This window comes from Armigeres subalbatus, chromosome 2 (genome assembly GCF_024139115.2).
Source record: "Armigeres subalbatus isolate Guangzhou_Male chromosome 2, GZ_Asu_2, whole genome shotgun sequence".
NCBI lineage: Eukaryota > Metazoa > Arthropoda > Insecta > Diptera > Culicidae > Armigeres > Armigeres subalbatus.
The window spans coordinates 167779261-167923439 of record NC_085140.1 but is presented as its reverse complement, the minus strand read 5'-3'; the positions used below and the strand labels follow the sequence as shown (position 1 = coordinate 167923439).

General features: G+C 40.7%; 3 protein-coding genes across 3 annotated transcripts in view; 1 reads left to right on the top strand and 2 right to left on the bottom strand.

Annotated features, from left to right (window-relative positions):
- Positions 1–464, top strand: part of LOC134209365 (uncharacterized) — a 2986-nt gene extending 2522 nt beyond the window's left edge. Inside the window, exon 2 of the mRNA XM_062685352.1 lies at positions 1–464. This exon is cut by the window's left edge and continues 1305 nt beyond it. Coding sequence (XP_062541336.1) covers positions 1–464 — 464 coding nt within the window.
- A 3419-nt stretch (positions 465–3883) lies between these two features.
- Positions 3884–5857, bottom strand: LOC134215452 (basic helix-loop-helix neural transcription factor TAP). Its single transcript, XM_062694641.1, has one exon. It carries the CDS (start codon positions 5713–5715, stop codon positions 4588–4590), a length of 1128 nt encoding a protein of 375 aa, XP_062550625.1. The 5' UTR covers positions 5716–5857; the 3' UTR covers positions 3884–4587.
- A 34233-nt stretch (positions 5858–40090) lies between these two features.
- Positions 40091–111822, bottom strand: LOC134211142 (protocadherin Fat 4). The gene is made up of 7 exons (XM_062687782.1): positions 110776–111822; positions 51145–51288; positions 48911–50903; positions 47375–48741; positions 42701–42942; positions 41077–42503; positions 40091–40942 (listed from the first exon to the last, which is right to left on the bottom strand). Exons 1-7 carry the CDS (start codon positions 110987–110989, stop codon positions 40831–40833), a joined length of 5499 nt encoding a protein of 1832 aa, XP_062543766.1. The 5' UTR covers positions 110990–111822; the 3' UTR covers positions 40091–40830.
- Positions 111823–144179: the final 32357 nt, after the last annotated feature.

Sequence of the window (144179 nt, the reverse complement as noted above, 5' to 3'; positions counted from 1 at the left end):
AGTTGCGCGAAGAAATTCGAAAGCTGAATCAAGAGTTGGCTTCAACCTTCACAAACGCAGCCACACAGTGGAAGATGAATCCGCCTTATGCTCCTCATATGGGAGGTATATGGGAGCGGTTAGTACGCTCAGTGAAACTGGCATTGGCAGCCATGGAGACATCGAGAAACCCTGATGATGAAACCTTTCAAACCGCATTGACAGAAGCTGAATCCATCGTAAACACACGGCCGCTTACATATCTACCCTTGGATTCCGCAGAGAGTGAAGCGCTGACACCTAATCATTTCCTGCTTCTTAGCTCGAATGGAGTATGCCAGCCAGTCGCTAATCCGGTCGACGTGAAGTCCACGCTTCGTGCCAACTGGAACCATGTGCGCGTAATGCTGGACCGTTTTGGACAAGATGGGTTACCGAGTATCTACCGGTCATTGCAAGGCAGTCGAAGTGGTTCGGGAAACTAAGCCCGTACGAGTGGGAGATTTGGTGATAGTGGTGGATGAGGCAAGAAGGAACAGCTGGGAACGAGGAGAAGTTGTGAAGGTGAACCTTGGAAAAGAGGGGCGCATACGGAGCGCGGATGTGAAATCGAAGGCAGGCGTATTTCTTCGTCCTGTAACTAAGCTGGCGGTCTTGGACGTGCTAGATGGAGATTGTATGGCTGAAGACAGAACTTCAAGCAATACGGGTCCGGGTATGTGCGCAACGATTCAAGACCCCTCGCCATCGGCTAAAACCGTTTAGCTCATCCCTGAAATCAACCAAGCGAATGATAAACTGACAACGTCAAGAGTAAACGTCACGGGAAATGATTGGCAGAAATAGCTATCCAATACGAAGAATAATAGTCAAGAGAGAAGATTCGATTCGCTAAACCTAAAACAATTATTCTAAAGTTAAAGTTATCCTAAAATCTTATATTCTAAAGTGGTAAACTAGAATTTGTTCCTAATATTACAAGTAAGTACTTTGATGCTTAAAATTATGAATTTGATCTTAATTGTAATACTTAACATTCACAACCACGAATTACCTTTGTTACAAGTAGACGGACAGTTAACGTAGAAGACAACAAATGTAAGTTAGCTTAAAATTAATCATGCAAAAAGAAATTACAATAAATAACAATTTCAGCTTAAAGCCTACTCAAAGCAATAACGAGTTTGCTGGTTAAGAGTCCGAAACGTGACCGTCTTCGTAACAATACCCTTGTGGCCCGAGGTAAACAACCCTTCAGGGAAGTTCGAGGTGTTTTGGGAGATCGTGATGTTGTCTATATGCAGGCCATTTATAGTTTTCTTTTTGCTTCTGACATCAAAATCTAATATTTTGTTTTTTTTTTCTTTCTTTAAAGTTTTTTTTTTGTTCTGTCTCTGCCTTTTTGTTTCGTAGAGCTCCATAGCTCTTGCCATCCGGAAGATGATCCCAGTCGAATCATTCCTCGAGCACGACGACATGCCACATCGTCACTGACGCCAAATGCCCGGATGAAAAGCTGAAATTTCCTGATCCCAAATCCTAAGCCCCGTTCATCCTTGAACATTGTAAACTAACCTCGAGTCACCACGAGTACGCTGGCTTCTAACCCCCCCCCCCCTTTTACTAACCGTATAATAAAATGATATTGATTGTATATATCACAAAGAACAATGGCTCCGTAAAGTGTTATACACACCTGAGCCTACCAAATAAACGAAATTGGAAAAAAAAAGTTGAGTAAACCGTGAAAAAAACTAAAATTAATATTTTTCTGGAAATCTCGCATGGGTAGTTCCTTAGTACTTGAACATCAATTAAAAGAGAATCAGAAAACTATCTGATTATGAGTTAAAAATAGAGACTGTTTACTTGATTTTATACATTTTAAACTTATTTCTTTTGTTTTTTTTTGTGTGCTTATTCGTTTGCCAACAAAATAATGTGTTGTAATTAAGAATCGAATTTGAACCAATTGGACCGGTCGAAACATCAAAAACTGAAAAGCGATAAAATAAGTTTTTTTGCTTTGGAAAATTATTAATAAATGACGGCAATGTCACAGTGGTGAATGAAGAAGAAAAGCGTATAGGCGTGACCGCGTGTACGATGTTCTTGCAGGATCACCACAGCTTGTCGAAATTTTTCTTCCTAAAGAGGGCCAACGTATAACGAAGGCACGGGTTTAGGCAAAGATCATAACGGGATAAATTGGTACATTTTGATTCTCGTCGTTGTTGTTCTTATTCTATTCTCCAAAATTTGCTGGAATTGGGCGCATACAATATATACAAGCATTGACGATCAAATGTGGATTATGATATTGACAACATGGGCGTCGATTGAGTAACGTCTCGAAAACAATTGCTTATTATTTTGTTCAAGTACCTATTTAGAAAAAATACATAAATTGAAAAGATTTATTTTAGCGGGTGTTCTGATTTTCCACCTAATAGACATGACGCCGGAGTAGCGAATCCCTATCCTAAGCACACCACCATCAACGGGTGCTTCTCGGTCTATTGGGAAACACAATACCGGGTCGGCTAGTCGCAGTCCAACTGGCTTTTCTGAATTCGCCTTTGTTCTGCGCTTTGCTTGATGTATTCTATACTATTTCATTTGTTCTTTCCTCCCGACGGAACCCCTGAGGTGTCAACCGACGGATTATTCGCATAATCAGACCGACTGATGCGGATCTAGGGGAAAATGATATAAAACGTCGTAGCGGCCGCCGCGATGCAGGTGGTCCAATATCCAATGAAATCATTTTTTGTTAAGAAAGTTGATTAACTGATCAAGGAAAGACAAGTCAGTGAGTCGTATATTGCAATCCTGGAAGTCCAGCGCCATAACCGTATACTTTCTGATAATTCTAGAGAACAGATTTTCTTCGTTTCCTTACTGGGGAATAACAAGAAACTGGAAATCTTGTAATACCGGGCGTGAAAACAGGAAAGGTATATCCGTCTGAATTCTATTTCCCATCATATGCTGGAAGCCCACTGACGGCAGCATATTGGACCATTGTCCCTATAGCGAAGACCTGTGTCGATTGAATAGTAGGGGCTCGGAAAAGGACTCACTGCAGTCGAACGGACGAGCGAGGGTCGTAGTGATTTTCCTCCCATCATCCGTTTTCGTCCTCGCAAGCGCGTGCGTTGCCAGTTCAACATGGGTTTTGTACCGACAGAAACTGCATTACTGACTGCCTCCAGGGTTCTGTTTGTTTGCTCCTATAATTGTGATGAATTGGAATAGTGCACTGGACAGGATTGCGCGGATCCGTTTGAATGGTACATTGTTGTTGTGACGGATGGCTAAGGTTCGACTTACGCACGGCATGCCCGGAATGGGGTAGCAGCGAGAGTAGTTTAAAGGGACAAAGGTACAGCAATCGGTACATGAGTGGCAGTGTTTCCAGAATAGCAGTACAGAAAATCTGGGGGAAATCCGTTTATTGAAGTACATTTTTCAATTTAATTTGAAACGATATACGCAGTTTTGAATTCTGGCATTACTGTATCGTCCCCTCTGTGTAACTGGCTTCAACAGCAACATTCGTTTTTTCACTAACAATGTTGCTCTTCAATGTAGTGTGTAAACAGATAAAATCCAATGAATTTTTGATTTGCTGATTACGCTTGTTCTGGGATCCGTCAATGGTGATGCTTCGGTGGATTTTAAAAGTTCATAGATTACATTTTCAATTGTTTACTTTTCTAAATATTTGACTACTGGTTTATTCCCAGGTTAGACGGATGCACTTCATTCGATGGAAATGTTTTGTTGATTGGACAGAACTAATCGTACTGGAACGAATTGCGATTTCATGGATATTTCGGATGGTCGGCCAACTTATTTGCGCCTAAGGGTGGTTTCGGGTGAACATAATCACAATTATTAATGGCTTTTAATTGGTGTTGTATTTATTTATGAAAAAGTGTACAAAATATAATCTTTCGATAGAAAAATAGCTCATATACATTCACGCAGTTATCCTGTGAAAAATTTGAAGGCATCGAAGATTGTCTCATCATAATATCATCAAACTGAATATTTTTTTCCAAGAAAACTATCAATTTGAAAATACCATGAAACTGTTTATTAAGAATTTGTCTAGTGTGACTAGTAGTTTCCATCAGACCTTTATCGTTAGATTTGTATTCCTATTAATTATTATGGCACTTGATTATTTTTTCGAGCAGATCTGGTTAACATCAGAGGTGCTTGAAAAAATTGCATAGCATTTGGTGATAATAATAATATAAATATACTTTTAACGCATTTAAGAGTATGTGTTTGCGTCATAGTGCATATACGCCTAATTTGGACAGAAACACATGCTATTGTTTGCGTTTTTTGCGATTGATCTTATTTACATAACAGTGAATACCAAATCGCGACACTTTACATTTTCCATTGAAAATAATAGAAAATATAAAGCATGTTGAAAATGATTTACTTATCATACACTTCTTATGACCTTAAGCTCTAAATTCACTAGTTCACCTACTTGATTATTTATCACCAGAGTTTACATTATGCACTTATAACTTGTTAACTGTGTGTCTAAACGTACAAACGAATACAAAAGCTCAACAGTTCATACTACAAGCCAACAGGATAGTTTTCGGCAGGATGTTTCTTACATGCGTCTGCTTGAAATCCCGTTGGTTCATTGTAAACGGATGTTTCGGTCCACGGCGGGGTTTGGCTGTAGAAACTGCTGCCGTAGTGCATTCCTTGCTGTTGGGGCATTTGCTGCGTCGATTGCGCTGCCATTTGATATGGGGAACTACAAACCTCCGACGGGTTGACTGAAGGTTGCTGGTAGTATCCTGAATTAAGCGCGGATTGTTGTTGGTGATAACCCGCCGTTGCTGGAGGATATGTTTGACTGAGGTAAGGTTGCTTATGACTATTGTAGGCTGCATCGAAGGCACCTCGGAACATTTGATAGTTTTGCTTTGAAAAACTTGCATGATCGTAGTGCTGAGGATTGCTCATTGTTATACCGTACTGGTGCATGCTGTTGTAAAAATCACTGCAGCCAAATCCAGATTCCATGAAATGTGGTGGTGGATTGATGAACATGGCGTCGAAAAGTTCCTTGTTAATCCTTTCGCCACTTAAAGTTAGGCTCTGGAGTTTTTCTAAATCCAGATGAACGTCGTCATCCAGTTCAAGTACATGAACTAGCGAAAAAATGTAATTATATGCGAATCGCAGTGTTTCTATTTTGGTCAGCTTGGTATCTTCCGGAAAGGTCGGAAGAGTGAGCCTAAGCCTTTCGAGAGCTTCGTTGAGGGTGTGCATCCGGTTTCGCTCCCGATCATTTGCTTTCAACCGACGGAAACGCTTGATCTTGACAACTTGCGTGGGACTACGGTTTCTGGTGATTCGGCTTTTTCCCATGGCATATTTCCGTTTAGGCTTTTGTTCTCCATTGGCGGCGTTTGATGGTTTGGTTGGTGTAGAGGTTTGAACACCTAAACTGGGACTAAACTCTGCTGACATCTGCTCCAAGCTTTTCTCTTTTAATGATTTTCGTCCACGTTTTCGCGGAATTTGCGGAAGAACACATGGAGGCGTGGCCTCGAAATCCAGTTTTCGCGAGGCATAACTGAACGACACGTCACCATTCGACTCCAAACTTTTCTCGAAACCACTATCTTCAGATGTATAGTCCGCAAAATCGTCGAAAGATGTTTCATCGAATCCACAGTAAGAAGACATTTTGAACGTTCTGATCTCACTACATTCAATTACTTATGTTGCAGTCACTGGTAAGTATCCATAATCTGTAGTTGTTAATCCACTGCGAGTCGCACTTATTCGAACATTTTACTCATCTGTTTCGATCTAATCTCTGCCGCTATCAAACACCAACTAACTCCTGTTCTATGCTCGCTCTGCATAATATACAAAGGATCTACACAGTCAGGACTCCCTGGAGGATTCCTGTTCGCTGATTTACACTCTCTCTTATGGTTCATCCCTTCTCTTACTCTCTAGTTGTGCTTCCCATTCACCTTGTTTATCCCTTTTCCGCTCATTCACCCGAACGAATCGAGCACATTGGAAACTAGCAAGGGTCGTACTCCCTCTTCATTTCCAGTCTGCAACAAATCGCACCGGTGAATAGTGGCCGAAAAAGCCAGTATTTATTTTGTAGTCAATTTTCTATCTATACACGATGCACTTCGTGATATTTTATCGACTTCAGTGCGAAAATTTTACAACTGGAAGATACTTTGTATTGCCGAAGATCCAGATAAAAGTTCTTGTACAATCGTACAAGTAAGTCATTAATTTTCGTCGTATTTTATCCGAGGCCACCTCACTGTGCACTGCGCCCCGACCCGGCAAGCCGCAGCGTAAAGTGCACAAGCCAAAAGAAATGCGTTTGTTTTTACTTCGGAAGCGCAATCTAATTTCGACCAATTGGGTGGTGAGCAGAATTTCGTTTTGATGCTCCGCTTGCTTGGTCGGTCGGTAGGCTCTTGATATTGAATGAATGCTAATCAGGACGGTCGTTGAGCGCGCGGGGACTTCAGCAGCAACAGCAGCAGTTGGGTTCGTCTAGGCGGGGGCATTCAAGTCATTCATCAAAAGAATCTTCCACGATTATGGTCTCGTCGGTAATTCTCAATACGGTCAAAGTTGTAAAGCTGGAGGGATGTAGAGAAGGCTCAGCTGAAAGTCTCGTTGGGATTTCTGTGAGTGAATTCGCAGTCGATGTGGGTGGGGGAGTTTGGCGTTGTCGAGGGTGTTATTGAATTGATATTGGGGTAGGGTGCAAAATGATGGTGTTTATTGGAGTGTGATCCATAAGTACATATAGATGCAGTTTATTTGGTAGGATTCCCTTCTTGTTGATTAATGGATTGATATGCCTATCAATGATTCTTTTTCACTTTATCATTAAATCTTACCGGATATTACCACCACAAAGTGCACAGATAAAATAATGTACCTAAATAAAGTTTAAAGAACTTAACTTTAAACATAAGAATAATTGATACAAACATTCTTGTGGCATTTTCTTACAATTTTGTGTAAGAGGTTCAACATGTATGAAATTTGTTTGTTTCTTCACCCAAAAAACAAATCTGACAATTATTGTATAAAATTTGGGCATATACAATTCTGTAAGCTTTTTATACACATATATTGTATTAAAATAATACAAACCTGTATCATTTCAATACAACAATTCAATACCAAATTTTCAAAACGACTTATCTGCTTTTGTAAACAAAGTTTCAAACTTCGATTTGACAAATCTGATAGCACTCCCACGCAAGCCAAGTTCACCAACAGATAGCAGAGTGTTGATGGAGTTAGTTTGCGCGGGAGTGCTATCAGATTCGTCAAATCGAAGTTTGAATCTTTGTTTACAAAAGCAGATAAGTTGTTTTGAAAATTTTGTATTGAATGAATCGCCCATTTTGAGCGTGCTTACAGCGGCACACTAGGAGTTAACTTTCTGAAATCAGTATGGCGAAAGGCATCTAAGGTTCGTGTCGTCAACCGTCGTTGCATGACGCGGCACGCCATTTCCACCAGCCGATTCCAACTGGCCGGATACACCGGCTGAAGCCACTCAGATGAAGCTTCCCATGACGTCCATCTTCGTCTACTTCTCTGACCAAACTCATGGACGTTATGGGAAGCTTCGTCCGAGTGGCTTCAGCCGGTGTATCCGGCCAGTTGGAATCGGCTGGTGAAAATGGCGTGCCAACGCGTCATGCAACGACGGTTGACGACAGTTCGATTTATCAAAATCAAGCACCTTCATCAAAACAAATATTTGGTAGGCGTAGTAGCGGACACCTTCCTACATAGCCGGTACCAAATAGTTTTTCGTGAAAAGTTCCTACGGTTGAGAAAACCCGCGTTAGATGTCTTTCGCCATACAAACTTCAGGTGGTTAACTCATGCTGGCTATTTTGCGCATATACTAGAGCGCCTGGATGTGACAGCGGCGGGTAGAAAATCAGCCACTGCCAATAATTCATTGTAATAAAATCTTCTGAAATTGTATACATATGCTCAATTATTATACAGTTTCTGTAAGATTCTTATGCAGAACTGTATTAAAATCTGCCATCCGCTGGTTGGGTGTTTACACACATATTGCATGAATAGTACACCAAAACCAGTGGATGGCGGGTTTTAATACATTTTTGCATAAGACCCTTACAGAAACTGTATGAAAGAGCGGGGCTAGTTGGCCGAGTTTTGCTTTCGGAATGTCTGCACTCATTCTGGTTACACTTTTCGAAAAACGGTTTCCACTGCCATCCAGAGTGTACTTATGTTTGAAATAATTTACTTCACCATTTTATCTTCCTTCAATGCTGCTTTTATTGGGTAATCGGTCTTAATTTGTAACGACTGGTATTTACTAAATTTTCAACTCTGCCAAACAGCCCAAACAAAATTCGGATGTTTTCGAGAACAATCACATTTTACCGGGTCCGGCAATTAAACTTTTCTTCGAAACTGAGTGTGTTGTGTGTTTTTGCTTCAGAGTTTTCTTTTTATCTAAAATTGTTTATTTTGTCAGAAGAGGGAAGATGTGTAGATGAACAAGCCTATAACACTCTGTTCCTCAGTCGCATTACAGATCATAGCAGCCATCGCACAAGACATACAATCGCAGTCAGTCAATTAGAGATTGTTCACGAGTTGTGTCGCGAGAGCAAGCAATCAAACATGTTGGGTAATTTGCAATTTGAATTGCACATTATTGTCTGCTGCTGAGTTCGCAAACAGTCACCGAGGGAGATAGAAGTGTGTGCCGCGCCGGTCCGAAAATCGTCACGGCGTCACGCCGAAAACCATTTTTGCCGGTGGCGGTTTCTTAACTATTTTTATTGGAATTTTTCGGGATAACTCTTCGAAATTCTTCTTTGAAATCTTCACTAGCAATTCTTCGAAGCTTCCGTGGAAAATTTTTCCAAAATTTTCAAAAAAAAAAAATCTATGCAATTTCCAAGCGAAATTGTTTAAAATCCATAGATTAAAAAGTTTGGAATATCTTTGAAAAATCAATTGAAAAATCACGGAAAATTCTTCGGAATTTTCATGGGAGATTCTTCAGAATTCTCTTGGGAAATTGTTCAACATTTACATGGGAAATTTTTCGGAATTTACTCATAAAAACCCTTCGCAATATCCGCGGGAAACTCTCAGGAGTTTTCAAGGGAGACTCTAAAATTTTCAGTAGAAATTCTTTGTTTATTTCCAAGAAAAAATCTATGCAAATTCTCCTTAGCCTAGCGGTAAGATGCGCGGCTATAAAGCAAGACCATGCTGCGGGTGGTTGGGTTCGATTCCCGGTGCCGGTCTAGGCAATCTTCGGTTTGGAAATTGTCTCGACTTCCCTGGGCATAAAAGTATCATCGTGTTAGCCTCGTAATATACGAATGCACAAATGGTAACTTGGCTTAGAAACCTTGCGGTTAATAACTGTGGAAGTGCTGAATGAACACTAAGCAGCGAGGCGGCAATGTCCCAGTGTGGGGATGTAATGCCAATAAGAAGAAGACGAAGAAATTCTTAAGGCAATTCTTCGGATATAACGCGGCTACTTGTTCAAAATGCGGATTTGAAGATAAAAATCAATGGATTTCAACGGAAAAGCGTTCAAAGTTTCCAAGGAATTGTTTTTCGGAAGTTCCCCAGGCAATCCTACGGAATACGAAATTCTTTTGTACGAGATTTTTTTAGTCTATGTGTAATTTTTCGGAATTTCCACGAGGATTTTTTCAGAATTCCACTTAGTTAGTTAGTTAGTTTTTTCTCGGGAGCAATTTCTTAAGATTTCTACGAGAAATTCTTTGTATTGACCCTAAAACAATCTTCGGAAGTTTCACGGAAAATGGTTCAAAACGGGGAAAAGTCATTTGGCCGAAATTCTTCTAGCCGAAATCCATTTGGCCGCAACAGTTATTAGGTCGATGATCGATGGTTTGGTCGAAATGGTTTGGCCGAAACTGGCATTTGATTGAAACTGATATACGTCCGAAAGGGACATACGATCATCTTAGTAATTTGGCAGAAATGGTCGTTTGGCTTCATAGGTCATTTGGCCGACAATGCCGTTTGGCCGAACTGGTAATAATAGACAATACGGTCGAAAATGTCGATTCGTTCGTCCTACCATTTCGACTAAACGGCATTTTCGGCCAAATGACATATTCAGCTAGACAACTTTTTCAGTGGAATAACATTCGGCCAAATGGTTCGTTTGGGCAAATGACATATTCAGCTATACAGCTTTCGGTCTTGTGGCTTTCGACCAAATGATTTTCGGACAAACGGCCCTTCTCCATTCAAATATTTAATTTCAACGAGTTTTTTTTTTATTTCCTTGTGAATATCCACGGAAAATTCTTCGGAAACTATACAGTGTACACAAATAAGTGTTTGGAGTTTCCATAAAAAGTTGTATGGAAGTTTCAAGGAAATCATAATTATTTTCACACAAAGAAATCTTTGGAGTTTCAACGGGATATTTTGTAAATATTAACCGGGAAATTCTACTGGTTTTTTTTAAATATCCACAGAAAAATCGGTAGACATTTAGAGATTTGATTCGACGTGAAATATAATAGATTGGCGGCGTGCCAGATTTTAAACAACGGTGGGCCGTTTGTCTGCGGCGGCGTGGCACGGTGGCGCACATCTCAATATCGAGGCCATCAGTGTCAAATTTCTCACTACTGTTGGAATCACTCGCCGACAGACAGTGAGATACTAACTGCTAGAACACATGTAGAATAAAATGTATCAGGCAACTGAGCCGAATGGAGAAGACCCCGACCCTTTCGGCCAAATGACCCTTTCGGCAAATGACCCTTCGTGCCAAATGACCCTTTCGGCTAAACGACCCTTTCGGCCAAATGACCTTCTTCTTCTTCTTATTGGCATTACATCCCCAATTCCCCACACTGGCACAGGAGCCGCATTGCAGCTTAGTGTTCACAGGCCAAATGGCTTTCAGCCCTTCAGACCCTTCCCCTTATCTTCTTTCTGCCTTTTTCCTTCTTCCTGCATTTTTTAATTCTTCTTCATCGTTTCTTCTTCCTTCCTTCTTATTTTTTTCTTACTCCAGTCTTCCTTTAACCTTCTTCCTCTTTGAGTTTTCCCTTTTCTATTCCTTCTTCTTGATATCTTCCTCTTTCTTTCTTCCTTTTCTTCCTTCTTTCTTCCTTTTTCTTCCTTCTTTCTTCCTTTTTTTTCCTTATTTCTTGTTTTTTTCTTTTTTCTACTTTTTTTCTTTTTTGCCTTTCTCGTATACTAAGTATACGGTAAAGGCTATATGATCGCTCCAAAAACAAACTTTTTATAGAAGGCCCGGAGACCCATAGTGTTATATACCAATCGACTCAGTTCGACGAATTGAGGTGATGTCTGTGTGTGTGTGTGTGTGTGTGTGTGTGTGTGTGTGTGTGTGTGTGTGTGTGTGTGTGTATGTGTGTGTGTGTGTGCGCAAAACTACTAAAAAAAATGTCACTCATTTTTCGGGCACTTATCCTCAACCGATTTGCTCGCAACAAGTTGCATTCGACGCAGAATCCTGTCCCATTATTTCCTATTTGAAATTGGCCAGGTCGGACTATGGGATCAAAAGTTATGGCCAAAATACAAATTCATACGAAAAAATCGCGTAAAAAATGTCACTCATTTTTCGGGCACTTATCCTCAACCGATTTGCTCGCAACAAGTTGCATTCGACGCAGAATCCTGCCCCATTATTTCCTATTTGAAATTGGCCAGGTCGGACTATGGGATCAAAAATTATGGCCAAAATACAAATTCATACAAAAAAATCGCGTAAAAAATGTCACTCATTTTTTGGGCACTTATCCTTAACCGATTTGCTCGCAACAAGTTGCATTCGACGCAGAATACTGTCCCATTGTTTCCTATTTGAAATTGGCCAGGTCGGACTATGGGATCAAAAATTATGGCCAAAATACAAATTCATACAAAAAAATCGCGTAAAAAATGTCACTCATTTTTCGGGCACTTATCCTCAACCGATTTGCTCGCAACAAGTTGCATTCAACGCAAAATCCTGTCCCATTATTTCCTATTTGAAATTGGCCAGATCGGACTATGGGATCGAGAGTTATGGCCAAAATACAAATTCATACGAAAAAATCGCGTAAAAAATGTCACTCATTTTCGGGCACTTATCCTCAACCGATTTGCTCGCAACAAGTTGCATTCGACCCAGAATCCTGTCCCATTGTTTCCTATTTGAAATTGGCCAGGTCGGACTATGGGATCAAAAATTATGGCCAAAATACAAATTCATACAAAAAAATCGCGTAAAAAATGTCACTCATTTTTCGGGCACTTATCCTCAACCGATTTTCTCGCAACAAGTTGCTTTCGATGCAAAATTCTGTCTCATTGTTTCCTATTTGAAATTGGCCAGATCGAACTATGGGATCAGAAGTTATGGCCAAAATACAAATTCATACAAAAAAATCGCGTAAAAAATGTCACTTATTTTTCGGGCACTCATCCTCAACCGATTTGCTCGCAACAAGTTGCATTCGACGCAGAATCTTGTCCCATTGTTTCCTATTTGAAATTGGTCAGATCGGACTATGGGATCAGAAGTTATGGCCAAAATACAAATTCATACGAAAAAATCGCGCAAAAAATGTCACTCATTTTTCAGGCACTTTACAGTGTACACAACAGATTGCATTCGACGCAGAATCTTGTCCCATTGTTTCCTATAGAAACTTGGCCGGATCGTACAATTGGGTCAAAAGTTATGGCGAAAATACTCATTTGAAAAGTACCAAATAAAATGCCATTTTTTGCTCTAATGCTCATCCGATTTGTTTGCAACAAATTGCGTTTGGCGAGAATTTTTTTTATGCATATAAACAAATATGAAAAATAAGACCAATCCACATATTGGTGTTATTTGAGATTTTTCCAAACCTTTTGAACGAACGAGAAAGGCACCATCACCGCTAGGTGGATTAATCTGAGTTTTTATATATAAGACAAGCACTGCTGTAATCCTTATGTCTTGAATGCCGGAATCCAATCCGTTTTTCGAGTTCAAACTATTAAATTGCAAAGATATAGTTAATCTCTATGAACTTTGCTAATTACATTATTATCCGAAAAGTTTCACCAAAAAATAAAAGTAAATTGACCAGGGAGAGGCTGCTGTTAATAATAATTTAGTGGGATTAACCATTGCGGAGCGGTCATGTTTGTTAGCTAATGATTGAATTTAGTATTTGCGGCTCCGATATTCTTCTCCGCATCTGAACATTTGATTCATAAAGAATAGGTTAACGATGTTTATAACATTTCAAAGGACATCATTATCGCTACCTGTGCCATAGGCATGCCAAGATCATGCTGGAGGTGGCTGAGTTGTATCCCCAGTTCGGTTTAGGCCATTTTTAGGTTGCATATTTTATTGGCAATCCTATGTGGGAGGTTTAATAAAGATATTTTGGGTTTTGTAAGTAAGGAGCACATTTCTTCTATGAAGTTTTGACATATGTTAGCGTGGCCTAATCTTTAGTGAAGCCTTTTGAACTTACGATTCTGATCATTGTTCTAGATTATTTCCCCTAGAATGTATGAAAGTGAGTGAGGCTCATCGATTACTTCACATTCTAGTGGTTCATGAAAATAAGTGTCTTTCAGGATAAAATGCATTTGATGCATAGAACAGATGTATAATTTTCGTTTACTGGTTGACTGTTCTGAACTGGACGATTTTGTTTTCATTAAATTCACGATGTTTCTGACTAAAAATCCAGACTCAGACTCTGATTCTGATCGTCCAGATTTTCTGTTTGCGTTTTATGTTGGTGACCAAATCATTGAACGTTTTTGAAACTGATTGCCAATGGCAATATGCGACGATTACATCTAGATCCCCCGATAGAACAATTTGGTTTACCCACTGTATGAAAGAGGAGAGCATCTACTTTCACGTGGTGGGTGTTTCAGAGATACTGATTTTTGAAAAATCATGTTTCCCCATAGACACACACTGTGAGAAGCCATCGCAAAGGACATACAATCGCAGCCAGTCAATCAGGGATTCTTCACGAGGTGTGTCGCGAAAGCAAGCAATTAAACATGCTTGGTGATTTGCACATGCGATGCTGATTTGTACATTATTGTCTACTGCCGAGTTCGCAAACAGTCATCGAGGTAGAAGTGTGCCTCGGTCCAAAAGTCGTCACCGGCGTCGAGCCGAAATCTAATTTTTTTGCCGGGGGCGTGAATCGGCGTGGCAATTTTTTGTTTTTGCGTTCGTTTCTTAACGAATTTTATTTAAATTTTTCGGGATAACTCTTCGAAATTCTCCGAAATTTCAGCGGAAAATTTTCCAAAATTTTTACAAAAAACATTATATGTAATTTCCAAGGAAAATTGTTTATAATCCATAGTATAAAAAGTTTGGGATATCTATGAAAAATCAATTGAAATTTCCACGGAAAATTCTTCGGAATTTCCATGGGAGATTTTTCAGATTTTTTCAGGGAAATTGGGCAACATTTCTATGGGAAATTTCTCGGAATTTTATCATAATTTCCAAGAAAAAATCTATGCAAATTCTCCTTAGCCTAGCGGTAAGATGCGCGGCTATAAAGACCATGCTGAGGGTGGCTGGGTTCGATTCCCGGTGCCGGTCGAGGTAATCTTCGGTTTGGAAATAGTCTCGACTTCCCTGGGCATAAAAGTATCATCGTGTTAGCCTCATGATATACGAATGCAAAAATGGTAACTTGGCTTAGAAACCTCGCAGTTAATAACTGTGGAAGTGCTGAATGAACACTAAGCAGCGAGGCGGCAATGTCACAGTCGGGGATGTAATGCCAATAAGAAGAAGAAGAAGAAATTCTTAAGGCAATTCTTCGGATATAATGTGAAAACTTGTTCAAAATGTGGATTTGAACAAAAAAATTGATGGATTCCAAGAAATTGGTTTTCGGAAGTACTCTAGACAATCCTTCGGAATACGAAATTCTTTTGAATTTGTACGAGATTTTTTTAGGCTATGGATAATTCTCCGGAATTTTCACGAGGAATTTTTCAGAATTTCACTAAGATTTTTTAGTATTCCTATGTGAAATTTCTAAATTTTATTTTAATTATGTTTCCTCGGAGAACTGTTTGGGATTTCAGAAAGCATTTATTTGGAATATTGTAGCAATTTCTTAGGATTTCTACGGGAAATTTTTTGTATTGACCACAAAAAAATCTTCGGAAGGTTCACGAGGAATTGTTCAACACGGGAAAGGGTCATTTGGCCGAAATTCTACTAGCCGAATTCAATTTGGCCGGTTTTTAGGTCGATGATCGATGATTTGGTCGAAAATGGTTTGGTGGAAAGTGGCATTTGATTGAAACCGATATACGTCCGAAAGGGACATACGACCAACTAAGTAGTTTGGCAGAACTGGTCGTTTGGCTGAACAGGTCATTTTTGCGGAAAGAGCGTTTGGCTTCATAGGTCATTTGGCTGAAAATGCCATTTGGCCGAACTGGTAATAACTTATAATAGACAATATGGTCGAAAATGTCGATCCGTTCGTCCTACCACTTCGACTAAACGGCATTTTCGGCCAAATGATTCAGCTAGACAACTTTTTCGGCGAATAAGCATTCGGCCAAATGGTTCGTTTGGCACAAATGACATATTCAGTCATACAGCTTTCAGTCTTGTGGCTTTCGGCCAAATGATTTTCGGACAAACGGTCCTCTTGTGAATTTCCACGGAAAATTCTTCGGAAACTGTACACTGGAATTCTATAGTGTTTTCACAATAAAGTGTTTGGAATTTCCATAACAAGTTGTATGGAAGTTTCAAGGAAATCATAATTATTTTCACACAAAGAAATCTTTGGAGTTTCAACGGGATATTTTGTAAATATTAACCGGGAAATTCTACTGGTATTTATTAGTATTATTTAATACTCATCACATTGCTTCTTATCATGCATATATTTCATTTTGAATTATAATTCATATGTTATATATTATATCAAGACAAAATATATAAGTATCTGTAATATTTTTTTCAGTGTATTAACGATTGCTGATGTCGTCAGGAATAATATTTCCTACACCTGCCCGAGGTCCAGTAGTAGCGGTATTATTTAAAAGAAACGACACCGTATTACGTTGTGCTTACAGGAAGTAGTTATTAATAACCTAAATTTACGATAATATTTTGGTTCAGAGTAAAGAATTGGTGCACAGTAGCTTTCCTGGATTATCTGCTGGATAACTAGTTCATATATTTTCTACAAATACCTGAATATTCCTTATTATATTACTGATTTCTGGACCGCTTTGCGATTTGGGCGTGACTTGTTTTGTAAACAAACATTGTTTTGTGGATTCCGTAGAATGCAAGCGTGTTTCTCCAAAACTAATTCCCTCACATGCTAGAAGAAAGTCTTTTATATCGGATACATACCGTGGTTTTCTAAGGAAATGCTTGCTGTAGCCGGAATTCGTCTTCCAATGTTTGTTTACAAAATGTGTTACGCCCAAATCGCAAATCAGTCCCGATTTGACTGTAAATATATGATATGGGGTTGGGAGAGTGCATAAGGGCATCAATGAATTTACAACTGGACAATGAAGTGGTAGCCAATCGGAGTCAAGGAAGGAAAGTATTAGTCGTTAGCGTCTATTACTTTTATCTCCAACAGTTGTCAACCAGTTGACGCGCCCTTCTTCAAACAAACCATCCCGTGGAAAGCTTGATAAGTATCGCAAATTTCATTATTCTTTTTGTTGGATCATTCTGCTGGAAGGAGATTCTCATTTTCCCGTGGGTTTCGTGTAAGTGTCTCTGCTTACAGGTCCACCACCCCCATTTTTGGCCCTTCATACAGCAATATGTTGAATTCAAAATGATATTGAAATTTGACCTTACTGTTAAGTGGAACCGCATGCAGAGCAAGACTCCAGCCAGGATGGTGGCTAATTACATACATACATACATCAACCGGGAAATTCTACTGGTTCTTCTAAATATCCACAGAAAAATCGGTAGACATTTAGAGATTTGATTCGACGTGAAATATAATAGATTGGCGGCGTGCCAGATTTTAAACAGCGGTGTGCCGTTTGTCGGCGGTGGCGTGGCACGGTGGCGCACATCTCAATATCGAGCCCATCAGTGTCAAATTTCTCACTCCTGTTGGAATCACCCGTCGACAGACAGTGAGATACTAACTGCTAGAAAATGACACATGTAGAATAAAAGGTATCAGGCAACTGGCCCGAATGGAGAAGACCCCGACCCTTTCGGCCAAATGACCCTTTCGGCCGAACGACCCTTTCGGCCAAATGACCCTTTCGGCCGAACGACCTTTTCGGCCGAACGACCTTTTCGGCCAAACGACCCTTTCGGCCAAATGACCCTTCCGGCCAAATGACCCTTCCGGCCAAATGTCCCTTTCAGCCAAATGACCCATTCGGCTTAATGGTTTGTTCGACCAAATGGTATATTCGGCCAAACAACTATCGGCCTAGTGGCATTCGGCCAAATGGCTTTCAGCTGAATGGGTTTCGGCCAAATGACCCTTTCCCCTTTTCTTCTTTCTGCCTTTTTCCTTCTTCCTGCATTTTTAATTCTTCTTCATCGTTTCTTCTTTCTTCTTCCTTCCTTCTTATTTTTTTCTTACTCCAGTCTTCCTTTTACCTTCTTCCTACTTGAGTTTTCCCTTTTCTATTCCTACTTCTTTATATCTTCCTCTTTCTTTCTTCCTTTTTCTTCTTTTTTCTTTCTTCCTCTTCTTTCTTGCTTTTTAAGTTTTTTGTATTCTTTTATTTTGTTTCCTTCTTTTTCTACCTCCTTCTTTCTTATTTCTTCCTTCTTTTTTCTTCGCTTCTCTTTTTTCTTTCTTTCTTCTTCCTTCTTTATTTTCCTTTCTTCCTTCTACTATTTTCCTTTATTTTTCTTACTTCTTCATTTTTCTTACTTCCTTCTTCCTGCTTCCTATCTTCGTCTTCTTCTTTATTCCTTCTTTCTTATTTTTTTCTCCTTCTTTCTTCCTTCTTCTTTCTTCCTTCTTCCTTCTTTTTTCTTCCTCCTTTCTTCCTTCCTCCATTTTCCTTATTTCTTCTTCTTCCTTCTGCTTTCATTATACCTACTAACGAGCCTTTTTCTCCACCGGTGTGTTATGTGTCCTGTCCGTTGTGTTAAGTATTAAGATACATTGGCAGCTGGCGAAATCTAGCCAAACGTAAATGGGCCATCATGGAACTGAATGAAGGATAAAATCCGGCTTTTGACGCATATGGATTTTCCAGGACTGTGAATAATTATTTTTCGTTTCTCTTCCTGCATGGTGATTATTTTGAAACCACATTAATTTCAAACTTTGGAAAAAACAGACCGAAATCAATGGTTTACAAATTATGCAACGCTGTGAAAAACTTGTATTTCTGACCACTAGGAACGCCATTATCTCTAAAAGGAAGTGCCCCATCTCTAAATGATCTAGGCTTTACTTGAAACGACATTCCGACCTGATAGTCATAACAAAATTTAACCACTATTAACCCTCTAATGCCCAAGACCGCCTTCAAACGTGGTATTCTGATTATTTTGTTTGTAATTTTCAATTGATCAGATTTCGAAAAGTTGTTGATGCTAATCAACAATATAAACTTCAATGCATGTTGGAATGTGGTTTAAAGTCAATTTTCAAAGTTCTACAAATTTATTAAAAAAATATTGAAAATTGACTAACATTTTGTTCCTCCGTGTTTTTACTCGTATACCTTTGAAGAGTGAAAAATTGGTAGTTTTTTTTCTACAACTAACCTTATTCAATAGAAGTTAAAAGTGATGAATGTCACACTATACAATATTAATCTAACTCGTTACATGGAAAATATAAAAAACTCGAAATTTTAAAAATTGCGATTAGGAATAGGAATAGGGATAGGAATAGGATTTTTTAAACTCTAAACATGGTGAAAAAATCAAAAAAGATTAATAGATTCAAAAATATTTGATTGGATAAAAAACTTGAAAAACAAAATTCTAAAAAATCAAAGCGTGAAATTGATAAAATCGCGAATTAATTTTTTTTAATGCCCAAACCGTGTTTAAATCGATTTTAGAAAGCAAAATAGTGATTTTGAGCGAAAACTAAAATTTGGGTTGTAGAGGGTTAAGTCAATATGTGTTACAATAACAATATCTGCAATATTTTTTTATAATTTCTCTAACTTGGATGGAGGAATGAATATTCCATGATCGTCATAACATGATTGTAACACAATGTGTTATAATCATTACGAATGGCATATTTCTACATGGCTAACGAATGGAAAGTGTATTCTTTAAACTTGTAACACAACGAGTGATAAGAATAACAGAATAACAAATTCTGATTTAAATCAGTTACTATCTACTGGTCGGGACACCATCAAAGAGCGATCTTATTGCATTTGCTTTTCATTTGGGCTAATTTCGGACAAGCAATAAAGACTCATGAGTACTCGATGTTTGCATATAAGAATACTTGCATTCTCTTAGCTTCTGTCTAACAAACAAAATATTGAACCCAACTGATCATTTTCCAATTTATCATTCAGAGGAGATTGACCCCAACTCCAACCGAGTTCTTCTATCTCCAAGAAATGAAGGAAAACAGAGTTTATAACAAGTACGTCTTCAACCCCCATTTCACTGAAAACTCAAACTTAAACATTGGACTGCTTTTAAAAATTTGGTTTCAACAACAAATTTGGTGTACAATCGGCGTTACAGACTTGAAAAAAATCGAATAGTTTTTTTTTTAAATTTCTTCGAAATTGTAACGCCGAAAGTCACTTTACTACTTTACTACTACAATTAACGTAGCGTTGACTTATTATCGCTATTTACTTATTGGTTTCAGCAGCGTGAGGAAAAGCTACTTGACTGCGATCAGCCCTTGCGTTGGTTGGTGATTAATTTTGTTCATTTTTATGGGAGACTTAGTGCTTTTAGCCTTTAGATCTCGCACGATTTGTTCAAAAATATCGGGTACTACTGGGGAAATGAATATTGCGATAGAGATTACCACGAGAAAACATATTTTATTAACAACCTGCATGTCAACCAACTATTTTGAGATTTCCAAAACAATATCGGTTTGAAGAATTTATCAAAGATAAACAGAGCTTGCGATAATTTATTGAAACGGATAACTTTAGGAAGGATTGTCAGTTATAATCCCTTGCTGCGCAGTGATGTTTTTGTTTCGGCAAAGAGTTTTCTTACGGATAACAAGCCACTTAACAGTGTTTATCTTTTGGACACTTATGATGAACATCATTTTACGAGGACTGACAAGTCTTGAGTACTGTGTTCGATTGTTCACGGAAAATGGATTAACGCCCATTTCTCAGTAGGAATTATCGCTCTCGGCATCGGCCGAACCTTTCTGCCTCTGAGGCAGATGTCTTATACCCGGAAGTGCCAGTTGATCCTCTTTCGTTTCGAAGTAAAGGTGTAAGTTTGCTTTTGCAGGCGAAGTAGGAAAATAATCTTCCCTTGGTGTCACAGGTAGACAATCGGACGTGATTAAACAAGGACACGTGCGAGGTGGTGATTTTTATTGACGATCACCTCACCGAGTGCAGCCGAGCGTGAACTTCCGAAATGCGAGGGGTGGCAACCATTTCTATTGAAGCCGGCAACAATGATAATCATATAGTTTACCGGTTGCACACGCACACGTGTCGGTTGGCCGTTACAGGAATGGAGTGCTTAGAACTGCTGCTGTTTCTTGCCTTTTTGTAGAAGGTGACAAACCAAAGCGAAAAGTTGCTGACTAACGGATTCGAAGAGGGTAAGTGAGGGGTGAAAAGAAAAAGGAAGTAATTATTGTTGTACAGCGCATCTATGTAAGTGCTGCAGTTGCTGATCAGTGTATTATTATGCTAATTGAAAGGTTTGTAACAAAGCCCAAAAAATTACAAGTATGACAAGATCCTTTATTATATGCTAAACACTCCCGGAAGCACAGAAACTTATTATCTACTTATGAGAATGCATCTTCAGTGGAAGCTACTGAAGGAAATCTCTCTCGAAAACAAAAAAAATAAACATCTGTTCATCAGTACTAGAAGGAGTTAACGACAATTTATCATTGCAAATCTACCAAAGGCATCTACTGCCGTAACATTCATAAAATCAAATAAAATTCGTCATAGCAGCGGCATGTTTGATTTTTTTGTTCGATAAAATATTGCTAAAAAGCGTCATGAAATTGGCGCATCGCTGTTCGTTGCAAACACGCTACTGGAACGAATCGGTGCACCGCCTTCGGAACTCTTTCAACTCTTTTGCTTTGTACGGTTCATCTAGTTTGCGCCCAAATAGAATGGGATCAAACGTTATTGATGCGGCATGAAAAAAGGTTAGGAAAATGTGATTTGATATGAGCTGAAACAGCGAAACAGAAAAATTTACGGAATCAATCGCCAGCATGATAAGCATTATTCTTTCTTTACCAAAATACGATATATTATCGCCATTGGTGCAACTACAATTAAGCTAGTAGATTTGAAAAAATCTACAAATTTTGAAGAAAAATCTGGTGATATGCAAAAAGTTATACTTATTTGAAGCATAAAAATAAACGCAACATTCCTTTTAAAATTTAATTAAATTTAATTGAATATGAAACGTAAATTTGTTTGTTGAGAATAATTGCATATTATATAAGTAATTATCGTTGAGTTTCTGGTACTTTTTGCTGCCAAAGCTTTTTACGTTGGAGAGTATATACATCAGTTATACACAGTGTTATCATTTACTATCTATATGATACTATCTTGTAAATTTTTAGATGTTGCAAATAAATGCTTTACACTTTCCTCACTATACTTTACAAACTTTTATATCTCTAACTGCAACTATATTCCTGTGTATGATAACGATCCATTCCCCTAGTTCCTTGACTTCGTGAGTTATTATTCAGTGTCACACTATTCTCGAGCAAACAGCCACCATATGGTGAGAATTATTTTATGGTTTTAACCACTCCAGTTCATTCACTAAATAGTTGATTATGTTTACTTTGCTCTCGATAGTTACCAAGTTAATGCTACCTAATGCAAACAAGCATACTGGAATCATGTTACATTCACGCAAACATGACAAATAAACACATGACGGCTTATTGCTGATAATAATCATTGGTGCTACTGTACTTGAATCTGATGGTATTTTATCAAGCAAAGAAATGTCGAAGCTCTCAATTGCAGACCAAAAGGCATGAAGTTTGAAATGAATCACCTTTTCACAATCGTGTCAAACTACGAGGATAACTGCTTCGATACAATATATAGTCGAATAGATATTCCTTGTTTATGATGTTTCATCACCGCGAGAAACTTATTGATTGATTTTCATTGGTTGATTTTCATTGATTTTCATTGGCTTGTCGCTCGCTTGCGATAACTTTCAATTCTGTGCTTCATCGTGCTTTGTAAACATGCTCCCTTCCACTTTGAGCTTAGGTAGTTCGATCTCACCGATAAAAGCCAATGAAAATCAATCAATATGAATAGATATTCCGCCAACATACATCCACCCATGCTAGTAGATTTTATCCTAACATTTACAAGAAAGAACAAATGAGCAATCATTTCAGTTTTATATTCACTACACTATGTAATTGACTAACATGTAAAATAGGACTGTTACCAAAATTTGCTCTCGAGTAGATGCACAATGTTTCTCCACCCCAAACGCACTATTATATTTAGAATAAAATTGCTGCCAATTCTGATATTATTAAATATTGATATTATCGGATATAAATAATACTTTTCTGGCAATTCTGACTTTATTATGATGATGAATTACAATGTGAGCTGGCGTGTTATGTAAAGTCAACGTTTATGACTACTTTTATGAAGTATTGATTTTTGACTAAAATTAAAATTGTACCCGGTTATGGGCCACCTTTGAGGCAGTGATCATTGCAATGAGTGGAGTTTGCAGCGGCCTATGTTTAGGAACATTTAGTGGTCCCTTTCGGGAATGGTAGACATTTTTCTTTTGTTCATCAAATTTACACGACACAAACATTTCACTGGAATTTGATATCACATCACAAAGTACATTTAATATACTCAATGATAAAGTATAACACTCACCTCTTTTCAATGTTTTGCTTTTATCACTTTTTAAAATTGACAAAATTTTGAAACACAAACACATTTTCACGTTTTTTGTTTGTTTGCTCGCGCTAAGAAGCCATATGCATGTGCATGCTCTGATATTGGCTCTGATTATGTATGCTATTAAACTTTAAGTTTGAAATTGCTCAGATTTGTCGTATCTATCAAGCTTCAAAAAAATTTCAGGGTGGTCCATAACCGGAGACATTCTCCTAAAAATAATAATAATATTGAATATTATTGATTAATAACATATGCAGTCCAAGTAGTAACTATTATTGCTCAAATTTCACAATACGATTTGAATTTTTGCTATCCTTTTTTGCTCTCTTAAAATATTCTACTGCACAGTTAGTTTTTCAGTTAAACTGTTCAACTTTTCTGTTAAAAATCAGTACAAGTTATAGCACCCATCTGATGCTTAAGTATGCTAGTGGGGGCCCTCCTTAGCCGTGCGGTAAGACGCGCGGCTACAAAGCAAGACCATGCTGAGGGTGGCTGGGTTCGATTCCCGGTGCCGGTCTAGGCAATTTTCGGCTTGGAAATTGTCTCGACTTCCTTGGGCATAAAAGTATCATCGTGTTAGCCTCATGATATACGAATGCAAAAATGGTAACTTGGCTTAGAAACCTCGCAGTTAATAACTGTGGAAGTGCTTAATGAACACTAATCTGCGAGGCGGCTCTATCCCAGTGTTGGGATGTAATGCCAATAAGAAGAAGAAGAAGAAGATGATGCTTAAGTGCTCATGTATGTTATAACATACAAAACCAGCTAACTCTGGTATCATGTTTATTGAGCTCACGTGTATTACATCGACAAGGGAATGCCTCCGATCCTGTCCTATAAATTATCCATGTTTTGTCATTTCTGAAACAAACATGAAAAATTTAATTTATGCAAACGATTCCAATTGGGAATGGTTCTTCATTTATTCAGACGAAGGTAACCCCTCTGGAAGAGGTGTTCCAACAACCAGACCGAATTTCACCACCATGTTGCAATGCAAAAGACAAAAAGGGTCCTTCGTTCGTCATTGTTGTCCTGCAGTCTCGATGAAGGGCGGCAGAGCGGGAAAATTTGAATAACAATCGCGGTGGTAATGAGCCTTTTGACTTTTACCGATGGATGCAAGGATCTCGCTGAATGGACGAAGGCGTTCAGGATAAACAAATCGTTGCACTCGGTGCCTAGTGAGCTGTAGTGCGCAGCTAACGGATTCCACTTGGTGGGCTGAAAATTGATGGGGGTTGGAAATTTAATTAAAACTTTTATGACACTTCTCGTCAACGGTTGGTTGAACGCTGCATTACAGTCGTTAGAACATGGATAAACGAGTGTTTAGGGAATCGGATTGATTACCAAGATCATGACTTTGGATGATTATTGGATTAATCAGCTATTCCTTTGCGGCTTAAAATTTTCAAATCAAAAAGTTTGCCTATGAAGTGCATGTTAAATATTGGTATATTGCAGTGCAGTGCAGTAGTGCAGACAGGTTAATAATTCTAAAGGCAGAAGCTGGATCAGTCTTTAGCAGTATGGTGGAAGCAAAAGATTGTTTTATATCGATTTGCATTCATCGCAACTTCCAAAACAGAAACCTTAATAATGATATTGAAATTTTGCCAGTTATCCATTTGGTGTTTAAGGTCACTCCTGACGGAATCCAATTTTTAAAGTACTCGCGTTTTCAAGGGCACACCATTCAATACGGAAGCAACGCACAACTGTCATCAAAAATGACAGTTGTGCGTTGCTTCCGTATCGAATGGTGTGCCTTTGAAAACGCGAGTACTTTGAAAATTGGATTCCGCCAGGAGTGACCTTAACGTGTCTAAAGTAGCTTCCGATTTGTTAAACGACGCCTGAGACAAACAATCATTACGTAACATATCAACACTCAACAGCACCGCCTATTCCTGTCCCCGGCCTACAATACACAATCGCATTCTCTCCAAATGGCTTAACATAAATTATCTCATATAAATTTCTTTTAAAAAGTTCCAAACGTGGGGAGCACTGGTTCTGATGAGACATTTCAACTTTTTTGTTAAATATCTTGGCTGTGCATATGTACAGCACATGTTTCGAAATGGACAAATTGATATGAAATTTGCGAAAAAGAATCCACGTGTCTTGGAGGGACTCGAACCCTCAACCATTTCGAAACATGTGCTGTGCATATGCACAGCCAAGATATTTAACAAAAAAATGGTTTTCGTACGGCCGAGTTGCCGAATAACTTGTTCTACACAGCTGTGCGGTCCGCAACACAAAATAATAAGAACAAAGCGAGAATCATCACTTCTCGGTGTGGGCTGCCTATCCGATTCTCTTGTCATAACCGATCACACATCCGATTCTATTTTTTCGCACTTGCATACAAGTATGGGACCATCCACAAAGTACGCCACGCCTCTAGGGGGAGGGGGGTTCAGAGCAGCGAGACGATCCATACAAAATTTTAGAGATTTTTTACAAAAAGCGTGACGTAGTGGGAGGAGGGGTTGAAAATCGCCGTTTTTTGCGTGACATACTTTATGGATCTTCCCTATGATAAATTTGTTTTAAGGTCACTCCTGATGGAATCCAAGTTTTAAAGTGCTCGCGTTTTCGGGGGCACACCACTCGATACGGAGGCGGCGCACAACTGTCATTTTTGTTGATTTTGCTTTGCTGCGTCGCGGCATGCGTGAAATAATAAAAATGATAGTTGTGCGTTGCTTCCGTATCGAGTGGTGTGCCCCCAAAAACGCGAGCACTTTAAAACTTGGATTCCGTCAGGAGTGACCTAATAAGCCATTAATTATTATGATTCGGAACAGTTTTTGCCTTTCTTTTATCGTTGTTCGTTATCTATTGAGAGTGATATCTGCAAACCCTGCCAGGGGAAGAATAGTTAAGCTTTTACATAATATATTATGCTATGTTGTCCTTGGGGCCGTCACTAATTACGTAAGCATTTTTTCAGGATTTTTTAGCCCCCCTCCCCCCATGTAAGATTTTTCCCGTTTATTATTTTTTATTTATGTGGAGCGTGTGAAAATAGCAGACCCCCTCCCCCATAAGTGCTTACTTAATTACGACCGCTTGCCTTGATTCATAGTTGGGTACATTCTTCTTTGCTGGTATTACATCCCCTACAAGGACATTGCGCCGCGCTGCTTCATTTGGCACTCCGTTATCGTTGTGCATTAGTATATCATGAGGCTAACACAATGATACTCGTATGCCCAGAGAAATCGATTTCCATTACCGGAAAAAATATTTTTGATGTAGTGTTATATTCGGGAAATGTGGTTTGCGGGGAAAAGTAGTTTTACGAGGAATTGTTATTTTCGGGCATATTTTATTTGTGGAGAAATTATATTATCGAGAAAATTATATTTTCTGGGAATATTTTTCGGTGAGATATTATTTTTGGGAAAATATTGTTTTTGGAACATTTTTTTTATATAAAATCGAACGAATCGGTCCGAATTCGCCAAAGCGTAAATCATTCCATAATCTTTTTTCGGATCCGTTCATGGTTCCGTACGCGTTGCAGAAGTTAATGTAAGCGATGCGCCATATACTCCAGTCGGAGGCTATCGCAGTTGCTAAAGTGGCCAAATAGAATAAGCCGTTGCATGCAAGACAAGTGACACAATCCACACAATCCGAAAAGCGCTAGAAGTATAGTATACTCCCGCTGATTCGACAAATGTATGGCCGGACTATCGGGGTTTCTCTCGTTAATCCGACTGTTAAACTCGTTAATCCGACTGTTGTTGTCCAACACCCCCCATATAACACGACGACGGATGGTTCTCTTCAGAGGTGGCGCGTAGGGGGCAGCAGGGACTTTGTCCAAGGGCTTGACGACCCCTCCCCATGGCCACTGCGAGTTAGACCGGGACCATCGTCCCTAACCCCTAATCCCAAGGCGTCAAGCGACCCGTGCCGAGGGGATGCATGGCCAGGGGGGTGAAATAATAAGCTAGGTCTTTAACGGAGCCTGTGGGGTACCTGGGCACCCTCCACAGTAATTGTCCCTTACCGCGTCATGCTGGGCTCTGGCGTGGTGGACCTCTTTTCCCGAGCAACTCGTGGGACCAAAATGGAAAACCAAGGCAATTCTTCAACTAGTGGTAGTAGTGTAGGCGACAACCCCTTCGCAAGAGGTGGGTTGTTCAGGTCTCCGCCTAGGAGGCCAGAGGCAATAGTCGGCAGCTCAGTGCGCAGCGCCAGCGTGGGTCACTTAACCTTCCTCTCGGCTGAAAAAACGCCGGTAGCCGCCACCTGGCGGTTCGCTACAGTATAGACTATACGACCAGCATTCAGCGGACGGAAGAAGGGGCGAGGCCTAGTCCTCGTATGTGGAAGACATCATACTTCGACGACGAGGTGCTTAAGGAAGCGCTCCGCCGCGAGCACAATACTTTCGGTCTGAGCGGCGAGCAGCTGGTAACTGTACTCTCGCGTGCATGCGATGCCACCATGCCTAGGAAAGTCCACCCTAGGAATGGGAGACCACCGGCTTACTGGTGGACTTAAGCAATTGCGAACCTGCGCTGCGCCTGCCTACGGGCAAGGAGGCGGATGCAGCGAGCACGCACAGAAGAGGAGCGTGTTGAACGACGGGTGGCGTTCGTGGCTGCTAGAGCCACTCTGAAGACTGAGATTAGAACAAGCAAAAAAGCCTGCTTCGAGTGCCTGTGTCAAAGTGCTAACGCGAATCCATGGGGTGACGCCTACAGGGTCGTAATGGCCAAGACACGTGGAGCGATGGCCCCTACAGAGCGGTCTCCAGAGATGCTGGAGAGGATCATCGCGGGGCTCTTCCCACGTCACGACCCAAGTCCCTGGCCTCCCTTTGAGGAGCTGCCACGGGCCAGGGTGGCCGACGAGGGAAGAGTAACGGTGGCGGAACTTGCGGAGATTGCACAGTCCCTTAGTATAGGTAAGGCGCCAGGACCGGATGGTATTCCGAACCTGGCCATCAAAGCGGCCATTGCCGAGGCTCCCGAGATGTTCAGATCTGTCATGCAGAGATGCCTGGACGAGGGAGTCTTCCCTGAAGCATGGAAAAGGCAGAGCTTGGTACTATTGCCAAAAGCGGGAAAACCACCGGGGGATCCGTCGGCATATAGACCAATATGCCTGCTTGATACGGCGGGGAAGGTGCTCGAGAAGATCATCCTCAACAGGTTGTTGATACGCACGGAGGGTGCGGATGGTCTATCGAGTAACCAGTTTGGCTTCCGAAAGGGTAAGTCGACCGTAGACGCTATCTTGTCGGTTACCAAATCCGCGGAGATAGCTATCCAGCGTAAGAGGAGGGGAGTTCGCTATTGTGCAGTAGTGCCTCTCGACGTGAGGAATGCTTTCAATAGTGCCAGTTGGGCAGCTATTGCAGATGCGCTCCTGCGTCTTGGAATTCCCGGGAACCTGTACAAGATTCTCGGAAGCTACTTCCAGAATCGAGTACTGGTATACGACACGGAGCCCAAGTAGCACACGCAACATCTTCCAAAAAGCACCTTGTTTCTATTCAGTTTTATTAAAGGCATTGGAAAAACATCAAAGCACGAAAAAGTTGCATCAAGATGCCAAAAACGTTCGAGTTGTGATCAATGTTTCATTAATATTGCAATGTAGTACGTGTTTGACATTTGGAAACAAACAATCATAGAATACTATCATCATCAAGTTGCATATTTTTTACCATGTAACTTCAATGCGCTTTTCAAAATTTATTTGTTTGTTTAAATTAAGTTGCAGATAAGTTGAGTGTGTCTTCATGTTTAATTCAGCATCGTTCAACGTTTTGACAATTCACAATTTTTTCCGGTGATGGTACAATAAAGTAACAGAAAACCCGAGTACAAAACTTCTTAATCGTATGGTTTTTATGGTGAGTCAAGATGCAGTACCTTCGAAGTGTTGAATGGTGCTGTGGTAGAGTGAAGGACTATCAATCACAAGATCCATAAATCGAATCCAGTTTTATATTTTTATTTTATTTTTTTCCGCTGTAGTATTTTGCAACATTACTGCAATCGAAGAATGTTTCCGTAGGCTCCACCTCTTGCGCTTTTTAGATTGCAAGAGAGTTATATTTGATGGCACATACGCAAAGTTTGTTTCTTTCCGAATAGTTGCAACACAGTGAAATGTTCAGTAGTGAAACAAGTTGTGCTGCTTGGGAGGCGAGTCGGAAGTGCGTTGACATAACCTCAGGGGTTCCGCAAGGTTCCATACTGGGTCCGGTGTTATGGAACGTCATGTGCGACGGTGTCTTGAGGTTGAAGTTTCCGGTGGGCGTGGCAATCGTCGGCTTCGCTGACGATATTACGCTGGAGGTCTACGGCGAATCGATCGAAGAGGTGGAGTTGACTGCAGCGGTTCCAGGAAGTTAGAACTGGCTCACCACAAAACTGAGGTGGTTGTTGTTAACAACCGAAAGTCGGAGCAACAAGCGGTGATAAGGGCAGGCAACTGCACGGTCACCTCTGAACGCTCCATTAAACTCTTGGGGGTAATGATCGACGATAAGCTCACCTTTGGTAGCCACGTCAATTACGCCTGCAAGCGTGCCTCCACAGCTATAGCGGCATTGTCCCGAATGATGTCCAATAGCTCTGCGGTTTATGCCAGCAAGCGCAAGCTTCTGGCTAGCGTTGCTCTGTCCATACTGAGGTATGGGGGGCCAGCTTGGGGCACGGCCCTGCGTATTAACTGCTACAGAACGAAGTTAGAAAGTACGTATAGGCTCATGTGCCTAAGAGTTGCGAGACATTGACATCGTTATCGGTGAAGACATAGAGTGCTTCGAAATGCGCATCCGTACCCAAGTAACATTTTAAATTTTATTCCGCTCTAGGAAAGGTTTTCAAGATCAATTTATAAGATCTAACAATAAAACCGAATAATACACGGCAACCTTCGGATGACCCCTATAAGAGTAAGATATTGCCAAGTGGCCCTCTCCAGATAACCACTATAAACCTATCATAAGAGCATTTAGAAACCTTTTTTAAACCACCCGCAAAAAAGGGAATTTGGCTGCGGCAGCTGTCAAAATGTTGCTTTGAAAAAAGAGAAACAAAACTTTGCAGAAAAATAATAACAAAATGGATTTTTGATGGAAGTTATGATGATGACAACAAAATAATATTTGCTTTCAGGTTTGTTTTTTGATTTACTGCCATTGAAAATGAGGTACGCGTCTAATTTCATGGTCAAAGCTGGTGAAAAAATAAGGTTGAACACCACGCGCCGGCAATATAACGTACCTCAGGGAAATATATTGAAAATATTTATTACCACATTATCTAAGATGTCTGCTAAATTGATTAGTACTTTTACCGAAATTATTATTAAGTAAAATTTGTTGTCAGAAAAGGCATGATACGCGGTCAAAATTACGTTTAATCGTTCACTGACTTCGAAATGCATTTTCATTTTCAATATGGCGATCATGGAATTTGATCAGAAAATTTTCGCTTTTTTTAAACACCGTCATAAACTCTTCGCAATGCAAACATTCTTATGGGGGTAATTCATTTGACCATATTATGACCAAAAATTGAAGCTTTATCCGAGCGTTGAGAATTAGATTTGTTACGCTCTTTATCACAACCATAGACCTGTTCATATGGTCAACAAGCATTTGACGTTTGAAGCTTTTTTCAGCAGATTTATGAGAGGTTTATTGATAGCGATAAGAGCGCCAATAAAACTGAGCAATTAGCTTGGTGATTGCTGTCATAAGTCTGCAATAAGAATTAGATAAATCCAAGAAGCATGGAAATTGTTACTTGGGATGGAAATTGTTACTTGGGTAGGACTGTCAGGTTGGCCTCAATGGTCAAATGGCAGCGTGCATGGGACAGTTCCACTAAGGGTAGATGGACACATAGGTTGATACCGGAGATAGGTACGTTAGTCAAGAGGCGCCATGGGGAAATCACTTTCCATCTGACCCAGGTCCTTACAGGCCATGGTTGCTTCAGACAGTACCTACACCGGTTCGGACACTCGGCTTCGCCCGAGTGTCCGGTGTGCGTAGGTTTAGAGGAAACGGCAGAACACGTGTTGTTCGTGTGCCCGCGTTTTCGCACAATGCGTGACCACATGCTTGCCACATGTGGTCTGGACACTACCCCGGACAACCTAGTCCGGAGGATGTGTAAAGATGAAGTTGGCTGGAACGCCGTTTTATCGGCTATCGTCCAAATCGTCTCGTAGCTACACAGAAGGTGGCGCGTGGACTCGAGGAATGGCTAGTTCAGGCGCAAATAAGAGGTGTCGAGTCACGATGTTCGATGCTGCAAGGACACGCAGCTAACCTCGAGGGTGCGTTATGCACTGGCCCCCCTTTGAAGCATTACTTTCTTGCTATACCGAAGGGACGATGGGCTTGGCGGCAATGGAAACGGTTTAGCGGGTCGGGGATGCAGTCCTGCCTCGTTGGAGGTGGCCCCTAACCCCGCACTTCCTGGTCAACTCAGGATGTCTGTTGAGCAGATTCCCCCTCCATTGCTTAGGAAGAAAAAAAAAGATGTGGCGCGTAAGCCACGCGTTAAACAAATCCTCTAAGAACTGCCGCGGCATGGCGACCACTATAAAGTGATATGTGAAGAGCGGGATGTGAGCATTGAAAAATAGCGAAGAAATGAGAAATGAGAAATGATAAAAGAGAAGTGAGAAATGGTAAGTGAATAGTGAATAGTGAGAAATGAGAATTGAGAAGAGAGAAGTAAGAGGGAAGAAGCGGTGAGAACTGAGAGCTGAAAACTGGGAACTAACAACTGAGAACAGAAAACTGAGAACTCAGGAATGAATATTGAGAACTGAAAATTGAGAACTGAAAATTGAGAACTGAGAACTTAGAACTGTGCACTGAGAAGTGAGAACTGAAAACTGAAAACTGAGAGCTGAAAACTGAGAACTGAAAACTGAGAATATTATTTTTCATTATTCCAGTTTCCTTCTTCCTTCTATTTTTTCTCCTTCTTTCTTTCTACATCCTTCTTTCTTCTTCCTTCTTCTTTTTTCGTTCTTCGTTCTTTCTTACTTTCCTTCTTCCTTTCTTCTTCCTAACTCTATCTTCTTTCTTATTTCTGCTTTCTTTATTCGTTCTTTTCTTTTTGTTCTTTCTTCCTCCTTTCTCCTTTTTCCTTTGTCCTTCTGCAGTTTTCCTTTTTCCTTCATCCTTCATCCTGCATCTTTCTTCCTTATTCCTTTATCTTACCTCCTGTTTTCATCTTTTTGTTTCCATTTTTCCTTCTTCCTTCTTCTTACTCTTTTTTCCTTCTTCTTTCTTTTTTTTCTCCTTATTTTTATTCTTCCTTTCATTTTCTTTCTTCCTACTTCTTTATTCATTCTACCTTCTTCCTTTTCCCTTGTTTCTTTTTCTTTTATCCTTCTGCATTTTTCTTCTTTTTTTCTTCATCCTTGTTCCTTCTTACTGCATTGTTCTTCCTTCTTTCTTTTACCTCCTTGTTTCTTTCTTTTTCTCTCATTCTCTCCGTTCTTCCTTGTTTATTCTTCATCTTCTTACTATTTCACTTCTCACCTATCACATGTTTCTTATCACTTTTTACTTCCCACTACATACTTCTCACTTCTCACAGATTTCGGTTTCGCCTCTATGTAAGGTGTGGGGAATCCGGCCTCACTTTCGCTCCCGAATTTCAGTTGCTATCGGGCTCTGGTGACTACGACGATGCAGCGATGCAGCCGTTGAGTGTACTTCACATATACACGTCATGTTTCTTTCTAGCATATAGCAGCACAGATTTTTCATTAGAATTGTAAATTCAAACTTTGGTGCGTTCACTTATCTGTCTGCTTTTCCATATATTTCTTTTACTCGGAAAGTTTACCCTTGCTTTTCTGTTCCGTGCACCTAACAGGTGGCCACTAAAAAAAGGGAATTTTAATACTACAATTATTTTCTTTGAAAACATTAATGCTTTGAGATAATATTCAAAAAATTGTCGCCCACAAACTTGTTCTCCAACATGTTCAGTTATAAAATATGCCATCAAAACAGTAAGATCGTGGGAAAAATTCACGGTGGACAATATTAAGCATGAAAATATTTCTAAAACTGGTAAAGTGTTTTTGGTTTACTGAGCTCAATTGAATACAAAGGTGATTGGAAGACCAAAGACACGAAGCTACTCATCAATCGGATAAGAAGCAGCATCCGGAAATGGCATCCGGTCAGCGGTTATGTGATAGTACCTGCTAGTCTAGTGATATCTGCAATATTAAACTACGCCGCACAGCAGACCACGGAACATATACTATTATTCATTAATCTATGTTTAAATACTAAGGTTACTCTTTGTATAACGTTAATCAGATTGAGCTGTACTGCCTATGATTGCATATCAGTCCCATATGAAAAAACATCAAATGGATAAAATGAGGAACAAACATCAAGCCTGCTTGTCCCATCTTAAAAATGGTCGCATATGAGTCATATTATCAAAGAAAAAGGGACTCATATGCGGTAATTTTCCATCTGGGACGAACTATTTTTGGATATTTTTTTCGACTTTTCCTGAACAAACATTCATATTTAACAGTCCCATTGGATAATACTATGATGAAAATGACCATTACAGGTTTCAGCCGAGCCATTCTTTCCATTCCCGCTATTTAGTGGCCACCCGTTATGTCGATCTTGGAATTGCCGTCTCACGCTACTTGGCTACCAAGATATTGGAAGCTATCAACATTCTCTACTGATTGCCCAGCATGAAGCGGCCGACGTGTTGCCGTTGATGAACGCTCGGCAAGGTCGTTGAGTTTAATGTGCATATTTGAGCGCCGTTGAACTTGGAGTGTAACGTCAACCGCCAATTCAAAGTCAATTTGGTGCTCCATAGTTATATACTGGCATAGCAGCCCGCGGTTTAGATCACGGTTAATCGCACCTACCAGAATCTCGTCGATTACGATGAGGAATACATTCTTGCCTCATTCCAGCCAACATAAACCAGCTAATTTTAGAATTTTACGCTAAACGGCTTAGGTGTCCGGCACTGGGGAATCTTCCACTATTCTTTTTTAAAATACAATCACTGAGCTTCAATATCACAAGAAAATATTCAAGTTATGTACGATGATTTTTTCACTCACCGATCAATTTTACATATTTTACAGATCTTTTGATATCTGTTTATGTGTGTCTCTTGTGATACTCATGCTTCTTCTATCTATACTCAGTAGAGGAAAACAATTATCTATTTTGAAAAGACGTGGAAAATAGCTTTCAAAAAGTGCCTGGGCAATACGCCCCACCGTAACCTAAGACCTTTCATAGCCCTTCATTAGTATTTTATCTTTCTCATAATAAAAAGGTTACAAATCCTTATGTGCCTGGCATTAAAAACCCAGCATAAGTCTAATTAAGCAGCTGTGAATTACATTTAAAATCTTTTCCATATCATTTGGAAGCAACTGCTGCAGGCTCGCTGCACGCTATGTTTAAAGGCAACTATTATGCAAAGTGAATGCACCTTAGATGTTAAGCCGTTAGGTCATAGTTTTTGACCTCTAGTTTAAGGATCTGTGTCGATTGAAATATTTCATCGGTGAAAATTTGACTTTTTTACCATTTAAGGGGATATTTTCAACCTAAAAATCTATTGTGATTTTTAAATTTTTTTGAAGCAAGTTATATAAAATCCAGTTACTACCTTTTTTTCCTGATGCTTCAAGGAAAATTTTCATATAAGAACAATTTTCATATGATGAAAGTAGCAGAAGTTATACTAGAAATACTGTTGATACCGAACATACATTGCATTTTTCGATAGCGAATTCTTGTGTAACTGCATGTCTCATACGTGCCTATTAAAACACCAGCAACCATGCACCACTTGTTACCATAGAAATAGAATTTAACGCTGGACAGGTCAAGGAAGACGCTCGATTATATTTCAATTGTGTTCATAATCATCTACTGGAAGGAGAAGACTATGACACAATTTTAGACAAAACCCTTCCTCCAGCGCTACATTAGCTGGTGTGATTGGTCTACCAAATTTTCGGCCCTGTAGCAAAAAAAAAAAACATCCAGACAAATCTGAAGTCTGGACAGAGGTCAACGCAACTCATCACGCTCAACATGGTTTCACTAGGTGTTACTGCCGAAGTCTTTTAGTAAAACGAGGTGTTTTGAAAGGAAAATAATGCAATGGTTATTACAAGGTATTGGAGAGTCGTCTACCACAGGTAGTTGATTGCTGTTTAAGTGTAACAATGTTGGACTTCTATTCAGATGCCGTACGAGCTTTTTGTGACAGTTGGATAGCAGCCGGGCTACCAATCACCGAAAAATTTCTTATTTTGATATTCCATGTTCTTGAAGCGCATCACAGGGAGGCCTTACAAAGCATACGGAGCAAACATCGGAAGACATCCAAAAAAAATTCTATACTATCTAGCAAAACTACAAAATGCCAGATAACCACGAACAGTATGCAAGTAAACTGTTATCCACGGTGGTAGCATATAACAGTGGTCACATAATGCAGACGTCCATTGAGGTTCAATCAAATTTGAAATACAAAACATAAATACTACTTTGAACTAGTGCGTAGTTTTAACTTTTTGTTGATTTGAAATGTTAAAGAGTGATATTATATTCTTAAATTTAATAATACTTCTTCCTATTGGCATTACCTCAACCACCCTGACATATGCCGCCTCGGAGCTTAGTGTTCATTTAGCACTTCCATAGTTATTAACTGCGAGGTTTCTAGTCCAAGTTACCATTTTCGCATTCGTATATCATGAGGATACGATGATACTTTATGCCCAGGGAAGGCGAGAATATTTCCTAGACAAGACCGGGAATCGAACTCACCCACTTTTAGCATGGTCTTGCAGTGTAGCAGTGTAATTTACCGCACGGCTAAGGAAGGCTCCAGATCTATTCATAATAAACCGTAAGAACATTTAAGACTGGCAGTAATTTCAATATAACTTCTACTATTTTCATCATATGAAAAATGTTTTTATATGAAAATGTTTCTTAAAACATCAGGAAAAAAAGTAGTGGTCGGATTTTATATAACTTGTTTCAAAAAATTAAAAAAAAAATCAGAAAAGGTTTTTAGGTTGAAAATATTACCTTAAATAGTAAAAAAGTGAAAATTTCACCGATGAAATATTTTAATCGACACAGATCCTCAAACTAGAGGTCAAAAACTATGATCTAACGGCTTAACATCCGAGGTGCATTCACTTTGCATAATAGTTGCCTTTAAACATAGCGTGCGCTGTGCTTATGTCTAGTTGGTAAGAACATATCGTCCTACCTACACTGCACTGGGGCGTTTTGACCAGTGAAACATATTTTCGAAAATCGTTACATATTTGCAGATGGAAGCAATTTTATATCATATTATCCACTGAGAAAATTATGTTGTTGCCAACTAAGTGTTCCAGTGCAAGTTTTGCGGACAGTATGCTCGAGTCGCTCCAGACTGTTGAGCAAACAAACATTAAAAGTTACATCAAAACTGTAACTTTTTGTATTTTTCTTTTATTTTTATTATGTAATACAAAAATACTTCCACATTCACATAGTATGATAGTTTTACAAATATTTAAAAGTACCAACTGATGTTTACCCTTAGTTAGTTATAATTTTCTAGAAATCAAAGGGGGGCGTTTTGGCCAGGTGGGCGCATTATACCGTCTTACCCTATTAACTTGAGCAACACTATACGAATAAAATAGCTGCTTAAAGGTAGAGCACAAAACAGGTCAACAGAACCAGAAATGAATTATGATAGTGAGGAGGTGCACGCATTGGAAGAAATCCATAACGAATTTCTTACAGATCGTCACCGAATTAGTAAGTAGTATTGTATTTTATTCATGTAATAAATGTTTATTTTGAAGCTTTGTAGTTTTAATCATGACAAAAATGTGTCTTCTTGTCTCCTTAAAGAATCAGGGCCCATCGGCACCTTCCCCGATCGCAACAGAATCCCTCCACCCAAGTTCAGCGAAATAGCGAAATGAAAATGGTAGTTTATGAGCTGAAAACATGAATGCCATAGGATTTTCGCTTCATATAAACTATTCAGCTATCCTTGATTACCCGCACAAGGGGTTGGCTTTGCATCGTCCTGGGGACTTGACCATAAGCGGGTCATAAAATTTTGTCCTTAGGCTAAAATCACAACACTGCACACACATCCGTCAGGACAAGAAAATCCGTTAACCCGCTACCATCGAAATCACCGCTCGCTTGCACCGATTATGATTATGATAAAATTTATGACATTTTACCCCTCTTCTCTAACTGATATGCAGTGGCACCCCTTTCGCTGCCACTCGTTTCCTCGATCACCCGTTAGACATACAGAACGGAATAGATGAATAATGGTTATCGCCACCCCCCTTCGTCCGCTCCCGACGGGCTCAGGTTGGCGAAAAACTAACATAATTTTTTCAACATTAGGACTGCAATACCGAGATCTTGCCTTTCCGCACGGCGACGTGCACTTCAATTCCCGCTTTTTATAACATTATTTTTCCTCGCATCTCGGTCTAGTGAGTAGAAGGGGTGTTGCCAGTTGGTGGTGTACTTTTTTAAATAGGCAAAAAAGGGGTTAGCAATTTTATGCTGCATTTGTTTAACTTTTACTGACGGTTCTTTTGTGGAAGTACAAACAGGAAAGGACATACATAATTATATTTTATCGAGCAAATGTGATACTGAGCAAGTCATGTATGAGCGCTGTGGCACACGTGTACTTTTATACCATAGGAAAACGCAATTGAAATCCGAGCCAACAGGAGCAAATTGTAAGCGCCGTCTGTACGCGATAGGGGAAGTGGATACAAAATGCCACATCAGTGGCATCAGATTCCCAGTAGTATCAGAAAATCAGTTCAACTTAAGAATACATGGATAACATTGATTAAGCATTCAGAATTACTATACAGTGTACTATGAATTTGGAACAGTACAGTTCAGTGCGTCCCATAGCTTTGGATATCTGGGTTTCATGATTACAGACAAACGTGGTTAAACTCTCTTCTTTTCTCTAGAGCGAACCTAGAAATATAAGTGAACATCGTGCTACTTGATGAATTTCTTTTTTCATATCATCACTTTTATGCCAAAATTTTCGATAAACAATTACAAAAATGTTATGACCGCAATGGGATTTGAACCTAGAACATCAACAAAAATGGCGATGGGACGCTATAGCCATACTACCACATCTACTGCACATTGGGATTAGGTTGTTTGTTCCATATAAATCGTTAACTCATTAAATGGTACTTTTTATATGCCATCTCTTTCCCTCTGATGAACTGGTACTGGTTCCAACCTAGGTTGGAACTTTTTAAAAACGAATTCGACATAATGTTCGACTTGTGCGCCAATTTAAATTGTGTTGCCATTGGCGTGATCGATCTTTTTCAGCCAGTGGCGGCGGCGGGCGTGGTAGCATCACGCCTATGGCGATCGACGGCGTGACTTGGAGTGAACTAATTTTACGTTTCGGACATTTCCCGAAGTTTCTTCGAAAGCTAAACAAAATCCTTCAGAAACTTCTCCATAAGTTCCAGGAATTGCTCCGGCAGTTCCCTCCAAAATTCCTCCGGAAGTTCCTCCAGGAATTCCTCCGGAAGTTCCTCCAGGAATTCCTCCGGAAGTTCCTCCAGAAATTCCTCCGGAAGTACCTCCAGGAATTCCTCCGGAAGTTCGTCCAGGAACTCCTCCGAAAGTTCGTCCAGGAATTCCTCCGAAAGTTCGTCCAGGAATTCCTCCGGAAGTTCGGCCACGTCGATGATCAAAAAATATTCGACGACGTGGCCATTTGGGCGGCGCCCACGTCTACAGCTAGTAAAAAATTAAAAGTAATCATGATAAAATGATAAAGTAACTACTGAAAGAGCCTCCCGAGCATTTTGCCCCATTCTCTCCTGCTCTTTAAAATTTTCAGTGCACACGCCGCGTTTGTGTGCCTGGCGCATCAGGGTATTCTATCGACACCCATCCAGCAACAACGGACGAAAAAGGGGTGGTAATTCACTGGTTCGCTGGTATTGTTCTTCAAATAACTGTAACATTTATTTTGATACTTCCCGGTTTGCCTCACAACTGTGGAAGTCGCCCCGTTGCCCAAACGAAGGGGGTTATATCAGAATTTAAACTTCTTGCCGCGTTTGTGTCGTGTTGTGCCCACCATGAGAACGGCAGGATTAGCTGGTGAAATGTATTTATTATTGGTTTGAACGGAGCGATTTTTAACATCGATGTCGCTTCAAAGCGGATTTACGCTTGTAATTTGAATTTTATTTGTGGTGTTTTTTTTCGTCGACTCCTTTGGGTGACAACCGGGCATCGGTGGTGCGTATCTGATAAAATAGCTTGATACGGAGGACATCAAAGTTGTGAGGGATGGGTGATATGAGAGATCAGCGTGCCCTTGTATTGACGGTTCAGATGATGAGGTATAATCCTTTTTGTGTTGTTAAATAATGTTATTTTAAAGCATTTCCTCTGTAATTAACGATTTAAGTACGGAAAGCATGCTATTTTGTGCAATTTAGAGAAGCTAATCCTTATTTATTGTTCAAAGTTATGTACCTACTTCAGGAATATGTCAGAACGAGTTATTTTGTACTTGATGCAGTAATAATGTTTGTGTGAATAGTTAGCTTCAGCGCTATCCTTTGTGACAAAAGCTCATATGAAAATCAGTGTTGGTACAATCTTTACATTTGATAGTTGCTGCTGCGTGATTGACCAGAGCAATCGTAATTGCTCAGGAAACCAATGGGTGGTGCATGGGATATGCTGTTTCCTATTTTGGGGATTTCGGAGATGTGCATTATATTCATATATGTAAAGTCCGTTTCAATAACTATTTAGTTTTATTTACAAACAACATTTCTCTTTCATTCAGTCGTGTATTTGATGTGTTCATAGTTCAGAACATTTTTTAATTGAATACATTGGTTATGGTATTAGTCGAACAGACAAATAGTCATAACAGCCATAACATTTTGCTTAGAAATCTGTCGCTCAGTTAGAGTTCATCCACAAATTACTAATATATAGCTAATTTACGTTAATAACTTGACGTAAATTGCAAATGAATCCTCACTTTGCAATCATGCTGCATGCAATAAAGATTTTCGGTAGATTTATTGTGTTTGATTGAAATTTCTATATGAGTAAGTTAGTCTATTTGTTGGTGGTGTTCGGTTCGCACTCATTCACAGTCACGATCATGAACGTCCCTCTTTAAAACAATGATAATAAATATGATTTTTTTCTACTATCCTACCTACGAATTGTATTCTGCATTACCTCTTGCTATAGTCAAAACTTAATATGCTAACGCCAGCCGAACAGTAGCTTCCAGCTATGTTTATCAGCGCGCGTGAGTGCCGAATTGTAACCGTAACCATTTCATCGTGCTACCCATTTTTTCATCAGTTCCGTTGAATGGCCTTGCAAAACACGTGTTGTGCACGTACTAAACAAACGCAAATGCTTGCCTTTTTGTTGTTTCGCATAATCATGACTTGTGTTTGACTTATTTTGTACAGACTATAATTTGTTGCGTTTTGCTTGTGCATCCACTACTAAAGCGCACCGTAGATGGGTTCAGTGTACAGGACTGGGGTAGCACTTCCGTAGATATCGGATCCAGCAATGCGCTGCGTCGATGTCGTCGATCTGATCTGACTTTTGTATCTGCAAATGAAATAGAAATTTAAGATGTTTGAGTGATACAATTCTAACATGTGACTAATCGATCATTGATATCATACCGCGTAACGAAATTTTGAATCTTGATTGAAAGATAGATCACATTTCTGATGACTCACCTCTTAGCTAAGCAGCACGCAGTCATGGTGGAAGCAAAGGCAGCGAACCCGATCAACCCGGCCAGTATTACCAGCCAGGTGCCAGATGATGCTATCAGTGCTGCCGCGGGAGGCTTTCTCGATACGGAACAGGAATCAATCTTGTGGACGGAATACCTCAGGTAGGTTTCGATCAGAGCATCCTTCATCTCTTGACTGTCCATAATTTTCATCATATCGAGCGGTGAAAGTGCCGAACCGTGTCGCGAAAGCTGGAAGCAGGAACTGGTGGAGCTGAAATCTAGACTGTGATCTGGTTTGGCTAGCACTTGGGCGTCGAAGATCGAAAGCTCGAGATTGTACTCTGTAAGACGTGACTGAAGTTCGGAGGCAAAATTGCCCAGGATGGAGTTTATATCTGATGGTGGTTTAGAGAAAACGAACCGCAGTAAAGACTTGTCACGTATCACAAAAATTCTCATCTGATTGTCCGTGATGCGATCCGCTATGTTAGAGTTGTTGGCTCTAATAGTCATTTGGAAGAACCCATCCACATAATCAGACATTGATCGTGTTGTTCGAATTTCACCTGTGGCATTGTTGAGATTGAAAATTGTAATGTAGTTTTCAGTATGGTTATCTCTTCGATAGAACTGGGGAACAAATGCAATTTCTTCAAGGCTGTAGAAGATAGGAGATGCACTTGAGTCTTCGTCACGAGCTCTACATTGTGCTATTGGAGTGTCGATTGGAACATTATGTCGGATTCCAACAGTTTGATTTTCTTTTTCAAACTTAGGAACATGATCATCAATATCTACTACGTGAATGATAATTTTTTGTTCCGATTTATCGTACTTATTATAACTCGTTATTGTAGGAACAGGATCAATTTTATACTTGAAGCATTTTATGGTTAAGCTAATTTGATCTATTTTTTCGCGATCTAGCGGGGCAGTTGTGGTGATTATAGCGGCATTTGTCTCCGTCCGCGAGATTTTGAACAATCCCAACTCATTACCATCTATGAATTCGTAGTCTATGGCACCATTATCCCCAATATCTTCGTCTACCGCTGAAAGATTACCGACAATTGATCCAGCAGGTTGTTCTTCAAGAACCATCATTTCGGTCGGTTGAGCATCGACATCTCGCAGGAATCTTGGCTTATGATCGTCAATATCGAGAACGTTGATCCGAAGAACAATGGTCGACGCTTGTGGTGGTTCGCCCATGTCACTCACTTCAATGATAATGTTGTACATGGACTTGGTCTCGCGATCTAATGACTTTGTAGTAGAAATTAAACCCGTTTTCGAGTCAATTCGGAACGATTTAGCATCCTCAATATCCGATTGAATACGGTAGCGCAGTGTTCCACTTGGCGTGGCAGGACTATCCGGATCGCTAGCAACCACTTGAAATACTGGTGCCCCAATCGTTGCATTCTGAAAGAGAACAAAACTCATCAATTATATGTCAAAACAGTTCTTTTAAGCACACCCTCTTGTTTCATCATTCTGCCGCTCTCGCAAGCCGCCAGAGCAATCAATCAAAAACGTCCCTCCTGTTCACACTAGACATATTCAAGCGCCATATGAGCATGCACTTTATCATCGTTAGAAGTCAGCTTGTCTATGCTTACCTCGGTCACATTAGCTATTTGTCCCACTTTCGGTGCGATGAAGAAGGGAATTCCATCGTTAGCACTGATATCTCCTATGTAGAGAGTGAACGTGACGTCACTGTACAGGGAACGCTGCTTCGGCAGCTGGCTTCCACTGTCCTGGGCTCGGACAACCATTTCGTACGGATCCGAACGACCCTTGCCGGTGAGGAGCACCTTGGTTTTGATTTCTCCCGTTTTCGGGTTGATATGAAGAAGACCTGAAAAATTGTTTAAATAATAATTGATTTATTTAATAGGGCTGATACACAAATAATTTCAACAATTATTTTGTGATATCAATGCTCCCGTTTTAGGAGAATCATGGATTGCACTGAACATAACTCGAACAATTTGAAAGTTGTAATATCCGGGAACTAGGAGAAAAGAAAATTAAATTTTATAAACCATACGAGATTTCCAAGCCAGTGCTTCGCTGCATGAATTGAACATCTTTAGCCATTCTATCCATAACAAGTTGAACCAAAAATAGAGGGTGCAGGGGGGTTTGTATTACAACGGTCCTATCAAAAAAGCCCGGATGCCATTAACCTGATTCCATTCGCCTGAATGACAAACGCCCGAGTTTCATTAGCCCGAATAGCCACAATCCGGGACCTCCGGAATGGTTATTTTCTAAATTGAGCCAAAATAGGTCGTGCGACACCTCAAACTTCATGATTTCACAAAACAATGATCGGAATGATATTTCCAGGCTTCCTCTTTTAATATTTTTTTCGCAAAAAAATTGATTTTGTTATTACTGCAATAATTTTTTACCCTATGAATCAATATGGTCAAAACTCAGGTGTGGTAAAATTCAAGTTATATCTGAGCTCTGGTAAAATTTTCAGCAAAATTGGTTCACACGCAATCGAGATCTAGATTTCCAAAGTTGACCATTTTGTATAAAAAACGGGAAGTGGGCTTTTTATTATGCAGGTCACTGTAGTAGGTATTTTTAAGAAAATTCTTGGAAAATTTCTAAAGAGGTCTGAAGAAAAAGCGGGAAAATTTTCGGAGGGAAATGAAGGGAATTTCCCGGAAAAACTCTGTAAGGTTTTCTGGGCGAATTTTTGGAGAAATTCTGGAGAAGTTTTCCTGGGATTTTCGTGAGAGATTCTTGAAGGAATTTGTGAAGGAGTTCTTGTAAAACTTTTCGGAAGAATTACAACAATAAAATTCCCGGAGAATTATTTTTCAGAATAATTTATTTGTGAACGACCCTCCGGGAGAAACCCAGAAGGAATTTTGGGGTAGGAATTTCTGGAAGAATTCCCAGAGGAATGCGCGTAAGATTTTCTAGATCTAGATTTCGCAATTTAATTTCCATAAGAAGTTCTTCCAGAATTCCTGGATAATCTTCCGGAAGAATTCCCGGGAGGTGGATTTAGGGCAATTCCATGTAAATTACAGAAAAAAAATCAGAAGAAGTATCTGAAGAGCCCTCGTGGTAATTTCTTTAGAGTTTGCAAAGTAATTTATGAAGTGTTCTTGGAGGAGTTTCTGGAGGAACTGCTGAGAGATTTTCAAGAGAAATTCTATGAGTATCTATTATGCATCTCGAGAAAAACTAGAATACTGCGGCTCCTTCTGGTTCCTCCTCATGATATTGCTATAGTCACTAAGCACGATAGAGTAAATGAAAATCTTACCCACCGTATGTACTTGTCAAAAAACACACTCCATGTGACTCAGTGACTCCGGTTGTCTGTCACTAATACAATTGAACCCTGCTGTCGTTTCGGGACCGATTTGCGATTTGGGCGTAACTTATTTTGTAAACAAACATTGGCAGGTGAATTCCTGTCACAACAAGCATTTTATAAGGAAACCACGTACGGATCTGACAGATTAAGCTTTGCTCTACCAGATAAGGGAATTAGTTTGGGATGAAAACGCTTGCATTCTCCGGAATCCATAAAGCAATGTTTGTTTACAAAATAGGTTACTTCCGATTTGACAAAAACCACGTAGTTTTGTTTTGAGCGGGAAAGTTCTACCTATCTTTCAATCCGGCGGCTATCTTGACGCTTACCTTCGCAGTCGAGCTTGCGAGAGTAAGACCCCCGCTGTAATCTTAAAAAAGATAAGCGCGACAATATTTAAGAAGTAACAAGACATCTCGAGGATTTCTTCAGCAAACATCCTGAAACTTTCATATAAATACTTATGGAGGATTTTCTATTTTTTTTTTGAAGGAATTATCGTAAAATTTCTTGGAGGCGCTTCCGGAGAAATTCCTGGAGGAACTTCCGGAGGAATTCCTGGAGGAACTTCTATAGGAATTCCTGAAGGAACTACCGGAAAAAATCTTAGAGGAACTTCCGGAGGAACTCCTGGAGGAACTTCCGGAGGAATTCCTGGAGGAACTTCCGGAGGAATTCCTGGAGGAACTTTCGGAGGAATCCTGCAGAAACTTCCGGAGGAATTCCTGGAGGAACTTCCGGAGGAATTCCTGGAGGAACTTCCGGAGGAATTCCTGGAGGAACTTCCGGAGGAATTCCTGGAGGAACTTTCGGAGGAATTCCTGGAGGAACGTCCGGAGGAATTCCTGGAGGAACTTCCGGAGGAATTCCTGGAGGAACTTCCAAAGGAATTCCTAGAGGAACTTCTGGAGAAATTCCTGGAGGAACTTCCGGAGGAATTCCTGGAGGTAATTCTGGAGAAATTCCTGGAGGTACTTCCGGAGGAATTCCTGGAGGAGCTTCCAGAGGAATTCCTGGAGGAACTTCCGGAGGAATTCCTGGAGGAACTTCCGGAGGAATTCCTGGAGGAACTTCCGGAGGAATTCCTGGAGGAACTTCCGGAGGAATTCCTGGAGGAACTTCCGGAGGAATTCCTGGAGGAACTTCCGGAGGAATTCCTGGAGGAACTTCCGGAGGAATTCCTGGAGGAACTTCCGGAGGAATTCCTGGAGGAACTTCCGGAGGAATTCCTGGAAGAACTTCCGGAGGAATTCCTTGAGGAACTTCCGGAGGAATTCCTGGAGAAACTTCCGGAGGAATTCCTGGAGGAACTTCCGGAAGAATTCCTGGAGGAACTTCCGGAGGAATTCCTGGAGGAACTTCCGGAGGAATTCCTGGAGGAACTTCCGGAGGAATTCCTGGAGGAACTTCCGGAGGAATTCCTGGAGGAACTTCCGGAGGAATTCCTGGAGGAACTTCCGGAGGAATTCCTGGAGGAACTTCCGGAGGAATTCCTGGAGGAACTTCCGGAGGAACTTCCGGAGGAATTCCTGGAGGAACCTCCGGAGGAATTCCTGGAGGAACCTCCGGAGGAATTCCTGGAGGAACTTCCGGAGGAATTCCTGGAGGAACTTCCGGAGGAATTCCTGGAGGAACTTCCGGAGGAATTCCTGGAGGAACTTCCGGAGGAATTCCTGGAGGAACCTCCGGAGGATATCCTGGAGGAACTTCCGGAGGAATTCCTGGAGGAACTTCCGGAGGAATTCCTGGAGGAACTTCCAGAGGAATTCCTGGAGGAACTTCCAGAGGAATTCCTGGAGGAACTTCCAGAGGAATTCCTAGAGGAACTTCCAGAGGAATTCCTAGAGGAACTTCCAGAGGAATTCCTAGAGGAACTTCCGGAGGAATTCCTGGAGGAACTTCCGGAGGAATTCCTGGAGGAAATTCTGGAGAAATTCCTGGAGGAGCTTCCGGAGGAATTCCTGGAGGAGCTTCTGGAAGAATTCCTGGAGGAACTTCCGGAGGACTTCCTGGAGGAACTTCCGGAGGAATTCCTGGAGGAATTCCTGCAGCAGCTTTCAGAGCACTTCCTGGTGGAAATAACGGAGGAATTTGTGGAAGAATTTCGGAAAATTTCTATTGCTTGAAAGAAGCTCACGCCGTCTCGCAGCCGCTGCCGATTATCAACGGCGTGACGCCGCTACGCCGCCACCGCTGGCTAATAATGATCTATCACGCTGTCGCCGACAAATTTTCAATCGGCGCACAGGTGTATTCCTGGCTTCCAAAATTTGTATTACAGCGGTTGTATCGCAAATGCCCGAATACCATTAACCTGAATTTCATTCGCCTGAATGACAAATGCCCGAGTTCCATTCGCCCGAATAGCCACAATCCGTGGTCGTGTCAAACTTCATGATTTCACAAAACAATGTTCGGAATGATATTTCAATGCTTCCTGGACCACTCGAGTCCAATCCGGCTACAATCCGGAAGACCAAAATAGGACGTGTGATGCTTTAAACGGCATGATTTTACAAAACATTGATATGAATGATATTTTTAGGGTCCTCTGGAATGGCCATTTCCTAAATTTAGACCAAATAGCTCGTGCGACATCTCAAACTTCATGATTTCATAAAACAATGATCAGAATAATATTTTAAGGTGTTACTGGGCCACTTTGGTTCAATCTGGTCACGTAGGCCACAATTCGGAGGACAGAATGGGCATTTTCTAAATTGAGTCAAAGCACGTCATGTAGCACCTTGCAATGCAATGATGATAGAGATATTTGTAGGGTTCCTGGGCTACTTGGGATCATCCCGCTACAAAGTAACGGATAAAAGTAATGCTACTCTCATACAATAGTCCAGACTTAAATCACCTACTATTTTGTGCAAATTGCTCAAGGCTAATGCTAAAGAAATATATAATTTAAGTGAGTAAAAATCATAGTACTAACCGTTTGCTTCTCCTTCATTAAGGAAATCGTACCGCACCTCTCCTCCGGGACCTTCGTCCGGATCATTGGCCGTAATGGCAATTACGAACGTATCTGCCAACACGTTCTCCGGTATGACGGCCGTGTACGCCTTCTGGCCAAAAACGGGTGCATTATCGTTCACGTCCAGAACATCGATGATCACTTCTGTGTATCCTCGTTTGGCGTCGCTCGTTTTCCCAGGCGAATCCTCTGCCGTGATCATTAGCTTCAGCACCGATTGCTTCTCCCGATCCAATGTTTGTCCCTTTGCTATGGCGATCGCACCTGTTCGATTATCAATCATAAACAGATTTGCATGGGAACCGGATAAGCTGTACCACACGGAGTTGTACCCCAGAAGCTCATCCTTTTCAGTCAGGACAGCATCGTCATCTGTGGCCTTCACAACCAGCACTTGATGAGGATATCGATCCGATTCCATTACTGTCACTCTATAGACGTCTTTTTCAAACGCCGGAGCATTGTCGTTGACATTTTCTATTGTAACGTTCACGTAGGCCAGTGACTGCCTTTTGCGGTTACTGGTCATTGCACGTACCACAAAATTAATATGGGTTTTGTTGATCGTTTCATAATCCAATCGTTTGTTCAGAATAATGTCACCCGTTTTTTCGTTCAAACTGAAGTATCCATTAACATCGGCCATAACCATTTCAAAGTCCACAATTGGAATGTCGGCCACCGGGTCTTCAGCTTCAAGTTTCATCACAGAACTACCTATCGGAGATTCTTCCTTCACTTTGACCTCAATTTTTGGTCTAACCGTGTTCCACCCTTTGTTTTTGAAAACTGGATTGATATCTTTGAATGACTGTATGTAGAGGGTGACTTCAGCTCGATCTTGTTGCATGTCTACGTTGTACTCCGCATTCACGTCAACTGCTCTAACCGTGAGCGATATAACTGCTGCGTAGTTGTAGTCCAGAGTACTGTTCACGTAGATAACACCTTCGTCTTCGCTGATTCGGAATGCGGTCTTGTAGTCATATGTTGAAGTAGTATGCAGTGGAATGCCTGCCTTAGATTTGGCCGTGATAGGATCGACGATTGAATATAATATTCTAGCATTGACGTCCGTATCCGTTGCAGTAACTTGGAGCACTTCGGTATCCGCACTGCTTCGTTCGGAAACATATGCCGTATAGGACTGTTGAGTGAATTTCGGTGGTTTGTCATTAACGTCTTGAATTTTCACATACACGGTGGTAGTAGCTGTTTCAGGGATTGGAAAACCGGCATCGATTGCGTTGACGACAATTGAATAACTTTCAGGGTTGGAGTCTCGATCGAGTCGAGCATCACGTGCAACCGTTATTAAACCGTTTCTGGAATAAAAAAAAACGTTGAAAGTAACCACGTGAAAAAAGCTTGTTAGTCACAGATAAACAATCATAACATATGGATCAAATTATTCGTCATCCTAGTTGTGGTCAATAATAAATTATCCATTGTTATGTTTATTTTTCTGTTGGATAGTTCTAGGAGAAAACTTACTGATCGTTTATTTCAAAATTATCGCTGGCACCAACGATTTTGTACATCAGAAGATCATCTATTCCATCGGGATCAGTTGCGCTGACACTTATGACATTATACCCGGCGGGTGCATTCTCCGGAATGCTTACTCGGTAGCTTGGCGGACCGGGGATATCATTCTTTCCATTCATAAACAATCCTTTGAATATTGGTCGCTGATTGCCTGATATTCCCACCCGGACCAAAACTCGTGTATCATTTTTCAACGGTGGTACTCCGTGGTCCGTCGCTACAACAATCAACTCATATTGGCCTCGCTCCGTATCCATTGAGTTTACGGGTTGCGTTATCTTGATTTCTCCACTGTCGGGATCAACCGTGAAGACATGTCCGGAAATGCTGTTTTCCGATTCGATAGAATAAGTGACTTTCCCGCCACCTTGCTGCGGACCATCCTGATCTGTGGCATGTACGTAGAATTGTGGTTCAAACTCTATGGCTCCCTCGCGGATCGTCCTGGTGTACTCCAACGACTCAAAAGTAGGATGGTTGTCATTTACGTCCATAATGTCGATCAATAAGTTGGCATTGGTTTCTCGTTTTCCACCATCAGTAGCGACCAGCGCTAAACTGTAACTCTTTTGCTCTTCGTAGTCTAAGTTGAGATTTACGAACACGCCACCTTTTTCTGGATCTGTGTAGAAATATTCTGCTCCGAAACCTTTCACGGAATAGGTGAGTTTTCCAAACATGCCGGTGTCGTGATCCATTGCGGATATATCCGCAATTCTAAAACCTTTGGGAGAGTTTTCTTTCACTCGAAGCTTGTAATTTGTTTGTGGGAAAATCGGAGAGTTATCATTGGCGTCTTGCAGGTGTACTGTTACTTCGGTTTTGGATTTTTCCACTCCATTCACCGATGCAATTATGTCGAATATGAAGATACGCATGTCGCCATCCGGAACATCATAGTCCAGTTTAGAAGAATCTACAACTTTTACCACAATGGGAGTCCGTCCTTCACCATGCTTTGGAACTACGGCAAACACTCCTTCGGAGTTGTGAATGTTCCTGAGGGAAAGTGAATATCGGCTGTTTGCTCCGAGATCCATGTCAGTGACAATAATTGCAAGATCTGGAAGGGGAGTATCGTTTTCCAAGTTTTCTGGAATGGCGACTTCAAATGATGGTTTGTTGAATACAGGAATGTGGTCGTCGACATCGGTCAGGACTATGGTAATTTGCGAGCTTGTGGAATCTCCAGGAACCTCATTGTTTATCAACTCCGTGGCACGTACAGAAAAGGTATAGGCTCCACCATTTTTAGTTATTTTGGGATCTTCTCGATCAAGCAAACGATCGGTGGTTACAAGCTCGGCTACTCCCGCTCGAGGGTTTCCAACAAACCGTAGTTTGAAATGTCCCATCGATTCATTTTCGAGAGTAAGTACGATTGGCCGAGGACTCCCCGTGTCTCCATCCGTTGCGTTGATCGTAAGAACTATTGTCCCTTCAGGAGTATTCTCTGGTATTGACGCTGAGTACGGTGCATTTATGAATACGGGTGGTTGATCTTGAACATCTATGATCGTGATGGCTACAGTAGCATACGATTTCAATGGATTTGTAACAGCTCCATCCTTGGCCTGGATCGTCAGGATATAGGACGGCCTGGTTTCAAAGTCTAATGTCTTTTTCAGAATTATAGTTGCTCCGTATTTCCCCTGAGCAATCTTTTCCGTCATTACTTCAAACACTTCGCAAATGTCGTCGTTTTCTTTCGTAGGGTCTAGATAGCAAGAAAGTTTAACATCTGCGTTCATGCCCTCATCGAGATCGGTGACCACTATTTCCGGGCTAATCTTGACGGTGCTTCCCGGTTTAGTGGACTCACTCATTGTTGCGCTGTACGGTCGTCCAATAAACGTCGGAGCGTTGTCGTTGTAATCACGTATCGGAATTTCACGCCTGAGCGAGATGGTGTTTGGTTCCGTGCCCAGCACACCTTCGTCTGTTAGGATGGGAAGAAAAAAAAAGTATAAACACATGCGGTTGGGACAGCAGAGTCGGCAATTGCAAATAACGATTGGGAAAGCGTTTTAGTAACAGCTTGTTGGAACCGGTGTACAAGGTGATGTAAGGTGATTTGCTTTGATAATTAATGGCAAAACATCCGAAGCGTTTACATCTACATCGGTTGAACCAGTTCATCGGACGATTAAACTTCAAAGTGACGTCGATTTTTGCATTACCTGTTATGCTGATGATTACTTCCACGCTGTCCTGAAGCTCTCGATCAAGCGATTGTCGTAACCGCACGACGCCGCTGTCACGATCCACGCTGAAAACGGGTCCCGATATACTGTATCGTAGTTTGCTTCCCTCAGGGTCAATGCCTGCAAAGAAAAGGAGGGAACATAGAATTATGAATCGTTCTACAGGATGGTGAGTGAAATAAAATGTCACAGAGTGTGTCTCATTGTGCTGCTCCAATTAAGATGTTTTCCCTTGATCATTTTGTGATTCTGTTGAAGCTTGATTTCCATTATGATGTTTCTATGAATATACTAACGAGTGCACACGTTTGATATTATGTATGTGTTTGGGACTTTCAGAATTTCAGAAATTGCAGTTTGATTGAAATAAATTATTAAGGGCCAATTCGGTTTTACGGCGTAGTTTACAACAATTATTGGAAAATTATATAAACTAATTGGACCAATACTTATGTAAGTACTCTTGCAATTATGTTTCCCTGATTGGTCAAAAATATCATGTTGAGGAAGCAACAATAAAAAAAAATCATGAAGATTTTGAACGTTCAAAATATTTTTCGGCATATTTGATCCGTTTATTTTATACAACTGTTTTACAAAATATGCAAAGGATCAGTAGATCGAGGGCTATACTGCCGCTAACCGCAAGTCGAACACATCTGTATATGGAGGCCCATAATGCTTTGGCAATTTTGATATAAGCTAAATATTTCAAATCATACAGTCATTATTATTTAAGGTTTGACTATTTGAATAAAAAATAATTGATTAAATTAAGGCCAGATACAGAGGTTTTCTTATCTATGGCTCTACATTCCAACTGGAGCTTGGCCTGTTTTTCAACTTAGTATTTTATTATTTTATTTATTTATTTTATTTATTAACAAACTCCATATAGTAACACAAATAATCACCTACTGATTTTCAAAGCTTATGCTACTATGCATTTCCTCAGTTATTAATTGAAAGCTTTTCTATACCCGCCATTGCATGAGTATGTATTTTATGTGACAAGTACAATAGATACACTATGCCCAGGGTGTCGAGAAAGTTTCCCACCCGTAAACGTCCTGGACCGGACCCAGAATCGAACTCGCCATCTCTGGACTAGCAGTCCCATGCCTTTGCTCGCAGGGCTTGGCTTGACGAACCCTACCCAGGCCACTGCGAGTGATAGTAGGCTCTGTCAATACCTTTAAAAAGCTGCAAGTATCCGCAATTAGACCCTCTCAATGTGATCGCTTGCCACTCAAAGCGAACAAATCCGATCCCAACCCACCAAGTGTCTGTTTATCAATGAGGTACGACCGTTATAAAATTCAATAGTGATCAACAAAGCTTTGTCCCCTGTCGAATGAAACTTGTTGAGAGAAAATCGGTTAAGGATTACTATACGAAAAGTAGTCTAATGTTTTTTATAGCTTTTGTGCACACACATACACACATACATACACACGGACACCTCCCACCTCTTGTCCGTGTGTACATACACACATACATACACACGGACAAGAGGTGGGAGCTCGGGACTTGTTCTTGGGCGCCAATGAAAAACCACCAGTTGGCGTTTCCTCCGGAAGACGACCGGGCCCTGGTACCAGTTCACTGGTTTCCAGCCAGCCCAAGCGGATTCTGCCTAGAGGACGTGGCGGAGGTTTGACAGTGGGCTCTGTTGAATCTCTACAAAAAACCACAAGTCTATAAGCAGCTCTGTACAAGCGACCCGTGCCGCTTCCAAAGCACTTCAGCCCATCAACAGGAGTGCCAACCGGCACATTAGGATCGATACCAGTAAGGTCCTAATTACGATATACTGGTTACGGCTCACGACAACGGACAGAATTTGGATAGTGGATTGGAAACGACGACATTGGGCTAACGGTCGTGCTGTTCTACTCCCTGAGTAAGGAAGGGTGACACGGGCTTGAAATGGCGAGTGGGCTAACAGTACGGCCGCCTCCGACCCGGTAAAAAACTAGCAGTCCTCCGAATACGTTCAATACTCGTCCACCAATCTTATTGATGAGTACTACGCTCGGTTGAGATTCTCCCGATTGCGCGATCGGCTCTGAAGCCATATAAGTGCGCCCGTGTCAACCCTAGCATGGACCTCACTGCTTGCAAACGCAATTCATGGATCATAAGCGACTACGTACGACGGGTGGAGATAACGGTTTGGAGGGGGACCCTATAGAATGAGTAATTCGACATACAACACAGAAGCAGATGCAGGAGCGGCGAACCCGTTCGCCAGTAGTGGGTTGGTGAGATCACCGCCACCAGCGACAGTAGTGCTACAGCAACAACAGCAGCAGCGGCCTGGGCAAAGTGAGTTAAACAAGCCCTCACAAAAGCCGAAAATAGTGGCAGCGAAGAAATTGGTAGAAGAGCTCCACACTTTCGTGGATGGGAGGAACAACGTCCATAAGGAGATTAAGGACATGGTTCACAAGATCCGGAAGGCGCTAGTATCGGCAGTGATTGAATTCGATGCAGCAGCGCTGAGGGCCGACGAAGCGGAGTGCGCATTAGCGCTGACTAAGGCTCCTGCTGTCTTAGCTCCGCCAGAACAGGGCCATATCGGCACAGTTCCGTTGTACTCCAAAAAGCAAGGGAAAGAAGAAACTGGCAGGAGTGGGGAGTATATCAGCCTTCATGACTCCCAAATGGGCCAGAACCTCGCCGAGAGACGGAAGGCCAGGCGGGCTCAAGCAACAAACGCGGGAGGACGCAGTCGAAGGAACAGACGCTACTTCACAGGGAGAAGGGTGGAGTACCGTAGTAGGCCAGAAGGAGAAAAGAAATAGACAGTTGAAGCGAAAAGAGGCGAGAAAAATGGAGCAGTACAAGAAAGGAAAGCCTCCGTTGCGTCAGAAACCGTCTAAGGGACAAGCCGTACTCGTCAAGGCCAAAGACGCTACGACGTATGCAGCGCTCCTGAAGAAGGTTAGAGAGGATCCGGAGCTGAGGGACTTAGGCGAGAACGTAGTAAGGACCAGGCGCACTCAAACCGGAGAGATGCTCTTCGAGCTAAAGAATGACCCTACGGTTGATAGCTCGGTTATGCAAGAGCGTATTGCAAAATCGCTGGGCGCAGAGGCGGAAGTTAAATCCCTGACTCCAGAGATGGTAATAATGTGCAGGGATCTAGATGAGATCACGTCGGAAGAGGAGCTCAAGGATGCACTAAAGTCACAGTGTAATCTGGGTGAGGTGCAAATGACTATCCGAATAAGGAAAGCATACGGAGGCACACAAACAGCGATGATTCGTCTGCCAGTAAAGAATCACTGCGATACCGCACAGCAACTGTTATGGCAGTCAACAACAGAAACGATGTGTGACGTAGCGATAATTGCAGAGCCGTATCGAGTTCCTCCTGATAACGGAAACTGGGTGGCTGATAGAACGGGAATGGCTGCAATACAAGTTATGGGCAGATTTCCTATCCAAGAAGTGGTAGAGAGTTCATGTGAGGGATTCATTATCGTCAAAATCAGCAGCGTTTACGTATGCAGTTGCTATGCGCCTCCAAGATGGACAGTGGAGCAGTTTAGCCAGATGCTAGAGCGGTTAACCGACAACCTGATCGGACGAAGGACCAATACGAGAGGGTATATTCTCCTGGAAGCTCTGGCGAAGCTAGATGTACGACTGTGCAATGAAGGCTCCGTAAGCACATTTCGGAGAGACGGGAGGGAGTCTATTATCGATGTCACGTTCTGCAGTCCTTCGTTGATGGCGAACATGAACTGGAGAGTTAGCGAAGAGTACACCCATAGCGATCACCAGGCGATTCGCTATTGTATTGGGCGACGAAACCAAGCGACAACACAGAGAAGAGTGACCGCTGAGCAGAAGTGGAAGACGAAAGCCTTCGACAAGGACCTCTTTATAGAGGCACTTCGACCGGACAACAGTTTCGAGAACGACGATGCGGCCGAACTGATAAGAAGGATGGTAGCGGCTTGTGATGCCGCAATGCCGCGAAAACTGGAGCCTAGAAGCAATCGGCGTCCAGCCTACTGGTGGAACGAGAGGCTCAGTGCACTACGCGCTGCTTGGCTTAGATCCAGGAGGCGCGCACAGAGAGCGAGGACGGAACCAAAGAGAGGAGCCCAAGGCGGCGTTTCGGGAAGCTAAAACCGCATTGAAACGGGCAATCAAGATTAGCAAACCAGATTGCTTCAAAGAGCTGAGCCGAGAAGCAGACGCCAATCCCTGGGGCGACGCGTACCGCGTTGTAATGGCGAAGATTAAAGGCCCGTCGACGCCAGCTGAAACGTGCCCATACATGCTGAAGGAAATCGTGGAGGTCTCTTCCCGAAACACAATCCGACTACGTGGCCACCGATACCGTACGGAGAAGAAGAAGCAATTTCCGAGGGTCGGCAAGTGTCCAATGATGAGCTGGCAGATGCTGCGAAGCGCCTGAAAATGAAGAAAGCACCCGGTCCAGATGGAATACCAAACGTGGCCCTTAAAGCTGCAATTTTGGCATATCCGGATATGTTCAGAACGGTACTCCAGAAGTGCCTAGACGAGGGTAACTTTCCAGAAATGTGGAAGACCCAGAAGCTGGTATTGCTGCCAAAACCAGGAAAGCCGCCGGGACATACGGCCTCGTACAGGCCTATTTGCCTGATAGACACAGTTGGGAAACTTCTGGAGAGGATCATCCTAAACAGACTGACGAAGTCTATGGAGGGTGAGCGTGGACTGTCAAACATGCAGTTTGGATTCCGCAAAGGAGTATCGACAGTGGATGCAATTCGCACTGTGCTCGAGAGTGCTGACAAATCATCTAAACTGAAGCGAAGAGGAGATCGATACTGCGCAGTGGTTACGATAGACGTAAAGAACGCGTTTAACAGTGCCAGCTTTGAAGCCATTGCCGCTGCGCTGCATAGAATGCGGGTTCCTGAATATCTTTGCCGCATCCTGAAGAGCCACTTTGAGAGCAGAGTCCTGGTGTACGACACGAACGAAGGGAAAAAGTCGATGCGTGTTACAGCGGGTGTTCCTCAGGGCTCCATACTCGGCCCAACCCTCTGGAACGGAATGTATGATGGAGTCCTGACATTGCGGCTGCCCAGGAAAGTAAAAAGCTTGGGTTTTGCGGACGACGTGTCATTAACAGTGATGGACGAGACACTCGAAGAAGTGGAGGCGTCTGTGACAGAGGCAATAGCCACGATCGAGAGCTGGATGAATGGAGTTAAGCTACAAATAGCTCACCACAAAACGGAGGTGCTATTAGTCAGCAACTGCAAGGCTATCCAGCGGATGGAAATCGTCGTCGGAGGACATGCGATTGCTTCGAAGCGATCACTGAAGCACCTGGGAGTGATGATCGACGACCGGCTAAATTTCAACAGCCACGTTGACTACGCCTGTGAAAAGTCGGCGAAGGCAATGAACGCAATAGCGAGGATCATGCCAAACGTTGGTGGCCCACGAAGCAGCACGAGGCGTCTGCTAGCTAGTGTCTCGTCATCGATACTGCGGTATGGGGTTCCTGCCTGGGGCAAAGCACTGCAAACCAAGCGGAACCGGGAAAAGCTGAAAAGTGTGTTCCGGCTGATGGCCATACGAGTTGCAAGTGCGTATAGAACGATATCGTCGGAGGCAGTATGCGTTATCGCCGGGATGGTACCCATTTGCATCACCCTGGCGGAAGACATCGAGTGCTACCAGTGGAGAGAAGCCGGAAACATGAGAAAGGTGGCGAAAATTCGTTCGATGGCGATGTGGCAGCAGAAGTGGGACAGTACTAATAAAGGAAGGTGGACCCACCGGCTCATTCCAAATCTGTCGACGTGGATGAACAGAAAGCATGGCGAAGTAAACTTCTACCTGACGCAGTTCCTGTCGGGCCACGGATGCTTTCGGAAGTATTTACATCGGTTCGGACACACCAATTCCCCGCTATGTCCAGAATGTGAGAATGCTGAAGAGACGCCGGAGCATGTGGTGTTCTATTGTCCGCGGTTTGCGGAAATTCGTAGAGAAATGCCTGTCCAAGCGCGGATAATATCGCAGAGCGAATGTGTCACGAGGAAGACACGTGGAATTCGGTAAGCAGAGTCGTGACGCAAATACTGTCGGAGCTGCAGCGTAGATGGAGGCGAGATCAGCGAATAAGTGCCAATTCTGGGGAGTATTCAGCGCAGTGAGCAGTGTTTGGCTTCGGGTCGTCGCGGCGCCGGTGAACCGGAAGTTTTCTGCCAACCGGAATCGTCGGACCGACCTCGGCACTCGAACAGTCAACCTGCAGAAGAAAGAAGAAGAAAGCGATTTGGGTACGTAGGGCACCCGAGGACGATGTCAATGCGTGAAAGTGTCCCCTGCGATAGCCGCCGGTAGTCGGGGCACCACCAGTGCGGAAGTTTCCTTCACCGGAACTGGTGGACCACCCTCGACGCCGGGGGGAGTCAGGAGGATTCGAGTCAGGAAGTTCGGTGCATTGCCGTCGAGGGATCGAGACTACGTTGCAGTGGAGCAGTGGATTAGTCAGCCAGTCGGCGAACTAGCCTAAGCTAGGGGCCGGAACTTTAGAAGAAGTGCATGAGCACAGCCCCCCCCCGAAGTAGTCGCAGCATCCCGTGGTCCTGGGGATCGAGGCAAGGAGGATAAGGGACCCGGTTTATCCGGGACGCACATTTTAGCAGGTCGGGAGGAACCCATCCCTGTTCGCCTTCGAGCATAGTGTGGATGCTCGAGGTGTCTGTCGTGCAGATTTTTGATGGCCTTTAACCCCTGTAAAAAAAAAAAAAAAACATACACACGGACAGACAGATATGTGCTCAGCTCGTCGAGCTGAGTCGATTGGTATATAATACTATGGGTCTCAGAGGCTTCTATAAAAAGTTCGTTTTCGGAGTGAAATGATAGCCTTTCGGTACAACTTAGTTGTACGAGAAAGGCAAAAAAACCTGAAAGAAATATTACCCGAGCAGAGTCCGCATTCAAAATATTATCAAAATGATAACAAAATGAGTTTTTGATATCATAACTATAATATGCTTTGATATAGAATTGCAGAGTACTCTTGCAAATATCATATTTTGATATTATTTTGACAACTGAAAATAATAATAGAGTTCGTATTTTTTTTTCAATCTTTCTAAAGTGATTTTTCTTGTTCGAATCAGAGTTCATCACTGACAAGGAGGAAGAGTCCGCATTCTATAAACCGCATGAAAACATATTTGAGGGCTTACACTTATTACGTGACAGCTTAAAGAGGGAGGAGGGGTCTGTCATTTTTACGTTCCTATGAATGAAAAGTTATTTGCAAAAAAGATATTAAAGGAAATCTAACATTGGGAAGGGGCGGTTGAAAAATCCAGAAAAATATCATACATAATAAAAGTACGATCCCTATCTTCTATATGAATAGAAATTATTTTCCGTTCAACGGTATATGAAGATTTTTCTTACGGATTAAAAAGATAAATTACAAAGTCAATGCATTGAAAATCTTTTAATTTTTGTTTATTAAAATTTATTTATATGAATCTATCTGAGTGCTGAACTTATAAACTGATATAAAATTGCTCACTTTGTGTTCTAATTCAATAGTGATACTAATGCAATGTCGAATGTTATGGTAATGGTAATGAACCTAGGAGCATGCGCGCAGGACATGCGACTTCCGGCTCCGAATCTCCAGGAAATCCAGGAGAAGAAAAACAACAAAGCCCCTGGAGTTGACCAACTACCAGGAGAGCTGTTTAAACACTGTTTAAACAAATTAACTTTACCGCTTTTTTTGGGTACCAAATCCGCGAATGCCAATTTTGAACTATTGATGATTCTGGTAATTGCCTAATATATTTTTATAATATATTTTTGGGATATTTGTACAACTGGGTGATTGTTCCCCGTTCTATATTTTAGGATTATACCATTTGCACTTTTCTAATGAAATGAAGAAGAATTCGAAATACTCCAAAGTTTTGTGCGCATTTTACTTTTTTATAATTTACTTTACAGATCGACTACTTGAACAAAGGTATCTCCTGCACGACGATCATTCTGCAGCCATCAAAGTGGCTTCGAACTACAAGAGGCTTAGAGAAGATCCATTAATTACGTAACGCAAAAATTGGGCATTTTCAACCCCCTCCCCCCTATGTCACATTTTTTGTGTGAAACTTCTGAAAATGTTGTATGGATCGTCACACTTTCGCCAACCCCCCTCCCCCTCTAAGCGTTACGTATATTGTGGACGCTCCCTTACTCATTACGTCATAGGCAATAAATCGAGATAAAATTATTTTCTATTATCAGTTTACGAATAAGACTGAATAATGATGAAATAAAATGATTCAACCCCAAAAGTCAAAGTAATTTTGATATTTTTATTGTGATATCATCTCAAATAAATTAAAATAAAATACGAACTGAATTAGATATTTTTCTGATATCAAGACATAGAAAATAACTAAATGATAAGTAATCTGGTTTGTAAATCTTGATATCGCATAATATGTGTTCGATCAAACGACTAACTAAATAAGATATCAATATTTTGATGTCACTATATGATCCATGAATCAAAATAATATCAAATTGAGATTTTTTTTTTGTTTTTGCTCGATATAATCATTATCATAATGAAAACTCATTATGTAAACCGTAGAAAAAATGCCCAATATCAAAATAAGTTTTATTTTGTTTTCCATGATATCAAAAATTGTTATCACTTTGTTTATTTGGATACAACATTTAGTTCTCAACTTTTGATGTGATTACTATTAACTCGACCACAGGGTCACCAAAATTTGATATTGCAAATGAAAGTATCAAAATATCAAAATAAGTTTTCAGTTTGTTTTCATTCTATGCTCGGGTATCCTCTTCATGATTTCCGTGAACAATCTGTTTTGTTATTATTTGTTCGCAACGTTTTTTTTCCAAAATTACAGCTGGGAAGTTTTAAAAGGAATTTGCTATACTCCTATAATAGCTTTATAGTGGTTATCGAGAGAGGGCACCTTGGTCATATTTCACTCTTATAGTAGTCATCAGAAGGTAGTCATATTATATTGGGTTTTATTATTTATTCTTTTAATTTGATCTTGAAAACCGCTTCTAGAGTGGAATAAAACTTGAAATGTTACTTAGGATAGGTCATTTGACCAAAAATGTCGTTTGGCCGAGATGGTCGTTTGGCTGAATAGTCGTTTTGCAGAAGGGACATTTGGTCGAAATAGTCATTTGACCGAAATGGACGTACGACCGAATGTTTTGTTTTGTCGCACAGGTAATTTGGCCGAAATGGCAGAAGGGGTCGACTTTCTCGTCCAAAATGACTTGTTCGGTGTTACGATAATTTCGGCCAAACGGCATTTATGGCCAAATGAACTATTACGACAAACAACTTTTGAGGCTAAATTACTAGTTCGGCCGTATGCCACTCTCAGCAAAATGACATCTTCGGCCAAAGCGTTTTTGACTCAATAACCGGATTCTCCAGTAAGCAGAGCGATCGGCCGGTCGTCGAAATTTAGTTTTGCTTTGTGCGGAAAGCAAAGGATTTCAGATAGCAATCTGAATAAGGATTTCAAAAGAAAAACATGAGTATCACTAGTGTCCAATCTACGAAGTACACCGTGATTATGCTAAGCTGTCCTATGTTATCGCTTTATAACTTTGTGGTTCCATAGTGTTCCAATACTAACAAATATCCCTACAATCTCACACAAAAAGGAGGAACATCTTGGACCATTTGCATCAAGAGCTGAATATAAAGCCAATTCTAGCTACTTTGTCTTGGCGAACATGCTACATGCAGCCCACACCAATAATGGTAAACAGACCCGGGCAGAAGCCATGAACAGAATAACAAAACAAGATATGGACTTGATTGATATAAAAGATAAAAGAACATGCAACAATATCAAACATTTGCACCAGAATGTCATTTAAATATCATGATATGCTACTGGCACATGATATTGATCACTTTTTTCAAACAGCATAACTCTCACCATGATATTTTAGTTCAAAATTTTGATATTGTTGTTTGATCTTTTAACTCTTACATCAATCATGTCCATATCTCATTTTGCTATCTAATCAACATTTGATAATAATGAGCTATTTTTGTGTACTTGGGTAATATAAATATCTAAATATTGCCAAAAACTTCAATAGAATCTAAACCCGAGACGTTGTTTATAGATAGAGACCCGCGAAGAGTGAATTGACCAAATCGGGAGTACCAAACGAATATTGTATTTAGTCATAATAATTATTGAATATACAATGGTGCTTAAGAAGGCAGGTCCATTTTTAAAACATATTTTAAATCTGCACGTAGAAATGGTTTGATTTTTTCGCGTCAAAAGTGCATTACAAAAATTGAACGTTCGTTGTAGTACTAAATCGTTAAGACGTTCCACAATTACGCTTGAACGCATTTTATACTTGACTGCAGTTTTCAGATACTAAGGAAAGATATCAGATAGAAGCAGCTGAACGATGCCAAAGACAAGAATATCAATGTTCCTACGCGGTCTACTGATCATTCGAGGCAGATGTGAACCGCTACCACACGGCCAGCCGTAAACAACTTTTACAATTTCGCATCCAAATAAAACAACCGTTTACCGTGTATGGTACAGTTGAACGGGTCATATGTCTGGCGAAAAAATCGGGACCGACCACGAGAAACCGACCAAGAATGCTAATTCATGCCTTTATTTTGCCATCACATTGCTTCGGCGAGTCCAGCTACATAGTTAGTGAAGACGCACCTGAAGATGCTAGCATACCGTTCGACGGCTGTGGTGCCTAGACTGGGGCATAAAAATAAAATATATCTGCTATGTCAGCTTAAGGCGGTAAGATTACAAAGTGTGAATGTAAGCGAAAATGTTAATACAGGAACTCACTGTTCAAATAATAATTAAAGGCTGCATCGGAACTGATTAAGTTTAAATTTGCCCATAAGTTTCATAGTTTGTCATTCAGGTTTTGAAGAAGAACTTTTTTTAATCAAAAGATAGCATTTCCACACAAAATTTAAACAGTCGGTAATGACGTCGAATCAGTCTAATGATGATCATGTGAGAACTGGCGAACTGGTGGTCAACCAGAGGCTCATCCAAAGCTAAGTGCAAATGTTGTCCACGATTTATGGTCTACCGGGTGATGAATTTCCAAATAGCTCCACTCGTTTACTGCACCAAATAGTGGATGTAAAAAGCAAGGGCTATTTACCTCGTGGCACTTAGGCTGGCACTGAGGCGCTGGATTTTTTTTCCGCGCGTCTTCTTGAACTGTGGCGGCGTTGATCATGAGAAATGGGACAACTTTCGCATACAATGGAGAGCTGCCGGTTTCATTTGACGGCAGAATGTGACTGTGATGTTTTATATATCATGTATTTATACGATGGTAGATAGGGATTGTACGTAACGTTACCATTTAAGAGTGGGAAAAAGTGGTAGAGGAGCTTATCCAATTCACGTTTCAAAAAGTATCTGGCAACAGGCCAGTTGATCGCAATTTCCAACCTTCATGTTGGGCCAAATTTTAGTTTATATTCAAATAGATTAGGAGTTTCATGCTTCAGATATTCAAAAATGCACAAAGCAATAACAACAATTTGTGCAAAACTCAGAAAGAGGAAACTTAGAGAAACTTCTTTAATCTTTGTGTAGAATCACCGTATTTTTATATCGACCGTATTTTTATATACGAAATTTTTATATCTACTTGATATTCATTTGAGAAAGTCCACACTTTTCAGAATGGTTTCCTCATACTTATTTCGAAACGTTATAAATCGTTTGGAGATTATGAATACACCCTGTTTGGGTAATAAATCTAACTTTGTTTGCTGGTTTATAATAACCTATAGTTAATTTTTTTCTTTATTTTTCAAATATAGTAATATACAGTTGTTATAGAATTTGGATCACATGTTAGCCTTGCGAGCAAAGGTGTAGGATTGCCATTCCGGAGATGGTGAGCTCGATTCTTGTTACGGCCTCAGATTTCGGGTGGGAAACATTCTTGAATCCCTGGAAATAGTAGAGGGAAATACGGCTTTGGCAGGTTTTGTTCTATTATTGCCAGGGGGGTTTTGTCGAACAAATTTTATGAAATTTGGCCACAATATTCTTTGATTTGCAAAGAATGTTTAGGCCAAATTTGAGCCTAGTCAGTCATAAAAAAAACCCCTGCCAATAATAGAACAAAACCTGCCAAAGCCGTCATTCCCCCTATTTCATTCATTTATTTAGTTAACATCTAAACAGATAACACTGAATCAACAATTTGACGCCACAATACACGGTTCGAGGCCGCATCTCTCCATCCTCGGATACGCCCCACGCTCGCCAAGTCGTTCTGCACCTGGTCTGCCCATTTCGCTCGCTGCGCTCCACGCCGTCTCGTACCTGCCGGATCGGAAGCGAACACCATCTTTGCAGGGTTGCTGTCCGGCATTCTTGCAACATGTCCTGCCCATCGTACCCTTCCGGCTTTAGCTACCTTCTGGATACTGGGTTCGCCGTAGAGTTGGGCGAGCTCATGGTTCATTCTTCGCCGCCACACACCGTCTTCTTGCACACCGCCAAAGATGGTCCTAAGCACCCGTCTCTCGAATACTCCGAGTGCTTGCAAGTCCTCCTCGAGCATTGTCCATGTTTCATGTCCGTAGAGGACAACCGGTCTCATAAGCGTCTTGGACATGACACATTTGGTGCGGTGGCGAATCTTTTTCGACCGCAGTTTCTTCTGGAGCCCATAGTAGGCCCGACTTCCACAGATGATGCGCCTTCGTATTTCACGACTAACGTTGTTGTCAGCCGTTAGCAAGGATCCGAGGTAGACGAATTCCTCGACCACCTCGAAGGTATCCCCGTCTATCGTAACACTGCTTCCCAGGCGGGCCCTGTCGCGCTCAGTTCCACCCACAAGCATGTACTTTGTCTTTGACGCATTCACCACCAGTCCAACTTTTGTTGCTTCACGTTTCAGGCGGGTGTACAGTTCTGCCACCTTTGCAAATGTTCGGCCGACAATGTCCATGTCATCCGCGAAGCAAATAAATTGACTGGATCTGTTGAAAATCGTACCCCGGCTGTTACACCCAGCTCTCCGCATGACACCTTCTAGCGCAATGTTGAACAACAGGCACGAAAGTCCATCACCTTGTCTTAGTCCCTGGCGCGATTCGAACGAACTGGAGTGTTCGCCCGAAATCTTCACACAGTTTTGCACACCATCCACCGTTGCTTTGATCAGTCAGTCATTCCCCCTATATCAATTATATTTGCCACACAAAATACATACTCATTAGCCTGGGACATGGATATATGAAAAAATAAATTTTCGTTCCCTCATATTTTTCAAAAGCCTTTTGGGTCTTATAATGCATTTACGAAATTTCGGCTCAATGGGTGAAAGTATATTTTAGCGCCGGCGATTTTAATTTTCCATAGAATTTACTATGGGGAAATTTACCTTTCTTCTTCTTCATTGGCATTGCATCCCCCACTGGGACATTGCCGCCTCGCAGCTTAGTGTTCAATTAGCACTTCCACAGTTATTAACTGCGAGGTTTCTAAGCCAAGTTACCATTTCTGCATTCGTATATCATGAGGCTAACACGATGATACTTTTATGCCCAAGGAAGTCGAGACAATTTCCAATCCGAAAATTGTCTAGACCGGCACCGGGAATCGAACCCAGCCACCCTCAGCATGGTCTTGCTTTGTAGCCGCGCATCTTACCGCACGGCTAAGGAGGGCCCTATCCCTAACCTTTACAAAGAAAAAATCCCCAAGGTGTCCCATTGTTCTTGGCCATAACATTTTTCTAAATAACATTTTTCACGAGCGTCGGATCACTTTGCGGTCTTCCAACAAAAGTTTGCTGGCAAAATTTTCTATGATGTAGTTGGATCGATTTATCGTTAGAGAATAATGGGACACCTTGGGGATTTTTTCTTTGTAAAGGTAAATTTCCCCATAGTAAATCCCATGGAAAATTAAAATCGCCGGCGCTAAAATATAGTTTCACCGATTGATCTGAAATTTCGAACAACCATTAAAGGACCCAAGAGGCTTGCAAAAACCATGCAGAAAGTGAAAATAAAATTTTGTCTCACCCTAATGCTCATGCATTGGCGGGTACAGAAAAGCTTTCCATTATGGAAATTTTCTTATTTTGTTATTACTCTTTATCAATCATTTTGTGTAAATTTTTGAATTTTTCATGGAAAAATATATTTGTTTTGTGGACAATTTTGTAATTTTTTATTGCTAATATTGATTTATTTATGGAAATTTCGTATTTTTCTCGTGGAACTCTTGATTTTTTTTTATGGAAAATTCTTTATTTATAATTGCAGTTTTTGCTTTTAAAAGTTATTATTTTTGTTTTGTGGAAAATTCTCAATTGTTTATGGAAATTTTGTTTTATTTGTGGAAATTTTATATTTATTTATTGCTCATATCCTGATTTCTTTATTGGCAATTTTCTAATTTTGTATGGGAAATTTCTATTTTTTTAGGGGGAGTTTTTATTTTAGTCATTCATAAATATATAGATTATTTTCCCACTGAGATTTTATCTCATATAGAATTTTTGTACGCGAATTCGGCTGAAGAAAGTTGCCGTATATCTTCCACAGTGCCTTAACATTTATTGAATTTTGCATGTGTTTGATGGAAAGCTGCCATCTTATTCAATCAAAGCAGGCCAAGAATTTCATTTTATAATGAACACCATTATAAGGGGGAGAACTGTCAAAAATGCACCCCTTATGCTTTTTCGAAGTTTTCACCAATATAAACAAGAATACCGAACCATTTCGACGAATAGATTCAAAATTTACAAAACCAGCTACATTTCACAATGATCTTATACATATTATACATTTTTTCCTCATCGTAATCGATGAGATTCTGGTAGATGCGATTGACCGTGAACCAAACCGCGGGCTGTTATGGCAGCCTATAACCATGGAGCACCTAAACGACTTCGAATTGGCGGATGACGTTGCACTACTCGCGCAACGGCGCTCTGATATGCAGAGCAAGCTCAACGACCTTGCCGATCGCTCCTCCTCGGCAGGTTTAGTCATCAACGTCAACAAAACCAAATCGTTGGATGTAAAAACGGTGACTCCTTCCAGTTTCACAGTAGCCGGGCAACCAGTGGAGAATGTTGAAAGCTTCCAATATCTTGGTAGCCAAATGACGTCAGACGGCGGTACCAAGATCGACATAGGCGCACGGATCAAGAAAGCAAGGGCTGCTTTTGCGAGTTTAAGAAATATCTGGAAAACAGGCAGATAAGTGAACGCACCAAAATACGAATTTTCAACTCTAACGTGAAATCTGTGCTGTTATACGCTAGCGAAACATGGTGTGTATCAGTGGAGAACACTCAACGGCTGCAGGTGTTCATTAACAGATGCCTGCGGTATATAATTCGGGCCTGGTGGCCTCACAACTGGATCTCAAACAACGAGCTCCATCGTCGTTGTCACCAGAGGCCGATAACAACAGAAATTCGGGATCGGAAGTGGGGCTGGGTTGGCCACACTCTACATAGGGGCGGAAACGAAATCTGTAAACAAGCATTAGACTGGAACCCAGCGGGACATCGCAGCAGAGGCAGACCCAAAGGCTCATGGCGGCGAAGCCTCAATAAAGAAATAAAAGAAGTCGACCGAAATCTAACCTGGCAACAGGTTAAAGCGATAGCCGGGCATCGCTCAGGATGGAGATCTTTCAAGTCGGCCCTTTGCACCACCGGAGGTGTACAGGATTCATAAGGTAAAGTTAAGTTATACATATTTATAATTACTAGGTTTTCGTGACTTTCTAACGTATTTGAAACATGTTTTAAAAATGGTTCTGGGACAATACACCCGAATGGTGTAAAATTACTCAATTGTATGTAAAATATTGGTGGACGCATAATTGTTTGTTTTTGTTGACAATCTTACGGGTGAGGTGGAAGAATCGCAAATCGTTAAATTTGAGTGAATATAAAGGGATCTTGCTCATTTTTTCCAATAGCTGTTCCATAATGAATTACTAATATTGAATTGTAATGGTAATATTCGTTCTTAACTGTCCTACAACAGATTATATGAGTGAGGCCATTTTGTCCCAAAAGCGTTATGCACTGTTCTTCCATACACTTTCTGAACCGTATTTTAAGCTTCGTTTTAGCTATTTTACTGCATTAGTTTGATTTGTATGGATCTGCAATTAAGTTGAAAAATCACTAAATGACTCTACAGATTTATTTGTCTTGAAATTTAAATTCGTACACGATTTTCGAAACAAGGAGATTTCATTTTATCTATTTTGTTAACATACTCTGAGTAGTTCATATAAAGACGTGAATTATTTTCATTGGGTTCATTGGGTCTTTTTCAAGGGTAAAGCTGTCTGCCGTTCTTCGTATATTTAACATCTATGAACTATGTCTAATATATGTCTAATACAACGAATGTTCAAAACATAAATATTAGGAAATATGAATTTGAGAATATTCGTCAGAAATACGTAAAACCCCGCTCATTCGACAGTGATTGGTGTCGAGCGAACGGGGTAACGTTTTATGCAAACTATTTATAAGAAAGGACACAAACTTGATTGTGCTGATTATCGAAGTATAACACTCCTCAATACCTGGCATACCCCGTTAGGCATAATGTACGTTAGGCATAATTGACGTTAAGCATAAAATGAGCCTGACGGTAAACGTCCATTATGCTTTACGTACATTGTGCGTACATTACGAAAGTTCTATGAGAAGTTAAACCGTTCACGTAAGGGCCACGTGCCACAGCCCGATATGTGTAAGGACATAAACGGGAACCTTCTTACGAACGAGCGTGAGGTGATCCAAAGGTGGCGGCAGCACTACGAAGAACACCTGAATGGCGATGTGGCAGACGAAGATGGCGGTATGGTGATGGACCTGGGAGAACGCGCGCAGGACATAATTCTACCGGCTCCGGATCTCCAGGAAATCCAGGAGGAGATTGGCCGGCTCAAGAACAACAAAGCCCCTGGGGTTGACCAACTACCAGGAGAGCTATTTAAACACGGTGGTGAGGCACTGGCTAGAGCGCTGCACTGGGTCATTACCAAGATCTGGGAGGAGGAAGTTTTGCCGCAGGAGTGGATGGAAGGTGTCGTGTGTCCCATCTACATAAAGGGCGATAAGCTGGATTGTAGCAACTACCACGCAATCACATTGCTGAACGCCGCCTACAAGGTACTCTCCCAAATTTTATGCCATCGGCTAGCACCAATTGCAAGGGAGTTCGTGGGGCAGTACTAGGCGGGTTTTATGGGCGAACGCTCCACCACGGACCAGGTGTTCACCATTCGCCAATTAATGCAGAAATGCCGCGAATAAAACGTGCCCACACATCATCTATTCATCAACTTCAAAGCCGCATATGATACAATCGATCAGGACCAGCTATGGCAGCTAATGCACGAGCACGGATTTCCGGATAAACTGACACGGTTGATCAAAGCGACGATGGATCGGGTGATGTGCGTAGTCCGAGTTTCAGGGGCATTCTCGAGTCCCTTCGAAACCCGCAGAGGGTTACGGCAAGGTGATGGTCTTTCGTGTTTGCTATTCAACATCGCTTTGGAAGGGGTAATACGAAGAGCAGGGATTAACACGAGTGGTACAATTTTCAATAAGTCCGTCCTGCTATTTGGTTTCGCCGACGACATAGATATTATGGCACGTAACTTTGAGAAGATGGAGGAAGCCTACATCAGACTGAAGAGGGAAGCTAAGCGGATCGGACTAGTCATCAACACGTCGAAGACGAAGTACATGATAGGAAGAGGTTCAAGAGAAGACAATGTGAGCCACCCACCACGAGTTTGCATCGGTGGTGACGAAATCGAGGTGGTAGAAGAATTTGTGTACTTTGAAAGTTAATATTTAATTTATTCTAAGCTCAGGGTCAATCCGGGAGTTATTGAATGACGGAACGAACTTCCCACGTTTATGCACCGATCAAACACTAATTCAATTCAATTCAAAGATGGTGGAATAGGGATAATATGGTCTAAGAAAATAATAAATAATAAATAGTGAAATGAACTAATAATAAAGCAATTTTATTTTAATTTAAACAATTCTAGGAATGGGAATGGGGAGAAGATAAAACACACCTTTTTACTCGGTTAGCGGTCATCCACGGCGTATGTAGTGCAGTGAGCAGACTCCAGTTGCTACAATCTCTGCTGGCATTCATCGGGGTGTTGAAGCGGGGTGGGGAGAAGAAAACACGGTGACGTTCCTAAGCTCGTTAGCGGGGTGACAACTCATCGGATATTGAGCGTCCTGCAAGCGGGGGTAATCCCGCCGGACCTTATATTTAGGCCGTTGTCACGCTGTCGCCACGTGTGATGCGACGATAATGACGGAGTCGTCGATCACCAGCCTAGGACTCGCCACCACCCACAATCCGCTCGAAGTTGACGTCGCTCGCTCGATGAACAGGCCCCTCGTCCCGACGTTCGGTGGATGAATGGTTTGGTCGCCGAGATGGTATGGCGTCTCTCTATTGCTTCGGTAAGCTTCACTCGCTGCGTTCACCACCTACGCTCCGGTCGATGTACGCCTACGTGGCACAGTTGGCAGGCACTAGGTTCACTGCAGATACCAGGATGGTAGAATCGCGCACGGAATCTTCTACAACTTAGCACTCCGACTGGCTTATCGCTACGGCAAGATGCTGATTTTCTGTCACTGCAAAGTGGTAATTAATTTACTTTTAAAAACGCGAACTGTGGTTTGAAACTTTAGCTTTTCTGTTACCGAATAATCTCCTGAACCTGGTTTCAGGTGGTTTTTATATCCGCTGGACCCCAGTTTACAAAACCGCCATGGCATAATGCATATTGTTACCGACATGGTAGCATGGTAGCGGGTTACGGTCGTTGTTACAAACGTTCGTTTGTTGTCAGCGGTTGCTTGGTGTCAGGGGGTAAGGGATAATTCAAACTTAAATGTATAATAGGGTTGTAAAGGGCATCTGACACCGAAGGTAAGGAACTAGGATGGGATAACAAAACTTTAAAATTATAACATTACTATCTTAATCTATTTATTTAATTCTAGGACCATAAATTATATATATATATTTTTACGTATTTTTTTAAATTATTGATCGATGCTACGATATGGTTGTAACTGAGAGGTTACAACTTGGGCTCACTGGTGACAGCCGAAAATGACACCAGCAGAGAAATTCGGAGACGCATAGTGGCTGGAAATCGTACGTACTTTGGACTCCGCAAGACGCTCCGATCGAATAGAGTTCGCCGCCGTACCAAACTGACAATCTACAAAACGCTAATTAGACCGGTAGTCCTCTACGGACACGAGACCTGGACGATGCTCGTTGAGGACCAACGCGCACTGGGAGTTTTCGAAAGGAAAGTGCTGCGTACCATCTATGTTGGGGTGTAGATGGCGGACGGTACGTGGAGGAGGCGAATGAACCACGAATTGCACCAGCTGTTGGGAGAACCATCCATCGTTCACACCGCGAAAATCGGACGACTGCGATGGGCCGGGCACGTAGCCAGAATGTCGGACAGTAACCCGGTGAAAATGGTTCTCGACAACGATCCGACGGGCACAAGAAGGCGAGGTGCGCAGCGGGCAAGGTGGATCGATCAGGTGGAAGATGACTTGCGGACCCTCCGTAGACTGCGTGGTTGGCGACGTGTAGCCATGGACCGAGCCGAATGGAGAAGACTCTTATATACCGCACAGGCCACTTCGGCCTTAGTCTGAATAAATGAATAATAACATTGTGCCTATCGTACTTATGCCTAAAACGTACTTATACCTAAAGCTGCGGACCCATCATTGGTGTAAATCGCATAGCACTGGAAGAGGCTTTCGTGCCTTTTAAACAGGTGACTAAATGAACAGGACTGACCTGATCATAAGCTCTGTCAAAACTTAGTAATTGGTGGCTGGCAGAGAATGTGGCAGTTCAAACGATGTTGTTCAAAATGTGAAAATAGATGGGTTGCGATTTGACGTTGTCGACGAATTCATATATCTTGGAACACTCGTAACATGTGATAAGGACTTTATTTGATTGGTTTAATCACCGTTACTCAATATGGGGTTGATTTATTGATATTTTTCGGTGAACAATAACTATACGCCATTTGTTTTCCTGCGTGACGTTTCGGTCTACTACTTTGTCTCGACCATCTTCAGACGCATTTCGATCACCGCAGCAATTTCCACCTCGTTATCTGCTTGGAATCTATACCATTTCGTCGAAAGACATTTCGTCGAATGACATTTGGTCGAATGACATCTGGTCGAAAGGACATTACGTCGAATGCACATTTGGTCGAAGGGACATTTAGTCGAAAATGTATTTTAATCCTTTAGAGACGCAGGACATTTGGTCGAATGACATTTAGTCGAGAGGACACTATTTCGAATGGACATTTGGTCGAATGGACATTTAGTTGAACTCAGATTTTAGAGTTAACAATTAAATATCTTAGTACATTTAGTCTAATAACGTTCTGTCGAATGGCTATTTGAAAGAAAAGAACTTTAGTCAATTAAAATTAAAAAATAAATGGTTTATTGTGGTGTTTCTAAAAGTCACATAATTATTGATCCAATATTTTCCAAAGAATGATGGGTCATTAAAAGAATGAATAATACGAAAACGGTGAAAATTCCGAGAATATTCCCGACTGCATATTGACTTTGGTGATCTCCTCTAATCGACTACAATGAATCTATACCACCTGGCCAAAAGAAATTTAGTCGAATTATGTTTTGTCATTAGACATAACGTTGAATAGATTAGGTTATATGACTATTTGGTTGGAATTAAATTTTCGGCCAATAATTAACGAACTATGGTTGGAAGACAATTTTATACTGAGCTAATTTTTGTATAAATATTGAGTGAAAGAAAGAGTATAAATGAAAAGAATAAGAAAACCATTTTTATTCGACCAAATGTCCCTTCGACCAAACGTCCTTTCGACGAAATGTCATTTGACTAAATGTCAATCAACGAAGTGTTCCAATGCCGACTACGATGAAGTATTGGCAAAATAACATTGATATCATTGGTTTTTGATCATGTGCCGGAAAATAGAATAGAGGGTATTTTATCAGTCCCTAATAGTTTGCTATTTCTGTAGGTTTTCAATTTTTCTATAATACACCAGGGTCTCCAGAAGTTTCTGTTAGCTCAGGTGAAAAATCCTCATTGGCATCCGTATTCATTTCTTCCGCTGTTGACTGAACTTCCTCACGTCCACTAAATTCCTCTAATCAGTTTATTCATGTATCTTGTGAATTATTTATTCAAATCTATTCAAATCCATCTAACTGATTACCATTATTACCGACTAAACATTTTCAACATTCGACTTATGTTCCATTCGACTAAATGTCCTTTCGACTAAATGTCCATTCGATCAAATGTCCATTCGACTAAATGTCCATTTGACTAAATTTCCATTCGACTAAATGTCCATTCGACTAAATGTCCCTTCGACCAAATATACTTTCCACTAAATGTCATTCGACTAAATGTCATTCGACGAACTGTCCCAAAGCCATCTGCTTGGCGATCACGTACCGTAGGACCCCACATGTGATAAGGATGTTGGCCGCGAAGTGAAAGGACGTGTTGCGGCTGCAAGTTGGACTTTCTACGGCTTTCGTAGCAAGCTAAAGTCAATACTTGGCGGCGTGAGGGAAAATGGTGAATGGCGCAGACACATGAATCACGAGTTGTACCAAGTGTACACAAATGTAGACATCGTCAGGCTAGACATGTAATGCGTATACCGGAAGAGACACCAGCAAAGTAATGTTTAGCAGAGAACCTGGAAGAGGATGTTGGCTTGTTTATAGAAATCTTTTATTATTTGTGGAAATTTTATATTAATTAATTGCTCATACCCTGATTTCTTTATTGGCAATTTCCTGTTTTTTTTTTATGAAAAACTAGTTCATTTGTGGACGCAGTAGCGCCCGGGGCAAGTGTTTTTTTTCATTACAAACGGTTAATTCATTCATGCATTAAAAAAAATCAAAATTTTCAACGTCTGTTGTCTGTGATTTTTAATCAAATGCTGTGTCTGGTTGTCTAAGGTTGTTACTGGTTTTGTTTTCTGCATCTGATAGTAAAAAAGAATTGAAGTGCCAAAAATTTTATTTTTTGTGAGAATTTCCCCGCGTGCTGCGTCTGGTTGGCTAGTCACCGGACAGACAAACAGGGCTATTATATATAGTACTCTAATCCTTCATGGAAATTTTATTTTGCTGCCGTTACGAGATAGCTGGAGAAATTAATCCTGCACAGAAGTGTACAGCGAGGGTGCTGTTGGCTTCCCTAGTTCGGTTTCCGGAAGGGCCGATCTATCGTCGATGCAAATCTGACAATCACAGACACTGCGAAGGTTGCGCGGGGATTAAATAGGCGTGGTATCCAGTACTGAGGAGTTATTTCAGAATATTACACAACTTTAAATGTTTTGAAAACCAACTGGTTCTATTAGAAATCGAAAATCAGAAAAGCTCTTGATAATCTTATTTTTTTTTATTGATTGATTTAATTTTATTCCAGAAAAATAATTCATTTTTACAATCCAACATGTCTTATAAATATAACAGATTGAGTTCTAACGACATGATTGAGTGAACACGACATGCTATGAATCACATTCGAAAAACCTGCATGTATAGTAGTAAACAGTCCAATCTACACTTTCATGATTTCTCTTAAGTCTTAAAGCAATAGACAAAGGCCCGACAAGAAAATCGAAAGTGTGCAAACATTCGGCGCTAGATCAAGCTTCAATACAAATACGTTCAGGTCACTCATGCCGGAGGTCGATCCTCTCAAGACTGAACCACTTACTGCCGATGCTGTCGATTGAAAGTGAAATGTAGCATTAGGATGAATGTTGAAAAGCAAGGTTCAATAATTGAAAGTTGTTGCTTGGGTCTTGCAGTGGCTGAAATAGTCAGGAAATTGGAGATTGCTAGTACAGTTTACAACCACTTATTGTTGAAACAAATAAATGAATTATACAAATTAAAATTAAATGCCATTGTATACCTATGTATATATTTTCACAGACTATACAGACTTAATGGGCACTCCAGTTTGCAAGAGTAACTATTAATAATTGATATGGGTACATGAATATAAACACATCAGTGGTAACCCTAATCCACCTATTCTGGTCATTCATTCAGTGGTCACAAAGGTCACTTGTTCCATTGCAGCTACTCGAAATGTCATAGGATTAAACGAACGAGTCTCTGAAATAAGAAAAAAATCTCACTGGTTCTATTTGTTAGATCTTGTTCCACAATCGCGGTTGCTAGTGCTATATACAGTGCCACTATTCACCTCAGTCACGTTTAAGTTTACTGTACCTTTCATTTAGTCTGCTTCTGATCTCCTGTGCTAAGCCAGCTGAAATTGTACACCCATAAACCCTGGACATAGAAACTTATGAAGAATCATTGAACTAAGTCAAGGTTGAATGCCTTTCGATTAGCTCTCGATATTCATCGTTTAGCGTGCAGGAACCACCGTTCCCGAAACCGATCCGTAGTCAGCACTTTACTTGGCTGGTACGCAAGTATACAGATTCAATGTCGTGAGAAACTAGTTCAATGGAGCACATGGGCGATACTGATGTTGCATTATTGTAAAGGGCTCGACCGCCTTATGCTTCAGCGAAATGAAAGTACAATTTACTTATAGTGCAGCCAGTAGCAACATGCTGGTGGATGCTACACAGCAAATAATTTTGAAAATTCAACGACGTTTAAAATTGCTGCTTATCCCATCAAACGAATTAACATTCGATATTCAATTAAATTTGATTGAATTTTACAAGCAAGCACCGTTTAAATTTATTTCGCTTTAAAAGAATAGTGAGATCGATTGGATGTTACGTTTATTTGCATGCTCCAAATATGTGCATGAAAATACATTTAAAATCACAACATATTTTTATCTGTGTAGTTCCATACCGTTTATCGGGTCATAACTTCATATGACCTACACACACCTCCGTTGGCAACACCCTGAGAAGGTAAGGCTTGGAATTAGTTATCAGTAAATTTATGCATCCATTAAGTGGATAGTAGGGAGCGCACGCGGGGCACGTTCACTCGTGTATGTCTGCCGATCGTGTTTACCGGCGTGAGGTGTGAGTCGCATGATGAATTAATTAGCCATAGTTAGATAATTATGAATGTTAACCATATGGAATCGTAGAAATGATCGACATTAGTCGAAATCGAAATCGGGTGAAGGTCATCGATGAAATTGGGTTTCAGAGACACTGTTTGTTTAGTAATGAGGATTGTATTTTTTTCCAAAATTGTAAACACATCAATGATCTGATTAATCGACAAAAATAATAAAAATAAAAATCATCTTTACTCAAATGTTGTTTATCTCAGAAAAAATATTTTAAGCTCTTTTTAGTGGAATGTATTCAACCGTCTAAGACGAGTTTAGTACTTTCTATTTAATTCCGCTACGTTTTGTTATCTTTTCAGATACGTATTTCAACTGTGAGGTCGTCTTCAGTGTCTCGTACTTATCATGTCGAATCAAGTACGAGACACTGAAGACGACCTGACAGTTGAGGTCGAAATACGTATCTGCAAAGATAACAAAACGTGGTGGAATTAAATGGAAAGTACTTAACTCGTCTTAGACGGTTGTTATTTATTTGCTCATTTCTCAAAACTTCTACTTTCCCGAAATATGTCAACCTTACGTTTGAAACAAAGACGTCGGATTATAAATCCGGAGTGACATGTTTTATGCTTGGCACAGACCAAGACCTTTTTTTTCAAAATCAGAGGTGCTCTGGTATTCATTTATACTGTTTCACGAGAAATTGATAAACTTACGTTTTAAATTGAACATTACAAACGATAATGCAAAGGCTAATGACCACATTCGTGATAAATTTTGAATAATGCGTACAGTTGATAGGGTAAGACGGTAGGGGAAGCTGGACACACATGATCCCCACTTTTCGTTTAGGATATTTCTCGATGTAACATGCACAGACGCTTCTTGATGGACTTGATAAAGAATTTAATAAGCTATTCAAAACCGTCATTGGAAGCAATTATTTGTTCATGAAAGTTACCAAAAAATCGATTTTGCCGAAAGATAGAAAATTTGGCATTTTCAAAACTTGCGGGAGACTTGATCCCCATATAGGGGGAAATTGATCCCTTTATGAGCTGAACATGTTTAGGTTCTTCCAAGTCTAATGAAAGGTTGAATTGGTCTAGCCTCAAATCCTAACAATTCTTCATAGTCTGCCGTAATATCAGTATTAATATATCAGTCTGCTATAGCAACAAAATTTGGAAATTTGCATGGTGATGATGATTTATCTGCAAACCATTCACTCCATTAAAAGACTCCACTAAAAGACAGTAAGACTATAGTCATGTCACGACAACCATGATGTTCCCAAGAGGATCTCTCTTTGTGATTGATACAGTTATGACACCAAAAAGGGTTGATCGATACATAAATATATCTTTGTAATTTTAGAATCTAATTATTCTATTAAATCTCTGAAAATTGGCCACACTGCAAATGCCATGGCCAATGGTAAAAATCCCTGAGTACCTGTTTTGGGACCAATAAAAAAAGAGTGTGATAACGCCATCGGGGGTGACAATGGGTCTGGTGGTCTGGCCGGCAGTCTAGAGGTAGTAGAGCAAAATTGTTCAAAACGGTCTCTTATATTTTGGTCTTCTTGTCCTCAGAGGCATTCAACCTTTTCTACAAGCATTCTAAGAAGCTGAAACAGTGACCCATTATCATCCCTATTTGACCCATTGCCTCTCCCGACGACGGTACATCGAGATCGCCAGACTACTAGCAATACCACAACCGTGATCATACCAGGATGATGACTTCATACATCAATATGGAACTGAAACGCGTCATCATTTTTGTAGTGCTTGTTATTATTACACAAATGCGAGTTCTCTTAAACAACTAACCAAAAGATGTTGAATGAGCCTATTATGAAAAATTATTTAAGAAGATTTACAAATAAATGGTGATTGTAAGCAAACTTCTCCTAGTTCAAACGGAAAAGAAATTAATACCAGATCGAACAATACTGATTTTAAGCCCTGTGATTTGTTGAGTATTTTCAAAGCTTACACTCCTTTTCATTGAAAATAATGTTAAAATGCAATTTAATAAAACTAATCAAAACTAAGTATGTTCATGTTTAACTACACTTTTTTCTGGTTAATGAAATAAGCCTATTGAGAAATTCAAATTGCGCGTGTCTGTCTGATTGACAAAATAAAGAGAAATTAAATTTATTTATACTATTAACTAGAAAAGAATTTTAACAGATTAATTAATTACATACAATACAATAATATGCGATGGTATACAACAAACGCCTTAATATATGCAATATCGGGATCAAGTGTGTCCAAACTGTGGGGGATCAAGTGTGTCCATGTTGAGTATTTATCTTGTTTTGTTTTTGTATTCATTGGAAAACAAGCAATAGTTAATTGAATGAAATTATTTAATTCTACAATATTTAAACTTTGTCCAGTAAAAATTTGGTACGTTATGGTTGGACATATTCAAAGTTATTAAACCTTTCTCCTTTGAAGAAAAAAAGGATTCAGAATGCCTAAATAATAAAACCTCTCTAAAACTCATATACATAAAGTAACTAATATCAAATGTTACTCAGATTCAATATTCTGTCTAACGGATTCGTTTGAACATATCACTGTTATAAAAATGTGATTAGTTTTCGAGAAAACAGGGGGGGATCATGTGTCCCCGGGGATCATGTGTGTCCAGTTTCCCCTATAATATGCCCCCCTAAGGCAAAACCTTGATAACTTTTTACTTTTCATCGCAATTTATGCAAACTTTGTGTTATTTGGTAGTGCAAGAAGTCGCAAATGCATTGCCCGTGAGTAGTCATATAAAAATATTACAGATAACACGTAATAATGCTTTTTTGAAATGTCGTGAAAAAATGGATTTCAAAAAGTGTCTGGGCAATACGCCCCACCTTGGCCAAAGACATTCCATAGCGCTTCATTAGTATTTTATCAATCCCATAATAAAAAGGTTACAAATCCTTATGTGCTTGACATTAAAAAACCAACATAAGTCCATTTAATCAGGTTTTAATTACATTTCAATAATTTCCATATAATTTGGAAGCAACTGCTGCAAGCTCGCCGCGCTTGTGTCCAGTTGGTAAGGGCATATCGTCCTGCCTACACTGGGGCGTTTTGGCCAGTAAAACATATTTTCGAAAATCGTTACGTTTTTGAAGATGGAAGCAATTTTATATCATATTAATCACTGAGAAAAGTTATTTTGTTGCCCAACTGAGTGTTCCCGTGCAAGTTTTGCGGAAAATATGCTAGCGTCGCTCCAGAATGTTGAGCAAACAAACATGAAAAGTTACATCAAAACTGTAACTTTTTGTATTTTGCTATTATTTTCATTATGTAATACAAAAATACTTCCACATTCACATAGTATTATGGTTTTACAAATATTTATAGGTACCAACTGATTTTGACCCTTAGTTAGTTATAGTTTTCTAGAAATCAAAGAGGGGCGTTTTGGCCAGGTGGGCGCATTATACCGTCTTACCCTACTTGGCGTTCCGTAAGGAAAGGAGTTAAATATCGGTCCTTAGCCTCTTATCCAGCAACTCCTGTCCCTACCTTCCTGTGGTGACGGCCGGTGTGCGAGCAACCTTACATGCTAACTTGAACCTACACGCTAACCTGAACATTCCCATCAGAATTATATCAAAGTCAACCAGATTCAGCAAAACCGTGATTACTCTAATATAGGTAAGGGTTGATACCTTGAGTACAGGTCGCGTGGTCCACGGTAGTGTGTTTGACTATATTGCATCTACTCAGTGACTGAGTAAAATTGTATTGCTGTCCTCCGGATTGAACCCGAGTGGCCCAGGAACCCTGAAAATATTATCCCATTATTGCTTTGTGAAATCATAAAGTTTGAGGTGTCGCACGGCCATTTTGGCTCAGTTTAGGAAATGGCCATTCCCTGGATCGTGGCCGGATTGAAACGAGTGGCCCAGGAACTCTGAAAATATCATTCCCATCATTGTCAGAATTTTGATCAGCGGCGGCGGCGTTTTCAGTGTCACGCCGAAAACTATTTTAGCCGCCGGCGGTGGCGGCGGCGAGAATCGGTGTGGCGATTTTTTTATTACGTTTGTTTAGGATTTTTGTTTGCTTTTATTCGGGATATATTCAAGACATAAATGGAAGAATCTTTTGAATTTTGCCTGAAAAATCTGATGAACTTCTTCGGAAAATTATTTAAGTTTTTCCAAAATGTTCAATCGGAAATTATTTTCGGATTTGCCAAGGTAACTACTTTGAAGCTTTGAGAATTCTTTGGATTTACCAACAAAAGCTTTTTGGAAATCCCAAAGAAAATTGTTTGGAAGTTCAGAAAAAAATCGTCGAAATTTACATAGAATTTTTTTTTTAATTTCCTCGTAGAAGCAAATTGTTCCAAATTTCTACAGGAAAATGTTCGAAATATCCACGGAAAGTTCATGTTGAGTTTCTGTTGAGCATTTTTTTTAAATTCACACAAAAAATTCTTCATAATTGTAAAATAATGTGGCTGGTAGAATGGGTGTTTTAACGTTATAATATTAGGACGGATAGTTATGGAATGGCCAACGTTGAAACAGAAAGTACTTCAGAACTTCCGCGTTGTTGTTGTTGTTCATGTTGTTCAAAATGTAGATTTCAATTTAAAAAACTCAAATTTATCCACCGGTGGTGATGATGCCTTTCTCGATTCAACATGTTGAATTCGAATTAATGTTGTAAATGCAGTGCTTCATTCATTTCATTCATTTATTTAGTTAACATCTAAACAGATAACACTAACACCGTAGTAGGCCCGACTTCCACAGATGATGCGCCTTCGTATTTCACGACTAACGTTGTTGTCAGCCGTTAGCAAGGATCCGAGGTAGACGAATTCCTCGACCACCTCGAAGGTATCCCCGTCTATCGTAACACTGCTTCCCAGGCGGGCCCTGTCGCGCTCGGTTCCGCCCACAAGCATGTACTTTGTCTTTGACGCATTCACCACCAGTCCAACTTTTGTTGCTTCACGTTTCAGGCGGGTGTACAGTTCTGCCACCTTTGCAAATGTTCGGCCGACAATGTCCATGTCATCCGCGAAACAAATAAATTGACTGGATCTGTTGAAAATCGTACCCCGGCTGTTACACCCGGCTCTCCGCATGACACTTTCTAGCGCAATGTTGAACAACAGGCACGAAAGTCCATCACCTTGTCTTAGTCCCCGGCGCGATTCGAACGAACTGGAGTGTTCGCCCGAAATCTTCACACAGTTTTGCACACCATCCACCGTTGCTTTGATCAGTCTGGTAAGCTTCCCAGGGAAGCTGTTCTCGTCCATAATTTTCCATAGCTCTACGCGGTCTATACTGTCGTATGCCGCCTTGAAATGCAGTGCTTATTGCCTACATTTCGGCGGTAAAAAGATTTGGTGCAATTCTAGTACGTTGCTTGAAAATTACTTACCGTGGGTTGCGCCACGGCTAAAATGATTAATGATTCAATGTGCATTTGTGTTTTTGTTGATTAAAAAATAAAAATATAATCCAAACTGATTGATTTATTAAACAACAAAAACAATAGTGTGCAACTAGGAAATTGCTCCGTCGAATGAAACCAGTTGCACTCGAATCTGTCAAGCCCTTCTATATGAAACGCGTTGAACAAAAAACATATTTATGGGCTACACACATACACACTTTTGGAGTGAAATTATAGCCTTCTGGTACAACTTTGTTGTACGAGAAAGGCAAAAAACATTTCAACGGAATATTGATAGGAATTTATGGAATTAATCTTTGGATTTCTACGAGAAATTCTTTGTACAGTAGACGTGCGATAACTGCAAGTTATTTAACTGCAATGCCTTTTAACTGCAATTTGATAGTTGCAAATTTTTTTGCAGTTATCGGACCGCTGAACTTCATAACGATGTCAAAGTCGATGAAATCCGCATTATGCAACTTACACACCAGTCAAGCAGTTTGACGAACTTTGAAGAACTCCCAAAAAAACGCTTCGGTTGCTGCTTTGTTTGAACGTGTGTGAAGTTGTTCGAACAACCATTTGACACTTCAGTTCAATCAAAGGTAATTGCCTATTTCCGGGGATTAAACCACCCGACTTGGACGTTAATTTACAATGTTATGAAAACTCATATGTGAATATGTACGTTATGTGGAAGATATTGATTTGAAAAATGTATTGGAGGTAACCACTTTCCCTTCGATGGGACTCGAACCCATGACCCTACAGTACGCTAGACTGGTGCTTTAACCAACTAAGCTACGAAGGACCTCCGTCGGCCTTCGCAACCTAGCAGCTACTGAACGAGCTCGAGATTCCCAAATTGGACGCATAGTCAAATCACTCGCAATCCATTTATCAAGCCAATACTTCCACATGTGTATTGTACACGTCCACATTAGAGGAGCGTGAGTATTTAGAATGTCTGGCGGCTATACACATTCTTCATCAGCAACGGTACTGATCAAGTGAGGTTGTGTAAGCTATTTGCCAGTCGGTCGTCAAGCTCAGACCCGACCGCATTGCGTAGGCAAGAGCACGCAACTCAAGTTCAGTTCAATCAAAGGTAATTGCCTATTTCCGGGGATTAAACCACCCGACTTGGACGTTAATTTACAATGTTATGAAAACTCATATGTGAATATGTACGTTATGTGGAAGATATTGATTTGAAAAATGTATTGGAGGTAACCACTTTCCTTTGATGGGACTCGAACCCATGACCCTACAGTACGCTAGACTGGTGCTTTAACCAACTAAGCTACGAAGGACCTCCGTCGGCCTTCGCAACCTAGCGGCTACTGAACGAGCTCGAGATTCCCAAATTGGACGCATAGTCAAATCACTCGCAATCCATTTATCAAGCCAATACTTCCACATGTGTATTGTACACGTCCACATTAGAGGAGCGTGAGTATTTAGAATGTCTGGCGGCTATACACATTCTTCATCAGCAACGGTACTGATCAAGTGAGGTTGTGTAAGCTATTTGCCAGTCGGTCGTCAAGCTCAGACCCGACCGCATTGCGTAGGCAAGAGCACGCAACTCAAGTTCAGTTCAATCAAAGGTAATTGCCTATTTCCGGGGATTAAACCACCCGACTTGGACGTTAATTTACAATGTTATGAAAACTCATATGTGAATATGTACGTTATGTGGAAGATATTGATTTGAAAAATGTATTGGAGGTAACCACTTTCCCTTCGATGGGACTCGAACCCATGACCCTACAGTACGCTAGACTGGTGCTTTAACCAACTAAGCTACGAAGGACCTCCGTCGGCCTTCGCAACCTAGCGGCTACTGAACGAGCTCGAGATTCCCAAATTGGACGCATAGTCAAATCACTCGCAATCCATTTATCAAGCCAATACTTCCACATGTGTATTGTACACGTCCACATTAGAGGAGCGTGAGTATTTAGAATGTCTGGCGGCTATACACATTCTTCATCAGCAACGGTACTGATCAAGTGAGGTTGTGTAAGCTATTTGCCAGTCGGTCGTCAAGCTCAGACCCGACCGCATTGCGTAGGCAAGAGCACGCAACTCAAGTTCAGTTCAATCAAAGGTAATTGCCTATTTCCGGGGATTAAACCACCCGACTTGGACGTTAATTTACAATGTTATGAAAACTTGATAACTTGAAAAGCTTGATAAATGGATTGCGAGTGATTTGACTATGCGTCCAATTTGGGAATCTCGAGCTCGTTCAGTAGCCGCTAAGTTGCGAAGGCCGACGGAGGTCCTTCGTAGCTTAGTTGGTTAAAGCACCAGTCTAGCGTACTGTAGGGTCATGGGTTCGAGTCCCATCGAAGGGAAAGTGGTTACCTCCAATACATTTTTCAAATCAATATCTTCCACATAACGTACATATTCACATATGAGTTTTCATAACATTGTAAACCATTTGACAGTTGGCGGCTCGGTTGGAAAAAATTAAAACGGTTTGATTTCGGTTTGAGTTGTTGGGGGTGGAGTCAAGGTTCGCCGAACATGTTTGAGCATTTGTAGTGAAGTTGCACAAACCCTCATATATTTTTGATGGTTGGTGCTCAAGTTGGCGCTTCGGTCGTTCGTGTGTGATATTGTTGGTCGAATAAATTGATTGTTCGTGTCGCTGTTGGTGAAACTTGATGGATGTTTGAATAAACGAGAGGTGGAGTCAATGTTGGTCAAACTGCTTGACCGTGTGTACGTTCCATTACACTGCACAATCAGATGCACTTTTTTGCATCTGACGTCGACTGGCAACCGTTTGACGTCTAGAATGCATTGCAGTTATCGAACGACATTCGCTAACTGAAACGTAAACTAGTGTATTGCCCATACACAATTCTTGGGATATTCCACTGGCTGAAATCAAAATACGGCCGAACTGTAAATTTGGCCGAAAAAGTCGTTTTCCCTAACAGATCGTTTTACCGAAATGGTCGTTTGGCCGAATAGGTCATCAGCTTAGCTTGATTGATTGTACACTTCATAGTTGCTAGTCGTGATTGGCCGAGAAACAACAAATATTCACAGATCACCAATTGAATAGTTTTCTCGGGACTAGAAATCTACATTCGACTGGCCCAGCTTAGTATGGGGAGAAAAAAATGTTGTCAAATTCCACGGGGCACCCCCAAGGATTGTGTCTTTTGGTAAGAAAATCAATCCCTCAAAATTTCAGCTCAATCGGTTGTTGCATAAGCTGGCGCATTTGATTTGAAGTTTGTATGGGGATTTCAGTCAAAATGTACCACATTATTTAAAAAAAAAAATACAAAAATACACCTCCGTCACTCATTCGATCTGGAAATCGGTTCTGATTGCTCGATTGAGCTCAGAATTGCAAAAAAGGCAGTTGGTATGTTACAGAACAATTTCACAGAACATTGTACGATGATTAAATGAACTTTTACTTAGCTTTCGGTTGATTTAATAGGAGCTAAATTGTGTAATTTTGGATTTATTGATCGAATCGCATCAGCCGAAAACTATATAAAAGTTCATTTAAGCATCGTACAATGTTCTGTGAAATTGTTCTGTAACATACCAACTGCCCTTTTTGCAATTCTGAGCTCAATCGAGCAATCAGAACCGATTTCCAGATCGAATGAGTGACGGAGGTGTATTTTTCTATATATTTTGACTGAAATCCCCATACAAACTTCAAATCAAATGCGACAGCTTATGCAACAACCGATTGAGCTGAAATTTTGACAGATTGATTTTCTCACCAAAAGACAAAATCCTGGGGAGTGCCCCGTGGAATTTAACAACTTTTTGTTTCCTGGGCCAGTCTAATCTACATATTCTCATTGTACATGCTTCGGAGTTCCTTTAATTCAAGATTAATTCAAGATAAAAGGATAAATTTAGGAAAATTAGTTCGATACTCATTGCTACAAGAGGCCGAGGAATCCTCTGCATCTCCATGAGCGCTCTGGAAAGGAATAGTATGTTAATTGGGAAGGAAATCTTTTAGAAATCGCCTTGGTAAGCGACTAATGATTTCTTTTGAACGACGCCATATTCATGATGATACAAAGACGGAATAGCAAATAGATATTTTATTATTTCCGCGACGAGCAAAACTCGCACTGTACTTCCGTTTGGCCAAATAGGTCATCAGTCCGAAAATTCTTTTTGACTGAAATGGACGTTTGACAGAATGGGCCATTTGGCAGAAAATGTCGATTGGCCCAACCGGTCTTACGTCCGAATGTCTATTACTGAACAGATAATATGGTCAAAATGTTCACCCGTTCGGCCAAATGACATTTACGGCGAAATGGCCATTGAACGAAACTCTTTACTTTTTAAGTCGATACTGGCCTTAAAGCCAAAAATCATCTAACCAAATCCCATTAAGCCGAATTGAACGTATATTCGAAACTTTTATCAGGTCGAAAATGGTTTGGCCGAAAGCAACATATAACCGAAAGGGACATTCGGCCGAAGTGGACTGTTAGACCGAATAGATTATTTGACCGAACTGCTGTTTGGAGCCAATCAGCCCGAAAATAACCTTTCTGCAAAACAATCGTTTCGGCCAAAAGTGATGAACTTTATAATTATTTAAAAAATCACTTTAAAAAAGAAATTTAAAAAAAATTCGGCCGAACGGGATTTCTGCCTAATGACTTCTTCAAAATAGCGACCTGTCAGGGCAAACGGCTTTTTCGGCCAAATTACCATTTTGACCGTATGTCGCTTTCGGCCAATGGAATTTCCCAAGAACTTTTTATGGAAAATACAAAGAATTTCCTGTAGAAATCATTTGGCAGATTTTGAACAATCTTCCGCGAAAACTTTTAAGAATTTTCCGTGGAAATTCCGGAGCATTTCTCGTGAAAATTCCAGAGAGTAGAAAGCGGATATTTCGAAGAGTTTTCTGTATCAACGTTGGCTTTGCCAAACTAGCCGTTCTAATTGGGTCCTGAAGCCCTACATCGTTTATGGTTGCAAATTTATGCACCGATTTCATAAAATTTTTGTAAATAGTCATCCATAACATTTTAAGACATATTTTAGGCTGAGAAACCCCTTTAACTGAAAATGCAATATTTCAGAACGGATTAACCATCAACCCAAAACGTCAAGCCCATGTATTAACTGTCAAAAAACCCTGCAGTGTTTTGCTAGTGCGTTTGAAACCATATTATACCACTACGTCAAATAAGACCGACAATGTCGAGGAAGCATTTTCCATCTGCTTTTAAATTTCAAATTAAATAATATTCCTTTTGATTTCTCGGGTCGGGAAAAAACGAATATCTATTTTTCATTTTAAGTCCCAAATGATCTGGATTGAGAAAGTCAACGTTAAATAATCCTTTCTACCAGTTACAAGCTCCTACAATTATGAAGAATTTTCTGTCTAAATTCCGAACAATACTACAGAAACTCAACAGGAAGATTCAGCTGATCTCCGAATATTTTCATGTAGAAATTTAGACGAATTTCCCATGAAAATTCTGAAGAGTTTCATATGTAAAATCCGACGAATTTTCCTATGAAATTCAAAACAATTTTCCTTGGGAAATCCATGGAGCTCTTCTTCCAAAGAATTCTCGAAATTTTGAAGTAGTTCTCGTGGAAAATCTGAAAATAATTTCCAAATGAAGATTCTGGAAAAACTTAAAGATTTTTCTGGGAAAGTTGATCAGATTTTTCAGGCGAAATTCAAAAGATTCTTCGATTAATGTCTTAAAAATATCCCGAATGACCAAATCAGCCGAACGACACTTTCGGCCAAATGGCATATTCGGCCAATTGAGCTATTCGGTCAACCCATTCTTTCTCAGCAAAAGGAATTGTACGACCAAATGACATTTTCGACCAAATAACTTCAGACTAGATAGTCTTCTACCAAATGGTCTATTCGGTCAAACGAAATATACGGCCAAACAAATTTCAGCCTTGTGGTCTTCGGCCAAATGGCTTTCTGCCGAACGACCCTTTTCCGTTCAAAAATTCAATTTCAACAAGATTTTTTTTTATTTTCAACGAGAAATCCTTCGCAATTTCGATTTTTTTTTTCGTATTTTTAGGGAAGGTTTTTCGAAATTTCAACACGAAAAATTGAATGGAGTTTAAACGTGATATTATAGGGATCGATAAGGAAATACGCACATTTCACTGAATCTTCGGAATTTCCACTGAAAATTCTGAGGTATTCTTCAAATCGGCGTGGAAAATTATAGATCAGCAGTGGCGCGCCGATGCAAAAATATCAGCGGTGGCGGCGTGGCACGGCGGCTCACACCTCTAAACTCACTCCACAAGATTCTGGAATAATTCTGAAACCGTACTGCCCTAGCAGCACACATGTTCCATATAGGTTACTGCATCGTGTATGTGACCATATTTAGTCACAATCAAGTTGCTGCAACCATTTTTGTCTGCCTTGTGCTGCGCGGGTGAGGATCTGGTATGAATAAAAAAAATGGTGCCCATTTAATATTTCCGAAACGCGTAACGATAAATTGTCTTACTTACTGGATTACTGAATGGATAATATGGTCAATAATTTCCACCCGTTCTGAAAAATAACACTTTCGACCAAATGACCTTTCTGTCAAAGGACCATTTTGACCTAATGACTTTTTCGGTCAGTTCAATCGAACGCCATTTTGGCCGTATTCCCATTTCGGCTAAATGACATTTTCGGCCAGATGAATTTTGGTCTAAAGATTTGCTGAGCCAAACGACATGTTCGGACAAACACTTTTTGGCCATGTGGCCTTAGTCAAACGACCCTTCCCGACATTTGACCAAAGTCATAAGGCAAAAAGCAATTTGTTCGGATGCCACCTGGCTGAATAACACGATAAGCTGAAAGTCATCTAGCCAAATTCCATTTATCCAAATCAAACGTTTGCCCGAAACAATTATTAGGTCAAAAATGGTTTGACCGACAATGTGATTTGACCGAATGTGACGTGACATACACTCGAAAATAACATTCGGCCAAACTGGTCACTTTCTCGATAAAGTTGTTTGTCCTAACAGGTCATTTGGCTGAGATTGCCATTGGCACGAAAAAGTCGTTTGACCGAATGTCCATTTCGGCCGAGTGACCGTTTATGGCCAATTGACCATTTCGGTTAAAAGGCATTTTCGGCCAATTGAGCTTGGCTGTGGATATACAACAGTAAAGCACATGTGGAGATTGGACAAATCAAGCATCCGAAAGATATTCAATTTGCAAAAAATAGAGCTAACCGCGGTGGAGATTGGTACTCGGACTCTGATGGCTTTTCCGCAAACGTGACCTTTAAGTGGTCTTGTTGTGTAGGGGTTATCACGCCAATCTAGAGAGTAGGAGGTTGAGGGTTCGAGTCCCTCCAAGACACGTGGATTCTTTTTCGCAAATTTCATATCAATTTGTCCATTTCGAAACATGTGCTGTGCATATGCACAGCCAAGATATTTAACAATTGAGCTATTCAGCCAACAGATTTTTTCTCAGCCAAAGGAATTGTCCGACCAAATGACATTTTCGGCCAAATAGCTTTAGGTTAGATGGGCCTCGGACAAATGGTTTGTTCGATCAAACGATATATTTGGCCAAACAATTCTTGGTCTTGTGGTCTTCGGCCTAAAGGCTTTCTGCCAAACGACCTTTCTTCGGTCAAAAATTCTATTTTAACAAGATTTTTTTTTTGGATTTCAGTGTGAAATTCTTTGGAATTTCCACTCGAAGTTTTTCCTAATTTTACGGAGAGCTTTTCAATATATCAACGGGAAATTGTATGAATTTTCAAAGAAATTATTGAAATTTTTACGAAAATATTTCTGGAGTTTCAACGTGATGTTGTAGGGATCAATTTCTGTGAATTTCTTCAAATTTGAATCGGCGCGGAAAATTATGGATAGGTGGCGTGACAGATTTTAAGCGGCGGCGCGCCGATGCAAAATTGTCCACGGTGGCGTGGTGCGATGGCGCAAGTCTCCACTAACAGTCAATCTAAATTGGTGTATTGCTGCTGCGAATAGGGCCTTCTACGAATTACGTAACCAGCTTAGGACTCACAACATGCAGACAGAAACAAAATTTGCTCAGTCCAAAACTATGATTCTACTAGTGGCTATTTGCGCACATGAAGCGTGGACGGAGGCAGACCGGAAAGATTTCAAAAGAAAAGCGCTGTGTCACAAACTACAAAGAGGTGTATGTCTGTATCAAGTGCATAAAGAAAATATAGTGAATCGAATAATTCGGCAGGCTTCAGTGGGTTGGTTGCATAGTAAGAAAGTCGGAAGGAAGAATTGCGAAAACAATATTCAACAAAAAACCAGATAGAGGCCGACGACTTCGTGGACTGTTATGTTTGACTGACTGAACAGCTAGGAGGTTACCAGCTAGTATCGTTTGATGATGGCTGAATCGTAGTAAGCCGAAACGCGTAACGATAAATTGCTGTGTTGATTTATTTTTCACCGGAAAAAGCTAATAAAAGCAACAATAGCTTTATTAGAAATGAAAAAAGGGGATCGAATCACCACAGATAAGACTTTTGACATTCGATGGTTACTTTTTTCCTGTACCCTTATACGATAATTATATCTTCATACAATCACAAATAATACGAACCTAAACATTGAAACCATTGAATCTTTTATGTAAGATATTGCGTAAACAAAAACCGACGGGTAAATTAAACGGAATCTGTTTAAAAAAAACTCTTTTTTCAATTCGTCACGCATCACCGCAAATCTTCGACCAGTTCGTAACATCGACTCCAATGGCAGTAATCCACCACCTTAGCCCAAACAGCAGATTTGATCTTCAATAAACGATCGTATTTTTTCCCATACATAGTGTTTCATTCACTTTCTTGTGGCACAGCGACAATGTCTACATAGTCTCTTAAATTGAAGGCACACAAGCAAAACAAAGGATTTTGCATACTGTGCGACGTGGAATAGTCGTAGAAATTTGCATTCATTGTCATTTTGCTGATGAAAATAGCGAATTTTCTTTTTTATTATCCGGTGTCATCGAAGAAAGCTGCATCTATCACGTCCACGTGCACTTTATATCTTCCACATTTTCTCGCCGAGTGTGCTTGATGTTGTTTTCAAGTTGTGCAGTTGACCCATTTCCCACCCGAATACCGAATTTGGCGGCTACTGAAGCAATTAACAATAAGCTGCGAATCAATTAAATTATAAAGAAAACATCTGACCAGTTCAATGACCATGAACCTAAGCAACGTCAGAAAACTTTCATCTCTGTCGACTCTTATCTTTTCGACAAAATATTAGACTCGCGAAGGAACACACCTGGAGCTCCTCTCGCATCCGAATAACGGACCATTCATGACAATCGCGTCTTGGATGCTGTCGCGGACAGTTTTTTTTTGTTCGATTTTGCTGTTGGGAGTTGGGAGATTTCAAAACTTTGCGCGGTTGGAATCCCCCATCACAAACGCGCACGTCTTTGCCATCAGCACTGTGCGGAACCTTCGCGTAACTGATGGTGGGGTGAATTGGTCAACGTCGTCAAAATATCATCCGTGAAAGTGAATCTCTCTCGTGTTGTATTTGGCCATGAAACTTGTTTTGAGGCTTGGGATGAATAATGGGCAGCAGAAGAAATACAATCGGTTCCGAGTGGCATCAGAAGAGGTGAAATCTTTTATAGGCAATTATTCGGTACTGCCGCTTGGTGATTATCTGTCTTGTAAGGTTGATTGGATTTTTCCTAGAAGTGGCTTAGAAAATGATTGCGTAATATTCATTTTAGCTTAAACAGGGTATGAATTCATAGCGAATTAAAAAAATGTATTTTTCCTTCTATCACGAAAAACTGTTTCAAAAATCAATAGTACCTCGGCAAAAAATAAAGCAATCATTTGAATATTCTGACGAATAATTATCAAATTTGAAGAACAAATAAAACTAATTATTAAGGTTCTATGTAAAGACGAGCCTGCTTCGGGCTAAAAGACTTCACACAGTTCACACAGTCTCAAATAAAGATAAAAGAAAATACGGTTCGTACATTTTTTCTATTTATATCTTTATTAAAGAGGTTTTCAGCCCTTGGCTAGCTCACCTCCGGGTTCGTACAGTTCCGAAAGATTCCTAACTGAAATTCTATAGGAAATGTTTGAGAATATCTTCATGAGGCTATATGCTCGCTCCAAACACACAAAATTTGTATAGAAGATCATATAGGGGAACTGCTCCTTGAATTCATACCATGTACCCAAATCAATACCATTCGAAAACAAAGAATTGGTGCGCAATTTGTTTTATTTCACAATTTTTTTGAATTTTTTCAGCTCACAGTGAGAAACGACCCTTTCGGTCAAATGACCCTTTTGGCTAAATGATCCTTTCGGCCCTACCACCCTTTCGGCCAAACGACCCTTTCGGCCTTATGACCCTTACGGCCTAATGACCCATTCGGCTAAATGACCACTTCGGCCAAACGACCCATTCGGCCAAACGACCCTTTGGGCCAAACGATCCAATCGGCCAAACGACCATTTCGGCCAAACGACCCTTTGGGCCAAACGATCCAATCGGCCAAACGACCATTTCGGCCTAATGACCCTTTCGGCCAAATGACCCTTTCGGCCAAACGACCCTTTTGGCCAAATGACCCATTCGGTCAAATGGCTTTCGGCCTAATGACCCTTTCGGCCAAATAACCCATTCGGCCAAATGACTTTCGACCTAATGGTCTGTTCGGCCAAACAACTTTCGGCCTAGTGGCATTCGGCCAAATGGCTTTCGGCAGAATGGGCTTCGGCCAAATGACCCTTCCTCGTATTGTAATGATACAAAATTTGAGATTTTTCCATACACATGTTTTCGTCGAATCATATATTAAATAAGTTTACTTCTGCATCCGGTAATTTCGGTAATTTATTTATCCGTCGGATGCAGAAGTAAACTTGTTTTTGCTGCGTTACAAGACTGCAACAGCCAAAAACTACACGTTTCCGTTATGTATCCACAGTCGTTAAGCATTAATTCATATATTAAATATATTGTAGACAAAACCGATCAAAATGTTTAAAATTCAATAGTTTAAATTGCATTTTTATTGTAAAACAAAAGGATATTTTATTTTTGAATTAAGACAGCTTCAGCGTTCAAAAATGAAATTCAAGGGATAATAATTCATATTGTAGAAACTAGCGCTGTAGAAGTCACATATTTTCATATTGTTAACATGCAGTCAAAAGTTGTAGATGATTATATGTTCTTAAACGGTTAAAAAACAATTGCAAGTGAGGGGGTCATACGCAAAGGGGTGTAGGTGCAAACACTTAGTTATGAGCAAAATGGGTGCAAAGCCTCTCAATATTTTTTCGTTTCATGCTAATTATATGGGGGTTCAAAAAACTATTAATTCTCTATGAATTTTTACATTTATTTTAAACATCGCACAACCAACCATTACCCAGAGATTTTCGTTTACGCCTTAATAGGTACTTTTATGTGCTATCTCTTTCCCAATTTACCCATTAATTAGTACTTTTATATGCTATCTCTTTCTGTTTGCAGAAACATTTACCCAATTTTTGAAGTTCGCTTAGCTTAGCTTAGACTGACTGTACATATCAATAATGGTTGCTACTTCGTGATTGATCAGAACTGGTGCAAATTGCACTACGATCCAAGTGAATAGTGGTTGGGATCTACCATCTATTCTCAAAATGCACGTTTCAGCAGCTCGAAAATGTTGATCAATAACGGCGCTGGCCAAATCCTTACAGTCAGTTGGGAAAAGGGGGGAATGTTTGTGTGTGGTTATCGTTGCTACTAGAGACCGAGTATACCTCTGCATCTCCACAATTACCACGGGAAGGAAGTTGTATCAGTTGGGTGGGGTAATCAGTAACATAGATCGGGATTCACCTTAGAAAGTGATGTGACCTATGCAACTTCTACACAACAGTATTAGTATTCGCTTAAAAAGAGATAAGATTAAGAAAGAGATAGCATATAAAAGTACCCATTAATGGGTTAAATGAGTTTCTCCGTGTAGACTTCTTTAAAAGCTAGGGTACACGGCACAACTTGGCGTAAACGTAATACAATTCTATAGAACGCAGTGCCCGTTTATTTTTGACTACTTCTTGTCTGGTGAAATAATTCAGCGAAAAAGTGATCAAGGATCTTGGTTTTAAAATAAACCAGCAATTGACATTTAGTGCTTGCTCAAGAGGTTGGTTTTATCTTATCTTGCTCAAGAGGTTGGCCGCCAATTGGCCCACGGCCATCTGAATATGTCATGCTGAAATCAAGAACAAACATATATTCTTGAATTATTTTATTTCAATATCTTGTACCATTCTAATATTACATTCTTCACCAGTCAATCATCCAGTGCGATTTTTGTACTTGCATTTGTGATACCAGTTTCGGTATACAAGGTTGCTTGTCTGATAAAGCCAATCTAAAATCGTCCTCAATGTTAAATCTGTTCATTAATCTGGTCTTTATCTGGAGATGTGTTGAAAATCCACTCTTGCATAGTTAAGTAGAAGTAAGCGGTATTAGAAACCACAAAGCTTGGACCGCGACATTGAGATAAACTTTGTACAATGCACATGCGAAAAACAGAAAATTCTTTCAACTGACACTTCGGAACATTCTTTAGCGTGATCCTGTGTAGTGACGGAAAATTTCATTTAGATGTCATGAAACTGATTTGCTAATAATTTTTTCCACAGGTTATTTACAATTTTGTTTTTTTTTTACTTAAACATGTAGCTAAAGGTTCATATAACTTTTTCTAATAGGTCTATGCTCTAAATTTGAAATTGGCGGCGTGAAACCTAAGTAAAATGACATTAAAGTCATAACATTCCGTGATATTTTTTAATTTCGCTCTGTAATATTGTAATATTTTCTTTGTATTTGAAACAGTTATCTGTATGGCAGTTCTATGATGCTTTAAGCATCACATATTAATCATAAATTCTCTATTGTATATAGTATTGACCCGATTTTGTCACTCCTCGATTTTGTCTACCACCGATTTTATCACGTTTTCGACCCGATTTTATCACGTCCCGCTGTCACACCAAAAATTGAAAATTTCAGTCGTTCTGTAAACTCAAACAACAATGATTTTCATGAAATAATTTTCACCGCCAGTGGTTTATTATGAACCATTTCTGAGCAGTGACATGTGACAATGACGTTTCCCGTGAAGTGAGAAGACGTATTGCTGCTGCGAATAGGGCCTAGGGCCAGGGAATAGGGAATAGGGCCAGACGGAAACGAAATTTGCTCTATACAAAACTCTGATTTTACCAGTGGCCCTTTATGGACATGAAGCATGGACGTTAAAAGAGGCCGACCGGAAAGCTTTCGATGTTTTCGAGCGAAGAATGCTGCGTACAATACTCGGAGGGAAACTAGAAAATGGTGTGTGGCGCAGACGCATAAATCATGAGCTGTATTTATTTATTTATTGTTGTCAATCATGTTTGTAGACCGTTTGATACAAATTTGATCTTATAATATAGTTCACAGTTACTAAATTACTAAACACAACTTTCATCCGTTCGGAGACGAGTCAGCCTAGGGCTGAAAGTCTCCATAATAAAGACACAAAAAAAAAGAAAAACTTTCATCCGATATGAAGGTTAGACACACCAAGTATTTACTGAGTACGAAAGTATTGTTTAAATTTAGTCTTAGATTTAATGAAATCAATTAAGTATACAAAGAAGAAAATATTGTGAATCGTATAAAATACGGCAGACTTCAGTGGGGTGGTCACTTAGTGCGAATGTCGGAAGAAAGAATAGTGAAAACAATATTTAACAGAGAACCAGATAGCGGCCGGTGACTTCGTGGAAGGCCACGAACACATTGGCTGCACGCGGGAAACTGGAGGAACATCGCCCAAGACCGACGATTATGGAGCTCTACAATACGCCAGGCAGAGATGTATCGACGCTGTAGCCAACCAGGTATCCAGGTAGGTACTACACATCATTTCACGCACCTTACCCCACACTCCTCGCTTTTCTAATTCAGTCTCATTTTCTACGTAATCGACTACTTAGGACTGAGAATATGTGTCCCAATATTGGAGGAAATCGGTTCCCGGGCAGAAGTCAACAGCATGATATGGACTTGATATCAAAAATATGCACCTTGTAATTAGACCTGTGCGCCGCCGCGCCACGCCGCCGCCGCCGACGCTTATTGAGCTACGCCGACGCCGGTCAAGGTGTCGGCGGCGCGCCATACGCCGGTTGGCTCCACGCCGCCGAATTTCGTACTTCACGCCGATGATTGGCCAACACAAAAATCACAGTATGCAGTGCGCTTGCATCTGCCGAACCAAGGCAACCTATCAGGCATTAATTAAATAGCTATTACACCTTTAGCAGATTTGTTTGCTTTTATTTCTGTCACTTTAACCTGCATTGGCGCGTTAATTGTTAGATCATGTAATATATCAGCTTAGTGTTCATTAACCACTTCCACAGTTATTAACTGCGCGGTTTCTAAGCCAAGTTACCATTTCTGCATTCGTATATCATGAAGCTAACACGATGATACTTTTATGCCCAGGGAAGTCGAGACAATTTCCAATCCAAAAATTTCCTAGACCGGCACCGGGAATCGAACCCAGCCGCCCTCAGCATGGTCTTGCTTTGTAGCCGGCTAAGGAGGGCCCTTTCTTGGCTATAGATGCAATAATGGTAACATGGCTTCTGAGGCTGGAGCACGATGGGGTACGTCATCCACCAAATTGAACATTTTCTTCACTCTCCTTGTACTTAAATTGCCAGAATTGTTCTTAAAATAACGGTTTTGATTTATTTTGATGAACAATTCCCAAAGTTAAGAAAATTATTTTGAGCTTTTAGTGGAATGTCTTCACTTGTCATAAGACGAGTTTGTACAATCCCATTTAATTTCACCACTTAATTGTACCTTGACAGATACGCATTTCGACCTCAACAGTAAAGTCGTCTTAAGTGTCTCGTACTTGACTCGACTTCGGGTCGTGTTATGACAAGTGAATTCCCGAAGAAATTTCTTGGTTTTCCTGAAATAATGTCCGAAGAAAGTCCTGGAGGAAGTTCTGAAGGAATACCTGAAGAAAGTTATTAGAGTCTTGAGCAATTTCTGGATTTATTTCCGTCTGGAAGATTTTCTGAAGTCATCTCTGGAGAAAAATTTCTAAGAAATTCTTGGAGGAATGTCCTAAAAAATTCTTTAAGAAATTTATGCTATCGGTATTTCCTTCAGGAGTTTTTTTGGAAATCTCTCTAGGTATTTGTACGGAGATATCTAAAAATTCGCCCTAAAATTTTGGAAGGAAATGGCGGAGGAAATTCCGAAAGCACTACTAGATGAATTTACGAGGGAATGGCATGTCTTACCTGGAAAAAAATAATGTTAGAAATAATTATGTAGAAATTTTTAAAAGTTGGTGTTTATGCATTTGTGTAGTTATTCATCATCCTGACTTGAGTCTTGCTCTGCATACGGCTCCATCCAATATTACAGTCGAATTCAATTAAGTACCATTATGCTTTCAATGGACTGCGGTATTAAGGGCAAAAAACGGAGGTGGTGGGCCCTTAAGCAGAGACACTTGCGCGAAGCCCGCGGGATAGAGAGAATCTCCTTTCAACAGTGTAATCCAACAGACTAGTAAATAGATTCGCAATCTTTTTTTAGCTTTTGAAGAGATGGCTTTTTTGAGGAAGGACGCGTCAAATCCATTACAGTTGTGGGGAAGTGTACCCATCTACATGGGTATAAATTTTTAAAGGTATTCCAAAAAGAATTTCTGAAGGAATTCGTGATGGAATCGTCAGAATTAATATTAGGAGAGTTTTTGAAGAATCTCCAGAAAAGTTGGTTTCATTTGTGGAGGTTTTTTTAAAGGAATTCCTGGAGAAATTCCTGATGAGATTAGTTTCTTGATGACTTACCGAATAAATTTCTGAATGAATTTCCTAAAGAATTATTTAAGGTATTTACAAAAAAGAACTGTAAAAGGAACTCGAAGGAACTCCTGCAGTAAGTTACCAAGGAATTCTTGAGAATATTCGAATATCCGCAATCACGTTACTTTGAGAGGTTTTCTTGGCATGTAGTTTTGCTCTAGAGTCAAAACTGAGTTTGTTTTACTACTGTCCGGAATTTTTTAAAAGAAATTCCAGGAGAAAATAAACATTTTTATGTAAATTCCAATAGATGTTAGGGAAATCCATTCAAAATTCCTTCGTAATTCCTTTGAATATTCCTTCAGAAACTCATTTAAAAATCCTGTTCGAAAATCTTTTCAGGTTCTCTTTCGGTTATTCCTTCAACAATTGAGTCGGCAATTCATCCAGGAATTTCTTCGAAAATCTCTTTAGAAAAGCCACCAGGAATTAATTTGGACATTCATCCAGGGATTTCTTCAGAAATTCTTCCGGAAAGGCATTTGTAATATTTTCAGAAATTCTTCTAGGGAGTCTTTAGAAAATTCCTTCAGTAAACCATATAAAATTACTGCAGGAATAGTTCCGGAAAGAATTCGAATTTGGAGAAATTTCTAATTGATTCGAAAAAAAATTCTAAAGCTATTTGAGTATTAAACATATTTTCAATTGAAAAACACTTGAACAATGGTTAAAAAAATGAAGGAATTTACAAAAAAAAATCCGAAGATTTTCCAATAGAATTTCTGAAGAGATTCCCGAAAGAATTCTTAAAGTAATTAAAGAGGAAATTTTCGACAGGAATTTCTGGAAGAGTTGCTATTCCTTTTCCTTAGAGGAATGTCCGAAGGGATTACTATACGAAATTCGGAATGAAGTCCTGAAGAAAGTTCTAAATAAATTCCAGAGGGAAATTCCGAAAGAATACCTAAAATATATTCCTAGAGCTTACTGGAAGATTTTCTATTAGAAATACCTAAAGAAAAAAGAAATACTAAATCAAATTCCGAAGTTTTTCACCTAAATGGATTTTCGAATGTATTCCTAAAACAGTGTCCGTAGGTATTCTTAAAGAACTATTTTGGATATTCTCTAAGGAATTATTAAAGGAACTTCCAAAGGAATCCTTATGAATAGTTTTGAATGAATTACTTAAGAAATTCACAAAAGACTCCGTAAAGGAATTTCCAAAGCAATCCCTAAAGTAGAAGGAAATTCATGAAGGAACTTTTGAAGAAATTTCGGAAAGAACTTTCAAGGGAATTCTTGGTGGAAACCTAAAGGAATGAATTAGGGAAATTCTAAATTAGTTCTTAGGAATATCTTAAGGAATTTCCACACTAATTTCTGAATTTATATCCGCAGTACTTTCCAATGAACTCATGTGCTGAGATGCGGAAATGTCCTAGTGGATGATGTAATGTACGCTTTTGCTGTGGAGATACAAGCTATAGCTATAAGTAGGGGTGGTGGAAATTCGCGGCAAAATTTTCAAAATTTCGCGGCATCCAATTCAGAAAATCTGAAAATTCGCGGCAATTTCGCGTTAATTATATTTCGGCACAACAAAAAAACCCAGATTAATCCACCTACAGTGAGATTTTGACCCTTCCTTAATTAAAAGGTAATATTTTCAGACTCCAGTATTTAAAACGAGATAAAACTACTCAACCTCCCACGGCGATTGAAAGTGTAAATGACAAATTAATTGCCTACCAAAAGGCGGATTCTATGAGTTGAGTGACAACAAAACGAATGATTCCGCACTGTATGTCAGGTTGCCTATCTATCAGGCGCTCATCGGATTGAATAGCTATTGTAACATGTGGTAACATGGTTGGTTAGAAACTATCGTAACGCTGGCAGCATGTATACTCGTAATTTCCAGAGACCTTGATATTAATTAATCCAGAACTAACTTAATCAGTCATTGATCTGAACGAAACTCAATAGCGTTCAATAATAACATATATTTTGCTTTATGGCTGCCTAATTTTGTAAAACTAATGATGTTTAATACCTTAAAAATGAGCGAGATTTATATGGTAGTCAATTTTAGAATTTGCACACGTACGCACACATACATGCATATAAGTGGTCAATTAGTATCTCAAAACATGCTCACATTTGTTATCTAGCTTCTACTAAAGAAATTTTTGAAATCCCTTCAAATTTTTACGTTTTTGCTTTTCTGAGAAGGTTTTGTGGTACATGCTTCTATCTGTTCCTCAATTAAAATCAATTGTTTCTTTGAAACAAGTCCGAAAAATAAGCATATTTTCATATCATATCACTTATTGTAATTATATTTTCAATATTAAAGTGAATTTGTTTCAATTGCCATACATTTTATTCCATAATTCAAGAGGTTTATTGATAGATTAATACATAACACGCTTGCGTAACGCATACAAAGTGAAATTATAGACACTTCCGAAGGAAGGGTCAAAAAAAGACAATGTAGATTCCATATTTATATAAATTGTTGCGTTAATAATTTCAAATTATTTTTTAATTATTTCTTTGCATTACTGGTCAAAAGTACTTTTTTCCATCAACTTTTGGCGCTTGATTAAATTGTACTGGCTGACACTACGTTCAGCATCTACCGAGTTTCCAGGAATAGACAGATATTTCACCGCTGTGTTGAAGAGCTGAGGAAAGCGGTCTCGGTTTGCAAACCAAAACGTGAGTAGATCGGCATTTTCCTGTATTTCCGGTGCTACATTGTCTACATTGTACATTGCTGCCGATAGCTCATCCTGTATCATAGACTTGTTGGTTGCACATTCTGAAATTCCATCGAACAGGTCATCAACAGACAAAAACTTCGCAGGCTGCAAATCCAGTAATCGGACCGATCGTAAAAACTTCAAACCCGGTTGGCTCACCATTCGACCAATTTCGGACTTTGCATTAAATTAATTTTCGAGACATTAAAAAATGCGTAGTTTGTCGAGTTGGTATTGACTAGGTCAAGAAATCACTGAGGCAATAGAATGGAATATAATTATTGACGGGAAAGGTTAATTTCGCGGTTTTTCGCGAAAATGTTTAAATTTCGCGGATTTCGCGGCTTCCGCGAAATCGCGAATTTCCACCACCCCTACTAATAATGTATGTTATGAAATATGTCAACTTTGTTCTAAATTATTGGCCCTCGTATTCCGGTTGGAATGATCGGCTGGGTCCTGTGTGGTATGAATTGTTAGTTTATTATTCTCTTTTGGAAGTGTGTAGCAAGTGTGATATCTAATGATGTATTATCCACTTTATCGACTATACGCACCACGTGAGTCGATATACGCAAGCGCCGCAACTGATTTGAATTTGAAATATGCACAAACAGGCCATGGGCAACAACGTGACGGAAGCCTCAGTTTTTCAATCGATTACACACGGACCACAGGTAAGTCACATTTCTTCCTCCATAAACTTCTAGCAGTTCGGCTGGTCCGATTCCAATTGGTTCGGAAACGCACAGGTCCATAGTTTTGTTTGACATGATTTGCTTCAGCTATTCAAACGAAGAACATGTTGATAATTTTAAATTATTGCCAACGTTTCGATCCGGGGGATTGGATCTTCTTCAGGGCTCGAGATTAATCAACCTGCCAACCTTTTCCAACACTAGTACAAAGAATATGTGTTCCAAAGGGTAATTATTTGAATTTTTCATAGTTACTGAAATCCTACCATATATGGCAAGACAAACAAGTTTCTGAGATTGGTGAGTACCTGCAATGCACTGCTGGTTAGATGGGCTCAAAAACACCCCTTTCAATTATATTTGTTATCGGGTTCCATTCTGTTTGATGTCCTGATGTGCTGGGCAAAATTTTATCGAAATCGATCAACGTTTGGGCATCGTTAAACTTATTTGAAGTGTATAAACAAATATATGGAGAAATATCAGATATCTTCTTTTTGAAACTAACTAACTCGTCAAGTCGAGTCAAGTACGAGACACTGAAGACGGCCTTACTGTTGAGGTCGAAATACTTATCTGTCAAGATACAATTAAGTGGTGGAATTCAATGGGATTGTACAAACTCGTCTTATGACAAGTGAAGACATTCCACTAAAAAGCTCAAAATAATTTTCTTAACTAACTAACGTTAATTACAATTAAGAACTAGGAAACCCACTAAGATCAAAATTTGTTGCACTGAAAACTTCAAGAAATTTAGGGTTTATCCGAAGAAGTTATTGGCATTTAACAGAAGTCATTTTAGTCAGACCAAACTTCAAAAAATACCATTAACTTCGCAGGATAAACTTTAACCCTCTTGCCAGTTTCAGCATTCAGGTGGATATCGAATTTTATGGAGTGGGTTTCATAGTTTTTAATCGTAAACAGGGTTACGTATGGCAATGACATCGTATGGCACAGGCTCAAAAACCAAAGTTAGATACATTATTTTGCCAAAACTTCTTCGTAGTCGTGTGCGCTAACTCGAGAAATTAAGATGCGGCCAGTTGAAATTGAATTTCAAGATATAATCGCGCCTTTAGATAGGTGTGCTGAAGTGCAATAGCCTGCCGGGAATACCTGCCGAATGCCCAATATCTAATGCTAGTTAGCTTTAAAATACAGATTTCCGATATTTCTTCATATATTCCATAAGAAGAGCATCAAAAAGAATGTGCGGCTCATCAAAAAATTTGATACATTTTTGTTCATACTAGCTTGAGTCATCCTACTTCCGGATACGGATTAATCAGAAACATTTATTCACATTTTATGAAACTTTGCAAGATATGTCCCAACAGTTAACAGTCAGTTATCGATCTACAACGCATTCAGAAAAAGTAACATCATTAACTCCAACTGTTAAAGCACCGTCGAAAAACACGATCAGCTGAAATGGAAACATTCAACATAAAAACAAACCTGGCAAACGGGGATACACAAATAAAACAGCAATGGTCGATTGATTGTGCCCCGTACCCATCGCCATCGTACCCCCTTGGCCCTTCTTGAAGTACTTCAACCAAATTGATCTTCCTGCCAGTTTCGCGCCACTAGCAAAAATATTGTAAATATACCGACGCGGTATATCGGCTGCTCTGAGTAAGTAGGCATACCATTCGAAAGAAGCAGAGGAAGAGAGAGTTTCAAGATCGCGATCTCGGATAGTTGATTCCTACCATTGAACGGGTCGATTATAAAGTCGTGAGTCATTGGTTACGAGAGCTTCTGAGTAAAGTTGCAATACCAGTTTTTTTGTTTTGAAAGAAATTTCCTCATGATTTCGTATGATATGCGTCATAAACTTACGTTAGCTTGTTGAAATGTGGAATTCATTGTCTACGTGTGACACAGGCCTCTAAAGAGTAATAAATTATTCACACAATTCTCAACTCAGTATCCTACGGATCAGTCTTTTGTGGTGGCATTATTACACCTTTATGCAGAAGGTTCAATGTTCTACATGCTGCAACATAAGCCAAAGATCACCGCACAAGGTGGTCGAATATTAACTTGGCCAACGTAGTTCGAGCGAGAGCGTGACGACGATCCACGTTTCTTCTAGCAACAAATGTGTAAAAATCTTGATTTGGTTTCATACGTGCCTTATGGCGTCTACATTCATCGCAATAAAATGTTGTTTCTTTAGTATCATTCACCCAAGTTGCGTGAGTCTTCGCACCATGGTTGGATACCCGGAGAAAAATGCTCGGAGGTATGCATTTCGTATGGAAGCCATTTTTCGCAACGTTTTGTAACATGTGGAAGGCGTACCGGTTTTTACCACATCAGTTCCTATTTAAGTTTTCTGCATTACCTCGGTAGCAACATTTTCAAAGATAGTTATTCATTATCAACAGTGTAGAAGTTTGTATTACCATCCAGAATTTAATTCATTGACGAAAATGACTTATTTGTGATATTTTTTGCTCGGGTAACCATACATCACATGGGTTCCAAAAATATCAACGATCTACATCTCCGTGGCCTTCGAGGGCGCGGTGCATTGTAGTGTTTCACAGAGCCTTCATAAGGTTGGTTGGCAAGTGTATGTGCTTCGTTTAGCATGAAATCTTTCAATTTACCATTCATTAGCACATGAGTTACGAACGGGGGCTGTCTGGCACGGACATTATAATGCCAAAATATCGGTAAAATGCTTAGAAGTGACAACACTAAAGGTGTTGGATTTGATTGAAATCTGAAATCTGTAAACTCAAGCACTTTTGATATCTGTAATTGATAAAATATATTTGTCTTCACTGTTACACTTTAAGGAGCTAATAACAGAACGTTCTTTCCTTGAATCTTAATATATATCCATTGTGAAGTGATGCTGAAATCAAAGAATCTAATTATGAACAACATTCCATATGCTGTTATATGAATTTAAACAAACTATACTGAAAAAAAAACTTTTGTTTATCAATTGTTAGTAAATCTCGTTTTAATTGAAGTAAATTGGAGTCTCAGATCATTGTATCATAATTAATATAATATGTGTATCTCGGCTCCGTAGTTGGCAATCAAATTTATCTCCGATATCGTATATGACTAATTAGCTTTTGATTTGTTTGATAACGTGAGAAGAAACGTTATCAAGGCATATTTCTGGATCTTGGTTTAATTTGTACAGCCGAAACGTTTATCTGTTTCGAGTAAAAGCCAATTTGAAACAATATTGGCACACTCTTCAGTTAAAGTCAAATCATCAACCTTGTCCCAATTCCTAATGCGAAATGTAATTCTCTTGAAGTGTCTACGTTGTAGAAACTTCACATGGTTTTTACAACTGTGAAAAGTGGTAGCATTTATCAATTAATTTTTTGTTCGCGTGCCTAACAACTCCGTTGATAAGCCCGGATATTATTCGTGTTCCATGTTCCGCAGGACGATGCTATTAATATTATATGAACGTGTGTTTTCGTTTTCTATGTATCTCTGTAGTGCAATCAAGAAAGGTAAACCTTCTCGTTATAAAAAGTACGTGAGATGACACACCAACACAATAATCATCAGTGCCTATCAAAATCACGTTTGAACCTCGAAGGACACTGGTGATATCAAAACTAGCATTCTTGCAGGCTTGTTTTACAACATTTGTCATGTGATGTGGTTTTCTAAACGGCGATAGTTAATTCATGTTTTGTTTTGAATATATTTTAAAACGCATAAAACATGTGTAATCTTTGTTCAAATGAAGCAACACAATGGCTTATGATCCATGAATCGTGGTATGATCCATGGAGTGGGATGATCCATGAATCGAACATAATTTAATATTTTTCATTGAAATGTTCATTGACAAACAATTTTGCATACATTTCCTCATTGGTTTTCTAAAGTGTTTCTTCATCAATGAAAAGTTATTCATTCTACTAACAAGTTTCTCAACACAGCGCGCGGTGACGATGGCAATCACACCTGATGCAATTGGCTTTGTTCCTTCGCGGATCGCTGCTCAAGCTGCTCGAGATACGTTTATTCTCCTCTCTGAAGGTCGATAATCAGCCGGCCATGTAAGCGCGACCACAAGAAGGTATAGGCAAGTACGTGAAAGAAGGCAGTGGAAGCTGACTAAGAAATAGGAAAAAAATAAAAAAATAAAACAACACCTTTGAACAGACAGGTAAAGAGCAGCGGCCAATGCAATGTGGGAAGCAAAAGTTGAAAAACCGGAGCTTCAACGGAAAGAAAATGAGCCACAACTAACGAGAGAGGGATCTTTTGTTGGGTTGTCTGCAAGGAGCATTACATGACGAGAAATAAGCGAACCGGAACACGAGGCACTACACAGAAGTCGGATGGATCTTATTAATTTAGTTTATATTTTCGGGTAATCAATACTGGTGGTGTAATAGATGTTATTTAATAAAACAAAACAATAAATAAGCTGTTTGTGGTGTTATGTTATGTTATGTTATGTGAAGAGGAAGTATAATAACAATTTAGCGAAATGATGACACATAAAAATCCATTTAAAAACATGTTAAGAAGCTTTTGCGAGTTGGAAGCTAGGCATAACGGACGTTAGGCATAAACTACCCCAAAGAACAGCTCATGGCATAAAGAAAGCAACATTATGGCTAAATTCCATTCTACCTAACGTACATTATGCCTAACTTCCGTTATGCCTAGCGTCCATAATGCCTAACGTCGTGAACCCGTTTCATGCTCGCTCACGTAGCTTTACATAATTAAGTCAGATTCGAGCTTTTTTTTCTCTAGAATTAGGATGAATTATTGAAAATTCTCCTGAATCCGGGCATAGGACTTTGGGAACAATACACGGCAGATAATGCTGCGCCAGTTATCGCATACAGACAAGTCACCCTTTCTGGGCACCTTCACTAAAATACCCTACATCCAATTGACGGGGAAAATTGCGGTGGTCCAGATTTTACCAAATAAGTGATGCAACAAGTTCAGAGGATGTTGAGCATCTCGGCTGATATGCGATCGACCCCAGTTTGGACCTCTAGTAGTCTTCGGTATTAGCGCGTGTTATACTCCATACCCTAGACAGATCATACAAAAGTGCTGGTGGTTTGGCTACCAGCTGAAAAAGCCTTTTAAAAGTGCTCGAGCCAGCGTTTCAGCTGGTCAGTTAGGTCGGTCATTACTCAGTAGCTGACTGAATCACATCTTTCACAGGCACTTTTGCATTCATCTGCCCCGCTGAGATATTGTAGAGGTGAATGTTCCCGGTTGCTCCGGAGAGCCGGCGAAAAAGTCCTTTCACGCTCACTTGTCCAGTCAACATGAGCGCTTCACTTTTTTTTTTTATAAAGAGACGAGTATTGTTGACGTGTTAAAACTCTGGCTCTTCTGGAGTGAATAGAAGCCAACGCCGTGATAGAGCGATAAAAATCAGAGGAGCCAAAGTCTTAGCCGTCAACGATACGCGGCTCTAGAGAAGGAAGTAAAACGCTCATGTCGACGGTACAAGCAAGCGTTGGTGGGCTCTTTGGACGACGAAGGAGCGAGAGCCGCAGCAACCGGGGACTTTCGCCTCCTCTACAATATCTCACGACGCTTAAGCGGGGTGAAGATGAATGCAACGATGCCTGTGAAAGACGCGAATGATCAGTTATTGACCGACTCAACTGACCAGCTGAAACGCTGGTTCCGGCTTTCTCTCCTTCGGCGAAAAAGTCCTTTCACGCTCGCTTGTCCAGTCAACATGAGTTTTTTCTAAAGAGCCGAGTATCGTTGATGAGTTATAACTTTGGCTCTTCTGGTATTTCGTTCAGGTTCGATATATCGCGGTTTTCGCTTCTCTTCCTTGCTCTGTCTTCCTCCAGGTCTCATCAGTGATCTATTGTTTTCGGATACTTACTTACTTAATTGGGCTACAGCTCTTCGATCAATCTATACCGAATGGAGAATTCTTCTCCACTGGACTCGATCCTAGACCAATCGCTTCCAATCGCCCTGAACATTGAGCGCCCTCAGGTCCTCTTCAACTGCAAAAACCCATCGTGTACGTGGCCTTCCATGAAGCCTGTGGCCTCTTGATGTTCTTCCGGCATACGAACAACGTGACCAGCCCACCGTAGTCTGCCGTGTTGTATAAGTTTTATATTATCCAGCCTTTTTAAAAAAAAAAGGTACAATTCGTGATGCATGCGACTACTGTTTATAGCCGAAAATTGTCCGCAGCACCTTACGTTCAAACACTCCGAAAGCTCTCTGATCATTCTCCTTTAACGTCCATGTTTCATGGCCGCATAAAGCCACCGGAAGAATCAGAGTAATACAGCGTGAGTTTAGTTTTCGATTGCAGACTACGGGACTTAAGCTGGATACGAAGTCCATAATAAGCCCTATTTGCAGCTGCAATACGCCTTTTCACCTCGCGGGTAACATCATTATCGCCCGTCACTAATGTTCCAAGATACACAAATTCTTCTACCACTCCCATTTTTTTACCATCCAGAACCATTTCGCTACCACCACCAATGAACCCACGTTGATTGTCAGCGATCATGTACTTCGTTTTGCTGATTTTGATCGTTAGTCCAATCCTCGCTGTATCTCTCTTAAAAGGCACAAAAGCCTCTTCCACGGCACGGCGATCGATCCCGATAATATCGGTATAGTCCGCAAATCCCAAGAGCACATGCGATCCTGTGATAATAGTATCGCTTCTTTGCACACCAGCTCTCCGTATCGCTCCCTCGAGCGCTATATTGAACAGTAGATTCGAGAGTGCATCATCCTACTTTTATCCATCTGAGGTATCAGATGACGTCGATATTTCATCCGCAACCCTTACACTTGATTTCGATCCGTCCAACGTTATAGGAATGAGCCGTATAAGTTTCGCCGGAAAACCATGCTCAAGCATAATTTGCCATAATTCATTCCGTTTCCCTGAATCGTACGCCGCCTTGAAATCAATAAACAGATGATGTGTCTACAAGTTGTACTCCCGGAATTTATCAAGGATTTGTCTCAGGGTAAACATTTGATCCGTCGTTGATCGGCTCTCACGAAAACCTGCTTGGTATTCGCAGACGAAGGACTCTTCAAGCGGTCTCAATCTGTTAAACAGAATACGGGACATAATTGTACGCCGAATTAAGGAGGGTTATTCCTCAGTAATTGGCGCACTCCAGTCTGCGCCCTTTCTTAAAGAGATTTTCGACACAATATGGTGCAGAACTTCATAAAGCTGCTCACTCACATGTTTGAGAAGTTCAGCCGGGTGCTGGTCCTTCCCCGCAGCCTTATTGTTCTTCAGCTCTTTAACAACTTTTTTAACCTCATCTAGTGAAGGCAACTCCACAGCTTTGTTCTGTTCGCCGATGCACCGTCACTTCCACTATTCAACAATGTCTCGAAGTGTTGCTCACACCTGGCAGCCATTTCGGTTGAATCTGTCAGCAAATGATGATCAAGGAGGTGATGATCAAACGTGGTATCGGCACTACGTTTATTCCGTACATCAAGCAAACGTCGATTCCATTTTCGGTTGACGCCAAAGTGTTCGGTTGACATTAGATTAGGCGAATGTCTCTCCACATCTCGATATTGAAGGGACCACCGAGATAAGGAGAGATCGAGAAATGAAAGGAACACTGAATTGGATACTAGATCGAAAAAAGCTCGTTCCTATGAAAAACGACAGCAAAACAAATGTCATTCCTTGTTATTGTCCCGAGGTGGTATAGTAGGCTACGTGTCCTAAATATGGCAACAATTGTTTTATATAAAATAATTATAATTAATTCCGCATGAAATCGTCGCAAGTGCAAAGGTATATTCGGCTTGCAGTGGGCGAGTGATTGGATGATCATCTCCTCCTTCTTTCCTACATTGATTTGCATTCTGACGTGGCAAGCGCCAGTGCGATCTAATAAATGGGATCACCAGTACTTGAACATTGAAAATGAGAGCTATGCCCAAGCAAATATCTGTTCCTTCCTCGGTTCGTTCTCTGGCCAAGAATAGCTGATCTGGTTAAAATGACAGAAAATTGGTGAATGTGAAAAAGTGAATGTCAACGAAAACTTAATGGTTCAGAAAACTTTTCGTCACAATTGCCTCTGTAGCCATTTATGGCCGTCGGTAATTTTCTTGCAAAAGAAATATTATTGTTTCATTGCTATTAGCGATTGGAAAGGAAATTGACAATAAATTGGATCTTTCCAGAACAAGAGAAATTTTCTTAAAATTTTCGTAATGCTGTTGGTTAGAAAAAGAAGCCTCTAAGAAAATGACACGCGCGTAAGAAAACAGCATGCTAGTATTACACAAAGTTATACTATTAGCCTCTATCTATTAGTGTATTAGTATTAGATTGACCTAATCCAAAAATAATGTCTATGCATAATCTAATTATGAGTAACCATAACGTCTACCAAAGGGGTGAGACTTTGGTTTGTTTCAGCAGCAAATTCTCAAAGATGCAGACTATTATTTGGATTCTGTTAATGATGGGAATGGCGTATTATCAATTAATAATTTAGTGTTTGTCGTCGGCGGCAACAACACGCAAGTTAAACTGCCCCCCTTGACTCTTGTTTGGTTGCAGTTAGCGATTGGAAAAATATTTGCCTATTACAAAATAAATCGGTACTATTAATGATAAGGGTAACCGGCTTCGCCATGGCTCCTAATTTGATCACTTTTGCGGATAACTTAGAAAGCAAAGCGATTATCGAGTGTTTTATTAGCTCCAATAGGAGATATATCCCTTAGGCTTCTAAAAGCTGCTGAATCCAATCGATTATTTTTGAAGAAATATTTATTTTTCTGGCATGGCCAAATTTAGCACTAAAGTAGTCAAAACTGGTATTTTATCCTACCATTTTGTACAAAAAAGAGTATTTCGAGGGCTATAGAACAGTTAAGGATAAATGCTGGGTAATGCATACCTGAAGGAATAAAATAGGCCCCATTTCATGGCCCTTAGCCTGTTACCCAGAAACTCCTATCCCTACCTCCCCGTGGAGATGACCGGGATACGAGGAACCTTAGGGATGGTTGGTTAACCAACCCCGGTGGGAGCTATGGTATGCTGACAGGGAAAGGGGAAGTTTGCTCCTTTCCGGACGTGTAAATCTTATCGAGCGTCTGTTCCCCATGTTTGTCCGAATGTTCTAGATGTAAGGCCCGAACATTGACTTGGATCAGCTTGTCGTAGCAAGAATTCGGGCGCGACTATCCAGCGTTACGAATTCACGAAACAACAGAACGATGCGTTTCAATATACAATCCAGGAGTCGAATGCTAGTGGCTCGTACCCATTGCGATCGAGAGTGGTACAGTGTAGCAAGGGCAAAGGAGAAACATATCCTCCGCAGAAAAAAAGGCTGCACGAAGAGAGTGTGATAGCTGAAACGCAGGTGTACATGGATAGAAAAGATTTGCGGAGGTTTTATGCAACTGTCAATGACGCGCGGCATAAGACTGCGCCAGTGTTCGCCATGTGCTAAACGACCGAGAGGGAAATTGGCTGACAGACAAGACTATGGTGACAGCCAGGTGGAAGGAGCACTTCGAAGATTTGTTGAGTATTCTGATTCCAGACGAAGTGTCAACTAGAACGTTAATGAATAATAAAATAATTTGGATAAATTTAATTTGAAAAAAAATTATAATATTCGGATAAATTTGAGGATTTTCAAAACATTATTTAACAAAACCGAGGAGTTTATTTTTTTATTTTTTTCATTTTATTATTTATTTTTTTATTATCCACCCCCCCCCCCCTTGACCTTTCGGAGACCAGTAGGACAAAATGTTAATAAAATATTTGTAACGGCCTTATATGAAAGTTCTATTATTGCGCTGCCCGATGGAAACAATTGACAATTGACAACCGAAGTGAAAAATGTCCTTAAGTGTTCGTAGTATGAATCAAAACGGTATATTGCCGAAATTTTGTATCGAACGCAAAAATCGCATATTTTTGCTGACTTCCAATGTGCTCGTCTTCTACTAGTTGTAATATTTGACAATTGCATTTGACTAATCAATATATTTTGCTTCGAATCCAGTCAAACCGATCTACGATCGATTCACCTAATCGTTTTATTCGGCCCAGTCGGTGAATTAAATCACGCACATCAAACCATGTAAAAACAAACTTTGTACACCGGAGACGAGCCAGCCTCGGGCTGCAAGTCTCCTAAATAAAGACAAAAAAAAAACTTTGTACATAAAAGAAAATGATAATCACTGGTGACATCTGTTGTTTAGTCTGGCTAAAATGATGCGAATACCATAGTCAACTATTATAAAAATAATTAAAACAATCCGTAGTTGTCCTATATTAAGCGCATTTAATATGAATTTTATGGTTTGATTCTACTCTTTTTGGGGCACCCGCCACTGTGCGACCCTGCGTGAGGCAGGTGTTAGTCAAGTTCTGAATTGCAAGACTTTGATCAAAATGTTGCGTAAAAATAAAAGTGATTCTTCAAGTTTCTCAGCCCTGTGTTTCAAACGTACCTCTTAGCTGGTAGACAACGCTGCCGACCGGAGTGTTTTCCGGCAGACTGAAGCGAGACATATCTCCGGATCCGGGTATGAAGTGTGGCGTCCGATTAATTATTTGACATTCAACCGGTATGACTAGAATTAGCAAAGCGGCTGCACTGGCGAAAACCAGTCGTTGAATCAGCATCCTTCCTCTTCGATGGTGGGCTTCCTTTGGCCTCACCATTTCGACTCGTATGGCTCAATGAGAGTCAGTACACTTGTATTTTATTTATCCAGCTTATATCACTCGAGGAACTGCAGAAAGAAGTAGTTTTCTGCAAGGTCATCTACCACTTGGAACAACTACGATATATTAACGATGCAAATTCAACAAGCAACTATGCCCTCGTTAACTACTCCACAAGTTATTCGAAACTCATTTGCTGGATAATTTTTGCACCCGGTCATACTTGGATCAGATTCTCCGCAGGCACTTACAGCTCACATATATTCGTACCAACTCTTGGACACCACGAAGCCCGATTACGTTGCACAATCTTCTTTTTGCTCTCCGCCTTTCGCGGTTACTTATTGAACACACGGACGTTGATTAACTATTTCTCCTTTCAACCCCGATTCATAGGATATTCTCACTTATTCTAGACACAGCGTTTTGCTATTCACTGCAAATGCTTCATTCAAAATTAGCCAATTTGAATGCAAATTCCTGATCCGGAGCAAATATAGGCCAGCACACAATTTCGAAACACATTCCAGACGACACAATGCAGGAAACGAAAAAAAAATTAACTAAAAAGGCATCTCGATCGTGATGAAAGCCATCAACACGGTTTTCACCTTTCCTTCATCGTCTAAGCTGCGTGGACATGGCCCGGAGATGAAAGATCGGGTTTCTTCTGCTTCCTTTTCACCTTTCTATTCTCTGGGTCGCCGCTGCTGCAGCAGCACAGCATTCAATCCTCGGTGGGCAAGGGCCCAGTCACCACAACCTGTTTTCGGTACCAATATACGGACCCGGCGACCGTTCGATGCACGTCTTACCGCGAGAAAGATAACTCGAAGATTGAATCCACCGAAGTTGAACGGTTGGGTTCGTGGTCCGCGTGACTGCAGGTGAGCGAGTCAGTTTACAGTATTGCCACGAAAGTTGCGATAGGCTTATGAACATGTTTCTATCAGAAACACGTGTCTACAGGTTTTGAATGGTTAGCGTAGATGCATCAATAATAGAATATACTGGTATTTAAATTGATGGTTTACATACATTCGATGTAAAATCCTACAAATTAAACATCTCTTCACATAATACATCTTTGTTTGTACACTCTTTGCCTTCCCATTAGCACAAACCTCGAGAAATTACTGTACATCGATGGAGTTACGTGCCGAGAGAAAGAATTGAACTTCTTGGAGCAGCGAGCAACGTTTGGCCCATGTATTGTTTTGTTTTGGTTTTAAAACGTGCTTTCTTGCGCGCGGGTTTGTCGCCGATTAGCCGTAGAAGTCACTTGATGGTATCTGTGAGTAGCTTCGGAAGGAAACTCACTCTCTTCTATGCATGAGACTACATGATGGTCAACCTCGGCTCTTGTTGATGGTTTGGAGAAATATAGGGTAAGACGGTATAATATGCCCCCCCTAAGGCAACTCCTTGATAACTTTTTACTTTTAAACGCAATTTAGGCAAACTTTGTGTTATTTGGTAGTCCAGGAAGTCGCAAATGCATTGCCCGTGACTAGTCATATAAAAATATTACAGATAACACGTGATAAAGCTTTTTTGAAAAGTCGTGAAAAAATGAATTTCAAATAGTGCCTGGGCAATACGCCCCACCTTAACCAAAGACGTTTCATAGCCCTTCATTAGTGTTTTATCAATCCCATAATAAAAAGGCTACAAATCCTTATGCGCTTGACATTAAAAAACCAACATAGGTCCATTTAAGCAGGTGTGAGTTACATTTCAATATTTTGCATACAATTTGGAAGCAGCTGCTGCAGGCTCGCTGGGCTTGTGTTCAGTTGGTAAGGGCATATCGTCCTGCCTACACTGGGGCGTTTTGGCCAGTGAAACATGTTTTCGAAAATTGTTACATTTTTGTAGATGGAAGCAATTTTATATCATATTAACCACTGAGAAAAGTTATGTTGTTGCCCAACTGAGTGTTTCAGTGCAAGTTTTGCGGACAGTATGCTAGAGTCGCTACAGAATGTTGAGCGAACAAACATGAAAAGTTACATCAAAACTGTGACTTTTTGTATTTTGCTATTATTTTCATTGTGTAATACAAAAATACTTTCACATTCACATAGTATGATGGGTTTACAAATACTTATAGGTACCAACTGATTTTGACCCTTAATTAGTTATAGTTTTCTAAAAATCAAAGGGGGGCGTTTTGGCCAGGTGGGGCGCATTATACCGTCTTACCCTATAGCTTTGTAAACGTTTTAGATCACGTGAGTAGCCCTTTGAGTGTAGTCGGTAAAAAATGTGCAGTTTTATGCTGATCGCTTTTAACTGTAGGGTAACGCAAATGTATCCGTCCAGGATTTAATTTCCATCATTGAATCAGAAACACACTGATGACATTATTCATTGATAACAACATAATTTATGACCGCATATTTACGAAGGTGTAATAGCAAAATGGTGATGCTTTTATAAATGTTTATGAGTTTTTTTTTTTGCGGCTTTTCAGAGCTTAAAGGTGAGATACGCTGCTATAAAACAGATTATACTGAAGGGCCTTATTTAAAAAAAAATGGATGGGATATCATTGATCATTAACTGACTTATAGCTAAATAAAAGTAAGTAATAATGATCACCATGTACTAACCATTAACAATTCAAAATCAATAAGTAATTCGCTGGTTTCGTTTATTGAGATCAAGGATCTCTGGAATTTTGGAGAAAAAATCGTTTCAGATGATTTAATACGAAATTTCATGGAGTTGGCGGAATTTGAGCATGGCGAAATCTGATTTATTGATTTCGTTTCGTATCGTTAAAATCAGCTTTCTATTATAGCTACGGATCAGCTATGGTAATTTTGACACATGTTGTATACATATTTGGATTTTATAGGATCATTCTAGTAACCTTGGAGTCGTACTCACAATTGGTCGGGGTTCAGCCAAACTGCAGCAAGCGGCTTTTTGGGGGAAAAGTGCAACACCCTGCTTCAACCCGTCTAAGGTCACAAATTAAGTTGACACTTCGTCTTCAACCCGAATACTTGATTTCGAGCCATCCAGCGTTGCACGTATCAGTCTAATCAGTTTCGCCGGAAAACCATGTTCGGACATTATCTGCCACAGCTCATTTCTTTTCACTGAATCGTACGCTGCTTTGAGATCAATGCAAGTTGTACTCCCGAAATTTAGCAAGGATCATCCGCAGGCTAAAAATCTGATCCGTCGTTGATCGACCCTCACGAAAACCTGCCTGATATTCGCCGACGAAGAACTCCTCAAGCGTTCTCAGCATGTTAAACAGGATACGCAACAGGATTTTTAACGCCGAGTTCAGAAGGGTGATCCCTCTGTAATTGGCACACTCTAGTCTGGGCCCATTCTTATAGATTGGGCATATGAGGATTGATTGATGGAGCTGCTCACTTCCGTGTTTGAATTAAAGGGACTAATTTGTTTGTTAATTAATGATTAGTAAATTATCAATTTTCATTTGTAAATAATATTTTCCACAAGTTATTTACAGTTGCAATTAACGGCGTGGAAGTCGAATTAGTGTCAAATGATATTCCATGACATTTTTATAATTTCGTTTTCATGCCTCACACTTTGTATTTAGATCAATGATCTGTTCGACAAAGTTCTAGAATCCTTTAAGCACTGGTGCGGAGCTTGAGGCACAGAAGAAAAAAAAATAATGTGAGCCAAAGAAAGTTGATCGCAAACTTATAAAAAAGATAATAAGATAGCAACAAAATAATCAAATTTATTTTTTTTTAAATTTATTTGGGCTAACCTAAATAAAAAATTCGTATGTGAAATTGACAATGAACTCAACTTGTTGGTTTGAAAGTATTACTAGTTAATACTAATGTAAAAAGCTCTTCGACATTTTATGCAGTGATACACACTTAAATTATTTTGTAGACCTCGGCAAAAATTTTGCCGAGATTCCAACAGCCGAGATCTTGGTAATATTTTTTACTGAAATTCGGTAATTCCTTTACCGAAATTTCGTCAACATTTTGCCGACTGACTCGATAAGGCACATGACTCGGTAAAGTTTACCGAAATCTCGGTAAAAATGCCACCTATAGGGGGCGGGCGGAGTGCACTCACAAAAAAAACTCCGCATTATGAGTTCACACATGGATTTTTGCAATGGGGGTAGCGAAATGAATTCCATAGTTTCGACACATATATTCCATGCGCCCACATGCATTGCATGAGTGTTCACACATACTATCCATGTGGGTCATAGTATCCATGTGTGAATTTATATGCAATTAAGTATGTGCCGACTCATGATATGCATATTTCAAAATACATGGATTTTTGCCATAAAGTATGTGTCGATTTTCCGGAGTGTGGAACGCCACGTCTGTTATAAAAATTGTATGCCAGACGTGACGTCATATTCGGTCGCCTTCGGCCATCTTCGGCAACACAGCTGAGAGGTTCTCTCTCAAAAGAGCAAATTTTCGTTAAACAAATACTACTTGAGGCGAGGGTTTGGCCGACATCTGTAGTAAAGCACATCGGCACCGTCCTACCTAGTGCAGCAGTTGCGGTGCTTCCAATGGCGGGTCGAATATCTCTCCAGCCATCTTCAAGAGACGCTGCGCCTAGCTGCTCTTTCGTTGGGAGTGCAACTTCCAGCTGCTGCGCGTAGTCTTGGGCTAGTCTTCCGTCTTGTAGCCGCCCAATGTTTAGCCGCGGCGGACGACTCCGACGTGTGTTGTACATCGTCGAGAGTTTTGAGCGTAGACATACTGAAACGAGGTAGTGGTCGGATTTAATATTCGCACTGCGGTAAGTGCGTACGTTCGTGATGTCGGAGAAGAATTTACCGTCGATTAGAACGTGGTCGATTTGGTCTTCAGTTGCTTGATTAAGTGATATCCTTGTGGCCTTGTGGATATTTTTGCGGGGGAAGAAAGTGCTTCGGACTACCATTCCGCGGGAGGCTGCAAAGTTTATGCATCGTTGGCCATTGTCGTTCGATACGGTATGCAGACTATCCGGTCCGATGACCGGTCTATACATCGATGGGGCATCGATCGTATGTCTGCCCCAGCTGCGCATAGAATGCTTCTTTCTCGTCGTCGGGTCTCCCTTCGTGTGGGCAGTGCTCGTTGATGATGCTATAGTTGAAGAAACGGTCTTTAATCCTCAGCTTGCACATCCTTGCGTTGATTGGCTGCCACCCAATCACGCGTTGGCGCATCTTACCCAGCACTATGAAGCCGGTTCCCAGCTCGTTTGTGGTGCCACAGCTTTGGTAGAAGGTAGCCCCTCGATGCCCGCTTTTCCACACTTTCTGTCCTGTCCAGCAGATTTCCTGCAGCGCTACGACGTCGAAGTTGCGGGGATGTAATTCATCGTAGATTATCCTGTCGCAACCTGCGAAGCCTAGCGACTTGCAGTTCCAAGTTTCAAGCTTCCAATCGTGATCCTTTATTCGTCGCCTTGGTCGTTGCCGATTGTATCGAGTCGTATTATCTTCCATGTCGTTTGTAATAGTTGTTTTTAAAGGCTTTTTGGGCTTGCGCAAACCTCCTGTCTCGTCGGAGGGCCGTCGTGTCGGTGTCAGGTCTGTTTAGCGTCCCACCAAATACCAGGACTTGGGCTTCGCTTATTACATATTTGACATAATCCGTCATCTCAACCAAAACAAATCAAATTGACAAAGTCAGATCTCAGAAATTACTTCGATTGGCAAATAGAGAAAATAGAGTTTTGTATGAAATCAATGTTATTCAATTTTTAGCTAAAGACGGACGACACAATAAAAATTCTAAACTGCGAGCACCATTTTAATGAGAAGATTCCGTTAAACTAGCTTCAACTAATTTTAGTACCAACGTTGAACAATGTTGAATAATTTTTAAGTATTATTAAGCTGTAATTTTAAGCGATATTCCGCAGAATTTACCAAAAAAAGCTAAAATATCATAATTTTCAATATTTTTTACATCAAATTTTGAACATTTTGCAAATGATAGCTTACTCAGCATTACACAAGATGGCCAGTCCTGCGGAGGTTTTTCCTTCATCCAGCGGAGAATCACAATTCACGGCATGCGAATAAAAATAACATCGTTAACTGTGGAACCACGAAGTTCTCTTCTTTTTTTAAGAAGGCTAAAACGTAAATAGTTTTGTAGATGGACAATTATCAATTATCGAAACAAGTCTGCCGCTGCGTTGTCCAAAAGTTTTGGTTTTGTGTTCGCTTGTCTTTACTTTTACCATGTCTTTACACAGACAGAAGGAGTGTAAAGCTTCTTCACCTTCTTTTTCTGTAGGTCATCAATTTGCGCTACTTGATTGCAAGTATGTTCGGCTAAAAAATAATGCAATTGCCGAATTAAGTTGCTTCCAAGTAGCGCAAATTTTATGATCCACTGAATAATTGATCTTTATGTATAATACATTCATTTGAAAAATATATTATAGTAATACATTGATAAATTATCCACGGAAGTAGCAAGCCGTCCATGGATATAATTGTGCTCGCATACAAAACATGAACAGTATTATGATTCTGAGAAGAAGCATGTTGGCACTTGTACGCAAGGTTAAAGTGAACATGCTTCGAATGTCCGCCTTTGGCTATGCAATCCACATTGCTTGGATTTCGATCGTGCACGCTAAACTACAGTACTCAATATTTATTAATAAATTATTTAAAAATAATATAACTAGTTCTAATTTTTTTTATGTCGTTGGGCACGCGTATCTGCTTGCGTATCTGTTAGTTCACATTGTGTCCCGAGAAGGAGAAATTGGCTCAATAATACCTAATTCTGTTATTGATAGCAAAACGTCGTTATGAACTAGCCCTGCATAATAGGTAAACTACCAAAGGAATAACTAATATGCACAATACCTAAGTTATAACATACTCAGTTATTAAATTGAATTTCAATACCAAATGCATAATCAATTAGTATTCGTTTGGTATTGAAATACTAAGCATGTTATGCTTCAAGTACTCTGTATATAAGTTTTTGGTATTATTTTTTATGCAAGGCTAGTTCATACCAATTTCTGTTTCTAGGTCATTGCTCCTGCTCGGGGTTCTTAGTCAAAAAACAATCGAATTAATGCAGATTAGGTACGTATTGGTCTCTTTTTAGCAACACAAAAATAAATCCAGTAGGTACATCATTGGGCCCTCCTTAGCCGTGCGGTAAGACGCGCCCAGTTCGAGTTCGATTACCGGTGCCGGTCTAGACAATTTTCGGATTGAAAATTGTCTCGACTTCCCTGGGCATAAAAGTATCATCGTGTTAGCCTGATGATATACGAATGCAGAAATGGTAACTTGGCTTAGGAACCTCGCAGTGAATAACTGTGGAAGTGCTTAATGAACACTAAGCTGCGAGGCGGTAATGTCCCAGTGGGGATGTAATGCCAATGAAGAAAAAGAAGAAGGTTTATCAGTAAGATCTACTGGGACTATTAGTAAAAACAGCGAAAAGATAGTACAATAACCCGTTAAGCGTGGTTCTGTTTATGATTTTTTTGCTTTTCTCCATTGGCGTAAATAAGGGGGGAGGCTAGGGGGGTTTATCCCATCCTAGAAAAAATAGCTTCCCCCCTAGGATTTGAAAAGTTAGTTAGCAGTGATATCAATTTTCAACATATAGCATAATGAATTACTGAATAAGTATGAAGACAAAAGAGTTATCTCGCATATTCACCCTACCATAATGAAATAAGTGGAGGACAAATGAGCTTGTTTCTCATTTCTGAGAAAGATTCCTGTGTGGCAGTGACAGTTTATCAGCATACTTCCGCATGCCCAGCAGCATGATAATCTCTGCAATTCACATCAGCATTCGAGTAGGATTCTCATCAGAATCCGCGAGGAATTCCCATTAGAACTCGAGAAGAATTCTCATTGTATTCTTAAAAAAAAACTTTCAAAATCAAACCTTTGGGAATCTAATAAATTGCTCCAGAATCTTTCGTTCATTTGCTTCGGAATTCTTCCGGGTTCGTTTGAAGATTTGTTTGGAAATTATTCAAAGATTTGCTTCGGAATTTCTTGACGATTAATTCAGAATACTCCAACGATTTTCTTCGGAATACCTGGGATATATAATTTGGAGTCTCTCAACGTTTTGCCTCGGAATCTCTCAATGATTTGCTTCAGAATCCCTCTGACGATTTGCTTTGAAATTCCTCGACGAATTGCTTCGGAATCATTCGACGATTCGCTTCAGAATACATCGACGGTTTGCTTCGGAAATTCTCGAAGATTTAGTTCGGACTCCCTCAACGATTTACTTCGGAATTCCTCGACGAATCGCTTCGGGATCCCTCGACAGATTGCTTCGAAATCCTTCGACGTTTTGCTTCTTCATCCCTGAAACATTCACGTTGGAGTTCTTGGAGGATTTCCGACGGAATCTCTGGAGCATTCCCGTCAGAATTCCTGAAATATTCCCATCGGAATTCCTGGAGGATTCCATTCGGAATCTCTATAAGATTTTCATTGGATTCCCTGAAATATTTCCGTCGGATTTACTGGAACATTTCCATCCGAATTCCTGGAACATTCCCGGTCAAATTCCTAGAATATTCCCGTCGGTATTCCTGGAGGATGGAGGATAGCTAGAAGATTCTCATTAGAAAACCTGGAACATTCCCTTCAGAATCTTTAAAACATTCACGTCGGAATCGCTGGAATATTCCCGTACGAATTCCTGAAACATTCCCATCGGAATCCCTTGAATATTCCCGTTGGCATCCTGGTAGGATTTGGACTCCCTGGAACATTCTTGTTAGAATCCCTGGTGGATTGCCTTCAGAATCCCTGGAGGTTCCCTTCGGTTCCCAAAAAAAATCTCATCTGAATCCCTAGAGGAATTTTGCATTATTGTTTTTTTTTTCATTTGAGATAGATAGATTATTCAAGAAATATGCAACAATATGTGGGATTCTGACGACGATCCATCACATATTGTCCTTTGAGTGAGCGGGACGAAGCCGAGCGCTACTACTACGTGAGTGTACAAGAAAACTGAAAAACTTTAGCCAACATTCCATACAGTAATTCTTAACCGATTTGCAATCGACGGTGGACAAACTCTAGTTAATCACCTTCAAATAAAATCATGATTGATCTTTGCGTTCGGAAGTTATGAAGAAAATGGTGTATAGAATCATTTAAGGTATGTTGATTGATTCGCTATAAAGCCTTTGCAAGAGCCGAAAGGTAGGCAATTACTTTCGGTTGTATCACATTAAGAAGAAACCAAACCCTAAGAACTTGAAATACAACTAAATAAAACTATTTCGGAGGTAAACACGGTGGAAAAAACCCAACTTAATTCACCGAGTGGTGATACTGCCTTTCTCGCATTTAGCCAAGACACCAACCTTATATGGCGCTTATATAGTTCGATTCTATTTTCTTAATAACTTTTAAACGTAATGGTCGATCGTTATCAAATTCAATAGTGATCAACAAGGCTTTGTCCCCTGTCGAATGCAACTTGTTGCGAGAAAATCGATTAAGAATTACTTTATGAAATGTTTTTCGGTTTTCCTGTACACACACACACACACACACACACACACACACACACACACACACACACACACACACACACACACACACACACACACACACACACACACACACACACACACACACACACACACACACACACACACACACACACACACACACACACACACACACACACACACACACACACACACACACACACACACACACACACACACACACACACACACACACACACACACACACACACACACACACACACACACACACACACACACACACACACACACACACACACACACACACACACACACACACACACACACACACACACACACACACACACACACACACACACACACACACACACACACACACACACACACACACACACACACACACACACACACACACACACACACACACACACACACACACACACACACACACACACACACACACACACACACACACACACACACACACACACACACACACACACACACACACACACACACACACACACACACACACACACACACACACACACACACACACACACACACACACACACACACACACACACACACACACACACACACACACACACACACACACACACACACACACACACACACACACACACACACACACACACACACACACACACACACACACACACACACACACACACACACACACACACACACACACACACACACACACACACACACACACACACACACACACACACACACACACACACACACACACACACACACACACACACACACACACACACACACACACACACACACACACACACACACACACACACAGACAGACATTTGTTCAGTTCGACGAGCTGAGTCGATTGGTATATAACATCATGGGTCTCCGAGACTTCTATAAAAAGTTCGATTTTGGAGTGAAATGATAGCCTTTCGGTACAACTTTGTTGTACGAGAAAGGCAAAAACATTACATTACTGTTGTTGACGTTTCAACATCGTAAATATGTGCGCAGAATCAAATGGAATGTTGTGTAATCGTTGTTTTACATGAACATTATCGGAATAATCGTATACAGTTTTCATATGCGATTCAATTCACGTTTATACATGTAACAACGAAGTATTTAAATCGTATAAATGTAGTATGTATCGTAATTTGTAATATCGAAGCTCTTTTCAGCACTACACTTCCTACACTACACTTACATTGTGAATGCCAAACTAGTTCTGCTTTTCAAGAGTTGCTTACTAGCATCGATGGTAGTGTATCCGCCTTTCGATCCAGAGGTCGAATGTTCGAGACAGTGGTTATATATTTTTAATCTTCACTGTTCACTAGATCGTATTAATGCTCACGAAAATTCAAGCAAGTCGTTGTTCAGTACGTATATGGCCTCCACTTTAGTAGGTATATGGCGGTTATGTACATTATATACATAATTCATTGTAGGCATATGGTAACCTTTATCATTTGCAATACGTATCAAAATGTTGACTGGGCAGTCAGGGTTTTCAAATTTTCAATTAGGCAAAATTCCAAAAGTGTTTGATTGTGGTCAATGATATGGGCATTATTGTATGCTTAAGCGCGGTATAAAATTCTATCTTTCAAACCATACCTACCTGATACCTGGTTGGCTAAGCAAAGGCAGATAACTGAAATGATTTCAAACTGATAACACGCTAAGTTATCCTTTTTATCCCTTTGATATTTAGTTATCAATCTTGTGATTAATTGATAACTGAATAATCACAAATTTTATTAAATTTGCCATTTTCTTTAAAATTTCGCGTTGTTCAGATATCATGCTAAGCATTCTATTCTTTCAAACAAACTAACTTATTGGAACAACTTCCCCAAGGGCAAATTTTATGGTGGTCAACTCAATATGTTCAACACGATGTAAAACTCTACCAAATAAAAACTGCGAATCTTTCTTTAATCAGATTCACAATACAGATTAGGATTAAGGTTAATCCAGCTTTTCATTCTCACCATAATGGTGGATGCTATAAAGAGTGTGACAAGAACTGTTTCCAAACACTGAACTGAAATTTTCATCTAGGCAGACGATGATTTTCCCCGTTTGCCACCGATCTGTTGATTTGTTTATTTCTCTTTCAACAAAGAATTTGTGTAAGAGTTCATGTTTTCCTATTTGTTTTATACTATGCTTATTAACTTTACTTTCGTTTCAGGTGTCTGTAACAGTCAAAAAATCAAGCCATTGCTGTTAAATGAATTTATTTTAATTTTAAACACCCAAGCTTTCTATAGCAAGATATTCACTTTCACTCGGGCAACCGAATGAACTTGAATGTACTGTAGTAGGCATACAGGCGTTGTAAAATTATTAGAAAATACTACCTCAGATCACAAAACTCGAGCTTGGGACCAATATATTGAGGACCGCGACGAATATGTGGAGAAAGAACTAAAAATTAAAAACGAGACAGACAATCAGACGAGGGTTTGAGAGCTTGTTGGAGGAATAAGGACAGCCTATGGTAGAAGTAAGAAAGTGATTAACTTCCACCAACGATCTCACGAATATTACTAAATTATCTTGGTCAAATGGACCATTTCAGTCTCCTCTTTTTAATCACTCGTCCACTTCTAGCGATCACTTAAAACCGATCAGTTGTGTTCTTAGCTATCGGAAAGTGTTAATAGAAAACCACGCCACAAAAGACAGTTGACATTGAAGGTTAAGTTCTCCCCAGTTGGTGTAATAAAACCAAAGAGTTTTATTTTAATAATAAATCTGACCAAACGAATAGTTTTGTGATATCAGTCAGATTCCTCATCAAATGTTCTATACACGATTACCAGAACCTATAAGAAGAATTTATCTGAGAACAAAGAAGTAACAAGAAAGCCACACCACGTGGCTTTCTTTGCTTGGATCTCAATCCACAGGGATCAAGATCTCCCTTACCGGACACGTGCTTCCGATTCGACCGGATCGACTACTGAAAATCGGGCTTCGTGTTTCTTGCCGCGGGGCGAAGAATTTCGTTTCAACCAGAACCGCAGAGCCCACCAGCGAGCGAAAACCTGTGACCGTTACGAAAAACCTCACTAGGTCGTGGGAATCCGATATCTTCGGACACGGTGGTGCTTTTCGACCCCTACGGTAACCCCCACTACACGAAAGCGACGCGTCGTGGTCGCAACGAACGGTTCAGACCCTACTTTCATCGTCTTCCGTATCAGGGCTCAAGCGAAGCGAGAAGATCTTCCACTACGATCACATCAGTTTGTCGGATTGAGACACGAACGTCTCGAGGTGCAGGTGCACCGATATCGAACGCGCTCAGCGGAGCTATTTTGTATGAATCTGCAGATCGAGTGGTGCTAAATCCGCTCGCACTAGGAGACCAGCATCGTCAAAGGATCAACAACGGCCGCAACGTCATTAGGTACCTTAGTATAAGCCACAGTCACACCCATAGGTAGATAGGTTAGGGAGGAATTCGTTGTATGGGTACGAAAAGCCCCAATAAAATCATGAAAGTTCAACCTATTACTCTCAGTGAAAGCTAGTTGTGTTATGAGTATCTATCTTGAGGAAAATGATTTTCAATTTCCAGTCCGTCGCGATTATTGAGAGAGTCTTCGTCGGTTCAGAGATCAGTTGGTCTGAGTAAAACGAGTACGCTTGTTACAGTGGGTTGAATTTGGGAATCTGATAGGCTTGAGAACCTGCCCTGAGTGTCTCTCTCGGGTTAACCGGGCTCGTAAAAACAGTGCTGACATCCTTGTTAATCGCAAGGTTGGCGCATAAGTCAGTGCCGGAAAAAAGGCTCTATTTGGAAACCCCCTCGTTTACATGTCGTTGAATAATGAAATATGAAAACCATGCGTTGTAGTTGAATTAGTACTTAACATGGCCTTGCAACTCCCGGAACATATGATCCAAGGGTGCCAAGAGACGACGCCGTACAATCACTCGATTCAAGTTCGAACCCAGTAAATGTCAACATTTTTTTCAATGCGTAACGAAGTCGGCAAAGAAGATTTAACTATTTTGGTCGATAAAACAGTGATGGATGATAACTGAATGTTAACAAAATTAGTTATTTGAGTAAATAACATGTATAACAAAATGTGTTATAAACTTGGTATCAGTGATAACTTAATTTATTTTCATTCAGTTATTCAAGGAACAAAATTCTGGTATCATTTTTGTTATGTTGGCTGTTAATTCAGCCAACCTAACAAAAATTCAGTTCAGTTATCAATATGTTCGATAACCGGATAATAGAATTTGTTATCAATTAGTTATTCATTTTTGCTCGGGACAGCGTCGATACACCTATGCCTGGCGTATTGTAGAGCTCCATAATCGTCGGTCTTGGGCGATGTTCCTCCAGTTTCCCCGAACGTTCAGGGTCCCCAGGTCCGGTTCCACCGCGTGCAGCCAGCGTGTTCGTGACTTTCCACGAAGTCGCCGGCCCCTACCTGGTTCTCTGTTGGATATTGTTTTCGCTATTCTTTCTTCCGACATTCGCACTAAGTGACCAGCCCACTGAAGTCTGCCGTATTTTATACGTTTCACAATATTTTATTCTTTGTATACTTGATACAGCTCATGATTTATGCTTCGGCGCCACACACTATTTTCTTATTTCCCTCCGAGTATTGCACATAGCACTTTTTGCTCGAAAACTCCGAAAGCTCTCCTGTCCGCCTCTTTTAATGTCCATGCTGGTAGAATCAGAGTTTTGTATAGAGCAAATTTCGTTTCCGTCTGCATCTTGCGGGACCTGAGCTGGTTACGTAATCCGTAAAAGGCCCTATTCGCGGGAAACGTCATTGTCACATGTCTCAAGCGTTCCAAGGTAAACAAATTCTTCAACAACTTCAAACACATCCCCATCAAGCACTACCTCTGCCCCAACACTACTAGGCAGTAGCGTAGCCAGAAAATTGGTCTGGGGGGGGGGTTCTGAACATTTTTTAATTTCGAGAAGGTTCGGAAAAAATTTTTCTTCTAAAAATTTTGTCTGCTACTAAGTCTTCCCCTATCTCTACCTGCCACCATGTACTTTGTCTTGGTAGAGTTAATGGGCCTATTCTCGCCGTCTCCCTCTTTAGTAGGACAAAAGCCTCCACTACTGCTCTGCGATCGATTCCAATAAGGTCGATGTCGTCCGCAAAGCCCAGGAGCATATTCGACCGTGTGATGATAGTGCCGTTCCTCTGAACGCCAGATCTCCTAATAGCGCCTTCGAGTGCAATGTTGAACAATAAATTCTAAAGTGCATGCATCACCCTGCTTCAATCCGTCTAAGGTCACAAACGAGGTTGACACTTCGTCTGCAATCCGAATACTTGATTTCGAGCCATCCAGCGTTGCACGTATCCGTTGAATCAGTTTTGCCAGAAAACCATATTCGGACATTATCTGCCACAGCTCATTTCTCTTCACTGAATCGTACGGTGCTTTGAAATCAATGAACAGATGGTTAGTCATCAAGTTGTACTCCCGGAATTTATCAAGGATCATCTGCAGGCTAATAATCTAATCCGTCGTTGATCGACCCTCACGAAAACCTGCCTGGTATTCGCCGACGAAGGACTCCTCAAGCGGTCTCAGTCTATTAAACAGGATACGCGACAGGATTTTGTACGCCGGGTTCAGAAGGGTGATCCCTCTGTAATTGGCACACTCTAGTATGTGCCCTTTCTTATAGATTGGGCATATGAGGCCATCCAACCAGCCGGCAGGCAGTTCTTCATCCTTCCATATTTTCTGGATAATGTGATGGATTGATTGATGCAGCTTCTCACTTCCGTGTTTGAGAAGCTCTTCCGGGATCTCGTCCTTCCCAGCAGCTTTACTGTTTTTCAGCTCGTTTAGAGCCTTCTTAACCTCGTCCATCGTTTGGTGGTTCCACAGCTTGACAAAACATATTAGAAAATAATCATAGATCATGATTAGAACGGCTAAACAAGATTTATTATTCGTCCGACGTTTCGACACGGGATTAGTGTCATCTTTCGAGTCTATGTACCGACAACAACTAAATCTGACAGTTATAGTTAGACAAACATAAGTCAAAAATCGAACAAATTTCTCTTTGCCTGAAGAAGAAACTAATCCGGAATCGAAACGTAGAAAAAATAACACTTTTTTTACTTTACTTGAGAGACTTTCAGTCCTAGGCTGGCTCGTCTCAAATGATGAAACTCGTTTCAATTAGATGAGACTGCGTAGCCGTTTTACTTATGATTTATGATTGAACGTTACAGTCGACCCCACTATAGCAAAATAAGGAAATAATAAATTTGTCGAATTAGAGTTTTAAACATTAAAGAATTGTATATTTATGGTACCGTCGTCGGGAGTGACAATGGGTCAAATGGGGGTGAGAATGGGTCACTGTTTCTGCTACTTAGAATGCTTGTAGAATGGATTGTATGTATCTGAGGGCAAGAAGACTAAAATATAAGAGGCCTTTTTGAACGATTTAGCTCTACGACCTCCAGGCTGGACCATGGCCGGTGAGCACGATGACCCATTCTCACCCCCAGACCCATTGTCACCCCCGATGGCGATGTATTATCATTTTTTGAAAATTTCTAAAATGCTTAATATGGCATAAATCGACCTTACTGGGTAGTTTTAAGGAATAATCTGAATAAATGAAAAACTCGAAACTCAAAATACTGAAAAGTGAAAATATAGAATTTAAAATTTGGATTGCCCTAGATCGGCTCAGATCCTGTACAATACAAATTGGAAGCCACAAAAAAAAATCGTATATAGTCAGATTACGCCATCTATTCTATCTTCTATCTATCTTCTTTTTTTTTATTCACATATTTATTTGGTAGGCACTCTGTGTTCTTAACCGCTACTGTGCCGTGATCTACTATGGTATTCTGCTGTACAGAATCCACACAGAATCTATTTTTAGATGTCCATAATTCGTTATTGTTGTCGTTGCCAGTCCATATCATCGTGAGTCCATTGTGTTCACTTGTCCATGTGGTGAATCCAGTGATCGTTGCTTTGTTCGGTTGCCATTAATCGAAGTACGTTGAAGGAAAGCCTCCGAGAAGAACAAGTTGTCAGTCGTCATCAGGCAGCCGTGACGATAATGCGCGTTCCCCAATACGCTACCGCATGGGCTGCGCATCCGGCGACTGACGAGGGTTTGGTGGAGGGGCTGGGAATCGAACCTATGACCATTCGCTTATAAGGCGAACGTGTAGCCAACTACGCTACGGGACCCCCAAATATCTATCTTCTATATTATTATTTTTTTATAATCAGATTCGTCAAATCGACGTTCGTATCTTTGTTTACAAAAGCAGATAAGTCGTTTTGAAAATTTTGTCTTCTCTTGTCTTGTCTTGTTCTTGTGATGTATATGTAAAACAAAGTTGGCATTTGTACGACCGCGCATCATTCTAGAATAGACAGGCCAACTATTGCTAATTCATATTCGTTTCCTTCTTCTATTTACGACGAAAAATGTTATGATAAAACTAGAATACTTTGAAGATCAATGCACAATCTTTTCGATTAAATGGTTTTTCGTACAATTTGCATGCAATTTTTCAATTTTGATCATCTATATATATGAAACAAAGTTGGCATTTGTACGACCGCGCATCAATAATAGACAGCCTAACTTTTGCTTATTTATATTTGTTTCCTTCTTCTATTTACGATAAAACTGAAAAAAAAAACAATTTTAATTTCAAATTTTCAATTTGATCCAAATTTTGATCATTTGTATGTATAACACGAAGTTGGCATTATCAATTGATAATGGAAAGATCGATATATGTTAATTTTTGTTTGTGTACTTAACTTATAGGAAACATGTTATTACAAAACTGTAAAAAAATGAAAATCATTCTGAAGAACCAATTTGTCTTCTAGATAAATTATGTACGCGACAAATTGTATCAGAAAAATGATCAATTTTTGGCGAGACAAAGTTCGCCGGGTCAGCTAGTTTGGCTTTGGGACAGAATGTCGAAAGACAAAAGGTCGAAGGACAAAAGGCCGAAGAGACAGAAGGTCGATGGGACAAAAGGTCGAAGGGACAAAAGGTCGAAAAGACAAAAGGTCGACGGGACAAAAGGTCGAGGGGACAAAAGGTCGAAGGGACAAAAGGTCGAAGGGACAAAAAGTCGAATGGACAAAAGGTCGAATAGACAAAATTTAAAAATCTATAATTCTGTATACATGAAAAATACTAAATACACGACAAGTTTGAAAACATGTTTCTGAAAAAAATCTAGCTTATTACATTTCCCAGAGATTTCTCCTTCTTTATTTCATGGGCAGTTCTTAAACCAATTTACAGTGAATATTCAGCAGCCAGGGCGAGCATTGTATGATTTTGAATAATTCTCGGAACGAGAACTGAAAAAAATAAATAATTGTTAGATCGTGCTCTTTTCATTTTCATTTATTTAGTTAACATCTAAACAGATAACACTGAATCAACAATTTGACGCCACAATGCACGGTTCGAGGCCGCATCTCTCCATCCTCGGATACGCCCCACGCTCGCCAAGTCGTTCTGCACCTGGTCTGCCCATCTCGCTCGCTGCGCTCCACGCCGTCTCGTACCTGCCGGATCGGAAGCGAACACCATCTTTGCAGGGTTGCTGTCCGGCATTCTTGCAACATGTCCTGTCCATCGTACCCTTCCGGCTTTAGCTACCTTCTGGATACTGGGTTCGCCGTAGAGTTGGGCGAGCTCATGGTTCATTCTTCGCCGCCACACACCGTCTTCTTGCACACCGCCAAAGATGGTCCTAAGCACCCGTCTCTCGAATACTCCGAGTGCTTGCAAGTCATCCTCGAGCATTGTCCATGTTTCATGTCCGTAGAGTACTACCGGTCGTATTAACGTCTTGTACATGACACATTTGGTGCGGTGGCGAATCTTTTTCGACCGCAGTTTCTTCTGGAGCCCGTAGTAGGCCCGACTTCCACAGATGATGCGCCTTCGTATTTCACGACTAACGTTGTTGTCAGCCGTTAGCAAGGATCCGAGGTAGACGAATTCCTCGACCACCTCGAAGGTATCCCCGTCTATCGTAACACTGCTTCCCAGGCGGGCCCTGTCGCGCCCGGTTTCGCCCACAAGCATGTACTTTGTCTTTGACGCATTCACCACCAGTCCAACTTTTGTTGCTTCACGTTTCAGGCGGGTGTACAGTTCTGCCACCTTTGCAAATGTTCGGCCGACAATGTCCATGTCATCCGCGAAACAAATAAATTGACTGGATCTGTTGAAAATCGTACCTCGGCTGTTACACCCGGCTCTCCGCATGACACCTTCTAGCGCAATGTTGAACAACAGGCACGAAAGTCCATCACCTTGTCTTAGTCCCCGGCGCGATTCGAACGAACTGGAGTGTTCGCCCGAAATCTTCACACAGTTTTGCACACCATCCACCGTTGCTTTGATCAGTCTGGTAAGCTTCCCAGGGAAGCTGTTCTCGTCCATAATTTTCCATAGCTCTACGCGGTCTATACTGTCGTATGCCGATCGTGCTCTTGTAACACGTATCGCTTCGAGTGCATGTTGTGAAGAAGGTAGCTAAAGCCGGAAGGTACGATGGGCAGGGCATGTTGCAAGAATTCCGGACAACTACCCTGCAAAGATGGTGTTCGCTTCCGATCCGGCAGGTACGAGACGGCGTGGAGCACAGCGAGCGAGGTGGGCAGACCAAGTGTAAAATGACTTGGCGAACGTGGGGCGCATTCGAGGATGGAGAGATACGGCCTCGAACCGTGAGTTAACGTCGTTTCCGACCAGATTTTATGGAATTCCATTGACGTTCCCATCGGTATTAGCATTTTGGAGCTGGCAACATTGAGGCGCATCAGCAGAATCAGGCGAGCGATATCGAGAACGATCATCGAACCTGTACCTACCGAGGCAGTGCAGACTCAGTATACTTGTAATGTAGTTAAGTTGAGGATAATAAATCAGTTGGTTGTGAACAGTGAAGGTAGTTAGATGTTTAAGATTAAAAAAAACTCCGTGTTCTCGAATTATTAACTCGTGTATTGTGGCGTCAAATTGTTAATTCAGTGGTTTCTGTTTAGATGTAATGTTTAGACTAAATAAATGAATGAATGTGCTTATGCATATTGCATATTGGTGGTAGAGTTTTGTGTAGAAATTAGAGGTTGTGGGTTAAAGTCAAGATTGGGTAATCGTTCTCACGAACAGTCTGTAGGTCGGCTATCTGAATCGCTCAAAAAGGTATCTTATATTATATTTTCCTTGTGCTGAATTTGTTGAAAACATGGGCCAACCTGACCCTTATTTTGTCAAGTGTCACCCCCGATGACGGTACTTACATCATACTTTTACTTTGTATTGTTCTCAATACTATGGCTTTTCAATTTTAATCAATTTTGTAATTTCGACCTTTTGTCCTTTCGACCTTTTGTCCTTTCGACATTGTGTCCTTTCGATATTTTGTCCCGTCGACCATTTGTCCATTCGACCTTTTGTCCCGTCGACCTTTTGTTCCTTCGACCTTTTGTTCCTTCGATCTTTTGTCCATTCAACCTTTTGTCCTTCGACCTTTTGTCTTTCGACCTTTTGTCCTTCGACCTTTTGTCATAGATTCGCTAGTTTATTATAAGATAAAGAGTATCTTTATCCAAATGTTTATACATTCCAGTTTCTTTCTCCACTTCAACATGTAATAAAGCTTGTAATTTTAATAGACTATTATTCAATCATTGGTTTGTGTATTGTTCTTGAGCTTCCTATGACACCGTAGGTAGTCAAAGAGCAGATCAAGCTAAAGATGGCTGGTTGGGAGGGAAATCAACTCAAATTTTTAAATTTTTAGCTAATGATAAAAAAGTTATGCGATACAGAGTCACTGTTCCGGTTGCATCATAGCATCGCATGTGACATGAGATAAACGAAAGAAATGATGACTGATGACTGATTAATTCGATTTTCATCTAAAAGCATCTTTATTTTCATAATCAATTGTTGTATCCATATGCCGTCTGATGAAAGACCATTATTTAGATAAAACGAGATATGCGGAATTATTAACAGATTTCATGGCAATAATGGAATGCAAATCATAGTGGGTGTGGGTGATAAAATTTGCTCAATCCTTCCAGCTTGCCCCTTAGCATAATTGCTTTACATCCACTCAATATCCAGGTAGGTATCATTTTGTTGGCCAGTGACGATGGCGACGAAAAGTGCAACTCGCGTGGGAAAATAATCTGCATCAGTTATTTCCACTATTGCAGGTAGGTACAAGGTTCACCGAAACGATGGTGCCAAAAATTTCACAGCTATATTTTTGGCCTTATAGCAAGAGGGTGGAATTAATTAAATATTAAAGTATAGTGATTATGTAAGTAATGAAATTTTTGCACACTTTTGATAACCAGCTGAAAAATTTGCACGCAAACTTGAAGGCCGGTCGGTAACTGCGGTCACAGTGAGATGCCGGTGGGTCGTGATCCAATGATTTGATCAAATAACGTCGAATGGTCAATCAAATTTCGTCGGAATCACTTTGAATATTTAATTTTTTTTATCCATCATTAGTCTTTCGTATTTTATTGTGCACTTCGCACTTCGGTGGACCCGCAAGTTTCACTAGTTCTGTGGGTTCGTGAGTGCGAGATTTATGCGGAATGCTGACTAAGAACTTTTCGAACATTAAATCTTTAAAAATTTGACTAATACAAAGAAACTTGTTGTTGAGTCTCACATTCTAAGCTAAAAGCAATATTTAAAAATAATAATTTTAGGATTTAAATGCGTGGTCTGAAATTGACAACATCTTAAGTCGATGATAAATTGGTGCAAAAATCCCCTCCACATCGTAAGATTAAAATAGAAACTACCGTTCCAGCACGAGCAAAGAATGTTCAGGTTGGTTCAATGTAAATGTTTGAAGAATGTTTGATGATGATATACCCAAGTAGATATATGATAATTCTGAATCACTTCAACTTGATCTCGAACAACGACGGTGCAGCTCCTACTCATCTCCGGGTTTGCCGATCGATGGATGAGGAAGGCGTAGGTGAAAGAGAGTGACAAATTAATACGCCCGAGACCATATTCGGACTGTTTGCAAACGTTGTGCTGACGGCGGCGATGAGATGTTCGTTGATTTCTCATTTGAACCTTGCAGCTTGCCTTAGTGGCGGTCACGGCTAAGGCTCCCTGAAGTGAAGTATGGATTGACTTGGGAACGAGGGCGTTAATTAAGTTGTTCCTTTTCATTTTCTTATAAATAGACAGGCTTTGAGGAATATAGATAGCATATGACTTCTTTCATCAAGGACTTCTGATAAACTTACATCGTATTGTAAACTATATTATGTCAGGGACCCTCCTTAGCCGTGCGGTAAGACGCGCGGCTACAAAGCAAGACCATGCTGAGGATGGCTGGGTTCGATTCCTGGCGCCGGTCTATACAATTTTCGGTTTGGAAATTGTCTCGACTTCTCTGGGCATAAAAGTGTCATCGTGTTAGTCTCATGATATATACGTATGGTAACTTGGCTTAGAAACATCGCAGATAATAACTGTTGAAGTGCTTAATGAACACTAAGCTGCGAGGCGGCTCTATCTAAGTGTGCACACCTAAAAATAATCGTGTAATTTTAGGTGCTGTGACACCGACATATACGAGCGTCATTTTTGACGTAAAATTAGGTGGTACTTTAATTTTACATCACAACTTTATTGACAAAAAAATTGATTGATCAGAACGAGAATCGAACATAAGTCCGTTGAGTGAGAGCCCGGCACGCTACTACTCAGCTATCTCCGTTTCTTGAAAGAGGGATGATCGAAGTAAAACTGGTTCCACGATTTGCACTGAACATGTATTTCACTGCATCAAGTCATTAACTGCTGGTGCGTTAGGTGCGTTGCAGCGGGTGCTGTGTTTAGGTTCCGTGACATGTAATTTTAAATCTCCTGACATTGAAAAATATACGATTCTGTTTATGTCATGTGGTTTTGTGTCATTTTATTGAAATACATCACCTGTAATATTCATAATTTTTTGGTGTGTGGGGTCGCCATTGTCATTAATAGACGAATAAAACAAAAATTATATTCTTCATTTGAAATCAAAGTTTTTGAAACCTTGGGAGTTTCTGTTAAAACAAATTTTGGACAATTCTCTTTTATTGCTGCCTACTTGCCTTTCCAGTGTAATGGGCAGTAAATCAAACAAATCTAGGAACTTTTTTCAAATAGGCGTAACTGTATTTGACCTTGAAATTAGAAACGACTCCTACTCTCTCTATTCTGCATATTTCGTTCAACTGAAGTTACTACCTGATTAATCGCAATCTATTCATTGTGTTGGGTAAATTAGTTGACCAAAATAGATTGAATTAAGAGCGTGATCGCCATTTCAAAAATCAAGGTCAGAATCAATTACGCCAATTTGAAAAAAGTTCCTAGAAATATGCCAACATATCTGAAGATTTACTCGTATTACACCACACTTAAATTTCATTTTGAAACAAATTAGAAATAGCTTTTTGACCTGATACTTTAAAAAAAGGTGTACTTATGGCATTCTTTCATTCTAGGTTATCTGTTCCACTATTAATGACATGCTCCTATATCAATAACCAGAGGCGCATCCACGTTCCGAGTCGTGGGTAGGACAAGGTTTCAGCGGAAATTATAGATCACAGAAATTTGTATAAATCTGCAATGGTTTCATCAAAGAGAAACGGACGTCTCACTTAGAACAAAATGCATTCAAAATCATCGTCACGAAAGCATTATCGCCCAGTGCCAAATGCACAGTGTGTGCTTCCAATAATCCATTTAAACGTGCTAAATAACATTACTTCTAAAAAAATCGCATTTGCAGATTTCAACCACCTTTTTCACCTCGGGAAAACCAAGGATATTTTACCAATTACAAAGGTTTAGTATGTTGTCGGATAGGCTGCTTTCCAAAATGTTTAGTATGCAGGATTTCTAGTGCGAAAGTTTCACTGCAACTTTGCCTAATACTTAGTTGTTTGAATTCCATAATGGGCCAAAAGCGCTAGTTGTAGTAATTTAAAATAAAACACTGAAATTATGTTATCATTTAGTATAAAATACTGTTACTAACGCTTTAACTTCTTTATTTAGTATTGTTGCTGATCATCGCTACGCTCTTCGATTGCTGCTCTACTCGGTTGTTTATTTATTGTTCTTTGAAAAACCAAGTTTTATCGTTGTTCCTGATATGCGTGGATAATTAAGCGCTGAATTATTTTTAGTGATCGGCAAACTCAAGAACAGAAATCTAATTGAAACAAAGGATTGGTGTTTCTCTATCATCGCCTATTCTTACCTATCTTATCGACGCTGTCGCAGATTCTGCGGAGTGTCCTGAATTTGTAGGTGAGGTAGAGTCGGCAGAGCATGTGATGTTCGCATGCCCGCGATTCGAGGTAGAACGCAATGCCATGCTGCTTGTTAGTGGTATAAATACAACCCCGGACAACCTCGTCGAGAGGATGTGCCGGGAGGAAGCTATATGAAATGCGGTGAACACAGCATCTCAACAGATTATGTCGAAACTGTAGCGGTGGTGGCGTCTTGAACAAAACCAAAGAGTGCAGTAAGGGCACCTGTGATGCAGTGAACACTTTGCTCACCCCGACAACCATCATGTCGCGGGTGAGCTGCGGGGACCTCAGTATGTAGATATAGAGGTCATTGCGGTTCATGCGCGGTGGTTGTTGTCAGGGTGCTCGTCTCCAACGTGAGATTATGATACGGACCATTAGGTTACTCATAGCTTGCGATCGACGAGTGGCGAGTTAGCCACCCTTGAAGTCGATGCTGTGTGTATTAACGTCAAGTGCGTTAGCATAGGCGTGAGCGTTCTCATTAGTCCCCCCCTGATGTATTGCTTAATTGCGGGCCGGGGGTACAAACTGGCGAAAGGGTTTTGGTTTTAGTGGGCCGGGTAAGAGTTACATGACATGCCCATCCCCACACTACTTGAGTTACCTCCTCAGGTGTCTGGTTGCAGATTTCCGTTTACCCTCGCTCAAGAAAAAAAAAATACTTGAAACACATGGTTAGAAAATTGCGTAATCTTACCCCACCCGATGCGCACTTTTACCCCATCGGTGGGGTAAGAGTGCGTTTTTCACTTGTCTTGCAATAAGGGTTCTACTGAAACTATATACAGAAATTTCAATAATTTTTCCACTGGGTAACATATAGGTAGAGTATACGAATCGTCGACATTGATGTGATATACAGAAGCTTGCTTCATAAGGGCTACTTGATCTATCGTAAACTAAGTGCGCACTCTTGCCCCACTCGACTCTACTTCTTAAAGTCATTTTGTAACCCAACCAGAGATTGCAACATTTTATTGCAATCTCGCATTGTATGTCACATAGTAATTCTTAACCGATTCTCTCGCAGCAAGTTGCAATCGACAAAGAATAAAGCGTAGTTGTTCACTATTGAATTTCATAATGATTGCACATTTCAAAAAATTCGAAATATTCAAATAGTTTTGATAGTCGTGAAAAAGTCATAACATGCTATAAAATGCCTTGTAGAATCAACCCATACAAGCTCTCTACTCGCTTTAGTACAAGACTTGAGTACAACAAATGCAACACAAGTTTTGATAGCATGCAAGTTACGTTCGTAAGGCCATTGGCCGGGTTGGATTGTTCAATTATTTATGAGAAAGGCACAATCACTGCTAGGTGCATCAATCTGGGTTTTTTAAATAAAATTTTCATTTTCAATTGTTCCGCAATTTTAACATAAGATCAAACACTGTGTATTATGCTCGAACGATCAGTTTTTTGCTTCTACTCGGTGGAATCCTACAAAGAAGCCAAAATATGTGTTCCAGTTTGCAAATTTGGGCATTGGAATTAGCGCTCCGTGCCATTGATCAAAAATCAGGATTTCTTCTAATACATTATTGATCATTATATCTTTTTCATTTTGGAAAAAATACCATACTATACGGATCGAAAACTCATGTTAAAATTGATTTTAAAGTGGTATATTTTTTCGTTACGTTACAACGCATTGACAAACCTGTTTTTATAGCTCCTCGCGTTGTAACGTCCCGAAATGTTGATGTCGAATGAAACGAACTTAGTCCGTATTTTAGACATATTACCCCCTAGGGTCATCCATTATCCTCATATATTTGAAGGGTGTTCTTTATTGGAGTAAAATAACGACCAGAGCAGAGAATTAACCAAGTTTAAGTCGAGGTACAAAATCACGAATTCACGCGCGTTGTAACGTCACGCAGCAGATTGCATTCGAGAAAGCCATTTTCCTACACGTAAACGGTGTTTTTATATCTATTCGTTCCGAAATTTTATAAGCGGGCTTGGTAGTCATATGGCTACTGCTTCTGCTTCATACGCAGGAAGTCGTGGGTTCAATCCCAGGTCCGTTCCATTATCCTACTTTTTATCTTTCTCTTTATTTCTCATGTTCTAGCAATCGCTAGAACTGGAAATGGACTTCCATACCGTTTCCATTACTATTCCTATACCTTCAACTTGAGTATTCTAACAGTAATCTGCTAGAATTGGAAATGAACTATAGAGCTCGTTTCCTACATCCAATTAGAAATTCCATCAGTTACATTCTCCTATCTATCACATTGGCAGCTTGTTAACCAAGACGGACCTCTGCCTCTCCAACCTAACCCAGAAATTCCAACAAATTCCGCATGAACTCGTGGCAAGTGCAGAGGTATATTCGGCTTGCAGTGGGCGAGTGATTGCATCATCATTTCCTCCCGCTTCCCTACAAGAACAGCAAGAACAGCTGATCTGGTCATAATGGAGTAGCAACTACGAGCAGTCAATCAAGCTCAAGCTATTCGTTCCGAAATTTTATAAGGATTCAGAATATGTAATAATATGCATATATTTACTAATGTTTTATGAAAGTTTTCTCCAAAAAAAACATTTAAAGGTACGTCAAAACTTTGTAACGTCACGCCGGAATGTGTCTTTTCTTCTCCCATTTCCAAAGGTCCAAATTAAGGGTAATCATTATCGTGCAATGAAGAAATATAAGTCGATTGTTTAGCACAAATAAACACATGATTTAGGTTTATGTTGCTGAGCTGGCAGCAATTAACTTCGCTTTGAGGATAATTTCCAATCAGCCCGTAAACCATTATTTCATCTTCTCGGATAGTCTTAGTTCTATCGAGGCACTCCGGTCGATGAAACCTGTTAAGCACGCATCTTACTTTCTTACAAACATAAGAGAGCAGATGCACAGTAAACTTAGATCACTGGAGTCGGTAAAATTTTATCGGGTTTTCAAACAGCTGAACGTTCGGTAATGAGCCCGGTAATTTTTTTGATTACCGAACGCTCAGTAAATAAAAATTAATCTGAACTGTCAAAGTTTGTTTGATAAAAATTGACGATGTTATCAGTGATTTTACTAACGGATATGTCAATAAAATTACAGGACGTCGGTAAAACATTAACATTTCTTTCGGTAAAATTTTATTCATTTTACGGATGGATCAGTAAATAGATTAAAAGATATTTTTTGGAAACGAGAAAAGAATGTATAAAGGAGCATGAGCATGAGCATGAGCATGAGCATTATGACCGTACAATTCGTAGTTGCTACTCCGTGATTGACTGAACTTGCGAAATTGTACAGAGAACACAATGAATGGGGCTTGGGATTAGCTACCCATTCTCAATGTACACGTTTCGGGAGCTCAAATATTTAAAGTCAATAACGGCGCCGGCCACGTCCTTACGGTCATATAGGAATGGAAGGATTGTTAGTCCGACTCTCGTTGCTACTAAAGACCGAGTATACCTCTGCATCTCCACGATTGTCTTGGGATAGGATATCGTTTTAGTTACAAAGGATAATTTATCTGGATTCACTTTGGTAAGCGATGCGATCTATGGGATGGGAAATAACACTAATATTTCGGCCGACCGCGCGATCGTTCTGCTGTCCGAAACAAGAGAAATCACGCACTGAACTGATTAATTTTCATTACCGGCCGCGCAATGCAGAACACAATATTTCGGCCGACCGCGCGATCGTTCTGCAGTCCGAAACAAGAGAAATCACGCACTGAACTGATTAATTGTCATTACCGGCCGCGCAATGCAGAACACAATATTTCGTCCGACCACGCGATCGTTCTGCTGTCCGAAACAAGAGAAATCACGCACTGAACTGATTAATTTTGATTACCGGCCGCGCAATGCAGAACACAATATTTCGGCCGACCACGCGATCGTTCTGCTGTCCGAAACAAGAGAAATCACGCACTGAACTTTATTTACCGGCAACGCAATGCATAACACAATATTTCGGCCGACCGCGCGATCGTTCTGCTGTCCGAAACAAGAGAGATCACGCACCGAACTGATTAATTTTCATTACCGGCCGCGCAATGCAGAACACAATATTTCGGCCGACAGCGCGATCGTTCTGCAGTCCGAAACAAGAGAAATCACGCACTGAACTGATTCATTTTCATTACCGGCCGCGCAATGCAGAACACAATATTTCGGCCGACCACGCGATCGTTCTGCAGTCCGAAACAAGAGAAATCACGCACTGAACTGATTAATTTTCATTACCGGCCGCGCAATGCAGAACACAATATTTCGGCCGACAGCGCGATCGTTCTGCTGTCCGAAACAAGAGAGATCACGCACTGAACTGATTCATTTTTATTACCGGCCGCGCAATGCAGAACACAATATTTCGGCCGACAGCGCGATCGTTCTGCAGTCCGAAACAAGAGAAATCACGCACTGAACTGATTAATTTTTAATACCGGCCGCGCAATGCAGAACACAATATTTCGGCCGACCGCGCGACCGTTCTGCTGTCCGAAACAAGAGAGATCACGCACTGAACTGATTAATTTTCATTACCGGCCGCGCAATGCAGAACACAATATTTCGGCCGACAGCGCGATCGTTCTGCAGTCCGAAACAAGAGAAATCACGCACTGAACTGATTAATTTTCATTACCGGCCGCGCAATGCAGAACACAATATTTCGGCCGACCACGCGATCGTTCTGCTGTCCGAAACAAGAGAAATCACGCACTGAACTGACTGATTCATTTTCATTACCGGCCGCGCAATGCAGAACACAGTATTTCGGCCGACCGCGCGACCGTTCTGCTGTCCGAAACAAGAGAGATCACGCACTGAACTGATTAATTTTCATTACCGGCCGCGCAATGCAGAACACAATATTTCGGCCGACAGCGCGATCGTTCTGCTGTCCGAAACAAGAGAAATCACGCACTGAACTGATTCATTTTCATTACCGGCCGCGCAATGCATAACACAATATTTCGGCCGACCGCGCGACCGTTCTGCTGTCCGAAACAAGAGAGATCACGCACTGAACTGATTAATTTTCATTACCGGCCGCGCAATGCAGAACACAATATTTCGGCCGACAGCGCGATCGTTCTGCAGTCCGAAACAAGAGAAATCACGCACTGAACTGATTAATTTTCATTACCGGCCGCGCAATGCAGAACACAATATTTCGGCCGACCACGCGATCGTTCTGCTGTCCGAAACAAGAGAAATCACGCACTGAGCTGATTCATTTTCATTACCGGCCGCGCAATGCAGAACACAATATTTCGGCCGACCGCGCGACCGTTCTGCTGTCCGAAACAAGAGAGATCACGCACTGAACTGATTAATTTTCATTACCGGCCGCGCAATGCAGAACACAATATTTCGGCCGACAGCGCGATCGTTCTGCAGTCCGAAACAAGAGAAATCACGCACTGAACTGATTAATTTTCATTACCGGCCGCGCAATGCAGAACACAATATTTCGGCCGACCACGCGATCGTTCTGCTGTCCGAAACAAGAGAAATCGCGCACTGAACTGATTCATTTTCATTACCGGCCGCGCAATGCAGAACACAATATTTCGGCCGACCGCGCGACGTTCTGCTGTCCGAAACAAGAGAAATCACGCACTGAACTGATTAATTTTTATTACCGGCCGCGCAATGCAGAACACAATATTTCGGCCGACAGCGCGATCGTTCTGCAGTCCGAAACAAGAGAAATCACGCACTGAACTGATTCATTTTCATTACCGGCCGCGCAAGGCAGAACACAATATTTCGGCCGACCGCGCGATCGTTCTGCAGTCCGAAACAAGAGAAATCACGCACTGAACTGATTAATTTTCATTACCGGCCGCGCAATGCAGAACACAATATTTCGACCGACAGCGCGATCGTTCTGCTGTCCGAAACAAGAGAAATCACGCACTGAACTGATTCATTTTCATTACCGGCCGCGCAATGCAGAACACAATATTTCGGCCGACAGCGCGATCGTTCTGCAGTCCGAAACAAGAGAAATCACGCACTGAACTGATTAATTTTTATTACCGGCCGCGCAATGCAGAACACAATATTTCAGCCGACCACGCGATCGTTCTGCTGTCCGAAACAAGAGAGATCACGCACTGAACTGATTAATTTTCATTACCGGCCGCGCAATGCAGAACACAATATTTCGGCCGACCGCGCGATCGTTCTGCTGTCCGAAACAAGAGAAATCACGCACTGAACTGATTAATTTTCATTACCAGCCGCGCAATGCAGAACACAATATTTCGGCCGACAGCGCGATCGTTCTGCAGTCCGAAACAAGAGAAATCACGCACTGAACTGATTAATTTTCATTACCGGCCGCGCAATGCAGAACACAATATTTCGGCCGACCACGCGATCGTTCTGCAGTCCGAAACAAGAGAAATCACGCACTGAACTGATTAATTTTCATTACCGGCCGCGCAATGCAGAACACAATATTGCGGCCGACCGCGCGATCGTTCTGCTGTCCGAAACAAGAGAAATCACGCACTGAACTGATTCATTTTCATTACCGGCCGCGCAATGCATAACACAATATTTCGGCCGACCGCGCGACCGTTCTGCTGTCCGAAACAAGAGAGATCACGCACTGAACTGATTAATTTTCATTACCGGCCGCGCAATGCAGAACACAATACTTCAGCCGACCGCGCGATCGTTCTGCTGTCCGAAACAAGAGAAATCATGCACTGAACTGTTTAATTTTCATTACCGGCCGCTCAATGCAGAACACAATACTTTAACCCACCACGCGATCGTTCTGCTGTCCGAAACAAGAGAAATCACGCACTGAACTGATAAATTTTCATTACCGGCCGCGCAATGCAGAACACAATACTTCAGCCGATCGCGCGATCGTTCTGCTGTCCGAAACAAGAGAGATCACGCACTGAACTGATTAATTTTCATTACCGGCCGCGCAATGCAGAACACAATATTTCGGCCGACAGCGCGATCGTTCTGCAGTCCGAAACAAGAGAAATCACGCACTGAACTGATTCGCTTTATTACCGGCCGCGCAATGCAGAACACAATATTTCGGCCGACCGCGCGATCGTTCTGCTGTCCGAAACAAGAGAAATCACGCACTGAACTGATTCATTTTCATTACCGGCCGCGCAATGCAGAACACAATATTTCGGCCGACAGCGCGATCGTTCTGCAGTCCGAAACAAGAGAAATCAAGCACTGAACTGATTAATTTTCATTACCGGCCGCGCAATGCAGAACACAATATTTCGGCCGACAGCGCGATCGTTCTGCAGTCCGAAACAAGAGAAATCACGCACTGAACTGATTCATTTTCATTACCGGCCGCGCAATGCAGAACACAATATTTCGGCCGACCACGCGATCGTTCTGCAGTCCGAAACAAGAGAAATCACGCACTGAACTGATTAATTTTCATTACCGGCCGCGCAATGCAGAACACAATATTTCGGCCGACAGCGCGATCGTTCTGCTGTCCGAAACAAGAGAAATCACGCACTGAACTGATTAATTTTCATTACCGGCCGCGCAATGCAGAACACAATATTTCGGCCGACAGCGCGATCGTTCTGTTGTCCGGAACAAGAGAAATCACGCACTGAACTGATTCATTTTCATTACCGGCCGCGCAATGCAGAACACAATATTTCGGCCGACAGCGCGATCGTTCTGCAGTCCGAAACAAGAGAAATCAAGCACTGAACTGATTAATTTTTATTACCGGCCGCGCAATGCAGAACACAATATTTCAGCCGACCACGCGATCGTTCTGCTGTCCGAAACAAGAGAGATCACGCACTGAACTGATTAATTTTCATTACCGGCCGCGCAATGCAGAACACAATATTTCGGCCGACAGCGCGATCGTTCTGTTGTCCGGAACAAGAGAAATCACGCACTGAACTGATTCATTTTCATTACCGGCCGCGCAATGCAGAACACAATATTTCGGCCGACAGCGCGATCGTTCTGCAGTCCGAAACAAGAGAAATCACGCACTGAACTGATTAATTTTTATTACCGGCCGCGCAATGCAGAACACAATATTTCGGCCGACAGCGCGATCGTTCTGCTGTCCGAAACAAGAGAAATCACGCACTGAACTGATTCATTTTCATTACCGGCCGCGCAATGCAGAACACAATATTTCGGCCGACAGCGCGATCGTTCTGCAGTCCGAAACAAGAGAAATCACGCACTGAACTGATTAATTTTTATTACCGGCCGCGCAATGCAGAACACAATATTTCGGCCGACAGCGCGATCGTTCTGCTGTCCGAAACAAGAGAAATCACGCACTGAACTGATTCATTTTCATTACCGGCCTAATGCAGAACACAATATTTCGGCCGACAGCGCGATCGTTCTGCAGTCCGAAACAAGAGAAATCACGCACTGAACTGATTAATTTTTATTACCGGCCGCGCAATGCAGAACACAATATTTCGGCCGACCGCGCGATCGTTCTGCTGTCCGAAACAAGAGAGATCACGCACTGAACTGATTAATTTTCATTACCGGCCGCGCAATGCAGAACACAATATTTCGGCCGACCACGCGATCGTTCTGCAGTCCGAAACAAGAGAAATCACGCACTGAACTGATTAATTTTTATTACCGCCCGCGCAATGCAGAACACAATATTTCGGCCGACCGCGCGATCGTTCTGCTGTCCGAAACAAGAGAGATCACGCACTGAACTGATTAATTTTTATTACCGGCCGCGCAATGCAGAACACAATATTTCGGCCGACAGAGTGATCGTTCTGCTGTCCGAAACAAGAGAAACCACGCCCTGCACTGACTACTCTTTCACTCCCGGCCGCGCAATGCAGAACACAATATTTCGGCCGACCGCGCGATCGTTCTGCTGTCCGAAACAAGAGAGATCACGCACTAAACTGATTAATTTTTATTACCGGCCGCGCAATGCAGAACACAATATTTCGGCCGACCGCGCGATCGTTCTGCTGTCCGAAACAAGAGAGATCACGCACTGAACTGGTTAATTTTTATTACCGGCCGCGCAATGCAGAACATAATATTTCGGCCGACCGCGCGATCGTTCTGCTGTCCGAAACAAGAGAGATCACGCACTGAACTGATTATTTTTTATTACCGGCCGCGCAATGCAGAACACAATATTTCGGCCGACAGCGCGATCGTTCTGCAGTCCGAAACAAGAGAAATCACAAAAGATATTTTAGTTACTAGATAAAGATTGTCGCTTCGGTTCCC

Excerpts from the sequence above, each read along its gene's own strand:
- LOC134215452 (XM_062694641.1), bottom strand. The coding sequence starts at position 5,715 with ATGTCTTCTTACTGTGGATTCGATGAAACATCTTTCGACGATTTTGCG.
- LOC134211142 (XM_062687782.1), bottom strand. The coding sequence starts at position 110,989 with ATGGTGAGGCCAAAGGAAGCCCACCATCGAAGAGGAAGGATGCTGATT. Across the intron at positions 50,904-51,144 it reads AGTAATCATCAGCATAACAG|ACGAAGGTGTGCTGGGCACG; the intron begins GTAATGCAAAAA and ends CCATCCTAACAG. Across the intron at positions 40,943-41,076 it reads GCGTGCTGCTTAGCTAAGAG|ATACAAAAGTCAGATCAGAT; the intron begins GTGAGTCATCAG and ends TTTCATTTGCAG.